Raw genomic sequence first — 144,179 nt, forward strand, 5'->3', positions numbered from 1 at the left:
CCCATCTGTGATAGCTTAAACAAATCATCTTATCTCTATGGGTATAACTTTTATCCTGTACCCAAAATAGTGGATTTAATAATTTATTATAATATTCAGAGAACAATCATTTATAGAGCATCAAGTACATATCAGATACTGTGCAATGTATTTAAAGTAACCATCACATTCTTTGTGGTTTATAGATAGTAAGAAATAAATTTCATATTGAGACACAGTACACACAAATATACAAAACTGTAATTGAAGCAAACATTTCTTCTGTTTTCTCTTCTCTTTCTATTTTCTTCCTCTTCCTTCTTTTTTCCCCTTTTTTATTCCATTATATTGTAATTAATTTAAATAAAATATTATATTGTATTTAATTAAAATATTTTTCAACTTACTAAATATGTTTCATAATCAATAGATGTCTCAAAACTACATATAGAAAAACATTAGGTTGGAGAAAAGATAGCATTAGAATAGGAACCTAGGCTCATCTAGTCCCAAGGACACTAGATATGTATCAAATCATCCAAAATACCCCAGAAATCAACCTGAAGAAAGTCAGAGCAAACTCCCTAACAAAAAGGAGATAAAAGGCCACATCCAAGAAGGTAGGAAATGCAGAGACATGGTTTACAGGAGAAAAGGACTAAGGGTGCTGTGAAAGGGAGGGAGCCATGGTCCAAGAGAATCACGAGAGAGAGAGAGAGGAACACAAAGAGGACTGAACAAGGAGAATATTTCCCAAAAGTCATTGGCTTGTAAAAAATTGAGGACTGAAATTTGTGAGTTCTTGGAACCAGTCAGGCTTAAAGCTTTCAGTTTCAAAGGTCTGAGGGCTTGGCAGTGATAGAGCATAGAGGGCACTGTGCTGCTCCTGGAGAGAAGCCAAACAATATCGGGGCAGTGTGGAAACAGCAATCTGATGAACACCTGGGTCACATAGGGTGGAGATTATTCACTCTTCTCAGACCCTATCTCTGTGAAGCCGCTTTCATGGAGAGTCCTCTCTAGGAACAAAGGAGCGGGCTGGTGCCAGTTCCTTCCCCTTCCCCTTAGCATAAACAAAAAGCCGCCTGTGAGAAGCAATCCAGCACCAATACTGGCTGCCTAATTTGCTTACACAAAGGTCCACGCCACTGCACTCTATTGGAACTACCATTCTCAGTAAAGTTTGCCTCAGTTCCAGTATGGCAGACCACTTCCCAAAAAGAACAGCACAAATCCCTAGCCACACCGCATATCTAAAGCCTCGAGTTTGAGTTTGGAACATCAGCAGGCTAGGCTGAGATAGAGTCCAGAGGGCACTGCACTATTCCTGAAGAGAAGACAGGCAAACAACCCAGGGACAATGTGGAAACACTATTGAAAAACACCTGGGGCACATAGGGAGGTGATTAGTTTTATTCACAAAGCCTGTTCCTGACAGGCAGGTTTCAGGGAAACTCCTCTTTGGGAAAAAAGGAGTTGGCTAGTGTCATTTCCCTCCCCCACTCCTCAGCATAAACACAGAGCCACCTGCAGGAAGCAACATGGTGCTCACACTGGCTGCCAAATTTGTTTACACCAAACCCACTCCCCTGATTTCTGGTAGGACTGCCCCTCTCATCCGAGCTTGGCTCAGTCCCAGGTAAGTTGGACTCTCACCTTGAAGACCCTTGCCCATATCATGTCTCCAAATTGGAGAGTTCTACAGGGCCTCAGTTCTTGTGGAAGTGGTATCAGGTCTCATTTCAGAAGAAGACAAGGGCACAACTAGTGAAAACTCACCATATTTAGGCAAGAGACCAAACACTGCCCACATCAGGCAAGGAGAACCTCTGCAGATGAATGGCCTAAAGTGTTGGGCAGCCAAAACACAACAGGAGAGTGCTTTCAGAACACACCAGAGACATTCCCAGAAGCTTCAGGCCCTGGACACTATATGAACTCTTCTTCATAAAGCCATTACTCTCAAGAGCAGGGAACATAATTGGCCTTTCCAGCACAGAGAAGAAGGCAGATTTATTTAGACAAAGTTCCAAGACACAGAAATTAATCCGAAATTAAAGACCAAGATAAGGCTACAGCTAGGGCTCTAAGCAAAACAGATGTAAGTGACATGCCTCATGGAGATTTAAAGCAACAATCATAACGTTACTCACAGGGCTTGAGAAAAGAATACACAACAGCAGTGAGACTCTTACCACATTGATAAAATAGGTTTAAAAAGAACCAGAGATAAAGAATGCAGTAAATGAGGTTGGAAACAGGCTTGATGCAATGAACATCAAGCTGGAAGAAGCAGAGGAAGGAATTAGTGACAGAGAAGGAAAAAATAATGGAAAATAATGAAACTGAACAAAAGAGAAACAGTATGGAACAAGAGAATAGACGTTAAGAGACTCAGAGACTGCATGAAACATAACATTCATACTATAGGAGTCCCAAAAAAGAAGACAGAGAAAATGGGACAGAGAATTTATTTGAGGAAATAATAGCTGAAAACCATCTGTAATTTAGGAATGGTAACAGGCCTCACAAGTACAAAAAGACTAAGACCATCCCACACATATCTTCAGACCACAATGCTGTAAAACTTGAAGTTAACCACAAGAAAAATTTGGGAAGACCATAAATACATGGAGGTTAAACAACATGCTACTAAACAATGAATGAGTCAACCAGAAAATTTAAGAGTAAATAAAAAATAAATTGAAGCAAATGAAAATTAAACCATGAGAGTCCAAAACCTCTGGGATGCAGCGAAAGTGGTCCTAAGAGGGAAGTACAGAGCAATACGGACTTACCTCAAGAAGCAAGAAATCTCAAATACAGAAACTAAACTTACACTTAAAGGAGTTAGGAAAAGAAAAGCAAATACATCCTAAAGCCAGCAAAATAAAGGAAATATAAGAGATTAGAAAAGAAATAAATGATATAGAAGTAAAAAATAAAAAAAAAGTAGAACAGATCAATGAAACAAGAAGCTGGTTTGTTCAAAGTATTAATAACATTGATAAGCTCCTAGCCAGACTTATCAAAAGGAAAACAGAAAGGACCTAAATAAATAAAATCACTAATGAAAGAGGAGAGATGACAACGAAATGAACAGAAACACAAACAATTATAAGAGAATACTATGAAAAATTACATGCCAATGAATTGGGCAATCTGGAAGAAATGGGTAAATTGCTAGAGACATAATCTACTAACACTGAATCAGAAAGAAATAGAAAATTTGAACAGACCCATAAGCAGCAAAGAAATTGAAAAATTAATAAAAAAAATCTCTCAACAAATAAGAGTTCTGGACCAGATGACTTCCCAGGGGAATTCTACCAGACATTTAAAGAAGAGTTAATACTTATTCTTCTCAAACTGCTCCAAAAAGTAGAAATGGAAGGAAAACTTCCAAACTCATTCTATGAGGCCAGCATTACCTTTATTCCAAAGCCAGACAAAGGAGATTTACAAGCCAATATCCCTAATGAACATGGGTGCAAAATTGTGAAGAAGATACTAGCAAATTGAATCCAACAGCAAATAAAAAGAATTAGTCACTCTGATAAAGTGGATTTATTCCTGGGCTGTAAGGGTGGTTCCATATTTGCAAATTAATTATCCTGATATATCACATTAATAAAAGAAAGGATGAGAACCATATGATCTTGTCATTAGAGTCAGAAGAAGTATTTGCACAATATACAATTGATTCTTGATAAAAATTCTTAACAAAGTAGACATAGAGGAAACATACCTCAACATCACACAGGCCATAAAAAATACCCACAGGTAATTTCCTCAATGGGGAGAAAATGAGAGCTTTTCCTCTAAGGTCAGGAAAAAGACAGAGATGTCCACTCTCACCATTGTTATTTAACATAGTACTGAAAGTCGTAACCTCAGCAATCAGACAACAAAAAGAAATAAAAGGAATCTAAATTTTCAAGGACACAGCCAAACATTCAAACCTTGCAGATGATTTTGTACTGTATGTAGAAAATCTGAAAGTCTCCAGCAAAAATTTTCTAGAACTGATACACGAATTCAGCAAAGTTGCTGGATACAAAATCAATGTACAAAAATCTGTTGCAGTTATACACCAATAATGAAGCAGCAGAAAGAGAAATGAAGGAACCCATTCCATTTACAACTGCACCAATAACATGAGCTACGTAAGAAGAAACCTAACCAAAGAGGTAAAAAATCTGTACTATGAAAATTATAAAACACTTATGAAAGTAATTGAAGAAGCCATAAATGAATAGGAAAAACATTCCATGATTGTGGATTGGAAGAACAAATATTATTAAAATGTCTATACTATGCAAAGCAATCTACACATTTAATGCAACCTTTATCAAAATAACGACCAGAATTTTTCTCATGGCTAGAACAAAAAAAAAAAAATATCTTACAAGCTGTATGCACCACAATAGACCCCAAATAGGTAAAACAATATTGAAAAGGAAAAGAAATCTGGAGTCATCAGAATTCTGGACTTCAAGCTATATTACAAAGCTGTAATCAAGACAGTCTGGTACTAGCACAAAAAAAGACAGATCAATGGAACAGAATAGGTAACCCAGAAATGGACCCACAAATATATCACCAAATAATGTTTGAAGAAGCACGAATGTACATATCCAATGGAAAAAAGACAATCTCGTCAACAAATGGTGTTGAGAAAACTGGACAGCAAACATACAAATAAATTAAATTGAACCACTTTCTTATACCATACACAAAAATAAATTCAAAATGGAAGAAAGACTTAAATGTGAGACAGCAAAATATCAAAATCCCAGAGAAGAACACAGGCACAAAGCTCTGAAATTGGCCATAGCAACTTCTTATTAGATACATCTCTGGAGGCAAGGGAAACAAACAAACAAGAAACATGAATTATTGGGTCTTCATCAAGATATATAGCTTCTGCACAGGGAATATAATAGTTAAGAAGGCTAAAAGACAGCCTATGACATGGAAGAAGCTTTATGCAAATGACATATCTGGTAAAGGGTTAGTATCCAAAATATATAAAGAACTTATCAAACTCAACATCCCCCCCCAAAATAATTCAATTAAGAAATAGAAGAGCTGTATGTACATTTTTCCCAAGAAGACATCCAGACAGGTAACAGACACATGAAGAGATGCTAAACTTCACACATCAGATAATTACAAATCAAAACAATGATGAGATACCACCTCACACCTATTAGAATGGCTAAAAATAACACAGGAAACAACAGATTTTTGCCAGGATGTGGGAAAAAAGGAAACCTCTTACGGTTTTGGTGGCAAAACAAACTGGCACATTTGTGAAACAATATTTAGGTTCCTCAGAAAATTAAAAATAGATCTACCCTATGATTCTTCAATTGCCCTACTAGGTATTTACTCAAGAGATACAAAAATACTGACTCAAGAGGGCAAATTCACCCCAATGTTTATAGCAGCATTACCAACAATAGCCAAATTATGTAAAGCACACAAATTTCCACAGACTGATGAGTGAATAAAGAAGATATATATATATATATATATAATTTGGATATATAATATCTATTTCTATTTCTATCTTCTGCTGAGAGGGCTGACCAAATCCATGAATAACACTACAATCTCTATCAAATAATTTTTCAACCACAACGTTGGTGCTCTGTCTTGAACACATTGCCTTATTTTTTTGTAACAAGGGTACTCTGAGAATTTTCCAAAACTTCAAGTTTAGGTTCGTTATTATTTAATAATTCTTTTAATTTATCTGTCTTCTCACATTTTACTACAAGCTGTAGGGGGAAAGAAAACCTTAAACACTTTGTTTAGAAACATGCTCAGCTAAATATCCAAGTTCATCACTTTTTAGTTCTATCTTCCATAAAACACTAGAACCCAGTTCACCCAAGTACTTTGCCACTTTACCACAAAGATTACCTTTTTTTCCCCTTTACAATAACTCACTCTTCCTTCTGTTCTGAGAACTCCCCATAATCACCACTGACATCCATATTTCTAACAGTCTTTAAGATATTTTTACTTTTTCTGAAAAAAAGACTAAATCATATTACTGGATAATATGTTACTAAAATTATAGTAATAATACAAACAAATCATAGTTAATAAAATTATATAATTCAAATAAGCCAAAAAAGTAAGAAATAAGAAACACGTGTACTATAAAGAAAATCAACAAAGGCCAAAATTGTTCAAATATATCTAAAAATTGATAAAATACAAACATGTCTATTCAGGAAGAGTGAAGGTGCAAATTATCCATGAAAACTAGGACACCATTGACCACACTGTATATATAAAAATAGATGATTTAATAGACAGATTTATGTCATATTTTAAAATTTTATTTTAATTTGTTATTTATTTATTTCAGACAGAGCATGAGCAGGGGAGGGGCAGAAAGAGAGGGAGACACAAAATATGAAGCAGGCTCCAGGCTCCAAGCTGTCAGCACAGAGTCTGACACAGGGCTCAAACTCACAAACCATGAGATCATGACCTGAGCTGAAGTCTGACACTTAACCGACTGAGCCACTCAGGCGCCCCTATCTCAAAAATTTTGAAGATTTACATGAAATGCGCAAATTCCTTGAAGACACCACTTATGAAAATTGACACAAAAATAAATAGAGATCATTTTATAAGATGGCAGAGGAATAGGGGAGCCCTAGCCTTGCCTCATTCCTTGAACACAGCTAGGTAACTATCAAATCATATTGAACACCCAAGAAATCAATCTGGGGACTGAAAGAGCAAAACAGCACAACTAGAGCTAGAAAAAAAAGCCACATCATGGAAACCATTCCTCTCAGGTGCAATAATAAAACAGGCACTCCTAGCAATCACAAACACACACACATGCACATGCCCAATGACCCAGACAAAATGACACGATGGAGAGATTCACCCCAAAAGAAAGAACAGGAAAAAGTGATGTCCAGGGATTTAATCAATACAGATTCAAGGAAGATATCTGAACCAGAATATAAAACAATAACCATAAGGATACTAGCTGGGATTCACAAAAGCATAGAAGACAGTAGAGAATCCTTTACTTCAGAGATAACTAAAAACTAGTCAGGCCAAAATAAAAGACTACCATAAACAGAGATGCAGAACCTAATGGATGCAATGACAAGGAGGATGGACAAAGCAGATGAATTATTTAGTTATATAAAAGGTAAAATTATGGAAAATAATGAAGCTGGAAAAAAGAAGGAAAGAAAGGTATTTGATCATGAATGTAGACTTAGGGTATCAATAACTCCTTAAAGTGTAATAACTTTCCTATCATAAAACTTCCAGAAGGAGAGAAAGAAAAAGGAACTGAAGGTTTATTTGAGCAAATTATACCTGAAAAGAACCCTAATCTGGTAAAGGAAACAGGCAGCAAAACATAAGAAGCACAGAGACCTCCCATTAAATTCAACAAAACCAGACACCACAAAGACATATCATAGAAAACTCACAAAATACACAGACTAGAAAACAATCCTGAAAGCAGCAAAGGAAAAAAAAATCCTTACCCTACAAGGAAGGACAGATTAGGTTCATAGCAGATCTGTCCACAGAAGCACGGCAGGCCAGAGTGCGTGGCATGATGATTCAACATGCATAATGGGACACATATGCAGCCAAGAGTACTTTCTCAAGAAAGTGTGTCATTCTGAATAAAAGGAGAGATAAAGAGAATCCCAGACAGAACCTAAAGGAGTTAATTATCACTAATCCAGCATTACAAGGAATATTAAAATGGACTCTGAGTTGAATGGGGGGAAAATACCAAAAGTGATAAAGACTAGAAAGGAACAGAGAATATCACCAGAAACACCAACTTTACAGGTAATACAATGGCACTAAATTCATATCTTTCACTAAACACTCTGAATGTATACGGTCTGAATGCTCCAATCAAAAGATTCAGGGTATAACAAAGGATAAAAAAAGAAGACCCAGTTATAGGCTCCCTACAAGTGACTCACTTTAGACCTAAAGACACCTGCATATTGAAATTGAGGGTATGGAGAATGATCTATCATGTCACACTAATAGATGTCAAAAGAGGGCCGCAGTAGCTACACTTATATCAGACAAAATAGATTTTAAATCAAGGACTAACAAGAGATGAAGAATGGCATTTTATCATAATTAAGGGGGAGTCTATCCATCAATAAGATCTAACAATTGTAAATATTTATGCCCCCAACTTGAAAACACCCAAATATGTATATATCAATTAATAACAAACATAAAGAAACAAATTGATAATAATAAAGTAATAGTGTGGGACTTTAACACCCTACTTACAACAATGGACAGATCATCTAAGCAGAAAATCAATAAGGAAACAATGGTTTTGAATGACACACTGGACCATATGGACCTCACAGATACATTCATAACTTTTCATCCTAATGTAGCACAATACATGACTCCAGAATAGATCACATACTGGGTCATAAATCAGGCCTCATCAAGTACAAAAAAGATTGAGATTATACCAAATATATTTTTTTGACAACACTATGAAGCTTGAATTCAACCCAAAAAAATATTAGAAAGACTACAAATACAAGGAGAACCACAAAAAAAATTTAGAAAGACTAAAAACACAAGGAGAATAAAGAACATCCTACTAAAAATGAATGGATTAACCAGGAAATTAAAGAGAAATAAAAAATTAAAAGTAGCAAACAAAATTTAAACAATGATAGTCCAAATCTTTTGGGATTCGGCAAAGGCTGTCTTAAGAAGAAAGTATATAGCAATACAGGCCAACTTCAAGAAGCAAAAAAGTCTCAAATCCACAATCTAACCTTACACATTTAGAAGCTAGAAAAAGAACAGCAAATAAAGTCTAAAGTCAGCAGAATGGAAATAATGATGTTTAGAGGATAAATAAATGATATAGAATTTTTAAAAAAACAGTAGAACAAATCAATAAAATTAAGAAATGGTTCTTTGAAAGAAATATTAAAATTGATAAATCTCTAGCCAGACTTATCAAAAGGAAAACATGAAAGAACCAAACAAATAAAATCGCGAATAAAAGAAGAGAGATCACAACCAAACACTACAGAAATACAAACAATTATAAGGGAAACTTATATGCCAAACACTGGGCAATCTGGGAGAAATGGACAAATACGTATAAACATACAAACTACCAAAACTGAAACAGGAAGAAATAGAACATTTGAACAAACTCATAAACAGCAAAGAAATTGAATCACTAATCAAAAATCCCAACAAACAAGAGTCCAGGACCAGATGTCTTTCCACAGAAATTCCACCAGACACACACACACAAAAAAAATAAATATAAATAAATAAATAAATAAATAAATAAATAAATAAAATAAAAGAGTTAAGTACTATTCTTCTCAAACTATTCAAAAAATAGAAATGGAAGGAAAACTTCCAAACTCATTCTATAAAGCTAACATTACCTAGATTCCAAAACCAAAGACTCCACTAAAAAGAATTAGAGGACAATATCCCTGATGAATATGGATACAAAAAAAAAATCACAAGTGGGGAAGCTGGGTGGCTCAGTCCATTAATCATCCAACTTCAACTCAGGTCATGATATCAAGGTTTGTGAGTTTGAGCCCCACATCTGGCTTTCTGCTGTCAGCACAGAGCCCACTTTGGACCCTCTTTCCCCTTCTTGTGCCCTTTCCCCCGCTAAGAGATAAATAAAAATTTAAAAACTTTTAAAAATCTCAACAAGATATTAGTAAATCAAATCTAAGAGCACATTAGAATTATTCACCACGATCAAGTGGGACTTATATATGGGCTGCAAGGGGTGGTTCAATAATCACAAATCAGTCAAAATGATACACCACTTTAGTAAAAGAAGGATAAGAACCATATAGATCCTCTTGGTAGATGCAGAAAAAGAATTTGACAAAATACAGCATCCATTCTTGAGAAAAAGCCTCAATAAAGTAGGGATAGAAGTAACATATCTCAACATCATAAGTGCCATATACAGAAGACCCACAGCTAATATCATCCTTAATAGGGAAAAATTGAGAGCTTTTCCTGTATATTCAGGAAGAATACAGGATGTACACTCTCAAAATTACTATTTAAATTACTATACACAATTACTATAGTACTGGAATTACTAGTATCGGCAATAAGACAACAAAAAAATAAAATAAAATAAAAAGGCATCCAAATTGGCAAGGAAGAAGTCAAACGTTCACTATTTCCCAGCAACATGATTTTCTATTTAGAAAACCTGAAAGACTCACCAAAAATTAATATAAATAATACATGAATTCAGCAACATTACAAGATACAAAATCAATGTACAGAAATTTGTTGCATTTCTATACACCAATCATGAAACAGCAGAAAAACAAATCAAGGAATGGATCCTATTTACAATGTAAGTGATGGATCATTAAATTATTCACCTAAACTAATATTGCACTGTATGTTAACAGGCTGGAATTTAAATAAAAACTTGGGGAAAAAAACATTTAGCAAGTCAAAACACAAATTTGTCTTAGAATTAGAAAATGAATGAATGTAATTTATACTTTATAGGAGCAAAATATAAATACCATGTGATCATTTTAATACACATTGAAAATAAATATTTGTTAATATCATGTTTGGAGGTAATGGCTGAGACAAGACTCCAAGGGTGGCATTAGATATAGTGATATTATTATTAGTTATTATTGGTAACTATTCCAATGTTTTCATTTTTTAAAACATCATCAAGCTTTATAGTTAATCCTTTGCATAGCATTGTATTTTATGCTTCAATAAAAAATATACCAAAAATTATTCAACACCCCTGCTAACAAATATGGAAATGTTTCCATTTCTTAGGCTGAGTGTTTTTTATATGTAAGATACCAAACAAAATAAAATTCTGCATTACCCCCTCCGCTGGAGAGAAAAACTTTTCTGTGTAGAAAAACAAAATGAAGAGAAGTAGTAAAAGGTAGAGCAGATAGATACAATAAATGTGCTTTTGCTAATTTGGCCTTTAACTTGGCATTTCAAGAAAATCCCTCCACTGATTACAATACCAAAAGAGAACCTACAGAACAATTAAGTTTTTCTTTTTTTATAGTGTTAGTTGATTCTAGAATCAAAGTATTATAATATTTAATGTACATAGACGGATCATTGATGATACCCAGCTACAAATACAACTCCAAGCATCAGGTAACCTGAATATGAGGATGCTGCATATCTAGGCTGTTTTTGACAACTATTTTTTTATTAAAGGCAGATTTTTACAGGTCCAGTATTACAGAGACAGTTCGTCTTCTTTGGTGACCCAAGATGTTTCTAATAAACTGGAGTCTTAAGTATTCTCTACTGTCATGAGTATAAATGAAGGTCTAATGTATGACCTCAATAGCTACAGCTTCCTTTACAGGGGCTATCATGACAACCTAGGGACATTAAGCAAGGCCTACAATAAAAGAAGTCTTAACTTCTTCCCGAGGTACCTCCATAATAATCCCACTAACAACCCCACAAGTCCTCAGGAACAAAGTTCCCATAATCACGTGCACAAAAAGTAGATTATTCTCTGCATTTTTTTCCAAATCTTTAGTCCTCCAGATGAAGGAATCATGGTGTTATATGCAAGTAAAAATGTTTTTATATGATATCCTAAGAAGATTTACCATATCTAGAGGTACTAAATACTATCTCAGTAATAACTACACCACGTGCCAAGTATCTGCTCCTGTCAGCTTCATTTCCTCTGGGGGAAAAAATGTGGTTCCCAGTGAACCTACAGATCTCTAATATCCTCTGAACCTAAGTGAATTATCTCATTGTATTCAATGAATTCAATTCATATGAATTAATATAGTACATTTTTGCCAGTCGACTCTGACACTTTTATTCTTCTATTTTATACTTTAATTCATAGAATGACTTCTTAATACTAATGGATTTTTTTTGTAGAAGGCATATTTCCTCCTTATCATTTTATCTGATTATTCTATTAGAAAAACAAACCAGACCTGTAAAAACAGAGCTTCCTCTTTGGAAGGTTTTATAGATGAGGAAATAAGGAGATAGGATGATCTTTAAATATTTTTTTTTGTAATTAGAACTAATCAATATGTGTTTAAAATGGCCCTTCCAGCTCTAACACTGTATCTTTCTTCTTGTAAATTACAATATAGTGAATGATCACTGCAACAAATCAAAAATATGGAGATACTGGTGGCTATAGCTACTGCCACAAGTGCTAAGAACCTGAATTGGAAGTCTGTAATGGGTGTACATACAGGTAGGAGAAGGTGAAGAAGAGTAACAAGAAGTAGTGGTTATATCTGTCTGGGCTGCTAACAATAATTTATACACCATGAAGCAGGGTGTGGTAGGTAAAGTGGGCCTTCCCTCCTCACTGACACTGTGGATTTTGAGATAGTAGTAGAGCTACATTCAGTATCTTTTAAGTCACCACTATTCTCCTTGAATAAGAAAGCACATTTTCATCACAGAAAATCATCAGGCTCTAAAAAATCATGATCCATTAATGGATCATTTAAGTATAAGCTCTTTCAGGAAGTTTGGAGTTCTTTCTAAAATTATTATACCAGAAGTCACCAGTGGAGAGACACATGCCCCCTAATATTAAAGCATTTTGAGTGAAACAAAGCTTTTGATATTGGAATGCAGAGACAGTAATTAATGTCTGAGGCCACTTTTTGTAAAGAAGCATGCCCCATGAGGCTTGGGAGTAATTTTTGTAGAACACACAGAAGAGTTACCTGGTTTCCAGAAAGCCATAAGAATTTGGGATACCAGATGCTATTTGTTAATCATCCTGAGAAAAATAAAACTTCAATAATGAGAGCTGTTGATCTTCTGCAAGTTAAGACTTCAAGAAACTGAAACTCCTATGTCCATATTATAAATCAGAGAAAAATTTAAAGTACCTAAACTGTTTGTAATTTTATGCAGGAATCTGGACTTAAAATGTTTTTACTGAGAAGAAAAAATCTGTCTCACAGTAATAGTGACAATTCAAGAATCATAAGAGACACTTGGATGGAGATCTGAAAGAATATTTTAACACTTTCCTTAGTAAATAACATACAGGTTTTGTGTTTTGAACACACAATTACAAATGCAAAACTGAAAGTTTCTTTTCAAGCATGCAATTACAAATGCAAGAATTGTTGATACTCAGAATTTGTAGTCTGATTATACAATGTAGTATCTCCCAATTCTTCCTTTAATATATAGAAAGGAAATAATGTAGTTTGTAGGACGAGTACAAGTGATCAAATCCAAAGCTTATTTTAATTAAATAGGCTGATATGATAGGTGATGTAGTGTGATACTCACTATTAATCTGATATTTGGGGAGAAGAAGAATAAAGGCAGTTGTTTTTAAATGTTTGTTTATTCTGAGAGAGACAGAAAGTGAGAGTGGAGGAGGGGCAGAGAGAGAGGGAGAGAGAGAATCCCCAGCAGGTACCACACTGCCAGCATACAGTGCCACCTGGGGCTCAATCTTACAAATCATGAGATCATGACCTGAGCCAAAATTAAGAGTTGAACACTTAATCGACTGAGCCACCCAGGCGCCCCAAGAAAGACAGTTTTTATGTGCATGTGTCTTTATTCGAGGTTTATTTTTGCTTCTAACCAGTTCCTGTCTTTTTCTTTAACCTAAGAGAAAGTTGCAGATAGAAGTGAAATATAATATTTGCATCACTGTTCCAAAACTACATGTATAATTTAACCGCTGTAGAATAAGTTTTAATATATTACTGACTTGAAAATTTTTGCTTTCATTTCTGGATATATGAATTCATTTTTTATCTTTTTATGTTTATTTATTTTTAAGAGAGAGAGAACACGTGTACAAGCAGGGGAGGGGCAAAAGAGAGGGAGAGAGAAAGAATGCCAACCAGGTTCTGCACTGTCAGCACAGAGCCTGACACAGAGCTTGATCTCATGAACTCTGAGATCATGACCTGAGCTGCAATGAAGAGTCAGATGCCTGAGCCACCCAGGCTGCCTTGAATTCATTTGGATGTATATCTTTGGAATGTTTTTGATGACTCCAATCTGACTTTATTATTGACAATATGAATTATACAATTTCACACTTTATTCTTCTTGAAGGAAAGTAAAGGTATATACATATTAAATATTAAAAAGTAAATATTAGTAGATCCATATTCTTTCTTTCCAATTTAGCAACCTTAAAGTTATCAAATTAAATAGTTTGGTGTACACCATTTTAAGCATTTTCTTTTTCTTAGGTTTTTATTTAAATTCCAGTTAGTTAACATACAGTGTAATATTAGTTTCAGGTATAAAATCTAGTGATTCAACACTTAACATCCAATACCTGGTGCTCATCACAAGTGCATTCCTTAATCCCCATCATCTAGTTAGCCCATCCTCCCACCCCCTGACCTCCATTATGTTAAACATTAGTTTTTTCTGTATAAGTTAGGTGTCTGTTTCTTGGTTTGCCTTTCTCTATTTCTTTATTCCTTTCAAAATTCTACATATGAGTGAAATATGGTTTTTGTATTTCTCTGACTTATTTTGCTTAGAATAATACTCTCTAGCACCATCCATGTAACTGCTATTGGCAAGATTTCATTCTTTTTTTATGGTTGAAAAATATTCCATTATATATGTGTATTTTCTTTATCCATTCATCAGTCAGTGGATACATGGGCTGTTTCCATAATGTGGGTATTGTAGACAGTGCTGCTATAAACGTTAGGATACATATATCCCTTAGATTTAGTGCTTTTGTATATTTTGCATAAATACGTAGTAATGCAATTGCTGGATGATAGGGTAGTTCTATTTTTAACTTTTTGAGGAAACTCCATACATCCAAAGTGGCTGGGTCAGCTCACATTCCTACCAACAGTGTAAGAAGGTTCCCCTTTCTCCTCATTCTCACCAACAACTGTTGTTTTGTGTTGTTGATTTTAGTCATTCTCACAGGTATGAAGTGATATCTCATGATAGTTTTGATGTGAATTTCTTTGATTATTAGTGATGTTATGTCTTTGGAAAAATATCTATTCATGTCTTCTACCCATTTGCTGGATTATTCAATTTTTTGGTGTTGAGTATTTTTTTATATAATTTAAATACCTATCCTTTATCACATATATCATTTGCAAATATCTTATCCCATTGTGTAGGCTACCTTTTAGTTTTGTGGATTGTTTCCTTCACTGTCAATGGCTTTTTATTTCGATAAAGTTCCAGTTACTTAACTTTGCTTTTGTTTCCCTTTCTTCAAAAGGAATATCTAGAAAGAAAGAAGTTGCTATGGCCAATGTCAAATAGGACACTGCCTGTGTGTTCCTCTAGGATTTTTGTGGTTTCAGGTCTCACATTTAAGTATTTACTCCAATTTGAAATTTTGTGTGTGTGTGTGTGTGTGTGTGTGTGTGTTGTGTAATAAAGTGGTCATTTCATTCTTTTGCATGTGGCTGTCCAGTATTCCCAGCACCATTTGTTGAAGAAATTATCATTTTCCCATTGGAGATTCTTTCCTGCTTTGTTAAAGATTAATGGATCAAATTGTGTGAGTTTATTTGTTTTTGTTTTTTTTTTTTTTTACTCTGTTCTATTGATCTACATGTCTGGTTTTGTGCCAGTACCATAATTTTCTTATCACCATAGCTTTGTAATAAAACTTGGAGTCTGCATTGTTTGATGCCTCCTGCTTTGCTGTTCTTTTTCAAGTTTGCAGTGGCTGTTCAGGGTCTTTTGTGGTTCCATGCAAATTTTAGGATTGTTTGTTCTAGCTCTGTGGAATACTGTTGGTAATTTTTATAAGGATTGCATTAAATGTGTAGATTGCTTTGGATAGTATAGATAGAATGCCTTTCCATTTGTTCATGTCATCTTCAATTTCTTTCATCAGTGTTGTATACTTTTCAGCGTACAGGTCTTTCATCCCTTTGGTTAGGTTTATTCCTATGTGTCATATTGTTTTTGGTGCAAATTAAAATATGATTGATTCCTTAATATAAATTTCTGCTACTTCATTGTTGCTATATAGAAATGCAAAAGCTTTCTGTACGTTGATTTTGTATAGTGCGACTTCACTGAATTTGTGTATCAGTTCTAGCATTTTTTTTCATGGACTCTTTTGGGTTTTCTGTATAGAGAATCATGTCATCTACAAAGATTGAGAGTTTGACTCTTCCTTGCCAATTTGTGTGCCTTTTATTTCTTTTGGTTGTCTGATTGCTGAAGCTAGGCATTCCAGTACTATGTTCAATAAAAGTGGTAAGTGTAGACATCCCTATATCATTCATGACTGTAGAGAAAAAGGTCCCAGTATTTTCCCTTCAAGAATGATATTAGTTGTGGGTTTTTCATATATGGCCTCTATTATGTTGAGGCATGTTACATTTAAAGTTACTTTGTTGAGGGTTTTTATCACGAGCGTATGTTATATTTTGTCAAATGTTTTTCCTGCATCCATTGAAATGATCTTATGATTCTTATCCTTTCTTTTATTAAGGTGGTGTATCACATAGATTGATTTGTGAATATTGAACCACTCTTGCAAGCCAGGGATAAGTTCCACTTGATCAAGGCGAATGATTCTTTTAATGTAGCTTGATTCAGTTTGCTAGTATTTTGTTGAGAATTTTTGCACCCACGTTCATTAGGGATATTGACAAGTATTTCTCTTTTTCAGTGGAGTCTTTTTCTGGTTTTGATATTAGGAAAATGTGAAATATAGAATGAATTTGGAAGTTTTCTTTCCATTTCTATTATTTGTAATTGTTTGAGATGAATAAGTGTTAACTCTTCTTTAAATGTTAGGTAGAGGGGCACCTGGATGGCTCAGTTAAGTGTCCGACTCTGGCTTAGGTCATGATTGCACGGGATCCTGAGTTTGAGCCCCGTGTCATGCTGTGTGTTGACAGCTCAAAGCCTGGAGCCTGCGTTGGATTATGCGTCTCCTTCTCTCTGCCCCTCCCCCACTCATGCCCACTCATGCTCCTCAAACTCTGTTTCTGTTTCTCAAAATTGAATAAATGTTAAAAAAAATTAATAAAAAAAAAGTTAGGTAGAATTTGCCTGTAAAACCATCTGGCCCTGGACTTTTATTTGTTGGGAGGTTTTAAGTTACTGATTCATTTTCTTTACTGATTATCAGTCTGTTCCAAGTTTTCTATTACTTTCTGTTTCCATTTTGGTAGTTGATATGTTTCTGTGAAATTTATCCATTTCTTCTAGGCAGTCCAACTTGTTGGCATATAGTTTTTCATAATAATCTCTTAAAATTGTTTGTCTTTCTACTGTAGAATTGGTTGTTATTTTTGCTCTCTAATTTGTCATTTTATTTATTTGGGTCCTTTATCTTTTATTTTAGATATGTCTGACTAGAGGTTTATCAATTTTTTTTTTTCAAATAACCAACTGCTGGTTCTTTGACCTGTTCTTTTTTTTCCTATGTCATTTATTTATCCTCTAGTTTGTATTATTTTTTTCATTATGTTGGCTTTAGGCTTCATTTATTCTTTTTCTAAATTATTTAGGAATAAGGTTAAGTTGTTTATTAGAGATTTTTATTGCTTCTTGAGGTATACCTGTATCACTATATTTTGCAAATTTAATTACATTATGTATTGATTTGCCCTTATTTTGTTAATTTTTCTGGGAGATATCTGTGCCACCTGGATTTGAGTGTCTATTTCCCCAGATTTGGGATGTTTGCAGCTATTATTTCCTCAAGTAAATTGTCCTCTCTTTTCTCTGTTTGTTTATGACTCCTGTAATATGAATGCTTTTACATCTGATAGGATCACTGAGTTCCCTAAGTCTATAATTAGACTCATATTATGCAGGGGGTGGGGCTTGGTGAATTGCTTTCCATAGGTGGTTCTGTGTTTATGCTAAGAGGTGGGGGAGGGAAATGACCACAGCCAGCTCCTTTGTTCCTGGGGAGGCCTCTACTTAAGTGCTGTGTCTCAGGGAGGATCTCTGAGAAAAGGGAATAATCTACCTTATATATGTAAGGTATGTATATAGGGTCCTCCTACTATGCTGCCATATCTGATGTCCACTTATCTCAGGTGTTCTTCAGATCATTGCTTTCATGCCGTCTTCCCCCAAGATGTTTTCCTGCCTTCTCTCCGGGAGCAGGGCAGTCCTCTTTGGGCTCTATCCCAGTCATGCCTGCTCACTTTTAAAACTCCAAGCTTTAGAGAAGTGGTGTGGTCAGATGTTTATGATGATCTCTCTGCTGTGATGGGACTGAGACAAACTTGACTGAGACAGGTAATCCTGCTAGACGGCAGAGATGTGGGGTTTGGTGTAAGAAAGTTAGGCAACTAGTGTCCAGGCTGGTATACCACCCTCAGGTGAGTCTGCATTGCATTTACTCTGAGGATGAGGGGTGGTAAATAGGGCCAGCCAGATCCTTTGTCCCTGGAGAGGCCTCTACTGGAATGCTGCCTCCCATGGAAGAGCTCTGAGAAGAGTGAATAATATCCATCCTGTGTGCCCCAGGTGTTCTTCAGATACTGTTTCCATGCTGTCTGCCCCCAAGATGTTTCCTGCCTTCTCTGGAGGAGCAAGCAGTGCTCTCTGTGTTGTATCCCTGCCAAGACCACTGACTTTAAAACTCTAGGCTTCAAGCCCAGCAGGTTGCAAGAATTCAGGAAATTCAGCCTCTCCCAGTTTCCAAGACAATGGATTTGGGGAAACATTTTCCTTGTGCATTCCCCTATGTGCTCCTCCCTCTCTTGTCCTGCATGACCATGGCTTCCCACCGTCCACAGCACCCACAATCCCTTTATCCCCTAAACCAAGTCTCCCCCTTTCCTACATTCTTCATTGTGGCCTCTTCTCTCTCTTTAGTTGTGGAGTTTGTTCTGTCGGTGTTCAGACTGATATCTGGGAAATTTAGGATGATTTGATAGTTATGTAATTGTGTTCATCCAATGATTAACTGGTTTTTTATCTGTTTGTTCTTCTTTTCTGCTGCTTTAGCTGCAATGTTACCTTGCTTATTTGATACTTGCTTGCTTCTTGAGATAGCCTGGTATTGTTATACTCTTCCCTTTTGGAACTGCTTTTAGTACATACCAAATATTTTCATTTGTTTCCCTGTAATTTGTTACTTCCTCTTTTATTTCCTTGTTGATCTATCCATTGTTTGGTAACATGTTATTTAGCCTTCATGTGTTTGTGATCGTTCCAGGTTTTTTCTTGTGGTTGACTTCTAGTTTCATATCATCATGATTAGCAAAGATGCATGGTATGACTTCAATGTTTTTAAATTTCTTCAGGCTCATTTTACAGCCTAATATGTGATCTATTCTGTAGAATTTGCCATGTGAACTTCAAAAGAATGTGTATTCTGCTCTTTTAGGGTGGAATGTCCTGAATATATCTGTTAAATCCATATGGTCCAGCATGTCATTCAATGCCACTCTTTCCTTGTTGATTTTCTGTTTGGATTATCTGTCCATTTATGTAAGTTGGGAGCTAAAAATACCCTTATTATTATTGTATTACTATCAATTAGTTCCTTCACTTTTTTTTTTAGAGAGAGAGAGAGAGAGAGCACAGGTGGGCAAAGGACAGAGGGAGAAGGAGAATTTTCAGCAGGCTCTATGCCCAGTGAAGAGCTTGACATGGTGCTCAGTCTCACAATTATGAGATCATGATCTGACTTGAAATCAAGGGTCAGATGCTTAACCGACTGAGCAACCCAGGGCACTCTGTTCCTACATTTTTTAAACTCTTATGTAGTGAGTTCCCTTTTTTTGGGTACATAAATATTTACAATTGTTATATCTAATTGTTGGGTTGTCCCCTTTATTATCATATAGTATCATTCTTTTTCCCTTCTTATATTCTTTGTTTTAAAGTCTGTTTTGTCTGATAGGAGTTAAAATGGAGGAGTAGTAAGGGGACCCTGGGCTTTTCTTGTTCCTCAAAAATAGCTAGATCAACATCAAACCTTTTGAAGACCTAGGAAATTGATCTGAGGATTAACATAACAATCTGCGTAATTTGAGGCACAGAATGTGGTAGGTACGTGGTGCAAAGAGATGAATTAGGAGAGAGAAGACCCATGGCATCACAGAGGGGATGGAAAAATTTTTGTGGTGAGGAGAAAGAAGGAGGGGGAAAGAGAGCAGTGCATTGGGTTTGTTCAAGAAAGCCCTCCCCCTGAAAGCAGCTAGAAAGACTGAAAACACACATGGGGAACTGCACAAGAAAACGGTTCCCCAAAACCATTGACAGGGAAGAAATGAGAGGGCTTTAATACTGCCAGATTTTTGAATATACAACAGAGCACAGTCTGAAGTTTCAGAGGTCAGCCCTTGGTGGTATTCCAGTCTGGAAGCATGCTGGAGCCCCAGGAGTGGGCAGCAAGATCTGAGTATCCCCTGGGCCACAAGGTGAGAAGGAGTTTTCTTTGTTTTGACAAACGAAAGGCCTGGAAAAAAATAAGAAGACCATAAAATGTATGACCCACAAGGAAGACATGGCCATAGACCACCCTTTGTAGGATGGAAACAAACAAATAAAAAAGGAATGACTAGGCATTTAAAGTTACCTAGCCAATAATGATAGAACCTGAGATGGAACAAGAGGGAAGGAAAGGGGCTGATCAAAACCTTATAAAACAAAATTCTTTGCCTTTGTTCATGGGCATTCACTTTCAAATGCCCCCTCTCTCTAAAGAGGGCTTTCATACTATTCTTATTTTCTGATCTTATACTTTAATAAACATTTGCCTTCTGCTCATTTGATTCTATGTCTACCTCTTCATTCTTTGAAGCAGTGAGACAAGGAACCCTGGATATTGAGGTTAAGAATCCTGCAACAGTGATATGGCCTCTCTGTAGGCAAAAGACTGTGGACACCATCAAGCCACAATGTTCACCTGTATAAGAAAAAAGACAATGGCTGAAGGCAGCAAACACACAGTGCCAGCTATGTGTTGCAATTTACCATAAACTGAGCAACTATGGCTATGTGGTGGTGTGACCATTTCCTGGAACAAACTATCCCTGGCCACAACACAGTGAAACATTCCCCCAGAAGATCATTGCAAGTCCAAACCTTGGGAGTCTCTGAAGTGTGAGGTTTTGAAACACAGCCATGCCTGAAATAAAACTCTGTAGGGAGACACTGCCTGGTAGGAGGAGAGATTGGACCCAGACAAGGGGAAGGTGGGGAACTGATGGAAGGGGAGACACAATAGGGGTGATTGATCACACATCTGTGAATTCATGAACTTCCTACTCTGAAGACTAGAAAGGTAAAGCCACGTTTACCATTAGCCAACCAATGCTGATGACCCCAGTGAGCCAAAGAGCACCACCAAAGAGCTGTTACACCAAGCCCCACCCCTCTGTGCCTTCTAGACACATCATCACTAGGGCAAATCAGCCTGAAAATCAAAACAGCAAGCCACTCTCCCAGAAGACCAGCACAAATCCCTTCCTGAGGCTTAGTCTACTGTCAATAGACTGATGGAAATTTCAGCTCTAGAGGAAACAGGATCTAAGTTCATTTGGGTTGTTTTGTTAGTTTGTTTGTTCATCTTCTTATTTTTCTTTCTTCTGCATTTGTTTCTGTTGTGGTTGTTTTGCTTTTCTTTTGTTTCTTGGAAAGAGAAAGGACAAAATAATTTGATTTGATTTGATTATTTGTTTTTTTTCTCTCTACTTTTATCTTTTTTAAATCAAACTTGTTTTAACAAGCAGACCAAAATACACCTAGGATCTCCCTTCCTTTATTTGATTTCATATTTTTTTAAATTTTTATATCATTTTATTATTGTTGTTGTTGTTTGTCATAGACTCTGGGTCTGAAGTTTTCTCTTACCCAGCAAGAGCGCAAGACATAGGATTGAAAATGTGAAAGAGGCTAATATCCAGGAGACAAGAGCCCCGACTAAGGATCCTTCCTCTGTTTTTATTAGGATCAGAAAGCTTACAGGCAGGACAGACGTGCACAAAGAGGCAAACTGTGAACATTAACTCATGGGCTTGGGGAAAAGGTAGTTTTAGTGATATGCAGTGTTAGGGGTTTGTGTCAATACAAAATAAGATTTTGGTGGTGGGTGGAAGGTTGTTTGCAGCAAACATGAGTTGCCACTTCTGTTTTCCTGAACTGGTCTAGGTGACAAGAAAGACAGAGCATGCTATCTCAGGGTCAATAAGGCACCTTTCTTTTGCTAATTAGCTCCACTCTGGGCAACTTTGCCCTGCTGTGGTCTATAGCCCTATTTACCTGTTTACCTAATTTGGTTCTTCCTCCCTTTGAAAGCAGCTTTCTGCTATTGTCTTATACCTTTGTCCTATACTGGGGGTCTTTGCTCCATTTACCTAATCTTATTTACTTAATATTGAATGTTTTCATCCAGAGGTTTCCTATTCCTATGTCTTTGCCCTATACTGGGGGTCTTTGCCCCATTTACCTAATCTTATTTACCCAAACTTGGGTGTGTACATCCTATAGTTTTCTAATTCTTTATGCCTTGTTAACCCTTTGGTGCAAGCTCAGAAAATTCCTAAACTTATTCCCCACAGTTGTTGTTGTTGCTGTTGTTGTTGTTGTTGTTGTTGTTGTTTGTTCCTCCTAAATGACAAGACAGAGGAATACACCTCAAAAGAAAAAAAAAACAGGAAGAAAATCAGCCAGGGATGTAATCAATGTAGATATAAGATGTCTGAACCAGAATTTAAAACAATGATTATGAAGATACTAACTGTGGTTGAAAAAAGCATAGATGACTCCAGAGAATCCATTTCTGCAGAGATAAATGAACAAAAATCTAGTCAGGTTGAAATTAAAAATGTTGTAACCAAGATGCAAAACCAAACTGAGGCCATAAAAACAAATATGGATGAGGTAAATGAGCAAATTAGCAATATAGGAGATAAAATTATGGAAAATAATGCCACTGAAAAGAAGAGGGAAGTAAATGTCAGAGATCAACAGGGAGACTTAGGGAAATAAGCAATTTATTAAAACAGAATAACATTCTTATCATAGAAGTCCCAAAAGAAGAAGAGAGATAAAAGGGGATGGAAGGATTATGTTAACAAATTATAGCCAGAAATTTCCCTAATCTGGGGAAGAACACAGAAAGTGAAGTCCAAGAAGCACAGAGAACTTCTGTTAAATTCAACAAAAGCCAGAAACCACCAAGACATACTATAGTCAAATAGACAAAATACACAGACCAGAAAAGAATCCTGAAAGCAGCAAGGGAAAAAAGTCCTCAACCTATAAGGGATGATAGGTCAGGTTGGCAGCAGATATGTCCACAGAAACTTAGCAAGCTACCAAAGAGTGGCAGGATATATTCAATGTGCTGAATGGGGAAATTGCAAGGCCAAGAATACTCTATCCAGCCAGGCTGCCATTCAAAATAGAGAGAGATATAAAAACTTTCCCAGACAAAAAAAAAAAAAAAAAAAGGAGGGGTGGTTAGTGACCACGAAACCAATCCTATAAGAAATTTGAAGGGAGACTCTGAGTGGAGGAAAAAAAAGACTAGAAAGTACTAGAGAGCATCACCACAAACACTAACAATACATGTAACACAATGCACTAAATTCATATGTATCAATAATCACTCTGAATGTAAATGGACTAAACTTTCTAATTAAAAGACACAGGTTATCAGAATAGATTAAAAAAAAAGGTCAATCTATAGCCTACCAACAAGAGACTCATTTTAGACCCAAAGACACATGCAGATTGAAAGTCGGAATGGGGAGCAATCTATCATGCTAATGGACATCAAAACAAAGCCAGAGTAGCCATACTTCTATCTAACAAACTAGATTTTAAAATAAGACTGTAATTGGGGCACCTGGGTGGCTCAGTTGGTTAAGTGACTGACTTAGGCTCAGGTCATGATCTCACAGCCTGTGAGTTGGGGTTCCAGGTTGGGCTCTGTGCTGACAGCTCAGAGCCTGGAGCCTGCTTTGGATTCTGTGTCTCCTTCTCTCTCTACCCTCCCCTGTTCATGCTCTGTCTCTCCCTCTCTCTGAAAACTACATAAATAAACATTAAACAAATAAAATAAGACTGCAACATAGATGAAGAAGGGTATTTTATCACAAATAAAGGGTCTATCAATCGATAAGATCTAACATATGTAAATAGTTATGCCCCGAACTTGGTGACACCCAAATATACAAATCAATTAATCAAAAAAGTAAAGAAACTCACTAATAACAATACAATAATAGTATGGGTCTTTAACAACCCACTTACAACAATGGACAGATTATCTAAGCAGAATATCAACAAGGAAACAATGGTTTTGAACGGCACACTGAAACAGATGAGTTAACAGATATTTTCAGAACATTTTACCCTAAAGCAGCATAATACACATTGCTTTCAAGTGCACATGGAACATTCTACAAAATACATCACATACTGGGTTACAAATCAGTCCTAAACAAGTACAAAAATTTAATTCATACCATGCATACATTTATATCATGGTATAAATCTTTAAGAAAACCACAAGATAAAAATTGGAAACCCTCAAATACATGGAGGTTAAAGAGTATCCTACTAAAGATGAATGAGTTAACTAGGAAATAAAAGATTAAATAAAAAATAAATGGAAGCAAATGAAAATGAATTCTTTACAGCCCAAAATCTCTGGTACTCAGCAAAGGCAGTCAGTCCTAAGAGGGAAGTATATTGCACATCAGGCCTATATCAAGAAACAAAGTGTCTCAAACACACAGCCTAAACTTACACATAAAGGAGTTAGAAAATGAATAGCAAGTAAAACGTAGTGCCAGCAGAAAAAAGGGAAATAATAAAGATTAAAACAGAAATAAATGATATAGAAGCAAAAAAAAATAGAACAGGTTAAAGAAACCAAGATCTGATTATTTGAAAGAATTAACAAAATTAATAAACATCTAGCCAGACATATAAAAAGAAACGGTTAAGGAACCAAATACCTAAAGTCCTAATGAAAGAGAAGAGATAACAACAAACACCAGAGAAATAAAACAATTATAAGAGAATACCAAGAAAAATTTTATGCCAAAAAACTGGGCAATCTGGTAGAAATGGACAAATTCTTAGAAACTCATAAACTACCAAAAGTGAAAGAGGAAGAAATAGAAAATTTGAACAGATTCATAAACAGCAAGGAAATTGAATCAGTAAACAAAAACCTCCCAACAAATTAGTCTAGGGCCAGAAGACTTCCAAGGGGAATTCTACCAGACATTTAAAGAAAATTTAATATTATTATTCTCAAACTGTTCCAAAAAATTAGAAATATAAGGAAAACTTCCAAGCTCATTCTCCAAAATAAGCATTACCTTGTTTCCAAAACCAGACAAAGACATAACAACAAAAGGATAATTACAGGAAAATATCCTTGGTGAACATGGATGCAAAAATTCTAAAAAAACTATTAGCAAATAAAGCTCAGCATCACATTAAAAGAAGTATTCACCATTCTCAGGTGGCATTTATTCTTGGAATACAGGGATGGTTCAGTATTTGCAAATCAATCATTGCGATACACCACATTAATAAAAGAAAGGATAATAACCATATGACCCTGTAAATAGATACTGAATAAGCACTTGACAACATACAACATCCATTATTAATAAAAACCCTCAACAAAGTAGGGATAGATGGAACATATCTCAACCTCATAAGGCTATATACAAAAACCTACAGCTAATATCATACTCAAAATTAGAGAAGATATTTGCAAGCAACATATCTTATTAAGTATGCAAAATCTGTAAATAACAAATCCAACACCCAAAAATACACAAACAAAATAAGAAATGGGCAGAAGATAAGAATAGATGCTTTTCCAAATATGACACCCACATGACTAATAGAAATATGAATATATGCTCAACATCACTCACAAGAGGAAATACAAATTAAAACCATGATGGAACACAACCTCACCCTGGTCAGAATGTCTAAAATTAACAACACAAGAAACAACAGTTGTAAGCAAGGATGTTGAGAAAGGGAAACCTTTTGCAGTGTTGGTGGGAATACAAACAGGTGAAGCCATTCTGGAAAAACAATATTGAGCTCTGTCAAGAAACTGAAAATAGAACTACGTTATGATCTAGCTATTGCACTATTAGGTATTTTCCCAAAGGATATAAAAATATAGATTCAAAGAACACATCTGTCAGAATGGCTAACATTACAAGTCAGGCAACAACAGATGTTGGTGAGGATGCAGAGAAAGAGGATCTCTTTTTCACAGCTGGTGCCACTCATGAAAACAGTATGGAGATTCCTCAAAAAATTAAAAATAGAATTACCCTATGACCCAGCAATTGCACTAGTAAGTATTTATCCAAGGGATACAGGTGTGCTGTTTTGAAGGGGCACATTCACCCCCACGTTTATAGCAGCACTATCAACAATAGCCAAAGTATGCAAAAAGCCCAAATGCCCATCGATGGATGAATGGATAAAGAACATGTGGTATATGTATACAATGGAGTATTACTCAGCAATCAGAAAGAATGAAATCTTGCCATTTGCAACTACATGGATAGAACTAGAGGGTATTATGCTTAGTGAAATTAGTCAGTCATAGAAAGACAAATAGCATATGACTTCACTCATACGAGGACCTTAAGTCACAAAACAGAAGAACACAAGGAAAGGGAACCAAAAATAATATAAAAAAGGGAGTGGACAAAACATAAGAGACTCTTAAATATGGAGATCAAGCAGAGGGTTAATGGAGGGGTTGTGGGAGGGGGGATGTGCTAAATGGGTATGGGGCATTAAAGTATCTACCCCTGAAATCATTGTTGCACTATATGCTAACTAACTTGTGGGTAAATTTAAAAAAATAATAAATTAAAATTTCAAAAGGTCCATGCACCCTAATGCTTATAGCAGCATTACCAATAATAGCAAAATATGGAGTGAGCCCAAATGTCCACAGACTGAATAATGGATAAAGAAGATGTGATATATATATTATAATGAATAAAATATTGTCCTTTTCAATGATGTAAATGGAGGAATACAATATGATTTCACTCATATGTGTAATTAAGGCATAAAACAGATGGACATGTGAGAAGGAGGGAGAGAAGAGAGATAAACAAACCACAAAAGACTCTTTTTTTAATATAATTTATTGTCAAATTGGCTAACATACACTGTGTACAGTGTGCTCTTGGTTTTGGGGTAGATTCCCATGGTTCATCGCTTCCATACAACACCCTGAGCTCATCCCCACAAGTGTCATTCTCAATGCCCATCACCCATTTTCTCCATTCTCCCACGTACCCATCATCTCTCTGTTTGTTCTCTGTATTTAAGAGTCTCTTCAGGCCTTGAGGAGGGGCCAACATGGCTGAGAAGTAGGGGTATCAGTACTTCCCATGTCTCTCAAACATAGAAGGGTCAAATCCAAAGGACTTTGAACCCCAAGAGTCAGGGAAGAAAACAAACTGAGGCTACCAGGGAGATATCAGGACAACCTGATGGGCCATAGGACAGCTTCAAGGAGCAAATCAAAGCACAACTGTTGGAGGGTCCAAAACATCACAACGAGTAGGGAAATAAAAAAGAAACCAAAGTCACAAAACAGAGAACAAATAACACTCTCCAAAAAACACCTCCTGAAGGGCCAGAACCTGGACAGTGTATGACTTCAATTTAAGGTAGCAGTGCTCGCAGAAGCAGAGCACATAACAAGATTTAAAACTCATAAGGGAAAGAAAATGAGCCAAAAAAAAAAAAAAATGAAACAGAAGAATTCTCCTCAAAAAAATCCGGGAAGAAGTGACAGCTAAATAATTGATCAAAACAGATATAAGCAACATAAGTGAAAAAGAATTTAGAATAATAGTCATAAGATTAATCACTGGGCTTGAAAAAGCATAGAAGACAGCAGAGAATCTAATGCTGCAGAGATTAAGGAAGTAAAAAATAGTCATGATGAATTTTAAAATGTTGTAAACGAGGTGCAAAATAAACTAGAGGCAGTGACAGCATGGATTGAAGAGGCAGAGGGGAGAATAGGTGAACTAAAAGATGAAACTATGGAAAAAGAAGAAGCTGAGAAAAAGAGAGATAAAAAAAATCCAGGATCATGAGGGGGAATTAGAGAACTAAGTGATTCAATCAAATGGAACAATACCCATGTCACAAGAATTCCAGAAGAAGAAGAGACAAAGAAAGGGACTGAAGGTGTACTTGAATAAATCATAGCTGAGAACTTCCCAATGTGGGGAAGAAAAGAGACATTGAAATCCAAAAGACACAGATTAACTCCTTTCAGATGTAACTTGAATCAATCTTCTGCAAGACATATCATAGTGAAACTGGGAAAACACAAGGATAAAGAGAGAACTCTGAAAGCAGCTGGGGATAATCAGGACTTAATATACAAAGGGAGATACACAAGGGTGGTAGCAGATGCATCTACTGAAACGTGCTAGGCCAGAGAGGAATGGCAGGAAATCTTCAATGTGATGAACAGAAAAAATATGCAGCTACAAATCCTTTAGCCAGCAAGCCTGTCATTCAGAATAGAAGGAGAGTAAAGGTTTTCCCAAACAAACAAAAACTGAAGGAGTTCATCACCCCTAAAGCAGTCCTAACAGAAATCTTAAGGCAGACTCTGTGAAAGAAATGTTGCAAGGACCAAAAAGTATCAGAGACATCACTACAAAAATGAAACCTACAGATAACACAATGACTCTAAACCCATATCTTTCAATAACACTGAATGTAATTGGACTAAATGCTCCAATCAAAAGACATTAGGTATCAGAATGGATTAAGAAAAAAACAAGACCTATCTATTATCTGTCTACAACAGACCCATTTTAGACCTGAGGACACCTTCAGATTGAATGTGAGGGGATGGAGAGCTAGGTATCATACTATTGGAAGTCAAAAGAAATCTGGAGTAGCCATACTTACACCAGACAAACTAGACTTTAAATTAAAGGGTGTAACAAGAGATGAATAAGGGCATTATACAATAATTACAGGGTCTATCCATCAGGAAGAGCTAACAATTATAAATGTCTATGCACCAAATTCTACAGCACCGAAATATATAAAACAATTAATCACAAACATAAGCAATCTTATTGGAAAGAATGTGGTAATTGCAGGGGACTGGAATACTCCAGTTACACAAATGGACAGATCATCTAGAGAGAAAATCATTAAAGAAACAATGGCCCTGAATGATACACTGGACCGGATGGCCTTGACAGATATATTTAGAACCCTACATCCTAAAGCAGCAAAATATAATTTCTTCTCAAGTTAACATGGAACATTCTCCAAGATAGATCACATACTGGGTCACAGAAGAGCCCTAAATAAATGTAAAAGAATTAAAATCATACCATGAACACTTTCAGATCACAATGCTTTGAAACTTGAAATCAACCACAGGAAAAGCCTGGAAAACCTCCTAAAGCATGGAGGTTAAATAACATCATACTACAGAATGAATGGGTCAGCCAGGCAGTTAGAGAACAAATTAAAAAAATGTATGGAAACATATGAAAATAAAAACACAACAACCCAAAACCTTTGGGACATAGCAAAGAGAGTCCTGAGAGGAAAATACACTGCAATCCAGGCCTATCTCAAGAAACAAGAAAAATCCCAAATACAAAACCTAACAGCACACTTGAAGGACTAGAAGCAGAACAGCAAAAACACCCCAAACCCAGCAAAAGAAGAGAAATAAAAAAGATCACAGCAGAAGTAAATGATATAGAATCAAAAAAATATTGGAACACATCAATGAAACTAAGAGTTGTTTTTTTGAAAAAAAAATAAACAAAATTGATAAAACTCTAGCCAGGTTCTCAATAAGAAAAGACAGAGGACCCAATAGATAAAATCATGAATGAAAATTGATTTATTGCATCCAATCCCTCAGAAATACAAGCAATTTTCAGGGAATACTATGAAAAATTATATGCCAACAAAATGGACAACCTAGAAGAAATGGACAAAATGGACAAACTCCTAAACAATCACACACTACCAAAACTAAAATGGGAAAATCAGAAAATTTGAACAGACACATAACTAGTGAAGAAATTGAATCAGTCATCAAAAATCTCCCAACAAATAAGAGTCTGGGCCAGATGGCTTCCCAGGGGAATTATACCAGCCATTAAAAGCAGAGTTAATACCTATCTTTCTCAAGCTGTTCCAAAAAATGGAAATGGAAAGAAAACGTCCAGACTCATTCTATGAAGCTAGCATTACTTTGCTACCCAAACCAGACAAAGACCCAACAAATAATATAACTGCAGGCCAATATCCCTGATGAATATGGATGCACAAATTCTCAATAAGATACTAGCAAATTGAAATCAAATTCATATAAAAATAATTATTCACCATGATCAAGTGGGATTCATTACTGGGCTACAGGGCTCCTTCATTATTTGCAAATCAATCAATGTGATACATAATCTTAATGAAAGAAAGGATAAAAATCATATGATCCTGTCAAAAATGCAGAAAAACTATTTGACAAAATATAGCATGCCTTCTTAATAAAAACCCTCAAGAATCTCAGGATAAAAACAACATAATTAAAAATCATCAAAGCCATATATGAAAAGCCCATAGCTAATATCATCCTCAGTAGGGAAATTCTGAGAGCTTTCCCCCTGAGATCAGGAACACAACAGGGATGTCTACTCTTACCACTGTTGTTTAACACACTGTTGGGAGTCCTAGCGTCAACAATCAGACAACAAAATAAAATAAAAGTCACCCAAATTTGCAAAGAAGTCAAACGTTCTCTTTTCACAGACAACATGATACTCTACATGGAAAACCCAACAGACTCCACCTAAAGTCTGCAGATGTATGAATTCAATAAGGTCACAGGGTACAAAATCAATGTACAAAAATCAGTTGCATTTTGATACATCAATAATGAAGCTACAGAAAGAGAAATCAAGCAACTGATCCCAATAACAATTGCATCAAGAACCATAAAATACCTAGGAATAAATGAACCAAAGATGAAAACTATTGAAAGCTTATGAAGAAAATTGAAGAAGACACAAAGAAATGGAAAAACATTCAGTGCTCATGGATTGGAAGAATAAATATTGTGAAAATGTCATACTACACAAAACTATCTACCCATTCAATGCAATCCAAATCAAAATTGCACCAGCATTCTTCTCAAAGATAGAATAAACAATCCTAAAATTTGTATGGAACCACAAACAACCCTGAATAACCAAAGTAATCTTGAAGAAGAAAACCAAAGTGAGAGGTATCAATCCCAGACTTCAGCCTGTACTACAAAGCTATAATCATCAAGACAGTATGGTATTGTCACAAAAACACACACATACATAGACCAATGGAATAGAAAAGAGAACCCATAATTGGACCCACAAATGTATGGCCAATTAATCTTTGACAAAGCAGGAAAGAGTATCCAATGGAAAAAAGACAGTCTCTTTCAACAAATGGTGCTCAGAAAACTGGACAGCAACCTGCAGAAGGATGAAACTAGACCACTTTCTTACACCATTCACAAAATTAAACCCAAAATGGATGAAAGACCTAAATGTGAGACAGGAACACTTCAAAACCCTAGAGGAGAAAGCAGGAAAAAGCCTCTTTGACCTCAGCACCAGCAATTTTTTACTCGACACATCGCCAAAGGCAAGGGAATTAAAAGCAAAAATGAACTATTGGAACCTCATAAAGATAAAAAGCTTCTGCACTGCAAGGAAACAATCAACAAAACTAAAAGGCAACAAATGGAATGGGAAAATATATTTGTTAATGACATATCAGATAAAGGTTTGGTATCCAAAATCTATAAAGAACTTATCAAACTCAACACCTGAAAAACAAATATTCTGGTGAAGAAATTGGAGAAGACATGAATAGACATTTTTTCCAAAGAAGACATCCATATGGCCAACAGCCACATGAAAAGATGCTCACTGTCACTCATCATCAGGGAAATACAAATAAAAACCAAACTGAGATACCACCTCACACTGGTCATAGTGGCCAAAATTAGCAACTCAGGAAACAACAGATGCTGGTGAGGATGTGGAGAAATGAGAACCCTCTTACACTGTTGGTGGGAATGCAAACTGGTGCAGCCACTCTGGAAAACAATGTAGAAGTTCCTCAAAAAATTAAAAATAGAACTACCCTAGGATTCAGCAATAGCACTACTCGGAATTTATCCAAAGGATACAGGAGTGCTAATTCATAGGGGCACATGTATCCCAATGTTTATATAGCAGCACTTTCAACAATACCCAAATTATGGAAAAAGACTAAATGTCCGTCAACTGGTGAATGGATGAAGAAGATGTGGTTTATATATACATTGGAATACTACTTGGCAATGAGAAAGAATAAAATCATGCCATTGCAGAAACATGGATAGAACTAGAAAATATTATTCTAAGTGAAATAACTCAGTCATAGAAAGAGAGATATAATATGCATTCACTCATATCTGGAACTTTAGAAACTTAACAGAATACCATGGGGGAAGGGAAGGTGGCAAAAATAGTTACAGAGAAGCAGGGAGGAAAACCATAAGAGATTCCTATTTTGTAATATAATTTATTGTCTTTTTAAAAAATTTACATCCAAATTAGTTACCATATAGTGAAACAATGATTTCAGGAGTATTGTCAAATTGGCTCCCATGCAATACTCAGTCCTCATCCCTACAAGTGCCCTCCTCAATGCCCATCACCCACTTTCAACTCTTCCCCACCCCCCATCTACCCTCAGTTTGTTTTCTGTATTTAAGGGTCTCATATGGTTTGTCTCCCTCCCTCTCTGTTTATAACTCCCCCCCTTCCCCTCCCCCATGTTCTTCTGTTACGTTTCTCAAGATACACATATGAGTGAAAACATATGGTATCTGTCTTCCTCTGAATGACTTATTTCACTTAGCATAATATCCTGTTGCTCCATCCACGTTGCTGCAAATGGCCAGATTCCATTCTTTTTCATTGCCAAGTAGTAGTCCATTGCATATATAAACCACATCTTCTTTATCCATTCATCAGTTGACGGACATTCGGCTCTTTCCATGATTTGGCTATTGTTGAAAGTGCTGCTATAAAAATTGGGATACATGTGCTCATATGAATCAGCACTCCTGTATCCTTTGGATAAATTCTGAGTAGTGCTATTGCTACATCCAATGGTAGCTCTATTTTTAATTTTTTGAGGAACTTCTACATTGTTTTCCAGAGCAGCTACACCAGTTTGCATTCCCACCAATGGTGCAACAGGGTTCCCATTTCTCCACATCCTCCCCAGCATCTATAATCTCCTGATTTGTTAATATTAGCCATTCTGACTGGCATGAGGTGATATCTCAATGTGGTTTTGATTTTATTTCCCTGATGATGAGTGACAGTGAGCATCTTTTCATGTGGCTGTTGGCCATATGGATGTCTTCTTAGGATATGTGTCTATTCATGTTTTCTGCCCGTTTCTTCACTGGATTATTTTTTTTTGGGGGGGTGGAGTTTGGTGAGTTCTTTATAGATTTGGATTGGATACTGGCCCTTGATTTGATATATCATTTGAAAATGTCTTTTCCCATTCCATTTGTTGCCTTTTAGTTTTGTTGATTGTTTCCTTGCAGTGCAGAAGCTTTTTATCTTTATGAGGTTCCAATAGTTCATTTTTGCTTTTAATTCCCTTGCCTTTGGCGATGTGTCGAGTAAAAAATTGCTGGTGCTGAGGTCAAAGAGGCTTTTTCCTGCTTTCTCCTCTAGGGTTTTGAAGTGTTCCTGTCTCACATTTAGGTCTTTCATCCATTTTGGGTTTAATTTTGTGAATGGTGTAAGAAAGTGGTCTAGTTTCATCCTTCTGCAGGTTGCTGTCCAGTTTTCTGAGCACCATTTGTTGAAAGAGACTGTCTTTTTTCCATTGGATACTCTTTCCTGCTTTGTCAAAGATTAATTGGCCATACATTTGTGGGTCCAATTATGGGTTCTCTTTTCTATTCCATTGGTCTATGTATGTGTGTGTTTTTGTGACAATACCATACTGTCTTGATGATTATAGCTTTGTAGTACAGGCTGAAGTCTGGGATTGATACTTCTCACTTTGGTTTTCTTCTTCAAGATTACTTTGGTTATTCAGGGTTGTTTGTGGTTCCATACAAATTTTAGGATTGTTTATTCTATCTTTGAGAAGAATGCTGGTGCAATTTTGATTTGGATTGCATTGAATGGGTAGATAGTTTTGTGTAGTATGACATTTTCACAATATTTATTCTTCCAATCCATGAGCACTGAATGTTTTCCATTTCTTTGTGTCTTCTTCAATTTCCTTCATAAGTTTTCTATACTTTTCAGGATACAGATCTTTTACATATTTGGTTAGGTTTATTCCTAGGTATTTTATGGTTCTTGATGCAATTGTTATTGGGATCAGTTGCTTGATTTCTCTTTCTTTTCTTCATTATTTGTGTATAGAAATACAATAGAGTTTTTTTATATTGATTTTGTACCCTGAGACCTTGTTGATTTCATACATGTGTTCTGGTAGCCTTTTGGTGGAGTCTGCCGGGTTTTCCATGTAGAGTATCACGTCATCTGCCAAAAGTGAATGTTTGAGTTCTTCTTTGTCAATTTGGATTCAATTTATTTCATTTTGTTGTCTGATTGCTGATGCTAGGGCTCCCAACAGTATGTTAAACAACAGTGGTAAGAGTAGACATCCCTGCTGTGTTCCTGATCTCAGGGGGAAAGCTCTCAGTTTTTCCCCATTGAGGGTGATATTAGCTGTGGGCTTTTCATATATGGTTTTTCTGATGCTTAAATATGTTCCTTCTATCCCAACTTTCTTGACAGTTTTTATTAAGAAAGGATGCTGTGTTTTGCAAATGCCTTCTCCACATCTATTGACAGCAACATATGGTTCTCATCCTTTCTTTTATTAATGTGATGTATCACATTGATTGATTTTCAAATATTGAACCAGTCCTGCAGCCCAGGAATGAATCCCACTTGTTCATGTTGTGTCGACCTCAATGGGATGTGGACCTGGGACACCGAAGGAGCTGAGAAAAAGAGATGACAGTGTAGTGAGGCACAGGGGACCCCAAGCCAACAGCCTGAGGTACTGGGGTTTATTGTACATTTTCTTATACACGTTTTCACAAAGAAAAAAAACATATTAGCAATGATTAACAAAAGCTTAGCAAAGCATGCCAACAATGTACATCTGATTCAGTTATCAAAGGTATCTTGTTTACGAAGTAGTCTTGCAGATACATATGTTCGGATAAGAATCTTTATGCTAGAAGCAAAGACAAAGAAGGGAGTGAATACACTGTGCTATATACAACTGGCTTCCTTTAAGCAAAACATCCCAGTCTGCTTACTAATGAATAGACCACATTTTCCAAGGGCAATTCACTCAAGTCCTTTCAGGTTATTTTTATCCTTAGGATCTCGAGTTTTCTCAGAGATCTTGGAGCCTGAACGAATATGCACCCGTGGTCATTGTGGTGTTCTTGTTCCCACAATGGTGAATATTTATTTTTATATATGGTTGAATTTGATTTTGCTAGCATCAAGTTGAGAATTTTTGCATCCATGTTCATTGGGGATATTGGCCTCTAATTCTCCTTTTTTTGGGGGCCTCTGTCTAGTTTTGGAATCAATGTAATGCTGGCTTCATAGAATGAGTCTAGAATTTTTCCTTCTGTTTTCTATTTTTGGAACAGTTTGAGAAAGATAGGAATTAACTCTGCTTTAAATGTCTGGTTGAATTCCCCTGGGAAGCCATTTGGCCAAGGACTCTTATTTCTTGCAAGATTTTTGATAACTCATTCAATTTCCTTGCTGGTTATGAGTCTGTTCAAATTATATTTTTCTTCCTGGTTGAGTTTTTGTAGTGTGTGGATTTTTTCCATTTCTTCCAGGTTGTCCAGTTTGTTGGCATATAATTTTCATTGTATTCTCTGATAATTGTATTTCTGAGGGATTGGTTGTTATAAGTCCATTTCCAGTCGTGATTTTATCTACTTGGTTCTCTTTTTTTTTTTTTTTTTTTTTTGAGAAATGTGGGTAGGGTTTTATTAATTTCGTTTATTTTTTCAGAAAAAAACCTCCTGGTTTCATTGATCTGCTCTGCTGGTTTTTTTTTTATATTGTTTATTACTGCTCTGATCTTTATTGTTTCTTTTCTGCTGGCCTTGGGATTTCTTTGCTGTTCTACTTCTATTTCCTTTAGGTGTACTGTTAGATTTTGTATTTGGGATTTTTCTTGTTTCGTGAGATAGGCCTGGATTCCAATGTGTTTTCCTCTTAGGACTGCCTTTGCTGAATCCTAAAGGTTTTGGAATGTCATGTTTTCATTTTCATTCTTTCCATTTTTTAAAAAATTTCTTCTCTAATTGCCTGGTTGGCCCATTCATTCTTTAGTAGGATGTTCTTTAACTTCTATGCCTTTGGAGATTTTCCAAATTTTTCATGTGGTTGATTTCAAGTTTCATAACATTATGATCTACAAATGTGCATGGTATGATTTCAATTCTTATATATTTATTGATGGCTGTTTTGTGACCAGTATGTGGTCAATCTTGGAGAATGTTCAATGTGAACTCGAGAAGAATGTGTATTCTGCTGCTTTTGGATGGAAAATTCTGAATATATCTGTCAAGTCTATCTGGTCCAGTGTATCATTTAATGGGCCATTGTTTCTTTATTGATTTTTTGTTTATATTATCTGTCCATTGTTGTAAATGGAGTATTAAAGTCTCCTGCAATTACCACATTCTTATTAATAAGATTGCTTATGTTTGTGATTGTTGTATATATTTCGGTTCTGCCAATTGGGTGCGTAAACATTTATAATTGTCAGCTCTTCTTGATGTAAAGACCCTGTAATTATGATATAATGCCCTTATTCATCCTCTTGTTACAACCTTTATTTTAAAATCTAGTTTTCTGATACTCATGTATCTACTCCAGCTTTCTTTTTTCTTCCAGTAGCATGATATATTGTTCTCCATCCTCTCTCTTTCAATCTGAAGGTGTCCTCAGGTATAAAATGGGTCTCTTATATATATAGATAACAGATGGGTCTTGTTTTTTTTTTTTATCCATTCTTATACTGTATATCTTTTGATTGGAGCATTTATGCCATTTTCATTCAGTATTATTATTAAAAGATAAGGATTTAGTGTTATTGTGTTATCTGTGGGTTTCATGCTTGTAGTGACATCTCTGGTCCTTTGTGGTCTTTGCAACATTCCACTCACAGAGTCCCTCTTAAGATCTCTTGTAGGGCTGGTTTAGTGGTGATTAACTCCTTCAGTTTTTGTTTTTCTGGGAAAACCTTTATCTCTCCTATTGTGAATGGCAGGCTTGCCGGATAAAATATTCTTGGCCTCATATTTTTCCTATTCAGCACATTGATTATTTTCTGCCACTCCCTTCTGTCATGTCAAGTTTCAGTAGATACATCTGCTACTACCCTTATGTGTTTATCCTTATAGATTAAGTCCTGTTTGTCCCTAGCTGCTTTCAGAATTCTCTCTTTATCTTTGTATTTTACCAGTTTCGATATGATATGCTGTGCAGAAGATCTACTCAAGTTATGTCTGAAGGGAATTCTCTGTGCATCCTGGATTTCAATGTCTGTTTTCTTCCCCATTGGGGAAGTTCTCAGCTATGATTTGTTCAAGTACACCTTCCACCCCTTTCTCTCTCTCTTCTTCTTCTGGAACTCCTATTATATGGACATTATTACGTTTTAATGAATCATTTAGTTGTCTAATTCTCCCTACATGGTCTAGAATTCTTTTATCTCTCTTTTACTCAGCTTCCCCTTTTTCCATAACTTTATCTTTTATTTCACTTATTCTCTCCTATGCTTCTTCAATCCCCAATGTCACTGTGTTAGTTTATTTTGCACCTCATTACAACATCTTTAAATTCATCATGACTATTTTTTAGTTCCTTGATCTCTGCAGCATTAGATTCTCTGATCTCTTCTATGCTTTTTCAAACCCAATGATTAATATTATGACTATTCTAAATTCTTGATAAGTTATATTCTTTATATCTGTTATGATCAATTCTTTAGCTGTCACTTTTCCTGGAATTCCTTTTGAAGAGTTTTATTTGGTTTCATAAGTTTGGCTATTTTTCTATACCTTATGTGTTTTAAAAGCTTGTTATGTGTCCTGCACCTGTGAGCACTAGTATATTAAAGAGGGGTCATGCACTCTCCAGGACCTGGTGCTTCAGGAGGTGTTTTTAAGAATGTGTTATTTTTCTCTGTTGTTGTGACTCTTTCTGCTTTATCTCCCTACTTGTAATGATGTTTTGGATCCTCCACTAGATATGCTGTGGTTTGTTTGTTGAAGTAGCCCTGGAAAAGAAAACAAACAAACAAGCAAAAAACAAAAAGAAAAATGCCCCAACAAAACAAAAACAAAAACACCAGCAACAACAAAAAACAATGGGGTGGGGGTAGTGTTTATGGAAAAGGCCTTATCCCATACAAAGAGAGAAATGACAGGGGTGGGGAAAAATAAAATCAAATAAAATTGACTAGGCACAGAAACTGTAAGTCTTAATCCAGAAAGAGAGAGAGGAAAATAAGGAAAGAGATATTGAACAGGTATAAAAAGCATAGGTTAAATATGTCTGCTTAAACAATCCAACACCCAGAATAACCAGACTAGAGGAGGGGAGAAATAAGGAGAAATGGAAGAAAAAAATATATATATATATATAGTTCAATAATTAAATCAGAAAATGCAAAACTGCTGGGTGACTAGGAACCAGTGGCACACTGGTCTGGAGGAGGGGCCTACTGGTTTGTCAGCATCAATCTAGTTAGAGTATATACACAGTTACCAGGTGAAGAGGGACATGATTGTGAATAGGTAGGGTCCCATCTCCACTGTGGGCCCACTGTCAATTCCCTGAAGCCCCACCTTGTTGATGATGGGGAGAAAAATGCTGACACTCCAGCCTCTTCTCCCCGTACCTCTATTATCTTTTATAGGTAAGTTTATGTTAGTCTGAACCCATCTATTAGATTTTAAGTTCTTTGAGGAATGAGACTTCAACCAAACACAGCACCTGACATTATTCTGTTCAAAATGTCTATGGACCACTCTTTGATAAACATTGTGTGTGTGTGTGTGTATATATATATATATATATATATATATATATATATGTACACATATATATATATATATATTAGTTTTCAGTAAATTATTAGAAACTATGGGCATGGTAAAAAGAAAAAAAGAAGTACCCCACATGGTAAATGTAGAACTCATATATTTTTTTCTCCATAGACTGAGATATCTAACAATATTTATCTGGTTCTCAACGCTTACTATACATTATATTTACCAAGGAAACTCATTAAAAATTGCATGTTACTTATTTGTACCATTAAGAGATTTTTATTCAGCAGATGTTGGTAGTGCTCATGGACCTGATATATAAGTATCCTCATGTGAGCTTATGCAGATGTTCTACTACCAAAGCTGGAAACAAAAAACCTACTAAAGTATGGTGTTAAGAGCTACACTGAATAACAAACCTGATAGTTATGACCAATGTTCTAAGCTATATGAATGCAAATTACAAAAAAAAAAAAAAGAAACTGCTAACATGATCTGTAGCTTTGAAAACACATTCTCCAATTTTAGGAAAATATTAGAAATTTATTTTTCTGGGTAGGCTCTCTTGATACTTTTACATAAACCTTTGAGGAAAAAAGCTAGAGAGTATAGTACTTTCTTATGTCAAGTAAAAATAAAGGAGTCAAGTAAAAATCTACTTTAGACAAAAATGAAATCCTCTTCTCATAAGAATTCTGGTAATTCAAGTACAAAACATAATTTTCCACCTACTTTCAGTTATACATCCTTTCCCTGAGTGAAGCAAACAAAATAAAATGATGCATATTTTAAAAAGCAATTTCAGGCTCCTGAAAGGCTCATTCAATTAAGTGTTCAACTTAGGTTCAGTGATGATCTCACAGTTTCTGAGTTCGAACCCCGCATCAGGCTCTCTGCTGTCAGCACAGAGTCCTCTCTCTCTCTCTCTCTCTGCCCCTCCCCTGCTTGTGTGTTCTGTCTCTCTCAAAAATAAATAAACATTAAAGAAAAAAAAAACATTTCTGGGACTCCTGGGTGGCTTAGTTGGTTAAGCATCAGACTCTATTTTGGCTTAGGTCATGACCTCATAGATCAGTTTGTGAGACTGAGCCCCACGTTGAGCTCAGTGCTTACAGCACAGAGACTGCTTGGGATTCTCTCTCTTCCTCTCTCTCTCTGCCCCACTCCTAATCATACTCATGCTGCATGCTCTCACTCTCTCTCTCTCTCTCTCTCAAAGTAAATAAACGTTTTTTAAAAACCATCTATTTCCTTAATTTCTTTTTCTATTTCTTATACTTTTTTTTGTAAACTGTTTTGTTGTATATATTTCTTCTGATTAGTTAAAAATTAAATGTCTTTAGCATTTTTTGAAATATGTCATTAAATTGTTGAACTTAAAAAGACTATTAATATACTTTATAATACATTATATTTGATTCTTTCATAACAGTATCAATAGTGATGGGGTATTTCAGAAATTTTTATTTTATTTTTGTTTAATAATATATTATATAGTTTAATATATAATATAAAATACTCAATATATTAATGTAATATATTTTATATTAATATATTTACATTATATGTTTTAAATTTATTTTTATAATTAAAAGAGAGAATTATTTTTTATACTTTCAGAACCAGAGGTTTTAGAAAAGCTGTTTTCATATTTGTCTCCTTCCAGTATGGTAATGTAATATGGACTTCATTAATTTTTAGTAGAAAATAGTTACCCTTTTAAAATATAGTACAGAAATAATGAAATTTAGCATAGAAAAATAAATTTAAAACATTACTATGAAGAATTATTAATGTTAAGATATCCCAGAATTCATGTGACCCACCCTCAAAATTTTTGATGATATAGAAACAAAATGGAAATTTGACAATCAAAGAAATAGCCCTTGCAAAGGATTCTGAATATAAATTTAATATTCATTAGTTTACACCACAACAATAAACTTTTATTCTTATTTTTATTTTTATGAATGTAATCTACACTTTCTTTTTCTACCTGTAACTGAGAAATTTCATTTCGTTATGCTTTTTATGGTTAAATATTAGATTAGTTTTATGGCAAGTTCTGGAAGTTCATTTCCTTTCATCATCAATCCTGTTTTCTTTATTGCAGAATTATACTTACAAACAACATTATTTGAGGGGAGCTATATAAACACACAGAATTATACTTACAAACAACATTATTTGAGGGGAGCCATATAAACACAGTGAGAAAAATATAGAATGTTTTCAGTGTCATAAACTATTAATTTCAAAGAAAAATATGTTTAATTTCTACATTTCCCATTCAATTGTAGAGACAAAGGAAAGTTAATGTCAGTAAGTGAAGCATAGATTTGATATGCTGCGAGTATAACAAGTATTTTATTCATCACTGAATACTTTCAATAAAAAGATCTAAAAGCTCTTTTGAAAATATTTAAGGTAAATTCCACTTGAGAAAAAGTTTTAAAAATATTTTATTGATAGTTATATGAACAAATATAATGTCTATAAATTTTTGTAGTTATTGTTTAGTTATTGCTTATAAGATATACAATACATGTTAATTTCCCAGTGTTTCAATGGACAATCAAAACCACTGAGGGGAATATTTAAAACATTGTGATTTTTAAAGCAAATATTATTTTAGTCATTGAATATTTTCATTATTTTTCACATCTCTATACCTTATTCAACTATTATAATAATAATGTGATAATAGAGTGTCAAAATTATCAGATTTTCTACCCTTAAAGGCATTTACATCCTTTAAAAGAGATAACTTTTTAAAAAGCTTTTCTACCTATTTTTTCCCTTGTAACAATATTTTGCCAGCTGTAATTAAAGAATTTATTAAACACTGTCAATTAGCTAACTAGATAAGAACAGCTGACTGTGTTAAGAAGCTATTTCTGGTGCACCTGGGTGGCTCAGTTTGTTAAGCATCTGACTTTGGGTCAGGTCATGATCTCACAGTTCGTGAGTTCAAGCCGTGTTGGTCTCTGTGCTGCCAACATGGAACTTGGAGCCCACTTCGAGTTCTGTGTGTGTCTCTCCCTCTGCCCCTCCCCTGCTCATGCTTTGTCTCTCTCTCTCTCCTCAAAAATAAATAAACATTAAAAAATTTAAAAAAAAGAAAAGAAAAATAGGCACTCAGTGGCATTAAGGCACCAACTGAGAAAAATAAAATAAGCTGGCATATGTTAGTATGCTATTAAAGGTCACGTATTAAAAATAAGGTACTTAATTGAACATTACAATGGGTTTAATATTCATATTTATTGTATATCATATGATATATATAATATATATATAATGTGAACAAAGGTTTATATGAGGCATACGTATTTGGTATATGTATTATGGACATGGAAACATTTCCTATTATGCTGAATCTCTACAAATAAAAATGCTAAAGTTAATGGCTTTTTTGTTATTCTTTTATATATATTTTTAAATTTACTTATTTATTTTGAGAGAGAGAGAATGAGCAGGGGAGGAGCAGAGAGAGAGGGAGAAAGAAAGAATCCCAAGCAGCTCTGCACTGTCAGCACAGAGTCCGAGGTGGGATTTGAACTCACAAACACTAAGACCATGACTTATGCTGAAATAAAGAGTTGGAGGCTTAACCAACTGAGCCACCAAGCAAGGCTCCCCTGACTTTTTTTTATTAACATTACTATGATTTATCAATTATTTTATTCTGTTTTATCATGTAGTGGTATATTTAATCAGGTATTGGAAATTGGAGAGCTTTCTATAGAAAGACAAAATGTTTCTAATTATTCTAGATAATGAAGAGAAAAATGTTTCTAATTTTCAATTATTTTCACACAATATTTTTCATAAACAACAGTGAAACAATTTATTCAATATTAGTCTTTTTTAAATCAACTTTTAAGGTGATTTGTACTATCAAATTTCCATTCCAATTCCCTGGTGATCAGAATGCATATTTTATGAACCAGATCGCCAGTTTTTGAGTAATCTGCATTAATGTAATACACATAAAATGATTGGCTTGTATTTATTGAGTCTCACAGCAAGACTGGGTATGGACTAGAAATAAACATTTGCCTTGATATTTCTATCATAGATAATTCACTAGGGCTCAATTATTTACATTGACTAAGTTTTTGTTCTCCTTTTGGATTCCCACTATAGTCTATTAATTAAGATCTGCATTCCCTGTGTTCATCATACATACTCCCTAACTCCTATTTCAAGATATAAGAATGTCAAAATTAAATGAAGGTTTACAATTTTACAGATAGTAGATACCTTCACAGGGAAGAATGTTATTTTCCTGTCACCAATATGTATGCTCACACACACACACACACACACACACACACACAGGAGAAAAACACAGACACAGAAGAGTGCCTGTAGACTCGAGGGTAAGATATAGGCACCCACACATATGCGCAGGTATGTATATGTGTGTGTGCATGTATGTGTGCAAAATTATGTTTTCTAGATATGAACAAAAAGAGACCCTGATATTTGGTGGTGGAGTATAACTTCAATAAGTTTTATATACTCTCCAACAAATAGCCACTGGTTTTTATATCCCAGAATCAAACTGAGAGCTCCAAGTGTGATGCACAAAATAAACAAAACACTTAAAGGTTAAATCATAAATAACTACAAATATACAAATAAAGTAAGCGCATAAACATGAGAAATGAATTGTGGTAATTATTGAGAACATTTCAATAATAACATTTACTATATGATGAAATAAGCTAATATTTTTTTTTACTAAATCAAGTTTTAGAATGACAAAAGAGAGTTTTCATGGAAAAACTGTAGACAATTCCAGGGATTTAATAACATACTAAATTTATAACATAATGTATAACACAAATATTGACTCTTAAGACAACACTATATTTTAAAGAAAAATTCAACAGATAGGTTTATTGTTAACATTAAAGCCTGCTCTGTCCATGACTAGTACAACCTTCTTAAGGTTGTGTGTATATACATATAAAATAATATAACCAAGAGATGTGTATTTTTTTAGCCACAGATAAAAAAGTAGCAAAGCTGAGACAGAGCTAATATCCCATTACAGTTCTATTGAGGAGTAAGCTTCCGAAGCAATTATTTCCTCTCAGAGAACTTGACCTCTAATTTAAGCAATCTACCACAAATTGTTAGTCTCAAGGTTTAAATTGTGAACTGAGTTATTAATCTGAAATTTTTAAATCTGCTAAAATATCTCAGGTAAAATAGAAAAAAATATGTAAATAAAATTTAAATTGACATCTCACTTTAGGATAAATCTTAACAGAAAAACAAAAACTTAAAATACAATAGATGGCTATAACTTTCTTGACCAGGTTCTCTATTACAAAAAAAAATCTATTTTCAGCTGTTAAAGCCACATATACTCACTATGTAAAATATATAAAATATGGTAAAGAAGAAAAAAATCACTTATTATCACATCATTCATATAGGAAAAACTTCCATATAAATTTCCAGTATTTTTCCAAGTGTATCTATTAAAACTATGTAGAACATAGGATACTTTTGTATAGTATGTATAAGCATTTGATTTTAAGTAAAGAAAAACTACAGTTGGGATTGTAGATATGGTATTTACTAGATGAATGAATATGAGCAACTGACTCAATTTATCTAAGACATTTATTCCTGTCTGCAAAACCAAGAGAGTTCAGCTATGAAAAATAAGTAAATGCAATGTATGTAATGTATTTATCAAAATATCAAGTACATATTAAATGCTCAAGTAATGTTACATATAATTATATTAAAGCTATCTAATTATTAAATTGTGATAATACTCTTTTTAAATAAAATATCCTCTTTTGCTTAAAAGTGAATTTTGTGAATTCTGTTATTTCTCAGTAGTATCCTTATTGCTCCTGTCACAAAGAATTTAAGATTCACATATTTTTTAAAGTTTACTTGTTTATTTTGAGAGAGAGAGCACACGAGCAGGGGAGAGACAGGGAGGGAGATAGTGAACCCAAGTAGGCACCACTCTGTCAGCATGGAGCCCTATGCAAGGTTCAATCTCTTGAAACATGAGATCATGACCTGAGCCAAAGTCAAGAGTCAGACACATAGCCAACTAAGCCACCACGTGCTCCCAAAGTGGCATATGATGAGATTCCCATTTTTATTGCCATCACCTTAAGGGCAAGCACACAGGGGAGGAAAAACTCCAAGGGAAGGCCTGAAATCTTTTGGGCCTAAGAACAAGCGGACTGAATTTGTAGCAAGCACTGCCCTGGGATATTGAGAGAGGATTCTAGAGTATAGAGGGCCAAGGAGAAGGATTACCAAACTGAATGTATAATTCTGCTAAAATCTCTGATCAGACACTAAAATATAAATTTTCAAGGGAAGTTAAAAATAGTTAAGTGAAAAATAAAAACACTGAGTTAAGTTTGAGATGACACCCAAAAGACAAAGTTTTCAGTTTGAGTCTAAGCAAGTTAATCTGCTCAAATAAAAATATCAGTACTTTTGGGAGAATGTAACAGATGCACGGTCACCAAAGGTTAACATTCTTAATGCCCAAGAACAATCCAAATTACTTAGCATACAGAGAATCAGGAAATTGTTACCCAGTCTCAATAGTAAAAATAGTCTATCAAGACTAACACAGGTCCATAATTTGCAATAGTGGACAAGTACATTACAGTAGATATTTTATCAATGCTGAGTGGAGTTAAAGTGAAAATGTGAAATGTAAATAAGACATAAGAAATCTCATAATAGAAAAAAGAAACCATAAAAAGAACAAAACAGAAATTTGCACTCTGAAAGATGAATTATCTGATATAAAAAATTTACTGAATTCAATGAGAAGATATTTGCAACTGATATATCTAATAAGAGGTTAGTATCCAAAAATATATAAAGAAATTATACAACTCAATATAAAAAAAAAGGATCTGATTAAAAAATGGTCAGAGAACCTGAAAAGTCATTTTTCCAAAGAAGGCATATAGATGGCCCACAGACAAATGAATATCACTGATCATTAGGGAAATTCAAATTAAAACTGCAATGAGAATTCTACAATTAAAAATACAAGAAATAGCATGTGGACAAAAAGGAACTCTCATGAACTGTTGGTAGGAATGCAAAAAAAGTAATCAAGCTAAACAAAAGAGAGAACAAAGAATAATGCAAGAAAACAATAGATTTGTGAACTAAGAGATTCCTTCAAATGCAATAATATTTGTATTATAGGAGTAAAAGGGGCAAAAGAAATATACAAACTAAGAAAAAAATAAGACATCTCAATGAAACCAGGAGCTTGTTCTTTGAAAAAAAATCAATTGATAAACTTTTAGCCAGACTTATCAAGGAAAAAAAGATGACTCAAATAAATAAAATCACAAATGAAGAGGAGAAATAATAACCATTATCACAGAAATACAAACAATTCAGAGAGTATTTTGAAAAAAAATATGCCAACAAAGTGGATAACCTGGAAAAAATGTATAAATCCCTAGAAACATAAACTACCACAACTTAACATAAATAATACTAATAACCTGTAAAGAAATTGATTATTAATAACAAAAACAGCAACAACAAACAAAAGTCCAGGACATATGTCTTCAAGGTGAATCCTGCCAAACATTTAAAGAGTTTATACTTATTCTTCTCACACTATTCAAAGACAGAACAAGAAGGAAAACTTCCAAATTCATTGTATGAGGTCAGAGTTACTCTGACACCCAAACCAGATAAAGTCACCAGAGAGAGAGAGAGAGAGAGAGAGAGAGAGAGAGAGAACTATAGGCCAATATGTTTGATGAACATAGATGCAAAAATCCTCAAAAAAATACTAGCAAAAAGAATCCAAAATTACATTTAAAAAATCATTCACCATGATTATGGAGCATTTATTTCTGCTGGTTGCAATGATGGTTCAATATTCACAAATTAATCAACCTGATCCATCACACCAGTAAAACAAATTATAGGAAACATATGATCATTTCAATAGAGGCACTGAAAGTGTTTGACAAACAACATACATTTATGATTAAAAACGCTCAACAAAGTAGTTTTAGAGAGAATATGCTTCATCAAAATAAAGACCATTTATGAACAAACCACAGGTAACATCATCCTCAAAGGGGAAAAACAGAACTTTCACCTTAAGGTCAGGAACAAGACACGGATGTCCACTCTCACCCCTTTCATTTAACATAATACTTGGAAGTTCTAGCCACAGCAATCAGAACACATAACAAATTAAATGCATGCAAATCAACAGGGAAGAAGTAAAACTTTCACTATTTGCAGATGACATGATACATTATATAGAAAACCATGAAGACTGCATTAAAAAAACTGCTAGAACTGATACAAAAATCATTAAAGTTGCAAAATATAAAATCAGTGTACAGAAATTTGTTGCATTTCTATACACCAATCCTGAAGCGACAGAAAGAAATTAAGAAATCAATCCCACTTAAAATTGCACCCAAAGCAATAAGATACCTAGGAATAGAACTAACTAAAGAGGTCAAAGACCTATACTCTGACAACTATAAAATAGTGATGAAAGAAATAGAAGATGACACAAAAATGGAAAGACATTCCATACTCATAGATTGAAAGAACAAATATTGTTAAAATGTCTCAACTAACCAAAGAAATTTACACATTTAATGCAATCCCTATCAAAACACCAACAGCATTTTTCACAGTACTAGAACAAACAATTCTAAAATGTGTGTGGAAGCTCAAAAGACCTTGAATAGCCAAAGCAATCTTTAAAAAGAAAAGCAAAGCTATAGGCATCACAGCTCCAGACTTCAAGTTATGTTACAAAGCTCTAGTGGTCATAAAAGTATGGTAATGGTGCAAAAATAGACACATAGATCAATGAAATAGAATAAAAAATGCAGGAATAAACCTACAACCATAGGGAAGACTAATCTTGACAAAGTATGAAAGAGTATCAAATAGGAAAACACCATCTTGAAAACAAATTATTTTGGAAAAGCTGGATAGCAATATGGAAAAGACAGAACTGTACCACTTTCTTTCACCATACACAAAAATAAATTCAAAACGGATGAAAGTCCTAAATGTGAGACAAGAAACCATCAAAATCCTAGAGAAGAACAGTCAGCAACCTCTTTAATCATGGCTATAGCAACTTCTTACTAGATATGTCAAATAAGATATGGGAAACAAAAGCAAAAATTAACTATTGGACCTACATCAAAATACAAAGCTTATGCACAATGAAAGAAACAGTCAGCAAAACTAAATGGACATAAACAGATATTCCTCCAAAGAAAAACATGGCCAAGTCACATGAAAAGATGCTTATTCTCACTTATCATCAAGGAAATGCAAATGAGAACAACAATGAGATGTGATCTCACACCGTCAAAATAAAATCAACAACACAAGAAACAACAAGTGTTGGCGAGGATGTGGAGAAAAACAACACTAGTGAACTTTTGATAGGAATGCAAATTGGTGCAACCACTGTGAAAAACAGTATTACGATCCTCAAACTATTAAAAATAGAAATACCCCACAATCCAGCTATAGATATAATGGATTATTATGCAACCATAAAAAAGAGTGAAGTTGTAGCATTGCTTAATTGAAATAAGTAGTCAAAGACAAATGTCATATGGTTTCACTCATACGTGAAATTTTAGAAACAAAATAAATGGGCAAAGGGGAAAAAGGAGAGAAATAAAAACATCCAGACACAGACTCTTAATTATAGAGAACTGATGGATACCAGAGGGGAGGTTTGTGGGGGCATGGGTTAAATAGGTGATGAGGATTAAGGGGTGCATTTGTCATGATGAGTACTTGGGGATATGGGATTGTTAAGTCACTATATTGTATTTCTGAAACTAGTGTAACACTGTATGTTACCTAACTGGAATTAAAATAAACACTTAAAAAAATAATGTGACATCCATCAGTGGAAAAAAGGTCTGTTTTCTGAATACAGTAGAAAATTTATAATTAAGTCAGAACTAATAGGAAATCAATAGCAATAAAATATTGAGTCTCCTTATGTTTATTTTTTAATGTTTATTCATTTTTGAGAGAGAGAGAGAGAGAGGGAGACAAAAAACACAAGCAGGGGAGGTGCAGAGAGAGAGGGAGATACAGAAGCTGAAGGAGGCTCCAGGCTCTGAGCTGTCAGCTCAGAGCCCGAAGCAGAGCTTGAACCCACCAACTGTGAGATAATGACCTGAGTCAAACTCAGATAACCAACTGAGCCACTCAGGCGCCCCCATAAGTCTTCTTATATTTTGACATTAAGAAACAAACTTGTAAATTTTTAATAAAGAAATCTCAATGGAACAAAAATATTAGAAATATTTTAAATATGTGGTTATAATATTCAACCTATAAAATTATGAAATAAAGAAAATGTATGCTTAGGAGGAAATTTATGGTTTATTTAATCCTTCCATTAAAAAAGAAGAGAACTACAAAATAAGTTGCCTGTATTTCTGTCTTAATTAACTAGGATAAAAAAAGAAAAAGAAGAAATAAGCCTCTAATTTGTACATGAAATTATTAAGTAGCAAAAATCAAATCTATGGATAATTTACACAAAATTAGATAAAATCTATAAAACCAAAACCGTTGTCTTCGAAGGATCAGTACAACTGAAAACCTGGACTTAGTAAGGAAAAAACTAAGAAAACACAAGTTATAAATTACCAATGCCATGAATAAAAGGACACTACTAAAAAATCTACATGTATTATAATAATAGGGAAAAATTATATAAAACTGTATGAAAAATATTTGACAATATAAAAATTAAATTTTTATACAACTTAAAGTTTCTGAAAAACAGAAGTTTCCAAATTCTATTCAACAATAAATTAAAAAAAATTACCTGCCTCATATCAATTACATGAATTTATTTTTCTTAAAAACTTTCCCCCTTGCCCCCAAACAAAACAAAACAAAACAAAACAAAACAAAACAAAACGAAGAACAATTCTCCATATGGATTTAATGGTTAACATTGGCAAACATTTAGAGGGTTTAAAAAAAATTTTACAGAAATTATTTTTAAAAATCAGAAAGAGAGAACACTCTTCAACACATACTATGAGGCAAATATTGCCCTGACACCAAATCTATATACTGGTATTTCAGGGAAAAACAACAACAACAACAACAACAACAACAAACTAAAGAGCAGTAACCTTCTGATGCATAAACCTGTAACATGTTACTGGATGGAATAAAGCAACTATTTAATTAGGGAATGCAAAGGTGGCTCACCAACTAAAAATCAAATATTTCACCATGTCAATAAAAAACTATTAGATTTTTAAGTTAAACTTTCAAAGCTGAAAAAAACTAAATTCAAATAAAAACTCATTTTCCTACTAACTTTGTTAGGCTTTGTTTGGTCATTTTCTAGTCTCTATAGGTGTGAAGTTAGATTGTTTGAAATTTTTATTGTTTCTGGATATAGGCCTGTATTGGTATAACATCCCTCTTAGTAACATTTCTGCTTTATTCAATAGATTTTGGTATGTTGCAATTTAATTTTCATTTTTCCTCAACGTATAACTTGATTTATTCTTTTATTTCTTCATTTACTCATTAGTTTTTTGGTAGCATGTTGTTTAATCTCCTTATACAGCTGAATAACAAAGAAAGTCTGATTAGAAAATGGGCAGGAAATCTGTATACACATTTTTGCAAAGAAAATATACAGAAGCCCATCAGACACATGAAAAGATGCTCAACATCACAAATAATAAGGGGAATTTCAAATCAAAACCACAATAAGATATCACCTCACACCTGTCAGAATGGCTATTATTAAAAGGACAAGAAATCACAAGTGTTGGCAAGATATGGAGAAAAAGAACCCTTGTGCACTGTTGGTGTGAAGTAAATTAGTGCAGCTACTACAGAAAACAGTAGAACTGTTTTATGGCTGAATAATACTACTCAGTCATAAAAATGAATGAATCCTTGCCACTTGTGACAACATGGATGCAACTAGGGGGTATTAAGATAAGTGAAATAAGTGAAAGAGAGATATCATATGATTCACCTATATGTGTAATCTGAAAAATGAACAAAGAAAACAGAACAAAACAACTAAATATAGAGAATAAATTAGTGATTGCCAGAAGGGAGGGTGGTGGGAAAAGAAAAATATATTAAGTAGATCAATAGGTACAAATTTCCACTTATATAATAAATCATGAAGATGTATAGTGAAATAGCAGAAAAGACTACAACTCAAGATTAAGAAACATCAAAATAACAACTTCATCACAATAATCAATAGTATTATGTAAATCAGGTTAAATTAATTAATCCATTTAATTCCACATTTAGTTCATTTTAACAGACAATTGTGTCTATTGCCTGATGGAAAATAACAAGTCTGCCTTACTTATAGTTTATCTATGCATTCACATAAAATCTTTAAATAAGAGACAATCAGACTGCAGGCAGCCATCACTATTCCATTTTAAATGCAATCCTGAATAATTGCATTATTGGACAAATCACAGACCAGCAAGGATTTCCGATTTAATAAGATTGATATCAATGATCTGTGAATTACACAAATGCCTCTTGAAATAGCAAGTCTGAACTGCCTCTTAAATATGTTCTAACATTAGTGACTGATCTAAGGGCAAATGTATCTGCACATATTTGGCAGATTTTTTAAAAAATACTTTTTTAATTTATCAATTTTTAAATTGAGGTACAATTGACGTGATATTATGTTAGTTTCAGGGATACAACATAATTATTTGATATTTGTATAAATTACTAAATTAGCACCACAATAAATTTAGTTAATATCTGTAACCATAGATAGTTACCAAGAAAAGTTTTCTTTTCCTACGATGAAGATTTTTATGACTTACTCTCTTAGTAAAATTCAATTCAATTTAATTCAAAATTGCATGCACATACATATATATACATATATACATATACATATATATACATATATATGTATATATACCTATATACATATATATACATATATATATATATACCTATATACATACATATACATATGTATACAGACATATATATGTATGTAGACATATATATACACATAAATATATACATATGTATACATATATATGTGTGTGTGTGTGTGTATATATATATATATATATATATACCTTCTTTATCCATTTATCCATTAGCGAACACTGTTTTCATATCTTGGCTATAGTAAATAATAGTGCAGTAAACATGTGAATGTATTTCTGTTTTTGAATTAAGGATTTTGTTTTCTTTGGGCAAATACCCAGAAATGGAGTTGCTGGATCATATGGTAGTTCTATTTATGTTTTTAAGGCCCCTCCATGCTGTTATCCATAGTGTCTGCACCAACATACATTCTCACCTACAGTGAAAAAGGGTTTTCTTTTCTCCACTACCTTTCTAAAACTTTTTTTCACACAAGCCATTCTAAACAAGAATGAGACGCTATCTCATTGTGGTTTTGGTTTGCATTTCTGTGATGGTAAGTAATGTTGAGAAATGTTTCATGTACCTATTGGTTATCTATATGTCCTCTGGAAAATTGTCTATTCAGATCTTCTGCCTAGTATTTTTAACTTTCTTTTTTGTTGTTTTGTTTGTTTGATAGAGATGTTTGCAATGTCATTTTTATTCAAATTTTATTTAAATTCTATTTAGTTAACATATAGTGTAATATTGGTTTCAGGAGTGGAATTTAGTGATTCATCACTTACATATAACACGCAGTACTCAACACAACACATGCCGTGCTTTAAGTTTCTATTTCAATTACAATTAGTTAATACAGTGTAATAATAGTGTCAGGGGTACACTATAGTGATTCAACAGTTCCATGCAACACCCAGTTCTCATCACAACAAGTGCACTCATTAATCCCCATTACCTATTTAACCTATCACCTCAACCCAGCCTCTCTGGTAGCCATCAGTTTGTTCCCTACAGTTGAGATGCTGTTTTTTTGTTCACATTTCTCTCTTTTTTGTCTCTTTGCTCATTTTTTTTTGTTTCTTAATTTCCACATCTGAGTGAAATTATATGAAATTTTTCTTTCTCTGACTGACTTACTCACTTAACATAGTAAACTCTGGCTCCATCCATGTCATTGAAAATGGGAAAATTTCATTTTTTAAGGCTGAGTAATATTCCATTGTGTATATATCCCACTTCTTTATCCATTCATCATTTTATGGACACCTGGGCTGTTTCTATAATTTGGTTATTGTAGATAACACTGCTATGAACATCGGGGTACATTTATCCTTTGACAGTAATTTTGTATTCTTTAGGTAAATCCCTAGTATTGCAATTGCAGGATTGCTCAGTAGTTCTATTTTTAACTTTTTGAGGAACTTCCATACTGTTTTCCAGAGTGGCTGCACTGGTATGCATTTCCACCAACAGTGTAAGAGGGTTCCCCTTTCTGCACATCCTCACCAACACCAGTTGTTTCTTGTGTTGTTGAGTTTAGCCATTCTGACAGATGTGAGGTGATACCTCATTGTAGTGTTGATTTGCATTTCCCTGAAGATGAATGATGGTGAACATAATTTCATGTGCCTTTGGGCATCTGGATGTCGGGGAAAAATGTTTATCATGTCTTCTGCTCATTTTTTTAAATGGATTCTCCATGTTGGGGTTTGGAGTTTGATAAATTCTTTATACGTTTTGGATGTTAACCTTTTATCACATATGTCATTTGCAAATATCTTCTCCCACTTCGTAGGTTGCCTTTTAGTTGTGTTGATTGTTTCCTTCGCTGTGGAGAGCTTTTTATTTTGATGTACTCCCAATAGTATATTTTTTTCCTTTTGTTTCCCTTGCTTAGGAGATATATCTAGAAAAAAAGTTGCTAGGGCCAATGTCAGAGAAGTTACTGTTTTTGTTCTCTTCTAGGATTTTTATGATTTCAGATCTCAAATTATGTCTTTACTCAGTTTTGTATTGATTTTTGTGTATGGTGTAAGAAAGTGGTCCAGTTTCATTTTTTGCATATTGCTGTCCAGGTTCCCCAAAATTTCCTGAAGACATTGTCTTTTTTTTCCATTGGGTATTCTTTCTTGCTTTATTGGAGATTAGTTGAGCATATAGTTGTGTGCCCATTTCTGGAATTTCTATTCTGTTCCATTGATCTATGTGGCTGTTTTTGTACCAGTACCATATTGTATTAATCCCTATAGCTTTGTAATATAACTTGAAGTCTGCAATTGTAATACCTCCAGCTTTGCTTTTTTTTTCAAGATTGTTTTGGCTTTTTGGGGCCTTTGTGGTTGTGTACAAATTCTAGGATTGTTGGTTCTAGCTCTGTGAAAAATCCTGGTGGCATTTTGATAACTATTACATTACATGTGCAGATTGCATTGTGTAGTATAGACATTTTAACGATATTTGTTTTTCAAATTCATAAGCATGGAATGTTTTTCCATTTCTATGTGTCATATTCAATTTCTTTCATCAACGTTTTACAGTTTTCAGAGTACAGGTCTTTCACCTCTTTGGTTGGGTTTGTTCCTATGTATTTTATTTCTTTTGGTGTCATTGTAAGTGGGATTGATTCCCTGATTACTTTTTCTGCTGTTTCAGGAATGGTGTATAGAAATGCAACAGATTTCTTTACATTGATTTTGTATACTCTGACCACTGAATTCACTTATCAGTTCTAGAAGTTTTTTGGTGGAGTCTTTCAGGTTATCTATATCGAGTATAATGTCATCTGCAAATAGTGGAAGTTTGACTTCTTCTTTACTGATTTGGATGATTTTTTTTCCTTTGGTTTGTCTGATTGTTGTAACTAGGACTTCTAGTGTTATGTTAAATAAAAGTGGTGAGACTGGAAAGCCCTGTCTTGTTCCTGACCTAAAATAGAAATCTCTAAGTTTTTCCCCATTAAGGATGATATTAGCTCTGCATTTTTCATATATGGACTTTGTAATGTTAAGGTATGTTCTCTCTATATATTGATATTATCAATTAGCTCCTTTATCTTTGTTTTTAATTGTTTTATGTATTTGGATGCTTCCATTTTGGGTGCGTAAATATTTATAATCTTTACATCTTCTTGTTGGGTTTTCCCCTCTATTGTTATATAGTCCCCATTTTGGTCTCTTGTTAAAGTCTTTGTCTTAAAGTCTAGTTTGTCTGATATAAGTGTTGTTAATCTGGCTTTCTTTTGGTATCCATTTGCATGATAAATGGTTCTCCATCCCTCCCTTTAAATCTATAGGTGTCTTTAGGTAAAAAAAAAATGAGTTTCTTGTAGGCAGCATATAGAGGGGTCTTGTTATTTTATCCATACTGTCACCCTATGTGTTTTGATTAGAGCATTTAATCCATTTATATTCACATCAATTATTGAAGAATATGTATTTAGTGGATTTTATTATTTATTTTGCTGTTGTTTCTGGAGATTTTCTCTGATCTTTTCTTATCTTTGTCACTTTTGGTCTCTCCTTTACACTCCAAGTGTACCCTTTAATATTTCTTGCAGGGCTAGCTTAGTGGTCATGGACTTGTTTAGACTTTGTCTGGGACACTCTTTATCACTTCTTGTATTCTGACTGATAGCCTTGCTAGACAATTATTGGCTGAATATTTTTCACATTCAGTCCTTTGAATATATCATGCAACGTTTAAGACTAATAGGTATTAAATCTTTGAATGTTGGTGGAATTCATCACTGAAACTGTCTGGTCTTGGACTTTTGTTTGTTGAGATTTTTTTATTATTTATTTGATATCTATTAGAAATTAGTCTCTTCACATTGTATATTTCTTCAGGATTTAGTCTTGAAATATTGTGTTTCGAAGAATTTATCCATTTCTTCCAGGTTGTCCAACGTGTTGGCCTATAATTGTTTATAACAGCTTCTTTTGATCCTCCTTATTTCTTTGGTATCATTTGTAACTTCTCTTTCATTTCTTAATTTTATTTATTTGAGCTGTCTTTCTTTTTATGTTGGTGTCTTGCTAAAGGTATGTCCTTTTTTTTTATCTTTCAAAGAACCAGCTTTTAGTTTCATCAACCTTTTCTATAACATTTTAATCTCTTATTTATTTCTGCTCTGATTGTTATTATTTCCTTTTTTATAGTAACTTTTCTTTTTTCTTGGTTTTCTAAGTGTAATTTTTTTTGAGATTTTTTGTTTCTTGAGGTAGGCTTGTATTGCTATGAACTTCTCTCTTAGAAGAACTATTGCTGCATCCAATAGTATTTGGTGTGTCATATTTCTCTTTTCATTTCTCTCTGGCATTTTTTGATTTATCCTTTGGTTTTTCTTGTAATTGATTTCTAGTTTTATATTATTGTTGGATGTAATTTCAATTTTCTTGGATTTATTGAGACTCATTTGGGCCTCACACTGATATATCCTGGAGAGTGTTTCATGTGCACATAAGAAGAATGTGAATTCTGCTGCTTTTGGGTGGAATGTTCAGTACATGTCAATTGATTCCATCTGGTATAATGTGTCATTTAAGCCCAATATTTCCTTATTAATTTTCTGTCTGTATTATTTGTCCATTGATGTAAGTGGGGTGTTGAAGCCACCTACGATTACTGTACTTCTGTCAATTTCTCTCTATAGGTTTTATAATGTTATCCTTACATATTTTGGTGCTTTATTTTGGGGATATATGTATTTATAAATGCTACATGTTCTTGCTGAATTGACGTCTTTATCATTATGTAATATGGTCTTTGTTTTAAAGTCTATTTTGTCTGATACATGCATAGCTATGACAGTTTTCTTTAAATTTTCATTTGCATGAAATGTCTTTTCTAATCACTTAGCTTTAAGTCTGTGTGTGTCCTTACTTCTGAAGTCAATCTCATAGGTAGCATAAAAATAAGATAGATAGATAGATAGATAGATAGATATGTATAAATTTATATATATATATATATATATATATATATATATATATATATATATATATAAAGGCCAGTTTTAAGCTGATAGGAGCTTAAATTTGTACAAATTTTAAAACTATATTTTTCCTCCTTCCCCTATGTTTGATATTTTTGATATCATATTTTACATCCTTTTATTTTAGTATTCCTTAACTAGTTATGGTGGTTTAAGTTAATTTTATTACTAGTATTGTCTTTTAACCTTCATACTGGCTTTGTAAGTGATCCACTATCTTTACTATATAGTTACATTTTTTAGTGAGATTTTAAATTTTGTATGTTTTATTGCTATTAGTGCCACTTTTTTTTAACAACTTAACATCTCTTGTAAGTCCAGACTACTATGATTAATTCCTTTGGATTATTTTTTCTGTAAAGCTCTTAATCTCCCCATTTCTTAAGGACAACCTTGCTTGGTAAAGAATTTTTCGTTGGAAGTTTTTTTTTTTCTTTGCATCACTTTGAATATGTCATAACATTCCTTGTGGCCTGCAAAATTTCTTCTGAAGAATCTGTTGATAGTCTTATGGAAATTTCATTGTGTATAAGAAGATGTTTTTCTCTTGCTGCTTTTAAGATCTTCTTTTTATCTTTAACTTTTATCATTTTATTTATAATGTCTTGGTGTGAATTTCTTTGGGTTCACCTTATTTGGAAATCTCTGGACTTCTTGGACCTGGATATGTATTTTTCTCCTCAGATTAAGAATGTTTTCAGTTATTATTTATTTAAATATTTTTTCTGGCCCATTCTTTCCATCTCTTCTCATTCTTGGACCCCTATAATGCAAATATTATTTTTCTTTATATTATCCCTAAGGTCCCATAGATACTTTCACATTTTCAATACTTCTTTCTTTTTTTCTGCTCTTTCTGTGTGTTTCATTTCTTTGTCTTCCAGCTCACTAACTCATTCTTCTTCATCAAGTCTGCTATTGATTCTCTCTAGTGTATTTTTCAGTTTAGTTTTTGTATTCTTCAGTTCTGTAACTTGCATTTGATACATTATTATATTTTCTAGCTCTTTCTTGAAGTTCTCACTGTACTCATGTATTCTTCTCCTGACTTTGGTGAACATCTTTATGACCACTATTTTGAACTCTTTGTCAGGTTGAATGCTTATCTTTGTTTCATTAAGAACTTTTTCTGAGGTGTTGTCTTGTTCTTTTGTTTGGATCATGTTCCTCAGTATTCTTATTTTGCGGGACTATGCAAGGAGTAATCCACACTGAAAGATCTTCAGAATAGAGGCTCTTTCATCAAATCAACTGTCTAAAGCTAGTGCTTAATTCTTCACTAGGGAATAATAACAATTTTGTATCACAATGCAGCTGAATATATATATATATACACACACACACACACACACACATACATACATCTTCAAATAATTTAATCATTGTATGAAATTGACAGTTTTCATGTGCAGATAAAAATACACTAGCAATAAATTATTTAGGTAAAAAGAAGAAAGTAAGTCTTTTAAAATTTTTTTTAAATGTTTATTTTTGAGAGAAAGAGAGAGACAGACAGAGAGAGAGAGAGAGACAGAGAGAGAGAGAGAGAGAATGAGCAGAGAAGGGGCAGAGAGAGAGGGAGACATAGACTTCAAAGCAGGCTCCAGGCTCTGAGCCATCAGCACAGAGCCTGATGCGGGGCTCGAAGTCACAAACTATGAGATCATGACCTAAGCCAAAGTCATACACTTAACTGACTGAGCCAACCAGGCACCCCAAAGTTGGTCTTGATTATAGAAGAATGCAATAGAGTTTTCTCTAATTTTCATTGTTCAAAAAAATCTTATGTCCTGATATTATGCAAATACAGGCTTCATTTCAGTTGAAAGGAAATATATATTGCCTGCAAAAGCACTAATTATTCTACATGGAAAAAAATTTCATCTCAGAAACAAAGTATCATACTTTAAGCTAATGTTATTTTTCTTTCTTTATTTGGGCACTTTAGTTTGGTGTGAAATCATTATTTCCAATTGTTTTCCTAATATTTTAAACAATCTATTTTTTATTTACAACTTAATTGCAATTATCATTCTAAGTAAAAAAGTGGGAAAATTATTTTTATCCCCATTCACCTTCTTTCTCCTCTTCCTCTATTTTTCTCATCCTTATTCTCCTCTTTTATCTTCTTTCTCTTTCCTTTATCCCTCCTCCTTCTTCTACTTCATATCTTTTGTTTCATTATTGTTATTACTGCAATTTTTAAAGATACAGGCTTTTATTTTTAGTATGTACAAGGCTCTGGGTGCTATATTGAGAATTTTATGTATATTATCATCCTTATTCCTTAATACAGTCTCATTATCTAAGTCCATTTGGTAAATATTGTTCCCATTTTAAACTGAAGGGAAGTGAGCTGCAGACACAGTAAATAATTTGTCCAAAGTTTCACAGCTAATACATTGTGGAGATAGTCAATAAAATCAACACAGCTGCACAGTTTTTCAGATGAGCTCAGTTTATCAGAGCTTGATTTTTAAATATTTTTTAAGTAAAACTGTAGGCAGATTTTATGAACTAGTGTTTCTCTTACAAAGTATTTGTAAGCATTAATAGTAGAAACAACTAACATATGTTGAGTAGTTACTAGTTATCAGATACTAGGTTAACTTCTTCCCCTGTTATTACACGTAAATGTTCAGGAACTTACACAAAGTCACACAGCTAACAATCGGTAAAAGTATTAACCTAGACATTCTGAGTTTAAATATCAATCATGGTAAGATGACTTTTAATAATTATGTGGTCTCATTTTCTGTAGTTTTTTTGTGTGTGTGGGGGGGTGACACACAATGTTACATTAGTTTCATGCATAAAATGTAATGAATTTTCTGTTGTTTTAATACTAGTATCTGAAAAAATTAAAATGTGTTTATATTTTTGACTATAAAGAACAATGATATCTTCATTCTGGAAATTTCTTCAGATCTTCATTCTGGAAATGATAAGATTAAATACTGAATTAGAAAAATATTTTTCTTGAGAATACAAGTTGATATAGTATACTTCTCAACAGACTGTAAAAGCATACCTATGAGAAACTCAAAAATTTATCTGTTTTACCTCCTATCAATAATATAATACTGGTTTAATTAGTAACTCATAGGAACTAAAATTCTTGCTTCTGGAAGTTCTGGGTTTCTTTCTGTGGTAAAAAAAAAAAATTGAGATTGGGCTTAAATTTCTTATGGTTCTATACTTTCAGGGTTATATAACTCTCTAGGACTTAAGAGAGAGCACAATGAGATGGATTGATTATTAGTAGTAACAATTTATGCTAAACTTCACTAGCACACTTCATGGATCATTTAAGTTAATATTCAAAATCTAGGCTTCCAAAACAAAAAGAGATTTATACAGGATTAAGTGGCCAGAAAGAAAATGTGATATACATTCCACCTCTTCTATTTCATACTCCTCTGTCCAAGGGTAGGATGTTTCATATGGCATAGATCTGCCAAAAACCAAAATGTGGCAGGTGCTGTTTTGTATTTACCTTGATCCCTTGCCATTGCTGAATTATTGCACTAAATATGTAAGGCAAGGCATGGGAGAGTGGAGAAAATTTTGAGTTAGAGGCTTTTACATTACTGACAGCCAGCAAGTCAGATGGCCTTGATTGTTTGTCTTTGAATTTAGGACTTTATGCCTTCAATCCCTTGCTTCTTGAAAACAGTTAGAAGAGTCTTAAATTAGTGAGCTTCTTACCTGGGTCATGAACAAGAATGGGGGAACAGTTAGATTTAATTCATATGTAATCCTTTACTAGAAAACCTCTTACTTTCTACCATTATATTTTTGGTATTCACCTTCATATTTTCCCCCCAAAAAACATTAAAATTACATTATACATACTTACTTGGCATAGCTCCATTTGAATATCACTACATGTGTCAGCAAGAAGCTCTCTTGATTTATCCTAGCCTGATTCCTATACATATTCATTAGGACAAGACAATTAATGCTGTACAAAAACATCTTTAAAAACAAATGAAGTTGGGAAGGAGGAACAGTTAGATTTTATTGCAACATTCAGCTTTTCAAAGGATTCGTTCACACTATATGGAACTTATAATAAAAATGACAATAATAAACACAATCTCATTCACACTCTTTTCCAGTATTACTCAGAATACTTCTCCCATAATCCAACAATAATATAGGCATAAAATTAAAAAATCAATGCACTGAGTAAAAAAAATTTAAACTACTGAGTAAAATGGTATCAATTTATTTCAGAGCCCATCACGTTGAAAGTCATGGTCTTCAATTGTTAGAGCCAGACACCAATGAGAGGAAATGGTTTTGCAATCCAAACACTTGACTTCAATTTTTAAAAGCCAAAGGCTGGAACATTCAGATAATAAAATCTATATTATAATAGCCAAATGGGTAGGAATGTAAGATGATATAAAACTCATGTTTCTATTACTTTATAAGGATGAATAAATGGAAGCTTTGAGAAAATTGGGAAAGGAAAAAAAAACATCTAAACTTGGTGGGACAGATACTACTCTCTGGCACACTCCTTAGGTTGAAATCTGAGTGGGCCAAGAGGATAGAATCACCAGCCAGATAGGCTTGTTACATTAAAAGCAAAAAGATGTTTGTCTCTCATATTACAACAACTCCGTGAACAAAAAATAGCTTTTCAGGGTTATTGCATTAATTTGGGACATCACTTAGTTGTATGAAAGGGTAACTATAGTGACTTAGCAAAATATGTGTTTATTTTGATTCTGTATCAAGAAATCCAAAAAAGAAAAAAACAGTCCAGGACTGGTTGCAGCAGCTCCAAAAGTTCACCAAAGTTCCAGAAGTCTTCTATCTGGTGGTATTACCATTCTTAGCACATGAGCATTTTATCCTCATGATCATATGATGGCAATAAGTTTGACACCACATTATAGGTGGCAATAAGAAAGCAAGTGGGAAGACTTGCATCAGGAAACAAAATGACCAAAGTCCAGTTTTCCAGAAGTCAACACTAATATAGTTTGTTTGTTTTAAGTAGGCTACACACCCAATGTGGGGCTTGAACTCATGACCCTGAGATCAAGAGTCACATGCTGTACTCACTGAGCCAGTCAAGCACTCCTGAGATAGAAGGTTTAAATTTCATTATATTTAGGGAACAACACCTGTGCAAGTGAAGAGGAAGAAGCAGGATTGGGTTCAGGGATGTCAGATGAAATATAGGTTATATAAAGATTTGGCCAAGCCAGTGAGACCCCTGGAATGTTTATAGTCATCAGAGTTTTTCCACACTGAGCTAAATTAGCCAACACTTGATAAGTCATTGGTTGTGGACTTGCCCAGGAAAGGTAGGTCCTTGTACAAAGCAACTCTCTGAAGACACAAACTATGAAAACTAGCAGGTAGAAACTGGCTGTTAGCAGCTGGAGCAATAATTGCTTCCTCAAATGGAATCTGAATGATGCATCTCTATGTTTGCTACTGTCCTCCCTTGGCCTACTTGGACCTATTTCTTCATATCCATTCGAGAAAGAGTATCTTGGGACTCTTGTGATCCTTTCTTCTTAGGATAAACTTATAAGGAAAAGATAATGGGACAAATTTCAGCTTTCAACAAGTTTCAAGTCCACAACTGATTCTCATTGTCTTTATCTGCAACTGCCCATTTTATTTTTTAAAATTTTTATTTAAATTCCAGTTAGTTAACATACAGTATAGTATAAGTTTCAGGTGTACAATATAATGATTCAACACTTCCATACAACACCTGGTGATCATCACAGCAGGTGGACTCCTTGATCCCCATCACCTATTAACACATCCCTGACCTTTCTCCCCTCAGGTAACCATACATCATTTTCTATAGTTAAGAGTCTGTTTCCTGGTTTTCCCCACCCTCTATCTTTTTCACCATTTGCTTATTTGTTATGTTTCTAATATTTCACATATGAATGAAATCATAAGGTATTTGTCTTTCTGACTGATTTATTTCTTTCAGCATAATACTCTCTAGCTTTATCCATGTTATTCCAAATATGCCATTATCCATTTCAGATTCCCTTTAGCTTCATATAACACTTATACTGGCCTCAGTGGCTTATCTCATGGCATGATTCACACATTTATTCCTCGGGGATATACACTTCTTGTTGTCAGACCTTTCTCAGGCTGGTATTGCTCCATTTGTCCATTCATTGTCACAATTTGGTAACAGAGTATAAAAGAAGCACCTAAGTGGAATACCTGTATATTGCAAATAGTTCTTCCTGTCTCCATTAACATTAATGCTATCTTTTCCTAATGATCAAGGTAAACTATCCCTGCCAAATTATTGACTCCTTCCCTTGTATGATAGTCGCTGAACACAAGGAACTTAATATGATTAGGTGAGAGCTGTAGTTATAATTCAATGGCATTATTTCTGTGCCCCTTGAGAAAAGTGCCCCATTGGGGACCAGGATCTCTAACCTTATAGAACCTAGAGTTGTGGGTATTTAAGAGGCAAATTTCCTAGGTTTTTCAGGAGTGAAAGAAAATATGACCATTCTCCTTCATCCCTTGGTGTTTGAACTCAAGTATTCTTCCTATTGGGAATACAGTATTCTATAAAAGTCTTTCATTACATGTGTACATTAAATCTTGGAGGATGGCTTTGTATTCTTTGAGGACTTTCATAGTTATCATCTCAGCTCCATTTTAACTTTCTATCAGACCAGCCAATACCTTTATAATATAGGATACAACCAGTGGATCACATGGTCTTGCACCCACTCCCATTTCTCCTTTGCTGAAAAGTTCGTTCCTTGATTTGACTGTGTTATGTGGGCTATCATGCTAACAAATCAAACACTGCATAAGCCTTGAAATAGTGATTTTAACTGAGGCCCCGTGGAAAAGAAGGATAAATTCATATCTGGAATATGTGCCTATATCTCAGACAAAAACTTCTGGCCCTTTCAAGATAGAAGGAGACTACTGTAGTCAATTTGGCATAAGTGACCAATTGGTCTGTATGAGGAATGATGACACTCTGAGGCCTCAATGTTGATATCTCTAAACAACAGGTTAGGTATTCAGAGAAAATGTTATATTATCAGCCTTAAGTGGAAGTCCATTCTGTTAAACCCATGAATAGCCATCTCTCTTTCTCATGCTCACTCTGTTCATGTGTCTAGACTTCTAACAGTTGACTATCCAATGGCAAAGGCTAACTAATGTCAACTGGATACATCATTCTGTCTCCTTTGTGATTCAGTGCCACTTCCATGGTGATTAACTCCGTTGAGCATTAGCATATTATACAAAGATCATACTTTGTGCCCAATCCCATGAGTCAATCCACAAATATCTACTCCAGACCTCTTTGATTCCATTGCTAATATCTTTCCCTTAGAAACCCATAAGCAGCCAACCAGGCCATTAACCACTTCTCATGAGTTTATATGTATTACAAAGTCAGACTGCTGTAACACCACATCCATCTCCCAAACACTTGCCCTTTAAGAAATGTTGCCCTTAAGGTGCTCGCCAGGATCATCTCCCTCGCCCATCCCCCAGCCAAAATCCCAAAGGGAACCAGTTCCTGCCAGGGAACTGGCTTGCACCTCGCAAACACGGAATGCTGTGCTTCTGTGGATCCATCCCTCCAGTGGGTCTGAATCCCTCCCTGTGCTGCAGGGCCCCTCCTGAAGTGGATCACGGAAGGATAAGTGAGCTGAGCCTACCCATCCTACCCCCGCGCACCTTGCCAATCCACCCAAGCTAATACGCCAGATCCCCAGCACCACAAGCCTGGCAATGTGCAAGTAGCCCAGATGGGCCCACCACCCCACAGTGAATCCTGCCCCTAGGAGAGGGGAAGAGAAAGTACACACCAGTCTGACTGTGGCCCCAGCAGTGGGCTGGGGACAGATATCAGGTCTGACTGCGGCCCCGCCCACCAATGCAAGTTATTCAAGACAGCACAGGGGAAGTGCCCTGCAGTTCTGCACCACTCCAGGGACTATCCAAAATTACGAAACAGAAGAATTCCCCTCAAAAAAACCTCCGGGAAATAACGACCACTAACTAACTGATCAAAAACGATTTAAACAATATAACAGAAAGTGAATTTAGAATAATAGTCATAAAATTAATCGCTGGGCTTGAAGACAATATAAAGGACAGCAGAGAATCTACTGCTACAGATATCAAGGGACTAAAGAACAGCCAGGAGGAGCTAAAAAATGCTATTAATGAGCTGCAAAATAAAATGGAGATGACCACAGCTCAGATTGAAGAGGCAGAGGAGAGAATAAGTGAACTAGAAGATAAAATTATGGAAAAAGAAGAAGCTGAGAAAAAGATAAAAAAAATCCAGGAGTATGAGGGGAAAATTAGAGAAAAAAGTGGTACACTAAAGAGAAATAATCTATGCATAATTGGTATTCTAGAGGAGGAAGAGAGAGGGAAAGGTGCTGAAGGTGTACTTGAAGAAATAATAGCTGAGAACTTCCCGTATCCAGGGAAGGAAAAAGGCACTGAAATCCACGAGTCACAGAGAACTCCCTTCAGATGTAACTTGAATCGATCTGCACGACATATCATAGGGAAACTGGCAAAATACAAGGATAAAGAGAAAATTCTGAAAGCAGCTAAACGTGCTGTAACATATAAAGGGAGACCTATAAGACTCGTGTCAGATCTCTCTACTGAAACTTGGCAGTCCAGAAAGGAATGCAAGGAGATCTTCAATATGATGAACAGACAATATGCAGCCGAGAATCCTTTATCCAGCAAGTCTGTCATTTAGAATAGAAAGAGAGTAAAGGCCTTCCCAAACAAACAAAAACTGAAGGAATTCGTCACCACTAAACCATCCCTACAAGAAATCCTAAGGGGGATCCTGTGAGACAAAGTACCAGAGACATCACTATAAGCATGAAACCTACAAACATCACAAGGACTCTAAACCCATATCTCTCTATAATAACAGTGAACGTAAATGGACTAAATGTGCCAACCAAAAGACATAGGGTATCAGAATGGATAAAAAAACAAGACCCACCTATTTGCTGTCTACAAGAGACTCATTTTAGACCTGAGGACACCTTCAAATTGAAAGTGAGGGGAAGGAGAACTATTTATCATGCTACTGGAAGTCAAAAGAAAGCTGGAGTAGCCATACATATATCAGAAAAACTAGACTTTAAATTAAAAGCTGTAACAAGAGATGAAGAAGGGCATTATATAATAATTACAGGGTCTATCCATCAAGAAGAAATAACTATTAACAATGTCTAAGCACCAAACACGGAAGCCTCCAAATATATAAAACAATTACTCACAAACATAAGCAACCTTATTGATAAGAATGTGGTAATTGCAGGGGACTTTAACACTCCACTTACAGAAATGGATAGATCATCTAGACACACGGTCAATAAAGAAACAAGGGCCCTGAATTGGATCAGATGGACTTGACAGATATATTTAGAACTCGGCATCCCAAAGCAACAGAATATACTTTCTTCTTGAGTGCACATGTAACATTCTCCAACAAAGATCACATACTGGGTCACAAAACATCCCTTCACAAGTATACAGGAATTGAGATCATACCATGTATACTTTCAGACCACAATGCTATGAAGGTTGAAATCAATCACAGGAAAAAGTCTGGAAAACATCCAAAAGTATGGAGGTTAAAGAACACCCTACTAAAGAATGAATGGGTAAACCAGGCAATTAAGGAAGAAATTAAAAAATATATGGAAAGAAAAGAAAATGAAAAGACAGCAATCCAAACGCTTTGGGATGCAGCAAAGGCAGTCCTGAGAGGAAAATATATTGCAATCCAGGCCTATCTCAAGAAACAAGAAAAATCCCAAATACAAAATCTAACAGCACACCTAATGGAACTAGAAGCAGAGCAGCAAAGACACCCCAAACCCAGCAGAAGAAGAGAAATAATAAAGATCAGAGCAGAAATAAACAATATAGAATCTAAAAAACTGTAGAGCATATCAATGAAACCAAGAGTTGGTTTTTTGAAGAAATAAACAAAATTGATAAACCTCTAGCCAGGCTTCTCAAAAAGAAAAGGGAGAGGACCCAAATAGATAAAATCATGAATAAAAATGGAATTATTACAACCAATCCCTCAGAGATACAAGCAATTATCAGGGAATACTATGAAACATTATATGCCAATAAATTGGGCAACCTGGAAGAAATGGACAAATTCCTAAACACCCACACTCTTCCAAAACTCAAACAGGAGGAAATAGAAAGCTTGAACAAACCCATAACCAGCTAAGAAATTGAATCAGTTATCAAAAATCTCCCAACAAATAAGAGTCCTGGCCCAGAAGTCTTCCCAGTGGAATTCTACCTCATATTTAAAGCAGAGATAATACCTATCCTTCTCAACCTATTCCAAAAAATCGAAAAGGAAAAAAACTTCCAGACTCATTCTATGAAGCCAGTATTACTTTGATTCCTAAACCAGAGACACAGTAAAGAAAGAGAACTACAGGCCAATATCCCTGATGAATATGGATGCAAAAATTCTCAATAAGATACTAGCAAATAGAATTCAACAGCATATAAAAAGAATTATTCACCATGATCAAGTGGGATTCATTCCTGGGATGCAGGGCTGGTTCAACATTCGCAAATCAATCAACGTGAAACATCACATTAATCAAAGAAAAGATAAGAACCATATGATCCTGTCAATCAATGCAGAAAAAAACATTTGACAAAATTCAGCAACCTTTCTTAATAAAAACCCTCGAGAAAGTCGGGGTAGAAGGAACATACTTAAACATCATCAAAGCCATTTATGAAAAGCCCACAGCTAATATCATCCTCAATGGGGAAAAACTGAGAGCTTTCCCCCTGAGATTAGGAACACGACAGGGATGTCCACTCTCACTGCTGTTGTTTAACATAGTGTTGGAAGTGCTAGCATCATCAATTAGACAACAAAAGGAAATCAAAGGCATCAAAATTGGCCAAGATGAAGTCAAGCTTTCACTTTTTGCAGATGACATGATATCATACATGGAAAATCCGATAGACTCCACCAAAAATCTGCTAGAATTGATACATGAATTCAGCAAGTCGCAGGATACAAAATGAATGTACAGAAATCAGTTACATTCTTATACACTAATAATGAAGCAACAGAAAGACAAATAAAGAAACTGATCCCATTCACAATTGTACCAAAAAGCATAAAATACCTAGGAATAAATCTAACCAAATATGTACAAGATCTGTATGCTGAAAACTATAGAAAGCTTATGAAGGAAATTGAAGAAGATATAAAGATGGAAAAACATTCCGTGCTCATGGGTTGGAAGAATAAATATTGTTAAAATGTCAATACTACCCAAAGCTATCTACACATTCAATGCAATCCCAATCTAAATTGCACCAGCATTCTTCTCAAAGCTAGAACAAGCAATCCTAACATTCATATGGAACCACAAAGGGACCTGAATAGCCAAAGTAATTTTGAAGAAGAAAACCAAAGCAGGAGGCATCGCAATCCCAGACTTTAGCCTCTACTACAAAGCTGTCATCATCAAGACAGCATGGTATTGGCACAAAAACAGACACATAGACCAATGGAACACAATCACAATAGAAACCCCAGAACTAGACCCACAAAAAGATGACCAACTCATCTTTGACAAAGCAGGAAAGAATATCCAATGGAAAAAAGACAGTCTCTTTAACAAATGGTGCTGGGAGAACTGGACAGCAACATGCAGAAGGTTGAAACTAGACCACTTTCTCACACCATTCACAAAAATTAACTCAAACGGATAAAGGACTTGAATGTTAGACAGGAAACCATCAAAACCCTAGAGGAGGAAGCTGGAAAAGACCTTTCTGACCTCAGCCGCAGCAATTGCTTACTTGACACATCCCCAAAGGCCAGGGAATTAAAAGCAAAAATGAACTATTGGGACCTCATGAAGATAAAAAGCTTCAGCACAACAAAGGAAACAATCAAAAAAACTAAAAGACAACCGATGGAATGGGAAAAGATATTTGCAAGTGACATATCGGACAAAGGACTAGTATCCAAAATTTATAAGAGCTCACCAACCTCCACACCCAAAAAACAAATAATCCAGTGAAGAAATGGGCTGAATACATGAATAGACACTTCTCTAAAGAAGACATCCAGATGGGCAACAGGCACATGAAAAGATGCTCAACATCGCTCCTCATCAGAGAAATACAAATCAAAACCACACTCAGATACCACCTCACGCCAGTCAGAGTGGCCAAAATCAGCAAATCAGGAGACTATAGATGCTGGAGAGGATGTGGAGAAACGGGAACCCTCTTGCACTGTTGGTAGGAATGCAAACTTGTGAAGCCACTCTGGAAGACAGTGTGGAGGTTCCTCAAAAAATTAAAAATAGACCTACCCTATGACCCAGCAATAGCACGGCCAAAAATTTACCAAAGTGATACAGGAGTACTGATGCATAGGGGCACTTGTACCCCAATGTTTATAGCAGCAACCTCAACGATAGCCAAATTGTGGAAAAAGCCTAAATGTCCATCAACTGATGAATGGATAAAGAAATTGTAGTGTATATACAGAATGGAGTACTACGTAGCAATGAGAAAGAATGAAATAAGGCCCTTTGTAGCAACGTGGATGGAACTGGAGAATGTGATGCTATGTGAAATAAGCCATACAGAGAAAGACAGATACCATATGTTTTCACTCTTATGTGGATCCTGAGAAACTTATTAGAAACCCATGGTGGAGGGGAAGGAAAAAAAAAGAAAAAAAAAGAGGTTAGAGTGGGAGAGAGAGCCAAAGCATAAGAGACTCTTAAAAACTAAGAACAAACTAAGGGTTGATGGGGGGTGGGAGGGAGGGGAGAGTAGGTGATGAGCATTGAAGAGGGCATCTTTTGGGATGAGCACTGGGTGTTGTATGGAAACTAATTTGACAATAAATATCATATATAAAAAAAGGAAATGTTCCCCTTGTCATTTTTCAAGAACACTTCTCAGTAAGTTTGTGGTGCAATGCTGCTCATTTTCGGCTTGTACCCACATGCCAAACCAATGACCTATAGAAAAATTAATACCTTGATTTTTTTTTCTTTCACAATTTTGTCATATGTAATTCCTAATTTACTATAGAACCTTAGAATAATAGTTTTGGATAGGGTAAGAATTGTTTATGTAGCCTAATTATTCCCTCTAGTCTTCCTTGTGTTCATTCCTAAGTTTATTATTCCCATCATATGATTACTTGTTTCTAGGCCTGCCTGACCTTATGATTGGTGACTCTGACAGAAACTAGCTCATGAGAGGCAGTCCCATATGCAAGTTTATTTGATGTCCCATTTTTAGGATCTCCATCTCTATGATGTCCCAGTAGCACACTAGGATCTTTTATCAAAAGACACATGTCCCCTAAAATGTAATTATTCTGTTGATGGGATGGACTTTCAACAGAATCCTATGGGACTCCCTTGTGATTATTCCATTGGGCTTGATGTAATTTCCAGTTGGTAACTTTTTCCCTTTCCTTATCTCCTAAAATTCTAATACTGTTGGACCCACCAGATAGTATGCCCAAACAACAGAGTTGTTTGTACAACCTCAACCTGCCATAGAGCATTTTTCTGTTCTTGGACCTACTCAAAGGTGGAAGTTTTCCATGTCAAGCAACATATAGTCCAGAATCGTATTTCTAGGTACAGAATGTCTTGCTTCAAGAACCCAAAGAGACATACTAAGTGATATACTTTAAAAAAATACAATGTTTATTTTTGACAGAGAAAGACAGAGAGAGAGGGAGGGACAGGGAGAGAAAGAGCATGAGCAGGGAAGGGGCAGAGAGAGGGAGACACAGAATCTGAAATAGGCTTTGGGCTCCTAGCTGTCAACTCAGAGCCCAACATGGAGCTGAAACTCATGGACTGAGAGATCATGACCTGAGCCGAAGTTGGATGCTTAAATGAGTGAGCTACCCAGGCGCCCCCAAGTGCTATACTTTTTATTTGTGACAGCAGTTAAAACATGCAATAGTTTTTTCTTGTACTTTGGAGAAGGATTTGACAGAAAAGTTGTAACTGTAGGTTGTCGTCAGTTATGATCAGAAAAGAAAATGTATTCACCAAATCAATTACTTATAAGCATGTACTAAAGCCATGTTGATTTACTCTGGTAAAACTAGAATATCCACCACAGCTCTTATAATGGAGCCACTACTTGGTTGATTTTTTTTCAAGGTTCTACTGTCATTGTCTAGAATCTACCTGGTTTCTGTAAGAATCAGTCTGGGAAATTAAAGGGATATATAATTCCTGCATCTTTAGATGAGCAGTTGACAAACATTTTTTATTAACATTTTCAGCATTGTGAGCCAAGGAGTCTCTTCACAACTATACAATCTGGTTATGGTAAGATGAAAGCAGTTGTTTATTTACTACCTAGCTCCCAAATTCCATTATTCTTATAACAGGGATTCGTGAGCATAGAGTCTCAGGGTCTCAGTGTCACTTGGGTCCCTATGACTAACAGTCCCTGAAATGTCTGGGTATTCCCCTTTCCTCAGTGTATAGTGACATGAGTAGTGATCATAGCTCACTTTGGAGAAAGAATGGGAGAATCATTGTGTATACTTGTCATTATGTTAGAAGCCTCTACCTCCTGGGGTTACAGCCTCCTCCTTAGTTATTGAATACTACATCTAAAAATGGTCTCAAGTCCAGAAAATGGGCAAGGAATAAAGACTGTTTTATTGGACTGACTGCTCTCAGGTTACTGTCATCCATCTTTGATTTTATTCTGATGGTAAAAGCTAAGTAGTACCCTAGTTGCCTGACCATCTCTTTTGTCCTCAGGATTGCCATATTCTACTTGCTATATCCATAATTCTCTGTGGTCAAGACCCCTTTGTTTCCACTCTATAGCATTCATTACAACAATTGCATCTACCTGGTTCTAGCCCCCTGCTCTCTATTGTTTTGACTTCCAATCATCCTCATTGCTCTTGGTGAGCCTGGTTCAGTAACATTTTCTTCTTCTTTGAGCCTTGACTTTAGAGGAGAGCCATCACTGAATATTTTTAGTAATTCTAGTGCCCCTCTCACCTTACGGCCTAGATGAATGGTGTGTTGTCTGGTTCTTTCGGTGAAACATAATCATCTGGTTCGTTTTGAAACTTTAAATAGTATATCCACTTCAGCACACCAATATCTCTGAACCTTTCAATCCCTTCCTCCAATACTTGAAATGGAAGTACTGGCATGTGAAATTCATTTAGTGATGGTCATTAATTTTTCCATGCTTCACTACTAGAAACCACTCTAATGGCAAATTCACAGGATTCTGGGATGTTTTCCAGGATGTTAAATTTTTTATCTAAGGAGATTGTTCCCATACTAATGAATAATCTTTTATCCAATATATCGTTCTAGCCCCCTTGAGCAAGTACCCTCAACACCCTTTGAAACAATAATTCCTCATGCTCTGTTGATATATGCTGACTAGGTCTTACAGCTCCTTTTGGGATATCATCCCTTTCTTTCCTCTTCAGGTGTAACATACCTCTAATTGGGTTACACTGCAAATTAACCTTAGTTCTTAACCTAACAGCTATGAAGGGAATTGAGAGAATATACTGAAGGGGCATATGTTGCCATGTGGAAAAAATGTGGCTTTGTCTCTAAGGGGGAGAGAAATTCTTGCTCTTGATGGGGGAGGGGAGGTGTGGACCATTTCCACAGACTCAGAAGGTTCAGAGGATTCTGGATTTTTATATTTTTTATGTATTTATGTATGTATTTATTTATGAGAGAGGAGGAGAGAGAGAGAGAGAAAGAATCTTAAGCAGGCTCAATGCCCAATGTGAAGCCTGATGCAGGTCTCAATCCCAGACCCTGAGATCATGACCTGAGCCAAAACCAAGATTTTGATGCTCAAGTAACTGAGCCACCCAAGTGCTCCGGATTCTGGGTTTTTCAATATTTTCAGATTCATTCTCACAGATGCTTCCATATGAAGTGTCAGGGTCCCATTTTTCACATACAGGTTCTTGAACTTGTCATAACAGATTTTCCTTAGGTGTGTCTCTGAAGTACAGATACCTTATTCATTCCTTGTCCTGGTCCTCAGCTTTTTTGACCCTATTGCTAGAGGAACTAAGAACTGTTTTTGTAATATACCAGTTAGGCGCTTTATTTTCATACTTGGCTTTTCATTGTCTGTTTGTTAACCACAGTTTTTTTTGTCCTTTTTCTGGGGTATCAGTAGAAATAAGCAATAGCCATCCAAACATATTGTTTTTTTATGGTTACTATTGCTTCATACTTTTCAAATGTCTGATAAATTGCTCAGCCTAGTACACCCCCTTCTACCAGTACATTATCCCAATTCAGCCCTAGTTAGAGTTAGTGCGTGTGTGTGTGTGTGTGTGTGTGTGTGCGTGTGCATGTGTGTGTGTGTGTGTGTTTTACCTAAAACCAGTGGTAGGGCCCTGTTTTTTAAGTGGCAGCTGAACAGCAAGTGTTCCATCCCCAAAATGCCATCTTATCACCTCCTTATTTGGACCACTCCTGGTATCAACTGTAAAAAGTTGGATTTTCTGGAAAAAGATGCTGAGAGGGAATTTGGCATGCAGAGCCTCATCAGAGATAAAATCTTGGAATAAAATTTTGGAATACTGAAGAAGATTCAGTATTGGGAAGAAAGAAAATGAACAGAAATACCAATCTGATAAAGCATTGACCAAACTCACTGGGAGCTCTGTAGTGTGTATGTTTATCAGTTGACGTATATTTGGACAAAATGCCAGGAATTGACCCTACTACTTTGATTAGCCACTGACTGTGGACCATTCCTAGAAGGATAATGTACTTTGGTAAGGCAACTTCTTTTTATTTTGATATAACAATTATCTAGGTTAAACCCTGATGGAGCTGACATCCAGAGGTTGTTTCCTGATAACTAAGGCAAAACATCCTTTTTTTGAAAAGGTATCTAGACGTTTCATCTGTGTCTACCACAGCAAAATTACCAAGAGATTCCCAGCGTATTTTAATTTATATTCCACTGATCAAGACTAGAACACATAACATACACTAGTTGCATAAAAGCCTGATAAATTAAAAAAAAACTGCATATGTTACCACTGTGAATAAAGCTGGAAGTTCTGGTAAGAAGAGGAGACTGGATAATGAGTGGTCAAATATCAGTATCTCTTATTGTGCTTTATACCAAAACAGATAAATTGGTATAAAATAGAAATAGTAATGCAGTATGCTCAGGTTCTGAGATAACCACCCTTACTCTCCCATTCCAATAATCTTTCCTAGTCCTCATTCTGTGTGAAGATGGTACAAAGAATTCCTCATGTGCATAAATTGGACTTACAAGTTTAGAAAAACAGTGAGCCAGTGTGCTTATCAGGGTGTCACCACCGCCTGTCTTGAGGGAACCCAGTGGCAGAGCTTCTAAATCGATATTTTATGTTGAGAACTAAATGGAGGGGGCCACTGAGTCTAGGACAAGACAATTGATCAAAAGGAGAGCCACAATATGTGCCATAATAATAGGAAAATATCCTTGATCTGCCCTGAAACATCTGTCTTGCACTGCCTGTGTGTCAGATGGGAAGTTTCCTCAACAGAAGCTGTCAGCAGAAAAATGGCAAGGTAAAAGTAGGGAACCAAGAGCAAAGCAAATTTCAGTGATAAGATGATAAATAAATTTGTATTTTTTATGTTTGGGCCTTGTACTGTATACTTCATATTGGCAACAAAGTTAGCAAGCCTCCAGAAGTAAGTAAATACTACAGTAAATGTGTAAGAACTAAGAACAGATGTGGAACACTAGAAAGACTCCTGAGGATAGTATTAAAACATAACTAGCTTCACTCAATTTATCTATCTTAATAGGTAACCTGTAATATAATTGGCCTTCCCACTGACAACCATTTTGTCTAATGAGTGAAATAAAATGACAGATTTATGTCCAACTGATTTTTTTCTTTTTACATGGGTAAGCACCTATTAGACATACATAAAATACACAATATTTTATTTATTTATTTTTATGTTTATTCATTTTGAGACAGAGGGAGAGACAGAGAATGAGCAGGGGAGAGGCAGACAGAGAGGGAGACACAGAATGAGAAGCAGGCTCCAGGATCTGAGCTGTCAGCACAGAGCCCGACGTGGGGCTCGAACTCAAGAACTGTGAGATCATGACCTGAGCTGAAGTCAGACGCTCAGCCAACTGAGCCTCCCAGGCGCCCCTCACAATGAATATTTAAATACTAATACCCTCTTTAATTAAAAACATTTATTAAAATATAAAACAAAAACTAATATTATAAGATATTTCAATTGTTATTTTGGTATCGATAAAAATTATTAAAATCAAATATTCTTTAAAACCGTTAGAAGGAAGGGCATCTGGGTGGCTCAGTTGGGTAAATGTCGAACTCGATTTTGGCTCAGGTCATAATCTCATGATCTCAAGATTAAGCCCCACATCAGGCTCCATGCTGAGCGAGAAGCATCCTTAAGGTTCTCTCCCCCCTCCCTCTCTTGACCCTCCTCTATTCACACTCTCTTTCAAAAAAATAAAAAACTGCTACAAGGAAACGTAAGTAGTGAACTCCTTGATATAGTCTCGTGATAATGGGACTACATCAAACTATGAAAGTTTCTGCATAGCAAAAGAATTAATGAACAAAATGAAAAGACCACCTGCTGAGTGGGAGAAAATCTTTGCAAATACTATATCTGATATATTTATTTGATAAATTTGTCTGATAAAACATATAAATATGCACAACTCAACACTAGAAAGAGAGATAATCCAATTTAAAATAGGAAGATGACATGAATAGGTGTTTTTCCAAAGAAGGCATAGAGAGGACCAATAGAAAAGATGCTCAACATACTACTCATCAGGGAAATGCAAATCAGAACCACAGTGAGATATCACTTCTCATCTGTTAGAGTGACTAGAATAGAAAAGACAAGAAATAGGTGTTGGCAAGGATGTGGAGAATAAGGAACTGGTACACCCTCTATGGAAAACAGTATGGAGTTCCTAGGAAAATTAAAAGTAGAAATATCACACAATCGAGTAATTCCACTACAGTATATTTACTTAAAGAAATTTAAAACACTAATTTGAAAAGATATATGCACCCATCTGATGGATGCAGCATTATTTACAATACCTAATTTGTGGGAAAAACTTAAGTGTCCATCAATGGATTAACAGATAAAAAAATATGTTTTATCCACTGAAAAATAATGTCCAATACACTTTTAGATTTAAGCAAAAATCATGATTTATATATAAAGGATCAAACATCAGAAGTGTTCAAAGTTCTTAAAAACAACAATGGGATTCTAGAAAACAATGCAGGAATATCCCTACCCTTTTAAAAGAAAATCATTTCCCAGAAAAATTGTTATTCCTAGTTAAACAATCAGTTAATTGTGAGAGTGGCATAAAGATATTTTCAAACAAGCAAAGACTTTAAGAGTTTACCTCCAATGAAGCAATTTCTGAGGAAGCAACTGGAGCATATTTCCAATTTTTTTTTTTAAATTCAAAGATATAGGAAACAGTGTAAAGCCAACTTAGATAATGCTTAAAACTATAAAAATTAAGAATTAGATATAGGGGCATCTAAGTGGCTCAGTCTGTTGTGCGTCCAACTCTTAATTTCAACTCATGAGTCATTGTTCATGAGACCAAGCCCCACATTGGGCTCTGTGATGGCAGCGTGAAACCTGCTTGAGATTCTCTCTCTCCTTTTTTCCCTCTCTCTCTCTGTCCCTTCTCCACTAATTCTCTCTCTCTCTCTCTCTCTCTCTCAAAATAAATAGATAAACATTAAAAAAGATAATTAGCTATAAATGTATGTTATTTAGATATATGGAGGTAACAAAACGTTCAGCCCAAGTTAAAAGTCACAACTTCTAAAGAAAAATAAATGGTATAAAGAGAAGGAAAGAGGTGCTGTACTTGGTAACAAATTTCATGTGTGTATGTGTATATATATATTTGGTATAAATTAAAATTTCATGTATATATATATACATATATATGGTATATATTAAAATATGAATTTAAAATTATATTTTAAATATATTTTATATTTAAATATATTTTATATGTTAAATATAATTTGTTAAATAATTATAATTTAATTATACAAATATAAATTTTATTTTATTTTTTTATTTTTTTAACATTTATTCATTTTTGAGACAGAGACAGAGCATGAATGGGGTAAGGTCAGAGAGAGAGGGAGACACAGAATCTGAAACAGGCTCCAGGCTCTAAGCTGTCAGCACAGAGCCTGACGTGGGGCTCAAACTCACGGACCACGAGATCATGACCTGAGCCAAAGTCGGCCGCTCAACCAACTGAGCCACCCAGGCGCCCCATAAATATAAATTTAAAAAAATGAAGAATTTAAAGTGACTTAGGTGCTGACAAAGTAGGAAAGTTTTGACCAGAGTGTGATCATATTTTCCTTACCCTCACATACTTTATAATAATTTTTCATAATATTATAGGACTATAAATCCTTAAACATCTCATTCCTTCACCCAAAATAATGAGATCACATTTCAATAAAACATATTTTAGAAAGCATAATTAATATTTATTAATAAGAGCCTATGCCATTCAATGTGCCAGAGAAAAATACTAATGAGCCTAAGGTTTCTAATCCAGTGTAGTGATAAAGTCTTTTACTGTCTTTAAAATAAATTTGAATTGTTATGAATGTAGTGCACTGAAGAATGATTTCTGTATCATGGAGAGTAGAGACAATTCTATTTTTTTTAATTTAATCTTTGAAAATAAAAGATTATTAAAGGGGGATTTACCAGCTGGACTTTAAGTGGACAGCTTTAATAGGTCAGTATGGAAACATAATTGTATTATGACCAAGTTGTTATATTTTTACAGATTATTTAAAAGGACTCATATGTCTTCTTTCTGCTATACCCACATAATGACACTGTATGTTTGTTGTAACATGTCTGTTAAAAGATTCTCAGCCAAAGCCGGAAGCATCATAATCCCAGACTTTAGCCTCTACTACAAAGCTATAATCATCAAGACAGCATGGTATTGGCACAAAAATAGACACATAGAACAATGGAATAGAATAGAGACTCCAGAATTGGACCCACAAAAGTATGGCCAACTAATCTTTGACAAAGCAGGAAAGAATATTCAACGGAAAAAAGACAGTCTCCTTAACAAATGGTGCTGGGAGAACTGGACAGCAACATGCAGAAGGATGAAACTAGACCACTTTCTTACACCATTCACAAAAATAAACTCAAAATGGATGAAGGACCTGAATGTGAGATAGGAAACCATCAAACCCTAGAGGAGAAAGCAGGAAAAACCTCTCTGACCTCAGCCGCAGCAATTCCTTAACTTGACACATGTCCAAAGGCAAGGAAATTAAAATAAAAAATGAACTATTGGGACCTCATGAAGATAAAAAGCTTCTGCACTGCAAAGGAAACAATCAACAAAACTAAAATACAACTGATGGCATGGGAAAATATATTTGCAAATGACATATCAGACAAAAGGCTATTATCCAAAATCTATAAAGAACTCTCCAAACTCCACACCCAAAAAACAAATAATCCAGTGAAGAAATGGGCAGAAATCATGCATAGACACTTCTCTAAAGAAGACATTCAGATGGCAAAAAGCACATGAAAAGATGCTCAACGTCGCTCCTCCTCAGGGAAATACAAATCAAAACCACACTGAGCTATCACCTCATGCCAGTCAGAGTGGCCAAAATGAACAATAAGGAGACTATAGATGCTGGCAAGGATGTGGAGAAACGGGAACCCTCTTGCACTGTTGGTGGGAATGCAAACTGGTGCAGCCACTCTAGAAAACAGTGTGAAGGTTCCTCAAAAAATTAAAAATAGATCTACCGTATGACCCAACAATAGCACTGCTAGGAATTTACCCAAGGGTTACAGGAGTGCTGATGCATAGGGGCACTTGTACCCCAATGTTTATAGCAGCACTTTCAACAGTAGCCAAATTATGGAAAGAGCCTAAATGTCCATCAACTGATGAATGGATAAGAAAATTGTGGTTTATATACACAATGGAATATTACTTGGCAATGAGAAAGAATGAAATATGACCTTTTGTAGCAACGTGGATGGAAGTGGAGAGTGTTATGCTAAGTGAAATAAGTCATACAAAGAAAGACAGATACCATATATTTTCACTCTTATATGGATCCTGAGAAACTTAACAGGAGACCATGGGGAGGGGAAGGAAAAAAAATTAGAGAGGGAGGGAGCCAAACCATGAGAGACTCTTAAAAAACTGAGAATAAACTGAGGGTTGATGTGGGGTGGTAGGGAAGGGAAAGTTGGTGATGGGCATTGAGGAGGGCACCTGTTGGGATGAGCACTGGGCATTGCATGGAAACCAATTTAACAATAAATTTCATATTAAAAAAAGATTCTCATCCAATAAGTCTACCATGGTATTTATATTTTTATTCATCTTATATTATTTTAAGTATGAGTGAAATTTTGGCTAAATATATGAAAAAAGAATAATGTATAAACTTAGATTAGCAATGTAAGAAGAAAAGTCACAAAATTCCCTAGTCAAAATGCAGTGTGTTCTGTTAAAGTTAGTAAGACAATATACAGATGAGTTTTTTCCCCTGTTGACAGAATATTGCAACTGTCACAAGTGGGTAACTCACAAACAGAAAAACTAACATCTGAAGAAAAAATTGTATATATGAGCAATCATAGTAAACTTGATAGTGTTTGCATATATATTTTATTGAAGTATAATGAACACTCAATTTTACATTAGTTTCAAGTGTGCAATATGACTTGATGAAAATTGAAACTGTTTTAATACTATCAATATTTAAACCTATGCCTCAATTTTTAAAAGATTTACATAAATACTTGGAGGACAAAGAAGATGGAAAGAGGTTTTATTTGAGAAACAGAGGGATACATATATTATCTGGAGTTGAAATAAAATATTTCTGTGATGTGGGGATGAAGACTTAAAATTTTAACAGGTTTTTTTTTTCAGGCATGCAAAATAGACTTACCTTGTATAATTCTCAGAAATGAGAACTAGCATTTAAAATGTTTCAAGGTGAAATTCTATTATTTTAACAATTAGCATCAAACTTCCATGTAGAAGAAGCTACATTTGTTTCAGAAATAGCTTTCTATGTTGTTTTAAGGGATAGTGAAACATTGAGGACATGGAGTAGAAGCAGACATTATAAAGATGATAACCCAATCTGGGCACTTAAAACAAGTAAAGATTGGTAGGGGAATAGAAAAAATGGAGTGGAAAGAATGGCCCAAAAAACTTGGGCCTTTGAAGACTTAAATGGGCTAGTAAAAAGTTCGTGGTAAACAAACTATTGAGGTAAACAAAGGTATTGAGGTAAACAAAGAGTAGAGGATATATATATTTTTTAAATCTCTGTAATGTAAATCCCTTTCTCTTATCTTTCTCCACACAAATAAATTCTGCGATGGAAATGATCCTGAAAAAGTAAACCCAAGAATGTGCAACAATATTGGGAAGTATTTTGGCTTCCTGAGTTTACACTTGAAAGCCTTCTTATCTAGATCTCAAAGGAGATCACATCTGATGTATCAAATATAGTATTTTGAAGCTAAAAGTATCATGTATCTTCCTAACTATGAAAAAACTATCCTGCTTCCAGTTGTGCCATGAAGTTGAGAAGACACTATATTTAAAAGAACGAGAGTGGACATCCCTATCGTGTTCCTGATCTCAGAGGGAAATTTCTCAGTTTTCCTCCATTGAGGATGATGTTAGCTGTGGCTCTTTCATATATGGCTTTTATGATGTTAATGTATGTTCCTTCTATCCTGACTTTCTTGAGGGTTTTTATTAAAAAAAGACACTGTCTTTGTCAAATCCATTTTCTGCATCTATTGACAGGATCATGTGGTTCTCAAAGTTTCTTCTATTAATGTGATGTATCATATTGATTGATTTGGGAATATTGAACCAACCTTGCAGCCTGTGAATAAATCCCACTTGGTTGTGCTGAATAATTCTTTTAATATACTGTTGAATTTAATTCGCTAGTATCTTGTTGAGAATTTTTGCATCCATGTTCATCAGGGATATTGCCCTGTAACTTTCCTTTTTAGTGGGGTCTCTGTCTGCTTTGAGAATCAAGGTAATGCTGGCTTAATAGAATACGTCTGGAAGCCTTCCTTCTGTTTCTATTTTTTGGACAGCTTGAGAAGAATAGGTATTAACTTTGCTTTAAATCTTTGGTAGAAATCCCCTAGGAAGCCATCTGGCCCAGGACTCTTATTTGTTGGGATATTTTTGGTAACTGATTCAATTTCTTTGCTGGTTATGGGTCTGTTCAAATTTTCTATTTCTTCCTATTTGAGTTTGGTAGTGCGTGGGTGTCTAGGAAATTGTCCATTTCTCCCAGGTTGTCCTGTTTGTTGGCATATAGTTTTTTTATAGTATTCTCTGATAATTGCTTGTATTTCTGAGGGATTGGCTGTGATATATCCACTTTCATTTGTGATTTTATCTATTTGAGTCCTCTCTCTTTTCTTTTTGAGAATTCTGGCTAGAGGATTATCAATTTTGTTTAATTAATCATAAAGAGAGTATGGTACTGTCACAAGAACAAACATATAGACCAATGGAATAGAATGGAGAACCCAGAATTGGACCCACAAATGTATGGCCAACTAATCTTGACAAAGCAGGAAAAAGTATCCAATGGAAAAACGACAGTATCTTTAGCAAATGGTGCTGGGAGAATTGGACAGCAACATGCAGAAGAATGACACTGGACTGCTTTCTTACACCATACACAAAAATAGAGTCAAAATGGATGAAAGACCTAAATGTGAGACAGGAAACAATCAAAACCATAGAGGAGGAAACAGGTAACAAACACTTTGACCTCAGCCACAGCAATTTCTTGCTCTACATATCTCCAAAAGCAAGGGAAATAAAAGCAAAAATGAATTGTTGGGACCTCATCAAGATAAAAAGCTTCTGCACAGCAAAGGAAACAATCAACAAAACTAAAAGGCAACCGATGAAATGGGAGAAGATATTTGCAAATGAAATATTGGGTAAAGAGTTAGTATCCAAAATCTATAAAGAACTTACCAAACGCAACACCCAAAAAACAAATAATCCAGTGAAGTACTTGGCATAAGACATGAATAGACACTTTTCATAGAAGACACTTGTATGGCAAACAAACAAATGAAAAGGTGCTCAACATCACTTATCATCACAGAAATCAAATCAAAGCCACATTGAGATACCACCTCACACCGGTCAGGGTGGCTAAAATTAACAACTCAGGAAACAACAGATGTTGGTGATGATGTGGAGAAACAGGAACCCTCTTGCATTGTTGGCGGGAATGCAGCTTCTCTGGAAAACAGTGTGAAGGTTCCTAAATAAAATTAAAAATAGAACTATCTTATGACCGAGCAATAGCACTACTCAGAACTTATCCAAAGGATACAGGAGTGCTGATTCATAGGACACATGTACCCCAAGTGTTTCAACAATAGCCAAATTACAGAAAGATTCTAAATGTCCATCAAATGACGTATATATAAAGATGTGGTTTATGTATACAATGCAATACTAGTTGGCAATGAAAGAGAATGAAATCATGCCATTAGCTGCAACGTTGGTGGACCTGGAAGGTACACTGAGTGAAATAAGTCAGCCAGAGAAAGACAGATATCATAAGTTTTCACTCATATGTGAATCTTGGAAAACTTAACAGAAGATAATGGAGGAAGATAAGGGGAAAAAAGAGAAAATAAATTACTGGATCATGAGGAGAGAATTAGACAACTACATTATTCCATGAAATGAAACAATAACTATATCATAGGAGACCCAGAAGAGGAAGATAGACAGAAAGGGGAAGAAGGCTTATTTGAACAAATTGTAGCTTAGAACTTCCCTAATCTGGGGAGGGAAACAGGCATCCAAGCTCAAGAGGCACAGATAAATCCCTTCAAATTCAACAAAAATAGGTCAACACCATGACACATCATATGGAACCTGGCAAAATACAAAGATAAAGAGAGAGTTCTGAAAGCAAATAGAGGACAAACCATCCTCAACCAACAATGGTAGACACATAAGGTGAGTAGCAGACCTGTCCAATGAAACTTGGCAGAACAGAAGGGAGTGGCAGGAATATTCAATGTGCTGAATAAGAAAAATATGCAGCCAAATCCTTTATCCAGCAAGGCTGTCATTCAGAGTAGAAAGAAAAATAAAGGCTTTCAAAGACATACAAAAAGTAAAGGAATTTTTTACAACTAAACCAGCCCTGCAAGAGATCCTAAAGGGGACTCAGTAAGCGGAAAGCAGCAGACTACAAAGGACCAATTAATCACCACAAACATGAAACCTACAAATAACACAATGGCACTAAATCCATATATTTCAATAATAACTATGAATTTAAATGGACTAAATACCCCAATCAAAAGACATAGGGTATCAGAATGAATTAAAAAAATAAGATCCATTTATATGCTGCTTACCAGAAATTCATTCTAGACCCGAGGAGACATGCAGATTGAAAGTGAGGGGATAGAGAACCATCTATCATGATACAGGATGTCATAAGAAAGCTGGAGTAACCATACTTATATCAGACAAACCACACTTTAAATTAAAGGCTGTACCAAGAGATGAAGAAAGGCATTATATAATAATTACAAGGTCTATCCATCAAGAAGAGATAACAATTATAAATATTTATGCCCCCAAATTGGCACACCCAAATACATCAATTAATCAGAAACATAAGCAAGCTTCTTGATAATAATATTGTAATTGTATGAGACTTTAATACTCCACTTGGAGCAATTGACAGATCATCTAGACATAAAATCAATAAGGAAACAATGGCTCTGAATGACACAATGGACCAGATGGATTTAACAGATATGTTCAGAACATTTCACCCTAAAGCAGCAGAATACACATTCTTCTCTAGTGCACATGGAATATTCTCCAAAATGGATTATATAAAGGGTCAAAAAACAGCCCTCAACAGATACAAAAAAAATGAGATCATAACATGCATTTTTTCAAATCACAAAGCTATGAAAATATAAATCATGAAAAAAAATTGGAAAGCCCCCAAATAATGGAGGTTAAAGAACATCCTACTAAAGAATGAATGGGTTAACCAGGAAATTAAAGAAAAAAATAATAAATACATTGAAGCAAAAAAAAATGAAAACACAATAGACCAGACCCTTTGAGATGCAATAAAGGCATCCTAAGAGGAGAATTCATTGCAATTCAGGGCTATCTCAAAAAAGTAAGAAAGGTCCCAAATGCATAACCTAAACTTCCTCCTAAAAGAGCTAGAAAAGCACCAGCATATAAAATCCAAATCCAACAAAAGATGGAAAATAATAAAGATTAGAGAAAAAATAAATGATAGAAAGTTTTTAGAAAGCAGTAGAAGAGGTCAATGAAGCTAAGAAGTTTTTTTTTTAAGAATAAACCAAATTTACACACCCCCACCCATACTTTTCAGGAAGAAAAGAGAGATGACCAAATAGATAATATCATGAAAGAAAGAGGAGAGGTCACAATAAACACCACAGAAATACAAACAATTATGAGAATACTATGAAAAATTATATGTTAACAAACTTGACAACATGGAAGTAATGGACAAATTCTTAGACACTCACACACTACCAAAACTGAAACAGAAATAAATAGAAACTTTGAACAGACCCATCACCAGCAAAGAAATAAAATCAGTTACCAAGAATCTCCCAACAAATAAGAGTCCTGGGCCAGATGGCTTCCAGGGGATCTCCACCAGACATTTAAAACAGTTAATACTTATTTGTTCCAAACTGTTCTAAAACTTAGAAATGGAAAGAAAGCTTCCAAACTCTTTCTATAAGGCCAGCATTATCTTGATTCCATAACCAGAAAAAGACCCCACTAAAAAGGAAAATAACAGGCCAATATCCCTGAAAAATATGGATGCAAAAATTCTCAACAAGATAGCAGCAAATCAAATTCAACAGTACATTCAAAAGAATCATTCACCGTGATTAAGTGGAATTCATTCTTAGGCTGCAGGGCTGGTTCAATATTCCCAAATCAATCAACGTGATAAACCACATTAACACAAGAAAGGATAAGAAACATAAAATTCTGTGAATAGATGCATAAAAAGCATTTGGAAAAATACAGCATCCTTTCTTGATAAAAACCCTCAAGAAAGTTGGGATAGAAGAAACATACCTTAACATCTTAAAGGCCATTTATGTAAAGCCCACAGCTAATATCATCTTCAATGGGGAAAAACAGAGCTTTCCCCCTGATATCAGGAACATGATAGGGATGCCCACTCTCATCATTTTTGTTCAACATAGTGTTGGAAACCTAACCTCTGAAATCATACAAAAAACATAATAAAAGACATACAAATTGGCAAAGAAAGTATCAAACTTTCACTCTTCCTAAATGACATGATACTCTACATGAAAACTCCAAAAGACTCCACCCAAAAACTGCTAGAGCTTATATATGAATTCAGCAAAGTCATAGAATATAAAATTGATGTAAAGAAATTGGTTGCATTTCTATACATCAATAAGGAAGCAACAAAAAGAGATATCAAGGAATCAATCCCGCTTACAATTACACTAAAACTCATAAAATATTTATGAATAAATCTAGCCAAAGATGTGAAAAGATCTGTACACTTACAACTATAGAAAGCTTATGAAAGAAATTGAAGAAGATGTAAAGAAATGGAACATCATTCCATCTTCATGGATTGGAAGAACAAATATGGTTAAAATGTAGATAATACTCAAAGCAATCTACACATTCAATGCAATCCCTATCAAAACAGTATCTCAATTCTTCACAGAGCTAGAACAAACAATCCTAAAATTTGTATGGAACTACAAAAGACCCTGAATAGCCAAAGTATTCTTTTTCTTTTGTTGAAAAAGAATCAAAGCTGGAGGTATCACAATCCAGACATTAAGCTGTATTACAAAGCTGTAATCATCAAGACAGTATGGTATTGGCACAGAAACAGATACATAGATCAATGAATAGAATAGAGAACCCAGAAATGGACCCACAAACATAAGACCAACTAATCTTTGACAAAGCAGGATAATGTATCCAATGTGAAAAAAGACACTCTCTTTAACAAATTGTGCTGGGAGAACTGGACAGCAACATGCAGAAGAATGACACTGGACCACTTTCTTACACCATACACAAAAATAAATTCAAAATGGATGAAGGACCTAATGTGAGACAGGAAACCATCAAAACCCTACAGGAGAAAATAGGCAACAGCCACTTTGAACTCAGCAGCAACAACTTCTTACTAGACACATCACCAAATGCCAGGGAAATAAAAACAAAAATGAACTATTGGGAGTTCATCAAGATAAAACGCTTGTGCACAGCAAAGAAATCAATCAATAAAACTAAAAAGCAACCAACAGAATGGGAGAAGATATTTGCAAATGGCATATAGGATAAAGGGTTAGTATCCAAAATCTATAAAGAACTCACCAAACTCCACACCAGAAAAACAAATTATCGAGTGAAGAAATGGGCAGAAGAATAGACACTTTTCCATAAAAGATATCTGAATGGCAGACAGACACATGAAATGAGGCTCACCATTGCTCATTATCAGGGAACTACAAATCAAACCACAATGAGTTACCACCTCATACCAGTAAGAATGGCTAAAACTAACAACTCAAGAAACAACAGATGTTGGGGAGGATGTGGAGAAATGAAAACACTTTTGCACTTTTGGTGGGAATAAAAACTGGTGCAGTCAGTCTGGAAAACAGTATAGAGGTTTATCAAAAAATTAGAAATAGAATTCCTCTATGACCCAGCAATTGCACTACTAGGTATTTATCAAAATGATACAAACATGCTAATTCAAAGGAGCACATGCACCCAAATGTGTATAACAGTGCTGTTAACAATAGCCAAATTATGGGAAGAGATCAAATGTCCATTAAATGATGAATGGATTAAGAAAATGTGGTATACATATTTACAATTGAATGCTATTTGGTGATGAAAAAGAATGAAATCTTGCCATTTGCAATAACATGGATGGAACTGGAGGGCATTATGCTAAGCAAAACAAGTCAGTCAGAGAAAGACAAATACCTTATGATTTCACTCATATGTGGAATTTAAGAAACACAACAGATGAACATAGGGGAAGGGAAGGAAAAATAAGATAAAAACAGAGAGGGATGCAAACCATAAGAGACTCTTATATATACATATTTTTAATTTTTTTAATTTTAATTTATTTTTGAGGGAGAGAAAGAGTGAAAGTAGGGGAGGGGCAGAGAGAGAGGGAGACACAGAATCCGAAGCAGGATCCAGGCTCCCAGCTTTCAGCACAGAGCCCTACGTGGGGCTGGAACTCACAAACCATGCGTGAGATCATGACCTGAGCTGATGTCGGACGCTTAACTGACAGAGCCAACCAGGCGCACCAAGAGAACCCTTAAAAATAGAGAACACGCTGATGGTTGCTGGAGGGTAGGTGGGTGGGGGGATGGATTAACTGGATGACAGGCATTAAGGAGGACCCTTTTTGGATGAGCACTGGGTGTCATATGTAAGAGATGAATCACTGGGTTCTACCCTGAAGCCAAGACTACACTGTATGTTAACTAACTTGAGAATTAAAATTAAAAAAAAAATTAGGTGGCATCAATATTAGATTTGTTGCCATGGAATAATTTTCAAAGGAAATGACATTTGACTAAGACTTGATGGGTGAGTAAGACTTAGCTATGCAGAGTGGAAGGGATTACTATTAAATAACATTTAGTTATATAAGGAGAAGTAATTAGAAATTTGTCAAAAACTGTTCAACAATGATTATAGTGGATATACTAAAAGTTCACATTGATTTGAAATATATGGTAGAATTGGATGTGTACATATATAAAATATAAAAATGAAATTTATAAATATACAAATTACAGATATTATATAAAATTATATATTATACAGAAAATATTTAATGTAAGTATTTTATATAAATTTTTATATATTATATGTAATAAAGTTATATACTATATAAATATTATATTTTTTATATTAACATTCATATGTTCCATTTGACTTTCAATTAAAATACAAAATAAATACAGAATTGACACCACAAAGTCAGCATTATTATTATTACTAATTGGAGGAATTAGAAATTTAAAAAATCCTCATAAGAAATCTAGCTGCGTAGTTTTGGGATATGGGATGCCATAAATTTCCATTGGATATTTATGTGTAAGTTTTATGTCTTGGGAGTCTCCAAATTGGAAAGTAAATGCCTTGCCCAGGGGACTTCCAGGAAGATGGCGGTGTAGGAGGATGCTGGGTTCACCTCGTCCTGCTGATCACTTAAATTCCACCCACATTTGCCTAAGTACCCCAGAAAACCACCAGAAGAGTAGCAGAATGGACTCTCAGGAGCCAAGCATAGACAAGAGGCCCACAGAAGAGGGTAGGAAGGGCAGAGAGGTAGTGCATGCTACACAGACTGGCAGGAGGGAGCCGGGGTTGTGGAGGGGCAGCTCTCCCCACAAGGCAGAGCCCCCAAAGTCTGGCTTGCAAAAGCGGAGGGGTGGACTCCATGAGTTCTGACAGCCATCAGAACTTAACATCTGGAATTTTAGAAGTCAACAGTTCTCCTCTTGGAGAGCGGGGAGGGTGAGAGGATACTGGAGGGAGAGTTATTGAGCCCTGGAAGACAGAGTTCAGCTAGGTGGGGGAAGAAAGACACTGGCAAATGCCATTTCCTTCTCCCATTCCCCAGCCAAAATTCCAAAGGGACCTAGTTCCCATCACCGAACTTGCTTACACCACGCAAAAGCCCAACACTGTGCTTCTGTGGATCCATATCTCCGATGGACATACCACTCTCCTGGTGCTGCAGCGGACCACTGATGGCAAAGATAGCTAAGCCTGCCCCTCCCATCCCTGTGCACATAGGGATCCACTCCAGCTAATATGCCCCTGGCCACATCCCATGGAAGCGCACCACAAACTGGCCATGTGCAAGTAGCCCAGACACTAGCCACACCACTCCACAGTGAGTCCTGCTGCTGGGACATGGGAAGATAAGGTACACACCAGTCTGACTGTGGCCCCAGCAATGGGCTGGGGGCAGAAATCAGGTCTGACTGCATCCCCGCCCACCAACACAAGTTACTCCTGACAGCACATGGGAAGTGCCCTGCAGTTTGGAGCTATCACAGGGACTACCCAAAATGATGAAAGGGAAGAAGTCTCCTCAAAGGAAACTCCAAGAAGTAACGAAAGCTAACGAATTCATCAAAACCGATTTAAGCATTATAACAGAACAAGAATTTAGAATAATAGTCTTAAAATTAATCGCTGGGCTTGAAAAAAGCATAGAGGACAGCAGAGAATCTATTATTACAGAGATCAAGGGACTAAGAAATAGTCATGAGAAACTAAAAAATGTTGTAATTGAGGTGCAAAATAAAATGGAGGCGACCATAGCATGGATTGAAGAGGCAGAAGAGAGAATAGATGGATTAGAAGATAAAATTAGGGAAAAAGAGAAAGCTTAGAAAAAGAGAGATAAAAAAAAAATCCAGGAGTATGAGGGGAGAATTAGAGAATAAAGTGATGCAATCAAATGGAAAAAAAATCTATATCATAGGAATTCCAGAAGAGGAAGAGAGAGAGAGAAAGGGGCTGAAGGTGTACTTGAACAAATCATAGTTGAGAACTTCCCTGATCTGGGGAAGGAAAAATGCATTGAAATCCAAGAGGTGCAGAGAACTCCCTTCAGATGTACCTTGAATCGATCTTCTGCATGACATATCATAGTGAAACTGGCAAAATACAAAGATAAAGAGAAAATTCTGACAGCAGCTAGGGATAAACGTGCTCTAACATATAAAGGGAGACTGATAATACTAGTGATGGAACTCTCTACTGAAACTTGGCAGACCAGAAAGAAATGGCAGGAAATATTTGATGTGAGGAACAGAGAAAAATATGTAGTCGGGAATCCTTTATCCACCAAGTCTGTCATTCAGAATAGAAGGGGAGATAAAGGTCTTCCCAAACAAATGCTGAACGAATTCATCACCACTAAACCAGACCTACAACCAGATCTATAGGGGGATTCTTTGAGTAAAATGCTGCAAGGACCACAAAGTACCAGAAACATCACTACAAGCATGGAACCTACAGACATCACAATGACCTCTAAACCTATATCTTTCAATAATAACACTGAATGTAAATGGACTAAATGCTCCAATCAAAAGACATAGGGTACCAGATTGGATAATAAAAAAAAACAAACAAAAAAACAAGACCCATCTATTTGCTGTCTACAAGACACCCATTTTAGACCTGAGGACACCTTCAGATTGAAAGTGAGGGGATGGAGAACTATCTATCATGCTACTGGAAGTTAAAAGAATGCTGGAGTATCCATCCTTATATCAGACAAACTAGACTTTAAAATAAGGCTGTAACAAGAGATGAAGACGGACATTATAAAATAATTACAGGAAGATTACAGCTCTTCCCATCAGGGAGAGCTAACAATTATAAATGTCTATGAACCAAATACTGAGGGCCCAAAATATATAAAACAATTAATCACAAGCATAAGCAACCTTATTGATAAGAATGTAGTAATTTCAGGGGACTTTAATACCTCACTTACAACAATGGATACATCATCTAGACACAGACTCAATAAAGAAACAAGGGCCCTGAATGACACATTGGAACAGATGGACTTGACAGATATATTTAGAACTCTGCATCTCAAAGCAACAGAATATACTTTCTTCTTGAGTGCACATGGAACATTCTCCAAGATAGATCACATACTGGGTCACAAAACAGCCCTCCATAAGTATAAAAGAATTGAGATCATTCCAGGCACACTTCCAGACCACAATGCTATGAAACTTGAAATCAACCACAGAAAAAAGCATTTGACACAATTGAGCATCCTTTCTTAATAAAAACCGTCGAGAAAGTCAGGATACAAGGAACATACTTAAACATCATAAAAGCCATTTATGAAAAGACCACAGCTAATATCATCCCCAATGGGGAAAAACTGAGAGCTTTCCCCCTGAGATCAGGAACACGACAGGGATGCCCACTCTCACCGCTGTTGTTTAACATAGTGTTGGAAGTGCTAGCATCAGCGATCAGACAACAAAAGGAAATCAAAGGCATCAAAATTGGCAAAGATGAAGTCAAGCTTTCACTTTTTGCAGATGACATGATATTATACATGGAAAACCCGACAGACTCCACCAAAAGTCTGCTAGAACTGATACATGAATTCAGCAAAGTCGCAGGATACAAAATTAATGCACAGATATCAGTTGCATTCTTATCCACCAATAATGAAGCAACAGAAAGACAAATAAAGAAACTGATCCCATTCACAATTGCACCACTAATCATAAAATACCTAGGAATAAATCTAACCAAAGATGCAAAAGATCTGTATGCTGAAAACTATAGAAAGCTTATGAAGGAAATTGAAGAAGATACAAAGAAATGGAAAAACATTCCATGCTCACGGATTGGAAGAATAAATATTGTTAAAATGTCAATACTACCCAAAGCTGTCTACACATTCAATGCAATCCCAATCAAAATTGCACCAGCATTCTTCCCAAAGTTAGAACAAGCAGTCCTAAAATTTGTATGGAACCACAAAAAACCCAAATAGCCAAAGTAATATTGAAGAAGACCAAAGCAGGAGGCATCACAATCCCAGACATTAGCCTCTACTACAAAGCTGTAATCATCAAGACAGCATGGTATTGGCACAAAAACAGACACATAGGCCAATGGAATAGAAAAGAGACCCCAGAATTCAACCCACAAAAGTATAGGCAACTAATCTTTGACAAAGCAGGAAAGAATATTCAACGGAAAAAAAGACAGTCTCTTTAACAAATGTATCTGGGAGAACTGGACAGCAACATGCAGAAGAATGAAACTAGACCACTTTCTTACACCATTCATAAAAAGCAACTCAAAATGGATAAAGGACCTGAATGTGAGACAGGAAACCATCAACACCTTAGAGGAGAAAGCAGGAAAAAACCTCTCTGACCTCAGCCGTAGCAATTTCTTCCTTGACACCTCTCCAAAGGAAAGGGAATTAAAATAAAAAATGAACTATTGGGACCTCATGAAGATAAAAAACCTTCTGCACTGCAAAGGAAACAATCAACAAAATTAAAAGGCAACTGATGGAATGGGAAAAGATATTTGCAAATGACATATCATACAAAGGGCTATTATCCAAAATCTATAAAGAACTCTCAAAACTCCACACCTAAAAAACAAATAATCCAGTGAAGAAATGGGCAGAAGACATGAATAGGCACTTCTCTAAAGAAGACATTCAGATGGCAAAAAGCACATGAAAAGATGCTCGTCACTCCTCCTCAGGGAAATACAAATCAAAACCACACTGAGATATCACCTCACACCAGTCGGAGTGGCTAAAATGAACAATTCAGGAGACTATAGATGCTGGAAAAGATGTGGAAAAACGGGAACCCTCTTGCACTGTTGGTGGGAATGCAAACTGGTTTGCCACTCTGGAAAACAGTTTGGAGTTTCCTCAAAAAATTAAAAATAGGTCTACCCTATGACCCAACAATAGCACTGCTAGGAATTTACCCAAGTGATACAGGAGTGCTGATGCATAGGGGCACTTGTGCTCCAATGTTTATAGCAGCACTTTTAACAATAGCCAAATCATGGAAAGAGACTATGTGTCCATCAACTGATGAATGGATCAAGAAGTTGTGCTTTATATATACAATGGAATACTACTTGGCAATGAGAAAGAATGAAATATGGCCTTTTGTAGCAACATGGACGGAACTGGAGAGTGTGATGCTAAGTGAAATGAGTCATACAGAGAAAGATACCATGTTTTCATTCTTATGTGGATCCTGAGAAACTGAACAGATAACCATGGGGGAGGTGAAGGGGGAAAAAGTTACAGAGAGGGAAGGAGTCAAACCATAAGGGACTCTTAAAAACTGAGAATAAACTGAGGGTTGATGGGGTGTGGGAGGGAAGGGAAAGTGGATGATGGGCATTGAGGAGGGCACCTGTTGGGGTTAGCACTGGGTGTTATATGGGAACAATTTGACAATATATTTCATATTAAAAAAATAAATAAAATAAACTTGAACAAGTCATTTAACTTCTCTCTGATAATAATGGAGCTCTTGTTTTAAGATGTTGTGAATATTAAATGGAATAATACATTTAAAGCATTTAAGAAAATTTCAGATAAGTACTAAAATTTAATACTTATTTTTTATTATTAATTTTGTTTTCTTTTCAATATGAGTACAATGTCTCAAAGGAAGTGGTCTCAAAACTATTAAATTATTTGTTTCAATCAAATACATCACAGTAGGTGGCCAGTTTCTAGCTTGTCCAAAAACATATGTTCAGCAAGCTAGTTTTGTTAGCAGAAACTTATGTCCCATGAGAATCTTTTTCTTTGATTAAGAGTAGAACAAACATATGGCAGCCAGTTCTTTAAACAGAGGGCTATCTACGTTTTCACTTTTGGAAAACATTTTTGCTTTTTTTCAATGTGAATAAAAAAGTGTGGTATATACATAAAATGGAACATTATCCACCCTCAGAAAAAGATATAAGTCCTCCCATGTGTGACACTATGGATACACCAGAATATTATGTTAAGTGAAATAAGTCTGACAAAGAAGAACAAAATACTTTATGATATCACTTCTTTTTTTTAAGTTTATTTATTTGTGACAGACACAGAGTCTGAGCATGATCCGGGGAGATCATAGAGAGAGAGGGAGACACAGAATCTGGAGCAGGATCCAGGCTCCAAGCTGTCAGCACAGAACCTGAGGCAGGGCTCGAACTCACGAACCATGAGATCATGACCTGGGCCATAGTCAGACGCTTAACTGACTGAGCCACCCAGGCAACCTTATGATATCCCTTCTATCAGAAATTTAAAATAGTCAAACTCATAAAAGCTGAGAGTAGTGTAGTGGTTACCAGGATTTAGAAGGTGAGGGAAATGAGGTGGTATTGGTCAAAGCATGCGAAGTTTCAGTTATGCAACACGAATGAGTCCTAGAGACCTACTGTATAACATAGTGCCAATGGTTAACAATACTATATTGTACATTTAAACATTTCCTTGGATGCCTGGGTGGCGTAGTTAAGCGTCCGACTTTGGCCCAGGTTATGATCTCATGGCTTGAGGGTTTGAACCCCCCCATTGGGCTCTGTGCTAACAGGTCAGAGCCTGGATCCTGCTTCAGATTGTGTGTTTCCCTTTCTCTCTGCCTCTCCCCCACTCATGCTCGCTCTCTCTCTCTCTCTCTCTCTCTCTCTCAAAAATAAATAAATAAATGAACAAACATTTGCTAAGAGAGTAGATCTTATGTTAAGTGTTTTTATTACACACCCACAAAGACAAGAAGAAAACTTTTGGAGGTGATGGACATGTCTATGGCATTAAATACGGTGATGGTTGCATAGATGTATGCCTATTTCCAAACTCATCAAGTTCTATATATTAAATATGTGTAACTTTTTTGTGTATAAATCATACTTTAATCAAGTATTTTAAGATAATTTATAGACTAGTTGAGTATAAATGAAATATAAAGATCTTTCACAAAATATTGATGTTATGCTTACTATTGTAAGCATTAGGCATTGAGGCACACTCTAGGCCTTATGCATAAGAATAATGTAAAAGACTCACCGTAGATGAAAGTCTCAAAATAGTGTTACTCTTTTTACGTTTTAAAAGTGTGAAAGACACTTATGTTGGGTTTTATTTGGTTATTCCACAGAAGACAGTTTGATGAATTCCTCTTGTGTCTCTCTGATGAGTAAATAAATGGAGCAAAATAAATATTACTTTCTCTAAAATATACTAAATTTCAAGAAAAATGTATGGGGCACATCTTTCCATTTAACTGATATAGGCTTTCAAAGTTAAGAATCCTGAATAAAGTTCTGGACTCAAAGACCAGGCATTATATATTTATCATATATATGTATATATCAGAAAGATGCTATTAGTTTTTCTATGCTTCTCCTTTTTTATTTTTATTTTTGAGTAGTCTCCATGCCCAGTGTGGAGCCCAACACAGGACCTGAATTCATGACCTTGAGATCAAGACCTGAACTCAAGTGTACGATGCTCAACCAAATAAGTCACCCAGGCAGCCCTCCTTTTTGCTTCTTATAGAGACATTAGAGTTTGGGTTATACCGTCCATCAATGGCAGTATATCTATAAACATCTTCATATATGCTTTTGAGAACACTTTTGTAATATAAGCACAAGCAAAGGAAAAGTATCAGAAGTATTTGTTGACAATTTTTCCCCATTCTGGAATTATCCATAGCCACTGCTTTCATTTCCTCTCAGCTTTTTGTCATAGAGAAACTTTGAATGTTGTATTCACTGATATTTAAGGTTGTAGAATGTGTGTTTGAAATTACCATTTACTAAATCCATCTCATATTTTTATTTATTTATTTATGCTCCTTACCATTTATCTTTCCATGTTTTAGGTAAATGTAAAATGACTTTAGTTTGAAATGAAAAAAATCTGACAGATCTCTAGAATTCTGACAATACTAATAAACACAATCTCACCCCATCAAGGTTCTTTTAAACTTGAATAACTGACGTAATCCAAATTTTGTCTAATTTCATGGGACCTTGCATTTGAGCTATGTATTAAGCTGTCCTGTGATTATCTATGGATATAACATGAGATAGTATGTTTTAAAGGGTGAGTCCATGAAGAATTTAATCATGAAAATAAAGATAACAGTAATACTAATGACAATTTACACTTCAACAACTGTGGATTTACCATTATGTAAGACTTACAGATCTTGTAGACTCACAAAGTTTTGGAATTAAAATCACTAAAATAATCTAACCCAGTGGTTTTTGAAACAAGGTACATGTATCTCTGATACAATTAATCAATTATAACAAAGGAATTTGTAAAATGCAAAGTATTCCACAACATCATTTGTTGTCAATTTCACTAGGACTTCAATAATATAAAGCATTATTTTTATATGCTAGATGGGTATTCATTCCCTGCTTTATTTTTGTGTGTGTGTGAAATACAGGTATTCAAGCATTATATACCTTTTTCCAGGTAGATTTCAGTAATGTTTTAGGCTTTTTGGATGTTTAAGAAATAGCATGAGTTTTGGAATGATGTTGAAAATTGTTGCTGTGATGACCAGCAGATTAACAGATTGGAATATAGAAGTATGGAGGGACTGCCTTACAATAGCTGTTGGAAGATCAGCTAGCTAAGTGTCATTCCTGAATGCAGAAACAATGTGAGATCCACTGCAAGCACAGAGGGGCAGATTGGGCTAAAGGTTATTTTAGTCTACACTCAAGGTTTACTTGTCAACACAAAATGAGCAAACCTTTTAGAATTTCTAAAAGTAAGAAAAAGAGTTTTATTCAAACTCAAGTTAGGGCAGCTGCCTGGGAAACATACACTTCACAGGGAAGAAAGTGCTCTGTAGGATTATGCACGTTTTTACATGTTGTAAAAGGTCAAAAGATTATAGATTAACATAGGCAGGAATCACAAGTTTTAATGTCAAGGAATGCAGGGAGTAGGAGCATTGATTGATATATTTTAAAAAAAAAAAAATGTTTATTTTTGAGAGAGACAGAGACAGACTGTGAATGGGTGAGGGACACAGAGAGAGGGAGACACAAAATCCGAAGCAGGCTCCAGGCTCTGAGCTGTCTGCATAAAGCCCATTGCGGGGCTGGAACTCACTAACCCTGAGAACATGACCTGAGCTGAAGTCAGACGCTCAACTGACTGAGCCACTCAGGCACCCCATATTGATTGATATCTTAAGGACAAGATGATTTTCTTTGGGGCAACTCATTTACAAAGCAAGTGTACAATGTATGCTTGGGGACCATAAATCAGGCTTTTGGTTTAAACAAAGTTTATGTACAGTCATGCTGAATTAGAAAGAAATCTAGAATGGCTTGCTTTATATCAAAGGCTTTTTTTTAAAAATTTTTTTTTCAACGTTTATTTATTTTTGGGACAGAGAGAGACAGAGCATGAACGGGGGAGGGGCAGAGAGAGAGGGAGACACAGAATCGGAAACAGGCTCCAGGCTCTGAGCCATCAGCCCAGAGCCTGACGCGGGGCTTGAACTCACGGACCGCGAGATCGTGACCTGGCTGAAGTCAGATGCTTAACTGACTGCGCCACCCAGGCGCCCCAGGAATTCTATTTTTTTATAATCTTTTGAGGAACCTCTATACTGTTTTCTACAGTGGCTGCATCAGTTTGCATTCCCATCAACAGTGCATGAAGGTTCCTCTTTCTCCACATCCTTGCCAACACCGGTTGTTTCTTGTGTTGCTGAATTTAGCCATTCTTACAGGTGTGAAGTGATATCTCATTGTAATCAAACTTCCATTTAAAAATGCAAGCCTAGTTAACCCCCCCCCCCATTGATTGGAATTTGAGTTGGGAATTGAATATAAATAAGAATAGTGTATACTTACAGGAATAGACAGTATTATAAGTGTTTTACATATGTGATATTGTTTTATTTTTCAAAAGTGTTTATTAGATGGATATTATTATGAAACTGAGGCTCAACACTATTAAGTAACTTTTCCAGCATCATACATGTATACTACTACATGACAGTTACCTGATTCTAATGCAAATAACCACACACTCTGTGTGTTTGTGTATGTGTATGCATGTGCTTGTGCTTTACTTTTTATTGAGATATTTTTATAATGTAAATGGAAGAAAACATCATAATCATAAGTGTATAGGATAATTATATATATTCATGTATATACATACGTGTGTGTGTGTGTGTGTGTGTGTGTGTGTGTGTGTGTGTGAATCTATGGAACCACCGCCCATTTCAAGATAAAGAATATTTCCAGGACATTAAAATTTCTCCCTATGTCCCTTCACAATCAATATTTCTCCAGAGATGGCAACACTAAATACTGATTTGCCTTTACATGTTCTTGAAATTCCTATAAATGAAAACCCACACTGTGTACTCCTTTGTTTCTCCTTCTGCGAACAATATTTTGGTATTCATCCATTCTCTTGCATGTATCATGAGTATTTTTTCATTGTTTTGAGTATCTCAATATATGAATATATTATGCTATTTACTTATATATTCTATTTTTAGAAATTTGAGATTTTTCCACTTTGCTGACACTATGAATTAAACTGTCAAGAAAATTTTTATATTAACCTTTTGTTGGACATGAGCTTTCATTTCCCCTCAGGTATATAACATGAGAGTAGAATTTCTAGGTCATGGGTTATGTTTATGTTAAGATTTAGTAGATACTAGGGGCACCTGGGTGGCTCGGTTAAATGTCAGAATTTGGCTCTGGTCATGATCTCATGGTCCATGAGTTCGAGCCTCACATTGGGCTCTCTGTGCTGACAACTCAGAGCCTGGAGCCTGCTTCCGATTCTGTGTCTCCCTTTCTCTCTGCCCCTTCTCCACTCACACTCTGTCTCTCTGTCTCTCTGTCTCTCTCTCTCTCTCTCAAAAATAAGTAAACATTAAAAAAAGATTTAGTAGATACCACCAAATATTTTCCCAAAGTGGTTGTATCAATTTATACTGCCTCCAGAAATATATGAAATTTTCAGTTGTAAAGTCTATATTTTTTTAATAAAAATGTTATATATTTAAGATGAACATACCAATTTGATATACCTATACACAGTGAAATGATTACTACTGTAATGGTAATTAACATATCTTCTCAAACAGTTACTTTTCTGTGTTTGTGTGTGTGCATGTGTGTGATGGAAACACCTGAAATATACTCTATTAGCAAATTTCCAGTATTGAATACAGTATTATTAACTGTAGTCATCATATTGGACATTAATATCTCTACCATTATTCATTCTATATAATTTCAATTTTGTATGCTTTGGCCAACGTGGCCCCCATTTTCCCCAATTCCCTGCCCTAATAACCACCTTTTGATTCTCTGATTCTATGTATTCAGCAATGTCCACACTTTTAAACATGATACTATACTATTTGTGTTGCATAAAAATAAATTGATACCAGGAATCTTTGTAATGAAGTAACTGCTAGGTTGTATTCTCAGTGCACCATACATTTTTCATTTTGTTTTATTTTGTTTTGTTTACCTGCATGTACATTCACAGGCCTGCACAGTGATTTACTGATGTTCATATTATCTGATGTCTAGAAATTTCATCAATCAACAAAAAAATGTTTTCCATTTATATTCATTGTATAAATATATTTAAGTACCTATGGACAAGACATAAAGATGGGTGCTGAAGTGAATCAAACAGACATCGTTTCTGTAGTTATGGAGTTCAAAGTTCTAAGAAATAAGACAGACAATTAGTAGACACAGAGGCAACTACAAATATCCACAGTTTTGCATAATAATGGTTTCAACCAATGGGAAAATCATGGAAGTTTTTATGAAGGAAGAGATCTCTATGTTAAAAGAAGCTGTTAAATTAATCACCCTTACTAGGATACATTTGAGACTGAAAAGTGTATCATTAATAGTTACACCAAGACCGTAGAGGGAAAATCATATTATTACAGGAAAAGTGGAACATATAGTTTACTTATTTACCTTATGTCTGAAGGACAACTTGTAATTAACCAGGTAAGAGAGCAGAGTTTGGAGAAGCGTGTTTCAAGCAGAAATACTAGCATATGCAAAGACTAAGATGCAAAAAATAGTACACAGTATGTGTAGAAAACTAAACATATTTAGTATCCTTACAGTGTAATGTTTAAGGTAGAGAGTGATAAAAGACAAGGCTGGAGGAAGAAATAGAAGTCAAATCACATAGGCACATGTAATAAAAAATCTGGAAAGGTTTTAAACTGATGACATATATAATCAAATCTACATTTCAGGAAAATCACTTGAGGTATAATATGGAACACAAATCAGAAGGGAACAAACTAAAAATTAGTACAATAAATTTAGTGAAAGATAATGGAGTCCACAAAGGTATTGTATTGTAGTTGAAATGGATTCAGGATACTTACATAGAACTGGTAGTACTTAATTGCTGTTTGCATATGGGGTTAGAAGGGAAAAAAAAGAATAATGTATGGCTCTCAGATTTGATATTTAATCAAATGCACGGTTGGTTGTTGATTTTCTTTCCATTTACTGATAATGGGTGCAAAAAAGAAATAGGTTTTTGAAAAAAATAGATCTTGGGAAAATATAAAGACTTCTGTTTGCAACATATGGAAGAGCCTGTTGATTCTCTGTCCTATATGCTCTCAGTCCACCTCTGAGTTTATTTAACACTGATGTAAACAATTCCTATGCATAGAGACAGCTTCAAGTGCCTGTATCTTCCGACTTCTCCACTGAGCTTTTATGCTCAGTCCACTATGAGAGCAACTTGGAAGCACTGGAGCATTAACACTACCAATGGCAATTGGAAAACAACCACAGAACCAGAATCTCTCAAAGAAAAGGATGAGATTATGGTTCTCATACACTGCATGTAGGCCAAACGTGAGAGAGTTGACAAAAGAACGTCTTAGATATCTTTTCCCATTCCGTTGGTTGCCTTTTAGTTTTGTTGATTGTTTCCTTTGCAGTGCAGAATCTTTTTATCTTGATGAGGTCCCAATAGTTTATTTTTGATTTTAATTCCCTTGCTTTTGGAGATGTGTCAAGTAAGAAATTGCTGTGGCTGAGGTCAGAGAGGTTTTTCCTGCTTTCTCCTATAGGGTTTGGATGGTTTCCTGTCTCACATTCAGGTCCTTCATTCATTTTGAGTTTATTTTTGTGAATGGTGTAAGAAAGTGGTCTAGTTTCATCCTTCTGCATGTTGCTGTCCAGTTCTCCCAGCACAATTTGTTAAAGAGAGTGTCTTTTTTTTCCATTGGATATTCTTTCCTGCTTTGTCAAAGATTAGTTGGCCATACTTTTGTGGGTCTAATTCTGGGGTCTCTATTCTATTCCATTGGTCTATGTGTCTCCTTTTGTGCCAATACCATGCTGTCTTGATGATTACAGCTTGGTAGTAGAGGCTAAAGTCTGAGATTGTGATACTTCCCCCTTTGGTCTTCTTCTTCAATATTTGGCTATTCAGGGTCTTTTGTGGTTCCATACATATTTTAGGATTGCTTGTTCTAGCTTCTAGAAGAATGCTGGTGCAATTTTTATTGGGATTGCATTGAATGTGTAGATAGGTTTTGGTAGTATTGACATTTTAAAAATATTTATTCTTCCAATCTAAGAGCACAGAATGTATTTTCCATTTCTTTATATCTTCTTCAATTTCCTTCATAATCTTTCTATAGTTTTCAGCATACAGATCTTTTACATGTTTGGTTAGGTTTACCAATGGAATGGGAAAAGATATTTTCAAATGACATATCGGACAAAGGCCTAGTATCCAAAATCTATAAAGAGCTCACCAAACTCCACAACTGGAAAGCAAATAATCCAGTGAAGAAATGGGCAGAAATCATGAATAGGCACTTCTCTAAAGAAGACATCCAGTTGGCCAACAAGCATATGAAAAGATGTTCAATGTTGCTCCTCATCAGGGAAACACAAATCAAAGCCACACTCAGATACCACCTCATGCCAGTCAGAGTGGCTAAAATGAACAAATCGGGAGACTATAAATGCTGGAGAGGATGTGGAGAAATGGGAACCCTCTAGCACTGTTGGTGGGAATGCAAACTGATGCAGCCACTCTGGAAAACAGTGTGGAGGTTCCTCAAAAAATTAAAAATAGATCTACTGTATGACCCAACAATAGCACTGCTAGGAATTTACCCAAGGGTTACAGGAGTGCTGATGCATAAGGCCACTTGTACCCCAATGTTTGTAGCAGCACTCTTAACAATAGCCAAATTATGGAAAGAGCCTAAATGTCCATCAACTGATGAATGGATAAGGAAACTGTGGTTTATATACACAATGGAATACTGCTTGGCAATGAGAAAGATTGAAACATGGCCTTTTGTAGCAACATGGATGGAACTGGAGAGTGTTATGCTAAGTGAAATAAGTTATACAGAGAAAGACAGATACCATATGTTTTTACTCTTGTGTGGATCCTGAGAAACTTACCCAAAGACCATGGGGGAGGGGAAGGAAAAAAAACGAAAGGTTAGGGACGGAGGGAGCCAAATCATAAGAAACTATTAAAAACTGAGAACAAACTGAGGGTTGATGGGGTGTCGGAGGGAGGGAGGGGTGGGTGATGGGTATTGAGGAGGGCACCTGTCTGGATGAGCATTGGTGTTGTATGGAAACCAATTTGACAATAAATTTCATATTTAAAAAAAAGAATGTCTTAGATATAATTTCCAAGAGAATAACTGAAGGAGCAAGTAGATCTTTGTGAAATTAGCTGGAAATTGTTGTGTCAGTTGCCTCTGGAAAGAGTTAAAAGCACCTTACCAGAATGGGACAGCATTTACTCATGTCAAGGGAATTGTAGATGAGAGATCTCAGTAATGGGTGAGTGGATTGCATGATTCTGAAGAACTAAAAGTCCTCATGAAAGTCAGGATGCATTAAAAGTCTGCCAGACCCAGAGACTAATTGTGAAGTGAATATATCATTGTTAGGTAAGAATTTTACTACTCATTTATCTCTTCAGTCTCTTCATGATCCAATCCTAGAGAGGTTAGAAAGCAGGGATAGACACTAGGAAATAAGGATTATAGATATTATGCAAAGATAAAAGAAGTCATAGTCCATATCCCCATTCCCATTGCAAGTGTTGAGCTTTCAGCAAGCCTGCTTTTTTACTATTATATGAGACTAAATAGTTTAATTAATGACTAAAAGTTATTGTTATAACTGAAAAATTATCAAAAAATTCATGTTGCTGGCTCAAATTTTGTGTTCAACGAATAAAACACAAAGTTACAAGGGTGATAAAAATAAAATTATTTTATGACTATACCTCATTAGTTATATTTGTTCAATATATCACTTAAATTTATATGTGCTATTGTTTATTTTTACAAATCCACTATAGAAAATGTTGTGCAAGAAGCTTGGGAAGACGGAGGAGTAGAAAGACCCTAAGTTCACCCCATCACATGTTTACAACTAGATATCACTCACTTCCATGTAAATAAACCAGAGTTGGACCAAAAACTGACAGAATAAACACCACAAATAAATGCAGAGAAGAAGCAGCATGTGAAAGGTTAGGAAGGACAAAAACAGTGGTTGAGAGCTTCCTGCAAGAGGGAGGGAGCTGTAGACATGGAGAGAGGAAAGCAGCAGGGAGCCCACACAGGGAAGACAAATCCCTACATTGTTTGACTTTGAAAACAGAGGGGCTGAATTCCCTGAATTTGTATAACTAGTGGGACTTTGAGCCTGTAGGTTCTGAACCTACAGCACGGGGACAGCACAGGGACAGCCAGGATACCAGTGCCCCAATTGCTCCTGTCACCTCCATGCATGGTGACCCTGGCTACCTCTTCCACATGCCTCACCACCAACCACCACCACCTCCTCAATGCACCGTGCTCCTGGCTACCTCCATTAGCACTGCACCTTGAGCCCCTAGAAACTACCACATTTATGAGATCAGGCCTTAGACTAGCATCTCAGCTAGTGGTAACACCACACCCACAGCCCTGTGGTCATCCCCACTCAGCAAGCCTGCTTGGGTTTCACTAACACCAGAAAACAAGCATAGCCCATAACAGGCAGAGGGTCAGTGTAGACATCTGTATTGTAAGAAAAAAGTGACTCAGAAACAACAGCAGGACACAATACACATAGGAGACTACCTTGAAATGTCAGATAATAGAGAACATGTGATACTGCACTGCAGGGTACTATAAGACCTCTTCTTCATAAAGCTACTACTTTTAAGAGCAGAATACATATCTGACTCTCCTAACACAGACACAGACAAGTAGAACAAATAAAAAGACAGAGAAATATATCCCAAATGCAAGAACAGGACAAGATCACAGTAGGAGATGTAAGTGAAAAATAAATAATATGCCTGATAGAGAATTTAAAGTAATTATTTTAAAGATACTGGACTTCCAAAAAGGGTGGAGGACATCAGTGAGACACTTGAAAAAGACATTTAAAAACAGAGTTGAATGACACAATAAATGACATTAAAAATACAATAGGTGGAATAAATAGTAGGCTATAGGAAGTAGAATATATCCATGACCTGTAGAACAGAGTAATGGAAATCTATCAGGCTGAACACATGAGAGACAATCAAATATTACATACTGAGAACAGAGTTAGAGAATTCAGTGACTTCATCAAGCACAATAACATTTGCATAATAGGGATCCCAGAAGAAGGGAGAGTAAGAACAGAAAATGTATTTGAAAAAAATAATAGCTAAAACTCTAATCTGGTGAAGAAAACAGAGATTCAGTTTCAGGAGGCAAAAAGATCCCTTAAAAAAAATCAACCCAAGAAGGTCCCCACCAAGACACAAAGTAACTGAAATGGCAAATAATAGTGATAAAGAATAAATTTTAAATGTTTCAAGAGAAAAGAAGATAGTTACATACAAGGAAATCCCATAAGACTAACAGCTGATTTTTCAGCAGAAAATTTGCAGACCAAAATTAATGGCACAGTATGTTCAAAGTGCTGAAAGGGAAAAAATCTGTGGCTAAGAATATTCTATCCACTAAGGCTATCATTCAGAATAGACAGGAAGATAAAGAGTTTCACAGACAACAAAAGTTAAAAGAATTTTTGAACACTAAACAAACCATACAATAAATGTTAATAGGAACTTTGTTAGTGGAAAACAAAAACTAAGTAAAAGTAAAAAAAAAAAATGAAGCACAAGAGAAAAAAATACATATATATATATATATATATATATATACTTATATACATATATATACTTATATATACTTATATTTGTATATATTCTTAAATATATATATTATATATATACATATATATATATATATATATATATATATATACTTAAATATACATATATATACTTGTAAAAATCAGTCAAGGGAAACACAAAATAAAAATATGTAAAATATGATACCAAAATCTAAAATATGGAAAGAAGAAGGGTAAAGAATGAGTTTAAAATTAAGTGACCATAAGCTTAATATAGGCTACAATAAAAAAAAGTACTAGATTTGCAAAACATACAGAGTAAAGAATCCAAGTATATCACTAAAGAAAAGCAACAACCCGTGGAAAAGAGAAAGAAGAAAAGATGAGATAAAAACTACAAAACAGCCACAAAACAAGTGACAAAATGGCAATAAATGCATATTTATCAATAGTTACTTTGAATGTAAATGGACAAAATATGCCAATAAAAAGACATAGGGTGAGAGAGTGGATAAAAGAAAATGGTCCATCCAAAAGCTCTTTACAAGAGACTCATTTCAGACCTAAATACACCTACAGATGGAAAGTAGGGGGGTGGAGAAACATCTATCATGCAAATGGATTTGGAAAGAAAGCCAGGGTAGCAATACTTACATCAGACAAAATCAATTTTAAAACAAAGACTATGACAAAATACAACAGTATATAATACTAAAAGAGAAAATCCAACAAGATAAAGATTTGTAAATATTTATGCACCCTACATAGCAGCACCCAAATAAATAAATAAATATTAACAAATAATAAAGAAATAATAAATAAAACAGTTAATAACAATCATAAATGAACTAATTGATAATAATATAATAAAAGTAGGGGAATTTAACACCCCACTTACATCAATGGACAGATCATCTAAACAGAAAAATCACAGAAATAATGACTTTGAATGACATACTAGAACAGATGAATTTAACAGATATATTTCCCCTGCCCTGGGAAAGATACCTAGAAAAATGTCGCTGGAAAAATATTTCTATGGCCAGTGTCAGGGACATTAATGCCTAAAATGGCTTTTAGGATTTTTACGGTTTCATGTTTAGGTTTTTAATCCATTTTCAGTTTATTTTGTGTATGGTCCAGTTTTATTCTCTTGCATGTAGCTGACCAGTCTTCTCAACACCATTTGCTGAAAAGACTTTTTTTCCCCCATTGGATATTATTTGCTTCTTTGTCAAACATCAATTCACCATATAATTATGGGTTTATTTTTTGGTTTTCTTTTCTGTTCTATTGATCTATGTGTCTATTTTTGTGCTAGTTTCATTACTTGTTTGATCACTACAGCTTTATAATATATCGTGAAGTCTGGAATTGTGATACCCCAGCTTTGCTTTTATTTTTCAGAATTCTTTTGAATATTCAGGATATTTTGTGGATCCAAATAAATCTTAGGAGTTTTTGTTCTATTTTTGGGAAAATGCTGTTGATATTTTGATAGGGACTGCATTTAATGTGCCAATATCTTTGGATAGTATAGACATTATAACAAATTGTTCTTGAATCCATGATTATAGAATTTCTTTCCATTACTTTGTGCTATCCTCAACTTCTTTCATCCATGTTTTATTAGTTTTCATAGTACAATTGGTATATAGAGACAATGGAATGTTACTAATCCATAAAAAAAGAATGAGATCTTACTATTTGCATGCAATAACACAAATTGATGTGCAGGGAATAATGCTAAGTGAAATAAGTCAGAGAAACACAAATATCATATAATTTTACTTATAGGGAGAATCTTAAAAACAAATAACAAAGAAATAAAAATAAGCAAAAACTCAAATAGAGAGAATAAACTAGCGGTTGCCAGAGTGATGGTGGGTGAGGGGATGAATGAAATAGATAAAAGGAATTAAGAGTTACAAGCTTCCAATTATAAAGCAAATAAGTCACAGAGACAAAAAGTACATCATAGAGAATATAGTCAATAATATTGTAAAAACATTGTACGGTGACAGATGGTGACTGCACTTATCATGGTGAGCATTCATTAGTGTATAGAGTTGTTGAATCAGTAAGTTGGTACACTGAAAATAATAAAACATTGTATGTTAATTATACCTCAATAAAATTTATTATGATATATATCTTGTCATATCTCTCCTTATTCCAGTACATACAGTTCTCATTCTTTTATTTGCTGTATATTACATAAATGCACTATATTTAATTCATATGCTACTTTAAAATTAAAGTTGTATCTAATTATTTACTACTATAAATTTTGCTGCAAGCATATAAAACTATGTCTCTTTCATTCTCTCTCTCTCACATACACATTACACACAGACACACAGACACACACAATATATATACCTGTTCTTGTGAATCTGTTAAGTAGGATTAATTTTTAGAAATTGAATTATTGAATAAAATGGTATATACAATTAAAATTTTTACATACATTTCTCTATTCCTTTCTGAAAAATACTTTTTACCAATCCACCTTGTGGAGATTTTAAAATAAGTATACAAAATCTTGGCTACACCTCCCCTTACAAGGAAGGAGCCAAGTTTTGCACCTTTGATTGTGAACTATACTTAGTAATTCCCCCTTCAAATACAGTGTGACAAAAAGTGATGAAGTGTGATTTCTGACACTATACAGTGAAAAGCATTTTTTTCTTCTCCTCTTGTATCATTCTTCATGGGGGAATTCAGCTGCCATGTTTATCAGGATGCTTAATGAAATCTATGGAGAGGTCCATGTTGTGAATAAATGGAGCCTCATGCCAATAGCAAGATACTGAGATTATCTGCTAAACCTCCATGTGAGTGACCCGCCTTGGAAGTGGATCCACTAGGAGCCCTGGAAACTGTCTTCAACTGCAATCTCGTGAGAAACCTCAAGCCAGAACCACTCATCTAGCCCACTCCTGAATTTCTAACTCACAAAAAAACTGAGATAACAAATGTATATTGTTTTAAGATGCAGTTTTTTAGGAAATATTTTACACAACAGCCAATAACTAATAAATATATTTTCAACAACAGTATATAAATGTAATTTTTTTCTAAAAATATCTTAAAAATATCAACTCTTCTTTTATCATTACTACAAAATTATTATGAAAAGCAGATCTAAATAAATATGATTCTTGTTCATATTGTCTGCCTCTAATTATTTGGGTGTTCAGTGCTTGGTTTTTAAAGTACTTCTCTTCTTTACATTCACTTCCTTGGAAAATTATTTGACCTCATGACTTGAAAATTTAATTATACACTTATAAATCTCAAATTTATATCTCTAGTCCTGACCTCACCTATTCAACTGCCTACTCAATGCCCTCACTTAGTTGTCTAATATCTCTAAAGTATTCTGACTAAAAATAAATTCTAACCTCCCCTTTAAACTGATTGACCTGTAGTTTTCCTAGTCTCAGTAAATGGCAACCCTATCTAATTTCTTAAGTTAAAAATCTTGGGATTACACTTGTTATTTTCTCATACCCTGAGTTTACTCCACCAGCATATCTTATTGGCTATACCTTTGGATGATATCAAAAAACCAATTACTTTTTATCACTTCTTCTTCTATTTTCATTGTCCAAGCCACTACTATCTTAAATAGTCTACCTACTTTCACCCTTGCTTCCTACAGTTTATACTCTACAATGTTTATCTTTAAAAAGATATAAGGTAAATCATATCAATTTTCTGCTGAAAATTCTCTAATATCTTTCCACTCTAGGCAGAATAAAAACAAAAGTCTAATGGTGACCTACAGATGCTTTCTCTAATTTCATCTCTTACTATGATCCACCATGCTTTCTTCATTCAGCCACACTGGTCGCTTAGTTGTTACCACAAACTTCCATGCAAGTTGCTGTCTCAGGATCATTTGATGAAGCTGTATCTTTCTTACTAATCTATAAGTATACTGATATTTAAAAATGTTCGTCATCAAATTCTCTCTATTCATGTATAACAAATGTGAGTGTTTTTGTAAATTCTATTGGAATTATTTTTTTGGAACTCTTTTTCATATATATATATATATATATGATTTCAAGTAAAGAAAAATATTTTATATAGATAATCAACAGCAAAAAATATTTTTATTTATTTTTAAATAATATTATAACTTTAATTCTTAATGGATTCCAAAAGTAATGTATAACTTTGAAAAAGTTATTACTAAACATAAAACTCTAGATAATTGTAATTCCTGTGCACTATCCATTTTTAAATAATACATGTTGGGTGTAACATGCAGAGGTATATGACTCAGCCTGATAGAAAGTTCTAGTTGTCTCTATTGCAGTTTGTTAATTAATTTAACAGACATGTTTTGTTCCTTTACTTCCTCTAGATGATTAAATTCCACATAACATACTTTATATTTTGGCAATCTTATGTTTGCAGAAACACAAAAATATTTTGGTTAGTTGTCCATAAAATTTTGAATATCTCCCATGAGAGAAAATGCTAACAATGTTTTAACCAAAGAAAACTACTTTCTGTGAATATATTTTTGTATCCCCCAAGTAGCTTCCGAGTTTAGCTATCAGATCTAAAACTTAATTTGAATTTTTAAAAATCAACAATTATATTACATACAAATACATATTAGGACAAAATATTAAAAAAAACTTAAAAAAATTAAAATGCTTTGTTTGGGAAAGTTAGAATCTTTATTTAGGAAAGTAAAATTTATTTGCTAAAATTATACAGACATGTAGCTTTATAAAAGTGTAATAGTTAAATTTTAATACATGAACTGAGTGAAAATAAAAGTATATCTGAAAGTTAACAAGTTATTTAATGGCAAAATTGCTTAGTGAAACTGGTAGACTCAATTTTTTTTTATTTAATCTGAAATAAAAACTTGACACTTTCTTCTAATATATAGATAACCACAGGGGCGCCTGGGTGGCTCGGTTGAGTGTCAGACTCTTCATTTCAGCTCAGGTCATGATCTCATGGTTTGGTTCCTAGTTCTAGCCATGCATTAGCTGACAGTGCAGAGCCTGCTTGGGATTATCTTTCTCTCCCTCCTCTCTGCCCCTCCCATGCTCTCTCTCTCTCTCTCAAAAATAAACTTAAAAAAAAAAGAAAACCACAAAGTTTGATCCCAATTACAGTTAGTTAAAAAAAAAAAAGAGGAAGCAATAGGAAGTGTATGGAGGTAATAGCGTGTATTTCTAAATTTTTTTGGCCAATTACAATATCAAGCATACAAAAAATGTTTTAACAATGTTTGTGAAATGAAGTTATAAAAGGCATTTTCATTGTCAATCTGATAAAATTTGGCCAAAAATTGCAAAATCAAATCTGCATATTCCTTCATTGTTATTATTAACTTAGCAACAAGGAATAAAGCCATAGAATAAATTATTAATTTTCTGAAGAGTGAGCTTTTTTAAAGTTAGTAAGAACTGTATCTTGATTTTTAAATAACATTTTGAGACATACTGAGTTGATACGACCTTAAAATACTCATGGTCTACTCACTCCTAAACCTATAAGAGGTAAAATAATTAAGAGAAGGAGTAAAGATAGTAGAGTTGTAGGGGGACCCTGGGCTTGTCTCATCCCTGGAACACAGCTAGATCCACATTAAATCATATTTAAAATCAAAACTAGGAAATTGAACTGAAGATTAAGAGAACAGTCTGCATAATTTGAGAGAGAGAACATTTCAGATACACAATATGGTGAGGTGAATTGGGGGAGAGAAAATCCAAAGGGTCACAGAGGGGAGGGAGCACTTTCTGCAGACAGGAGAGAGAGGGGGAGAGAGAGCAGCACACTGGGTTGGTGCACCCCAAAAAACTATTGACTGGGAATCAGGAGGAAATAACTATCACAAGTTTTTGAAAATAGTGGAGCTGAAATTCTGAGTGTGTGAAAGTCTGAACCATTTGTTGGAATTGTTTGGGAAAGTTAGAGCTGATGGAATTGCTCCTAGGGAGAAGGAAGGGAGACCCAATAGCAGAGAGTGGACAGACAGCATGGGGTGGGGATCCCCTGGGTCTCACTGGTAGTGCTGGGATAGAATGTTCCCCATCCTGAGTGCATTTGGAAGAAGGCATTTTGCCTATCCAAGGGCAAAAGACCCAGCTGGTGCCATTGAGTGGCTATCCAACAGCAGGAGACAGAAGAACAGGCAGAGGGCAGATAAGATAAGGTGGTGACGGCTTTTTGGTGTGCTTCGCCATAAACTCCAGGCACCTGACCAACCATGTGACTGATTTTCTGGGACAGAACTACTCTAGGAGCAGCACTGCAAAGCTCTCATCTGGAAGAGTGGAATGGGTCCATGACTTGCCGGATCCTTTAAAATCTGGAGTTTTGAATCTTAGTCATGTACCAGAGATAAAACATAAGAGAGCTGTGGCACCAGGGGTTTCAACACTCTGGGCACAGAACAGTTGAGGGCAGGTATCTGACAGAGCGTGGGACACAGGAGGGGAGATTATTGACTTGTCTATGAGGGCTACATGAGCAGCATGAGCTCCCCTACCGGGGAACAAGAGAGAAAGGTGACCTCATCTTCCACTACCCAGTGCTCACCAGCAGGGTCAGACTTCAGCAAGCAAGACAGTGTCCCCAGTGGAGGCTGGATCAGCATACAACAAACCCCTCCCCCCTGCACCCTGCAAGGACATCTTCACTCAGGCAGGTCTCACTGTGAGCCAGCACAGCAGGCTTCTCCTCAAGAGGACCAACAGAGTGCCCCTCCCCCCATGCCTCATGACCTCATAGGCACCAAGTCAACTGATCATAGAGTGCTCCAAAGTGTCAACTTCAGTTCTGGTGGAAATATGACCATGCTTTATTTTTTTTCTCTTTCTTTTTTTAAATCAGTCTTATAGTGTTTGTCCACTTGTTTTCATTTGTTTGTTTGTTTGTTGGTTAGTTGGTTTCATTTCCATTTGTCATTTTTTGGATCAGTCCTCTTCTTTTTTTTATTGATTTCTTTTTTTTAGAATCAGGCTTATAGATTTTTGTTGTATATTTAGTATTCGTTTTCCTTTTCCTTTTCTCTTCTTCTATATAAAGTTGTTTCAATTAGGCTTATTTTAACAACAATAACAACAACAAAATCAAAGCACACCTACTTAAAGGTACAAACACTCCACACAGCAAACAAGGAGGAACTCTGGAGAGTACTAACCTGGGGGAAAGAGCAGCGAAAGCACAACAGTAGAGTGCACAAAGCATAAACCAGAAACACGTCCTGAAGTGCCGAGCCCTGCACAGTCTATAACCCTTTCTTAACATACCATTACTCTCAGGAGCAAAAAAAACACAAAATCAAACAATAAAAGCACGAATGAAAGAGGAGAGATAATAATCAAGACTGAAGAAATACAAAACAATTATAAGAGAATATTATGAGCAATAATATGCCAACAATTTAGGCAATCTGGAAGAAATGGATAAATTCCTAGAAACATAAAAATCACCAAAAATGAAACAGGAAAATATAGAAAATTTGAACATAATAAGCAAATAAATTGAATCAATAATAAAAAATTTCCAAACAAACAAGAGTCAAGGGTCAGATGGCTTCCCAGGTGAATTCTACCAAACATTGAAAGAAAAATTGATACCTATTCTTTTAAAACTGTTCCAAAAAAATAGAAAAGGAAGGAAAATTTCCAAACTAATTCAATGAAGTCAACATTACCTTGATTCCAAAAGCCGACAATGACCCCACTAAAAAGGAGAATACAGACCAATACCCAGATGAATAGTAATGCAAAAATTATCAACAAGATAATAACAAAAACAAATCGAACAGTGGATTAAAAGAATGTGGGGGGCACCTGGGTGGCTCAGCCAGTTAAGTGTCTGACCTCAGCTCAGGTCATGATCTTGCCATTCATGAATTCGAGCCCCACATTGGTTTGTTGCTGTCAGCCTGTCAGCACAGAGCCTTCTTTGATCCCTTGTCTCCCTTTCTCTGCCCCTCACCCACTTGTGCTGTCTCAAAAATAAATATTAAAAAAAGAATTATTCACCACAATCAAGTGGGATTTATTCTTGGGCTGCACGGTTGGTTCAATATGTATAAATCAATGAACGTGATATAACACATTAATAAAAGAAAGGATAAGAACTTATGATCCTCTAAACAGATGAAGAAATAGCATTTGACAAAATACAGCATTCTTTCCTGATGAAAACCTCCAAGAAAGTAAGGATACAAGGAACACACCTCTACATCATAAAGGCCACATATGAAAGACACACAGCTAATATGATCTTTTTTTAATTTTATTTTTTTAAAATTTACATCCAAATTAGTTAGCATATAGTGAAACAATGATTTCAGGAGTAGTAAAAAGGTTTTGAACTTGCTGGGAAAGCACAATCCAAATGAGATAGGTTAGAGCAATGTTTCTCAAACATAAGTATGCATCAGTACCACCTGGGTATATTTTTAAAAATATATATATTCCTGTGTCTCACAACCAGGGAATCTGATTCAGTTGGATTGTGGTAAAACCTGGGAATTACATTTTACCAAAATTCTCAAACAATTCATATTGAAGGAATCCATGTCAAGAAACATAAAGGAACACATCATACCATCGCATTATTACTAATTGTTCATACGTATTGAGCAACTACTCTGTCCTTGGCCTTGTGTTTCTGCAGTGTAGTTGTTATCACATTTTTCTGACACTGGCTTAATGCTCATTATCTCATGTAACCCTTAGAACTATGCTATGACATAAGAACCATTACTACTACCTCATTGTATAAATGAGAAAAATATAATACAGAAAGGATAGCAAGTCAAAGTCAGCAAGTCAGTAACCAGTGGAGATGGAATTTAGCCTGAAGAGGACTTCAGCCCAGGCCTCAGGTAAATAGATCTAGGAATAAAGATACCTGGGATAGGAAAAAGCATGACAAGCCAAGTGAAGCCTGACTCCTTGACTGAAAATCCCTTCGGAGACCGCAATGCACTAGCTATACATTAAGTCTGGTGTGGAAAGTGCAGCTTCCACAGTGAAGCCTGTAAGATAATGCCTTTGTAATTGCCTATGGTCAGAACTGAAAAATCACACATAGGTTTCTAGTAGGAGCCAAACCACTCAGTTTCTGCCTTTATGAATTTTATATTACTAGAGAGTTCCAAAAATTACTTATAAAACTTTGCATTGATTAAATATATCATTTCCTAAACCATATGGATCTATGTCTAATTTATTTGCTGTTATCTAAGGCTTGTAATAACCCATGGGAAATGGTCCCAATATGCTATGAAAGCGAGTTGTTTTTATTGTTATTTATTACTAAGTTGTTGCTAAAAGGAATTGTTTGGCTTGAAATATAAAGGAATAGTTCGATTTACTTGTAAAATGCAAGCAATAATTCTTGATAAGTAAGTGAGAAGATGCAAAAATGGAGAAATGCTATATTTATGATTTAGCTTTTTTCCTGCTGGTAAAATACTGATCAAGAATTCTGAAAGCTAAGATGACATGAATCAGAGTCTATACCAAGTGCTTTAGTTAAACATTGTACAGTTGTTTTAATTTTTCTTATAAAGGAGATGTCATTGTCATTTGCATCGCTCACTCCCCATCCTGAGTAGGTGATATATAGTTGATAACACACATTTACAAATGCATTTGATTTAAGTGCTACATGAAAGTGGAAGTGTCAAGGTGATTCATCTGTATTCCAGTGCTGACAGTTGCATAGCACAAAGTAGAGCAAGAATTGTCTGGATCAAAGTAATAGAGATGACAAATCAAACAGGTGGCATTTTTCTAATTCCAAGGACAAGATATCTATAAATATAATATGACAGATGAAGAATCTAAATAGCATCCTCCACATTCACAGTGACCTGAAACACTGTGTAAATTGTAAAGATGTGCTGCCAGTGTGTTTATTATGTGGGCAAAGAGAACAATCATTCTGTCCTCTAAAGTTGATCTCCCACACTCATGGAGGTTAGAATGAAAAAAATAATATTTCCACTTACCTAAGTAGAATTTTATAGGAGTATATCCCCAGCACATGTAGGAAATAAGGCTAAGTATGAAAAGATAAACAAGAAGCAAAAGTATCAATAGACAAACAATGTTTTGTTCCCTAAAACACTGATATTTTACTTTATATCATCATTGCTTTTTTTATATATATACCAGGAATATTGCCCAGGAATCTGACAAAGATCAGAAGACCTACGGTCACATTGGTTTGTGGAAATATTTATAGATTGTGTGACCTTGGTATTCTATCAACAAAGCAAATCTTATGTTCATAATAATCCTAAAAAGTTAAGCCGTGATAATCTGTTAGTTCTTAAAGTGGACCAATATTTACTACTTCCACCAAAATGACACAATAGATATTTATGCTTTTGGTTCTAGTAAAAGGTATGGAACAAAAAACATTTTCTTCAATTTGGCTCTTACATTTGGTATTGTGTTCTGAATTTCTTTTTGAAATTAAACATATCTTTAAGTTTACAAGTGAGAAACTAACCACAAATTATTTACATTAGTTAAACAAACATGCATGTATTAAATATTTTGGAAGACTGTTTTTGGGAAAATACAAAATACTGACATTGACTTAACTGACTAAATTAACCAAACAAGGAAATATTTAATATTGTATTTTAGTAATTTAGTACTGACTGCTTTTATATGTGGAGCACCATGTCTCAACACTATATATAAGTTATCTTATTTGATCCTCAAAACAACCCTATGACATAGACACTATTACTTCCCCCATTTTAGAGATGAAATCAGAAGCAGACAGTGATTAGGTCAGGGTCACACAAGGGATAAGCAGGTAGTTAAGAGTCAAATGCTGAGAGTTTGAGTCCACAGCCTATGCTTTTAACTACTACGCTAGATATAAGGGGAAATTATTGTTTCAGATAATGAATGATCAGATAGAAGATCAAGAAGGGTGTTTTATTTTTTTATTGTTGACTCTCTTGATACTTTATTTGCATTTCAATTAAGAATAACAAAACAAATAAACACAGCAGCTATAATTTACACTTTCTTTTGGAGTGAAGATAATTCTTAAAATAAGTGAATATTTGGGACGCCTGAGTGGCTCCGTGGGTTAAGCGTCCGACTTCAGCTCAGGTCATGATCTCACAGTTTGTGAGTTTGAGCCCCGCGTCAGGCTCTGTGCTGATAGCTCAAAGCCTGGAGCCTGCTTTGGATTCTGTGTCTCCTTGTCTCTCTACCCCTCCTCCACTTTTGATCTGTCTCTCAAAAATAAATAAATGTAAAAAAAAATAAAAATAAAAAAAAATAAAAATAAAGTAAGTGAATAGTCAATAGCTATAACAAAGATTTCTCATCATTTCAAAATAAACATGGTCTTGGTTTTTAATTTATTATTTTCAACAACTGTGAATTTACAAGAGTAGGTATGTTATCACTGAAGGTTGAATAATATTCGTTGACTGTACTGCATATAGGCTAAAATGTAATTCTTATCAAAGTATTTATGTATTTTTAATACTTATTTCTTCTCAAACTTTCAATACAACTATTCTTTTTACAAAACAAAATAAAATAAAATGAACGTGAACTGTGTTAGGCCTTCTATATGACTTATTCAGTCAGGCATACATTTTAAATTAACTTTTAAAGTTGAGTAAATTAACAAAATTTAAATAAAATATTAAATTATTCATATTAAGTAAAATATCACTGCTAGATAGTATGGATATTTGAAACATTAGGAGATATTATTTTCTGTGACTTGAAAACGTTATCATGTAAAATGAATTATATTTATTTAATATATTTTAATTAAATTTTTTAATTTAATTAAATTAAAAAATTTAATGTTTGTTTATTTTTAAGAGAGAGAGAGAGACAGAGCATGAACAGGGGAGGGGCAGAGAGAGTGAGACACAGAATCAAAGCAGGGTCCAGGCTCCGAGCTGTCAACACAGAGTCCTACACGGGGCTGGAACTCAGGAACTGCAAGATCATGACCCTAACTGAAGTCAGACGCTTAACCGACTGAGCCACCCAGGTGCCCCATATTTAATATAATTATTTATTCCAAAGATTCCACCATATTCAAGTACATGAATGCATGTTAGTAGGTCACTAGTCTTTTTTAGTTGTTTCATAGACAACACATATTCAGTTTCTATAATTACAAGGATGTTTCAGATATTATGCTCTTTATCCTGACATTTTTCAAGAATTTTATATATTCATGCTTTAACCAAAGTTTTCTAAATGACAGCAAAGAAGAGATAAAGGAAATATTTAGATGAGTAACTAAAACAAATTGATCAGGCCAATGACCCAGACATTAGGTCATTCAGTAAGATATATATATATATATATATATATATATATATATATATATATATCCATTTGCCTATGGATGGACACTTTGGTTGCTTCATAAGTCAACTATTGAAAATAATGCTGCAATAAACATAGGGGTGTGTATATCTTTTCCAGTTAGTGTTTTCATTTTCTTTGGGTAAATACCCAGTAGTGGAATTATCAGATCATGTAGTATTTCTATTTTTAATTTTTTTGGGGGAAACTCCATACGATTTTTCACAGTGGCTGTAAAATTTCCATTTCTCCTAACAGCACATAAGGGTTCTATTTTCTTCACATCCTCACCAACACTCGTTATTTCTTGTCTTTTTTATTTTAGCCATTCTGACATTTGTAAGGTGATACCTTCTTGAGGTTTGGTTGAGATTCCTTGATGACTAGTGATGTTCAACCTCTTGTCATGTATCTGTTAGCCATCTGTATGTCTTCTTTAGTAAAATGTTTATTCTGGTCTTCTGTACATTTTTAATCAGATTATTTTGGGGTTCTAGTGTTGGCTTATGTACATTCTTTATAATTTTTGGACGTTAATCCTTTATTGGATATGTCATTTGAAAATATGTTCTTCCATTTAGTAGGTTATCTTTTTTGTTTTTTGATGGTTTCCTTCACTGGGAAAAAGATTTTATTTTGGTGTAATCCCAATAGTTTATTTTTGCTTTTGTTTCCCTTGCCTGAGGAGACATATACATAAATGTGTTCCTAAGAACGATGCCCAAGACATTATTGCTTATGTTTTCTTGTAAGACTTTTATAGTTTCATGTTTCATATTTAGGTCTTTAACCCATTTTGAGTTTATTTTTGTGTATGGTGTGAGATAGTGGTCCAGTTTCATTCTTTTGAATGTAGCTTTCCAGTTTACCCAGAACCATCTATTGAAGAGATTATCTTTGCCCCATTGTATATTCTTGCTTCTTTTGCCATAGGTTAATTGAATATATAAGTGTGGCTTTATTTCTGGGATTTCTATTCTTTTCCATTGACTTATGTGCCTATTTTTGTGTCAGTATCTTACCGTTTTGATGACTACAGGTCTGTAGAATATCTTGAAATCTGAGAAAGTGATATCTACAGATTTCTTATTCTTTCTCAAGACCACTTTGGTTATTTGGGGTCTTTTGTGGTTTTATACAAATTTTAAAATTATTTGTTCTAGTTGTGAAAAATGCTCTTGATAGGAAAGTAATTTTTTGTGGCCCTTAATACTCAATTATTGTTACAAAATTCCAATCCAATAAATTACTTATTTTTTAACGTTTATTTATTTTTGAGAGAAACAGAGACAGAGTGCGAGTGGGTGAGGGGCAGAGAGAGAGGGAGACACAGAATCTTAAGCAGGCTCCAGGCTCTGAGCTGTCAGCACAGCCCCTTGACGTGGGGCTTTAACTCAGGAATCACAAGATCATGACCTGAGCCAAAGTCGGTAGCTTAACCGACAGAGCCACCCAGGCACCCCCAAATTACTTAATTCTAAAACACCTTTCAAATGTCAGTGTTGCCCAGTGCCTAGCCAGTGCCTGGTAAATAATTGGCAACCAGTACATATATTTTGAATTAAAATACAAATAAACATTATTATTCACTTATTGAAGATTAATAAAGAGATTAAATAATTGAGACAGTATCATATATTTGCTAACAGACATGCCTAGAATTTCAGCCATGATTTCTTAACTCACAATGTCTGTGATCTTTCAACTAAGCCATATTGCCTATCATGTGTTGAAAAGTTTGGAAGAACACTAGAGAATATTGTAAAATTTTTGTTAACTATTGTTGCCCTAAATTGATTTCTTGTAGATTGAATAATTACATAAGTGAAGTGAAGTGGAATTAAAGCATGTTTTAATTTCTATAGCCAAAATTGTATATTCTTTTATGAGTCACTCAGTAATACATAATTAACTTCAAAACATACATATGTAATATTTTGTTTTCCTTATTATAACTTTAAAAATACCCAAAGTATTTCTAATTCTAAAATTAATACAATTTTAGTGGTTGTTCCAAGGAGCTTTTTGAATGGAAAGCAATTGAAGGTGCAACATGAAGGGTTAATATTGAGTTTTTTCTCATATTTAGATACACATAAACAATCTAAATTGTGATTTGGCAGTTTAAGGATAATTTTCTTTGTTAAGCTTTCAAAACGAAACTTAACAATACAACTACAACAAGACTTACAAGAAATATTTTTATACCATTTATGTAATTATTTTCTTTAAAACATATATAGACTGTTTTGCTATTTATATGTATGCATATAATGTTATATACATTATAATGTGGAAATATAAAGATACAAAATATAAAGTTATATACAAATACATATCTATGATATATAAATATGTATAAGGTTAAAATGTATAATGATATATATGTATATATAAATTCTTCACATTATCATTACTAGGTGAAATGAAATGGGAAAAAAAAGTTCTTAACCATGCTACGTGAAAAGAGGACAGTAAATAAAATGAAAAATAGAGATTTATTATTCAACACAAAACTTCTTTAGAATTATTTTTCATACTAAATTATATGTTCCCCGTAGCTATTTAACCTTAACTCCTTTTTCTTTTCACTAGTGGAAGCATTATATAGTTGCTATTATGGTGTTCAATACATTAACTTAAAACAAAGAACACTCAAAGCCTCAGATGCTAAAAATTATGGTTGTCAAAAGTAGAGTAAAACAAGTCATTGAAGAAATAACTGGGAATAAGCCCTTGTCTATGAGGTTTATATATCATATTGACAACAAGAAAAGATTTACTTAGAAAAGTATAAGCTTTTTCAACATGAAAAAGGTAAGTACTACAAAAGCTTTAGTGAAGTTTATTCCTTTAATACTATTGCCTGCTCTAATCTGTAAAGTAAATATAATTTATGTATTTCAAAGGAAAACTAGATAAAAAGAAAAATGAAAAAAGAAAATGAAAGGATAAAGACACATATATCCTGAAAGGTATGGTTGACATAAAAATTTATTCAAAAATATGATGAATGCTGAGATCCTGGATTTCAATTACTACATAAAATTTTTCACATGAAAGTAAAATGTGACAAATTTAAGGTGGATACTATTGCAAAGAATGAAATAACAAAGAATTATGGACAAAAGGCAACAGAGAAAATAAAATTCAGGCATACATTATATTCAGTTAATCTAAAAGATGGCTGAAACATAAGGAAAGGGGAAAAAAGAACAAATGGACAAATAGAAATCAAATAATTATGTGATGCTCTTTAACATAACTGTATAAGCATTCAGATTAAATGTAAAGGGACTAAATACCCAAATTAAAAGCAAAGACTGTCAGAATGGATAAAAAGTTTAAAACTAAATATATGTGCTAGGAAGAAATATTCTTTAACTGTAAAGACAAGAATAGGTTATAACTAAAAGTACTGAAAAAAGAAATACCATGCCACCACTAAAAATAGTGGAAGTAATTGCCTGAAGTAACTATGTCATATGTACTTTATATTGTAAGCCCTAGCATGTGATTTTTGTAATGCAAGTGCTTGACATAAGTTTTGAATGCTGGGACATCCGCTTCAAAGACATATCCACTTAATGACGGTTGTCTTGAATTAAAGCATTACCAGCTTCAAGATAAAACTACTAGATAAAGAGCCAGGCCACCTTCAACCACCCTCTGTTCCCATTGAGGCTTTTGTTTGTTTCTTTTAGAGAACTTGTTTCATTTCAGTGACTGACCATTTGTGTCACTTATTGTTTTTTTTTTCATCTCGTGCTTTAAATTATCACTTTTATGTTTTAAATTCACCAATAAAGAATGAGTTTGTGACATCCTAGGCTTGACATTAATAAAAACAGAACCTCAGGATTCTGAGCACTCCTTCTCTATGCATGACTTTACTGTGTGTCCCTAGGTATGCTGGGTCATGTTTTAGGTCCTATAGGTAATAAGGCTTTATGTTTTCAATGTTTTATGTTGGTTATTGCTGAAGAGCATCTTTCAACAATAATAAGAACCACAACAGCTGGTCCAGCCACAACATTGGTTGTTGATAGGCTGAGACAAGTACATAACACTGTCTAAATAAATTTCAGAAAAAATATATTATCAGACATAAAGGAAATTATTTCAGAATGATAAAAGGGAAAGTTTACTATGAAGAACTAATCCTAAATAGTTATATGCCTAATGACAGCACTTAAAAATACATGAGGGGAGACAGTTAAGGTGGTGGAATAGTAGGAGGACTCTATGCTTGCCTTGCACCTCAAATACAGATAGATAAATATAAAATCATTCTGAATACCCAAGAAATCAATCTGAGAACTGAGAAAACAAACTGAACAACTAGAAGGATAAAAGAGGTCACATTGTGGCAGGTAAGAAGTTTGTAGATATGGCTTGAGGGAGAAAAGGATCATGGGTGCTGAAGAGGGGATTAATGCCTGATTACAGATAAAGGAGAGGAAGACAGAGAAACAATCACAGAGAGGGAGACAGAGAGCAGTGTACAGGGGATTACACAAGAAAAAAAATTCCCTGAAACCATTGACTGTGAAACAAGACGGTCTGATTATTATGAGGTGTTACAACAAGCAGAGCTCAAAGATTGGAATTTTAGAATTCCACGCTGTGCTCAGTGTGGAGCCTGGAAGGCACAGTGGTGTTCCCATGGAGAAGGAGTGCAGAGGCCTGGGAGCAGATGGAATGATCTAAGGATCTCCTGGGGTGCACAGGGAGAGATGTTTCCCCCTTCTTGGTGTGTGTATGGAAGAGGTAGTATAGACTCTCAGGGGACAAAAGAGCAGGCAGGCAACATTGACATCCCTCACCCACTAAACATAATGGGCAGAGACACCTGCTGAGGATGGCTATCTTAGAATCAGGCATTTTGCTATGATTTGCTCTGAACTCCAAGCTCTTCTGTGACTGCCCTTCTGGGACAAAACTGCACCAGCTGTATCATGGTGTGACCCTTCCTCAGAAGACCAGCATGTGTCCACACCTCACTGGGTCCTTAAAGTTTAGAAGTTTGAAACTCAACCAGCATGCCTGAGATAAAACACAGGTGCACTGCACTCCCAGGTGGAAAGATGGCCCATATATTGACAGGTGAAGGCAGGAATTTGAGGAACATTTGGGAAACATGAGGGGAGATTGTTTGCTCTTCTTTGAGGGCTTCCTGGACAGCCACGGGTGCAAACTACTGTCTCCAAGTAATAGGGAGAGGGCTGGTACCATCTTTCTCCCTCAACCATCAGCACGGGCTGATTTCAGTGAGCAGCACAGCGCCAAGAGTGAAGGCCTGAGCTGCTATCAACAATCCCCATGCCCCTGTGCTCCACAGGTGCTTCTTTACTAGGGAAGTGTGCCTGAGAACCAGAGCATCAGGCCCCTCCCCCAGAAGACCAGCAGAAATTGCCCACATGCACCAAGTCTACTGACCATAGACTGCTGCAAAGCTTCAGCTCCAAAGGAAATGTGGTCAAGTATCTTTTAACAAGCAGACCAGATCACACCTATTTAAGACTTTCCACACCCTGGCCAAGGCCCAAAGACTCCCCACTATCGACAAGCAGAAACCCTGCAGAGGACTGACCTGAGGGAAAAAGCAGACAAAACACAGCAGCACAATGCACACAGCATACACCACAAACACTTCCTGAGATGCCAGGCACTGAAGAGTATATGACCTCTTATTAATGAATTCATTACTCTCAGGAGAAGGAAACATAAGAGGTTTTCCTAGCAGAAGAATACAAGCTAGAAAAAATGCTGAGACACAGGAAGTCATCCCAAAAGAAGAAATAAAAAAAGGTCACAGCAAGAGATCTAATCAAAAGAGCTATAAATAATATGCCTGATATAGAAATTAAAACAACAATAATAAGGATACTGCTGGGCCTGAGAAAAGCATGCCAGACTGCAGGGAGTCCCTAACCACAGAGATAAAAGACCTAAAAACTAGTCAGGCAGAAATAAAAAGTGCTATAACCAAGATGTGAAACCAACTAGATGCAATGACCAGAAGGATGGAATAAGCAGAGGAACCAATAGGTGATATAGACTATAAAATTAAGGAAAATAATGAAGCTGAAAATAAGAGGGAAAGAAAAATATTGGATCCAAAATGGAGACTAGGGAACTCAGTGACACCACAAAGCATAATAACATTTATATCATAGGAGTCCCAGAACAATAAGAGAGGTAAAAAGGGGCAGAAGGTTTATTTGAGGAAACTATAGCTAAGAACTTTCCTAATCTGTGCAAAGAAACATCCAAATGCAGGAGGTACAGAGAACTCCCATCAAAATCAATGAAAACTGGCAAACACCAAGACATATCATACTGAAATTTGAAAAATATAGAGATCAAGAAAAAATCCTAAAAGCAACAAGGGGAAAAAAATCACTAATTTATAGGGGAAGACAAATTAGGTTACCACAAAACCTCTTCATAGACACTTGGCAGGCCAGAAGGGAGGGGCATGATATATTCAATGTGTTCAATGGGGAAAACATGCAGCCAAGAATACTCTATCCAACAAGGCTCTCATTCAGAATAGAAGGAGAGATAAAGAGTTCTCCCCCACCAAAAAAATGAGATTGTGACCACCAAACTAGCCCTGAAAGAAATATTAATGGGAACTCATTGAGTGAAGAAGAAAGAACAAAAGTGTTTTTTTTTTCTAAAAAAGAACAGAGAAAATCCCCAGAAAAGATGACTTGGGAGCACACAAAAATATAAAACAGTGAGTAAGAAACATAAATGAACTCAGTGATAATAATACAATAAGAGCAGGGGACTTTAATAGCCCACTTAGAGCAACAGACAGATCATCTGGGCAGAAATTCAACAAGGAAACAATGAGTTTGAATGACACACTGGATCAGATGGACTGAACAGATACATTCAGAACATTTCTTCTGAAGGAAGTAGGATACACATTCTTTTCATTCACACATGGAACATTCTTCAGAATAGATCACATACTGGATCAAAAGTCATCCCTCAACAAGTATAAAGAGATTGAGATCATACCATGCATAATTTCAGACCACAACACTATGAAATTTGAAGTCAACCACAAAGAATTTTTTGAAAGACCACAAATACATGGAGGTTAAATAGCATCCTACTAAAGAATGAATAGGTAAACCAGGAAATTAACAAATATATAAACGGAAACAAATGAAGATGGAATCACAGTCCAAAATCTTTAGAATGAAGGTGAAATAATCATGAGGGAAGTATACAGCAATATAGGTCTACCTCAAGAAGCAAGAAAGATATCAAATACACAACCTAACCTTACACATAAAGGATCCGGAAATAGAACAACAAAGGAAGCCTAAAGCCAGCAGAAGAATGGATATAAAAAAGAATAGAGAAGAAATGGATGATATAGAAACAAACAGACAAAACAACACAGTAGAACAGACCATTGAAACCATTTGAAAGTACTAATAAAATTGATAACCCCCAGCAAGACTTATCAAAGCACAAAGAGAAAGCACACAAATAAATAAAATAATAAATGAGAGAGGAGAGATCACAAACAACACCACAGAAATACAAACAATTATAAGAGAATATCATGAAAATTTATATGACAACAAATTGGGCAGTCTGGAAGAAATGAATAAATTCCTAGAAACATAAACTACCAAAAATGAAATAGGAATAAATAGAAAATTTAAAGAGACCCTGAACAAGAAAAGAAATTGAATTCATAAACAAAATTCTCCCAACAACAAAAGTCCAGGACCAGATGGCTTTCACGGGAAAAATCTACCAGACATTTAAAGTGGAGTTAATACCTATTCTTATCAAACTGTTCCTAAAAAATAGAAAAGCAAGGAAAACTCCAAAACTCAATCTGTGAGGCCGGCATTACTTTGATTCCAAAACTGGACATTGATATCACTAAACAGAAGGATTACAGGCCAATATCCCTGATGAACACAAATGAACAAATTCTCATTAAGATTCTAGCAAATTTAATCCAACCGTATATTAAAATAATTATTCGCCACGATCAATTGAGATTTATTCCTGGGCTGCAGAAATGTTTCGATATTTGCAAATAATTCAACATGATACATCACATGAATGAAAGAAAAGATAAGAAACATATTACCATGTCAATAAATGCAGAGGAATCAATGACAAATACAGCATCTATTCATGATAAAAACACTTGACAAAATAAGGTAGAGGGTACAAACTGCAACATCATAAAGGCCATATACAGAAAACACACAGCTAATATCATCCTCAATGGGGAAAAACTGAAAACTTCCTCTATGGTCAGGAACAAGATAAGGATTCCACTCTCCCCATTATTATTTAACATAGTATTTGAAGTCCTAGTCTCAGTAATCAGACAACACAAAAAAATAAAAGGCATTCAGATAAGCAAGGAAGAAGCCAAACTTTCACTGGAGGAAGTCAAACTTTCACTGTTGGCAGACCACATGATACTCTATGTAGAAAGCCAGAAAGACTCCACCAAAAAATTGCTAGTACTGATTCATTAATTCAGTAAGTCTCAGGATACAAAATCAACTTACAGAAATCTGTTGCATTTCTATACATCAGTAATGATACAACAGAAAGAGAAATCAAGTAATTAATTCCATTTACAATTGCACCAAAAAAAAAAAAAAAAACATAAGATACCTAGGAAGTCACCTAACCAAAGAGGTAAAATACTTTTACTCTGAAATCTATAGAGCATGTATGAAAGAAATTGAAGAAGACATAAATAAATGGAAAAACATTCCTTGCTCTGGATTGGAAGAACAAATATTGTTAAAAAGTCTATATTACCCAAAGCAATCTATAGATTTAATGCAATTGCTATCAACGTACCACTAGAAATTTTCAGAGCTGGAACAGACAATATTAAAATATTTAATGGAACCACAAAAGACATCAAATAGCCAAAGCAATCCTGAAAAAGAAAAGCAAAGCTGGAGGCATCACAATTCCAGACTTCAAACTATATTACAAAGCTGTAATTATCAAGACAGTGTGGTACTGACACAAAAACAGACACATAGATCAATGGAACAAAATAGAAAACCCAGAAATAGACCCACAACTATAAATTCAGTTAATCTTTGACAAAGCAGGAAAGAGTATCCAATGAGAAAAGACACTATCTTCAAGAAATGGTGTTGGGAAAACTGGGCAGCAACATGAAAAAAAAAATGAACCTGGACCACTTTCTTACACTAAACACACAAAAAAATTTAAATGGATGAAAGACCTAAATGTGAAACAGGAAACCATCAAAATCCTAGAGGAGAACAGAGACAACAAGCTCTTTGACCTTGTTGTCAAGAAGGCTCTAGCGACTTCTTAATAGACATGTCTCTGGAAGCAAGGGAAACAAAAGCCTAAATGAACTATTAACACACCATCAAGATAAAAGGCTTCTGCACAGTGAAGGAAATAATCAACCTTCAGTTGGGAAACATATTTGCAAATGACATACCTCATAAAGGGTTAATATTAAAAATCTATAAAGAACTTATCAAACTCAACACCCCAAAAAACAAATAATCCAGTTAAGAAATGGGAAGAAGATATGAATAGATATTTTTCCAAAGAAAACATACAGATGGCCAATAGACATATGAAAAAATGCTCAATATCACTCATCATCAGGGATATACAAATCAAAACTACAGTAAGATATTACCTCATACCTGTCAGAATGACTACAATTAACAGAGGAAACAATAGATGTTGGCAAGGATGCAGAGAAAGGGAAATCCTCTTACACTGTTGGTGGGAATGCAAACTAGGGCAGTCATTCTGGAAAACAGTATGGAGATTCCTCAAAAAGTTAAAAATAGAACTACCCTAGAATCCAGCAATTGCACTACCAGGTATTTATTGACAGGATACAAAACTACTGATTTAGAGGGGCACTGATTTGGAGGGGCACCCTGATATTTATAGCGGCCTTATCAACAATAGCCAAATTATGGAAAAAGCCCAAATGTCCATCAACTGATGAATTGATAAGAAGATGCGGTATTAATATACAATGGAATATTTCTCAGCCATCAAAAATAATGAAATCTTTCATTTGTCAAAATGTTGATGGAGGCTGAGAGCATTTGGCAAGCATAGTAAATCAGTCAGTGAAAGCCAAATTGCTTTACTCATATGTGGAATTTAAGAAACAAAACAGATAAACATAGGGTAAAGAAAAAAAGAGAGAGGGAAGCAAACTATAAAAGTGTTTTTTTTTTCCTTTTTTAAAGTTTATTTATTTATGTAGAGAGAGTCAGAGAGAGCACTTAGGAGGGGTGGAGAGAGAGGGAGAGAGAATTGCAAGCAGGCTCTGTACTGTAAGAGCAGAATCCAATGCAGGGTTAGAACTCATAAACAGAGAGATCATGACCTGAGCCAAAACCAAGAGTTGGACGTTTAACAGACTGAGACATCCAGGTGCTCCAAATAGATTTTTTTATTATAGAGAAAAAACTGAGGGTTCCTAGAGTGGATGTGGGTGGGGTGATTGGCTAAATAGGCGATGTAAATTAAGAAAGGCACTTGTGATGAGCACTGGGTGTTATATGTAAGTGATGAATCACTACATTCTACTCATAACACTAATATTACACTACATGTTATGTAACTAGGAATTGAATAAAAACTTGAAACATTAAAAAATACATATAACAAAGACTAATAAAAGTAGGAGAAGAAATACACAAATCCCAAATTAGAGTCGTAGTTTTAGTACCCGTCACTCAATAATTGATAAAACAAGGAGCCAAAATGTGGCAAGAATATAAAAGGTTTAAATAACAGTATCAACAAATGTGACAGAACTGACATATATAATCCCACCCTAAAATAATGGTTTACACATTGATTTTAAGTGTACAAGTAACATTTACCAAGTAAAGCCAAATTCTAGACCATAAAACAAGTCTCAATACATTTAAAATAATTCAATTCATACAAATCATGTTCTTTGACAATAATGGAATAAAATTAGAAGTAAGTGACAGAGATATCTTAAAATCACCCAATATTTGGAAATTAAATAACAAAACTATAAATAAGCATTAAAAAAAGAACAAATCAGAAAGCAAATTAGGCATATTATAAATTGAATGAGGATAAAAACACAGAATATGAAAATTTCAGGGATGCTGCTAAAGGAGTTAGTCAGTGAAATTTAAAGAGCAAAATGTCTATATTGATTACGAAGAAAAATCACAAATCACTGACCACAATTTATACATTAAGATACAGGAAGGGGAGATATGGGTGTCTCACTTGGTTAAGTGTTCAGACTATTGATTTTAACTCAGGTCATGCTCTCAAGGTTTGTGAGATGGAGCCTCATGTCAGGCTTCGAGTTGATGGTGAATATCCTGCTTGGGATTCTCTCTCTTCCTCTCTCTCTGCTTCTATCTCATTATTTCAAAATAAATAAATCAAAAGGTACAGGAATAAAAGAGTAAATTAAAAGAAAATTAAGCTTCAGAAATGAAACAAATAGATGAAGTAAATAAAATAAAAAAGAAAACTAGTGAAAAAACAATGAAATACAAAAATGATCCTTGAGATCAATGAATTGATAATTATCTCCCTAGGTTGATGAGGAGTAAGTTAAATGACCAGAAACCAAATCACCAGAAGTAAAAATTAGAGCTGTGCTACGACTATATATTCTCCACATAGTAATATGATAAGGAAATGTGAGCAATGTAATGCCAAAAATGTTAACAATTAAGATGAAATAAACAAATTCATTGAAAAATTCTAAGCACTAATACTCTTCCAAGAAGAAATAGACAATTTGATAGATCTATATGTATTAAAGAAATTAAATATATAATTAACCTTCCCAGAAAGAAAATTCCAAATGCAGATACATTCAGTTGTGAATTCTACCAAATATTTAGGGAAAGCTAATACCAATTCTACACACACTTAAAAAAAAAAAAAGGTAAAGATGAGGAAATAGTTTCTAATCATTTTTGAGGCAAACAAATCATGACACCAAAACCTGACAAAAGCATTACAAGGAATGAAAAATTATAGATCAATATCTCTCATTAACATGTATGCAAAATCTTAAACAAAAACTTAGCAAATTAAAAACTACAATATCTTGAAGTGATAATAAACAATGAACCTGTAAAGTTTATTCCAAGAATACAAATTGGTTTGATATTTGAAAATTAACAGAATTCACCATGTTAAAAGACTTAAAACACAATATAGTCATCTCAGTAGGTTAAGAGAAAATACTTGAGAAAATCCAACACCATTCTTGATAAAAACTCAAAAAAAAAACCTCAAAAAAAGAAAAAGTAAGAAAGAAACGTTCTGAACTCAATAAAGAAATGTTACCAGGAGCATCTGTGTTGGTTGAGTGTCAAGCTTCAACTCAGGTCATGGTCTCACAATCTGTGAGTTCGAGCCCCGCATTGGGCTCACTGCTGTCAGAGCCAAGCCCGCTTCAGATCCTCTGTCCCCTTCTCTCTCTGCCCTTCCCCCACTTGTGCTCTCTCTTTCAAAAATAAATAAACATTAAGAAAAATAAATGTTACCAAAAAAACTGCAGTGATCTTAATACTGGAAAAAAATCTCTCCTCACTATTAGGAAGAAGACAATGATGACCACTATCTCTACTTCCACTCAGTCTGTAATTGAGGTTTTAGCCATATTAGGAAAGATGAATACATTTATTTTTATTCAAGGACTACCTGAACATCAAAAAGAAAAACTAGTTATATTTTTCTTGCTGTGGAATAATGTTTACAAATTTAAACAAATTCTGAAATGTGCAGTTTTCTCCAAAATTTCATTATTATAGTCTGTTATTACCTGCTCAAGTTTATAAACCATATACAGTGCATTTATCAATTTTTTAGAACACAGTAGAGGTGTTACTTCTGTTTTGGAATAGGCAGCAACCAATTGGGACTCTTAAAATTTATGGTTATCAAGCAAGTGTTCCTAAGGCATTGTACTCCCAGATTTATTCAGTATGACCAACAAATTTTAAATATATACATGTGTGTGTGTATATACACATATATGTAATTTTTATTTACCATTACTAGCTTTTGATATAATGGCATCTAACTTTGAGTGGAAATAAAATATTAAGATGCATTATTTATGAGTATTTTCTAAAATCTTGTACTATTTTAATTGAGGGTAAAGTTTACTATAGGCATATAATTTTTTTAAGTTTATTCATTTTTGAGAGGCAGAGAGAGACAGAGCATGAGTGGGGGAGGGTCAGAGAGAGAGGGAGACACAGAATCTGAAGAAGGCTCCAGGCTCTGAGCTTTCAGCACAGAGCCCGATGCATGGCGTGAAACCATGAACCATGAGATTCTGACCTGAGCTGAAGTCAGACACAACCAACTGAACTACCCAGGCACCCCAATAGGCACATAATTTTTTAAGGAAATAAAGCATTCCTATTCTCCATGTAATGAAGGTAATTTTTATTTACAGACTTATTATTTTGATAGTAATGTAGTTAATAAACATAAATTAAGGTGAACCCTTATTGTAACAAGCTAAATTAGATGAAAGAAATAAAGTACTTTAGATGTCTTTAGAATTAATAACTTTCATAAAGATAGGAGAGCAGATATTTGTTTACAAATAGATTTCTATTTAATAATCAAGCAAACGTTTTTGAAAGATCTGAAAAATGTCCGTATCTTCCTGCTATAATTGAATTGAAGACCTATTTGCTTTACTGAGCATCATTATTAAATCATTTACCTACAGATCAAAGAAGATTTTAATTATAATAAACAAGTTACTCAGGAACATAAAATGTTTCTTTAAGCCTCACATTTTTTTTCAACGTTTTTTATTTTATTTTTGGGACAGAGAGAGACAGAGCATGAACGGGGGAGGGGCAGAGAGAGAGGGAGACACAGAATCGGAAACAGGCTCCAGGCTCCAAGCCATCAGCCCAGAGCCTGACGCGGGGCTCGAACTCACGGACCGCGAGATCGTGACCTGGCTGAAGTCGGACGCTTAACCGACTGCGCCACCCAGGTGCCCCTAAGCCTCACATTTAATACATGCAATAATTATGAATAAAAAATTTTTGCCTTACCTAAAATTTACTGTTACCATTTTAAAACTTTTTCTCAATTAACTAAGGGAAAATATGCAAAACCATAAAAGTAACTGAAATGAAAAACTTTTATTGCCTTTTTCTTTTCCTTTTCTTGTTATTTAAGATTCCAAATTCCTTGTCAACAGATGTTTATTATTTGTACAAAATCATAGAGATCATTCAGGGCACAATCATCCCAGAATGGTGCATATCATTGAGGTCCCTTAAATGCAAGCAGAGAAAAAATTTGCTTCTAGGACCATTCAATAATGTCTTTTTAAATTTTTTTTAACATTTATTTATTTTTGAGACAGAGAGAGACAGAGCATGAACGGGGGAGGGGCAGAGAGAGAGGGAGACACAGAATCTGAAACAGGCCCTGGGCTCTGAGCTGTCAGCACAGAGCCCGACCTGGGGCTCGAACACACAGACTGTGAGATCATGACCTGAGCTGAAGTCGGACACTCAAACGAATGAGCCACCCAGGTGCCCCTATAATGTCTTTTTAAAACAGGAATCACATGTATCACTGTTGGGGTAAGACACATATAAAGAGGTGTAGAGGATAAAATAATTCATGTGGTGTAAAGTTTAGTTGTTTGAGATCTTTTTTTCTTAATATAGTCATTTAATGCTATGAACTTCCCTCTTCATAATTGCTTTTACTTTGTCCCCTAATTATTGCCATATTTTATTTCCAGTTTCTTTTTTCTCAGTATATTTTTTTTTCAATTTTTCTTTGACCTATTGGTTTTTCAGTAGCACATTGTTTAATTTTACATCATCAGAAATTTTCCAGTTTCTTGTAGTTGATTTGTAGTTTCATACCAGTGTGATTGGAAAAGATTCTTGATACTATTTCAATTTCTTCAAATTATTAAGGGTTGTTTTGTGGCCTATCATATGATCTATTCTGAAAAATGTACCATGTACACTTGAGAAGAATATATATTTTGCTTCTGTTGGATGGAGTGCTCAATATATATCTCTTAGGTCATTCTGGTTAAATGTGCAGTTTAATCCAATGTTTCCTTAATGATTTTCTACCTAGATGGTCTATCTATTGTTGAAATCGGGCTATTGAAGTTATACTATTATTGTATTGCTTTCTATATCTCCTCTTAAGTCTCTTAACATTTGTTTTATATAGTCAAGTGTTCCTATGTTGGATGCATAAATATTTATAATTATTAAATCATCTTTATGGATTGACATCTTTATCATTATATCATGACCTCCTTTATATTTATACAATCTTTGGTTTAAAATCTATTTTGGCTGATATAAGTCTAGCTATCCTGGCTTTATTGTGGTTTCCACTTGCATGGAATATATTTTTGCTCCCTTCAGTGAGTCTATGCGCATCTTTAGAGGTAAAGTGAGTCTGTTCTAGGCAGCATATGTTTGAATTGTCTTTTCTTTAATCCATTTAGCCACACTGTGCTTTTTATTTGGTGAATTTAATCCATTTATATTGAGTAATTACTAATATGTAAGAGTTTATCAATGTCATCTTACTAATTGCATTTTAGTTGTTTTGTATTTCTATTGTTTCTTTTTCCCTTTGCATCTTCCTACCTTTGCAAAGTTTTTTTTTTTTTTCATTATGGTATGTTCTGCTTCCCCTTTTTTTCATATTTTGTGGGTCCAGGACAAAGTTTTATTTTGTGGTTTTTATGGGATTTACACTGAATGTTTTAAAAACAAGCAGTCTATTTTAAGGGGATAACAACTTATTTTGGCTGCCAAGAAAGACTTCACGTTTTTTTCTCCTCCCTTTTATATTATTAATGTCACAATTTACCTCCTTTTATCTGGTGTATTAGTTAACAATTTATAGTACCTATAGTTACTTATACTATTCTTTCACTTTAATCTTTATACTATAGTTTAGTATTTAGTACACCATGCTACTGTAAAGTTACAGTTTTCTAAGTCTGACTGTATATTTTTCACCTGTACCAGTGTCATATGTGATTTAATATGTGTTTATGTTACTGACTGACATCTTTTTATTTCAGATTATGGAACTTTTTCTCAGCATTTCCTACAAGGCGGGGCTAGTGGTGGTAAATTTCATCAGCTTTTGTTTGTCTGGGAAAGCCTTTATTTCTTTTTCATGTCTGAAGGATAACACCGGTGGATGAAGTACTCTTGGCCAGGAATGTTTATTTTTTAACATGCTGTATGTTATTCCACTCTCTTTTGGCCTGTAGAATTTTTGCTGAGCAATCCACTGATAGCCTACTGGAGGATCCATTGTAAGTTACATTCATTTTTTCCTGGATGCTTTTAACATTCTTTATCACTGATTTTAGACAGTTTCACCATAATGTGTCTGGAAGAAGGTTTTTGTTGTTTGTTTTGTTTTGTTTTGTTTTGTTTTGCATCAAGATAACAGGGTAAATATTAGCTTCATGGACTTATATGTTCAATTCTTTTCCCAGGTTTGTGAAGTTCCCAGCTATTATTATTTAACTAAACTCTCTGTCCCCTCCTCTCTCTCTTCTTTTGAGTACCCAATTATTCTAATATGTGTGTTTTTTTAAATTATGTAGGTCTCATAGGCTTGCTTTTCTCTTTTTCAAATCTTTGCTTTTTCTTCTTTGTGTGTGTGTGTGTGTGTGTGTGTGTGTGTGTGTGTGTGTGTGTCTTATTTCAAAATTCTTATTTTCTGAGTTACTTTTTCTTTTTTCCATCTGGTTTGCTCTATTACATATACTCCATTGTGTTCCTCATCTCATTCACTAAATTCTTCAGCTGTAGAATTTCTGTTGGTTCTTTCTTATGATTTCAATGCTTCAGGTAAAAGAAAAACTTATTTTATTCATATATCTTATTTCTGATTTCATTGAATAGCCTTTCTGAGTTTTCTTGTAACTCACTGAAGTTTTTAATAATAGCTCTTTTCAATTCTTTATCAGTTAGATTGCAATATTCTATGCATTTGAGCTTTGTTGGTGGATAATTATCATTTTCTTTGTGTGATGCTATATTACCCTGATTTTTCATATTGTTTATGATTATGTAATTTTTTTGCTTTTGCATTTGAAGTGACAGACATTTCATTAAATCTTTGCTCTTTGCTTTCAGATGGGTGTTACGTTCTATAGTGTAATTATCTATTTTCCCCTTGTTTTTGTAAAAGAGTATCCATTCCATTCTTCTTGCTCCCTCTTGTAAGTAAATTTTTAAATTTGTATTTGTACTTTTTTCCCAATTCACTCTACTGGCTTTAGAAATCTCTTTTGTTTTTCAGAAGGTGGCACTATATTTAAAGTTTGTGACTTATCACTTGTCCAGCTGCCTTGTCCTGTTTACTTAGTGCTCTCCCTTCTCACTGGAGTTCATTCTCTTGGGCCCATTCAGGGGCTGACACAAAGACCTGGCAACAGTGTAATGAGAGTTATGGGTTCAGCACTCAATATATTTGGGGTTCTCATGGACCTTGTAGGGAGATCTGCAGTGGTGTCACTCCCTGAAGTTCCTTGGTGGACTTTCTTCTGAGCACAATCCTTTAACACTATTTGAAATTCTTATCTGACTCTTTCCCAATATCCTCTTTCCCCCAAGTTGTAGAGCTGTTACTTTAGTACTCCAAGTGCTGGTGGAGAGACTTGGGTTTCTCCAGCTACAATCTGCTTATGTGAAATAGCTGGGTCCTCACTCACTGCTTTCCTTTTCCCCATAGGAGAGATTGCTTTCACCAGATAAATCATCCCCACTCAATGTTTTCTTGGGGAAGATACAGTTCCAGAAAAGTTTCTCTTACCACCTTTGCCAAGACAAAATACTCATATATATATATATATATATATATATATATATATATGAATATATGAATGTATATATATGTATATATATATATCTGAATATATATATGAATATATGAATATATGAATATATGAATATATATATATACTTTTTTTTCCTCCAATGTTTGCTGGAGTCTCCCTTCAGAAATGAATAAACCTCTGCAAGTTCTATCTTGTATATGAGTGCCTGCCTGTGACAGCATCCATATAATTTTTGCTTTACAATGGCAAAAAAGGTCTAGGCAATTTTTCTGGTTCCACTGACTGTACAGCCCATATAAGTTTGTCTATTACTCACTGGGAAAGATTTATCATGGGTGTCTTGCAGTACAGTGCTAGGTATCCAAATACAAAGGCACTTTTGTTCATATATAGATGTCTAATTTGTTGATTAAAAGGGTGAAAACAGGAGGAATGTCATATGCTGCCATATTGCTGACATCACTTGAAATAATTTTTTTAATATCAAATGTTTTTCACCACATTCTACATGAATTCCAGAAATTCATGTATAAATTAAATACCATATTTGAAAAGCCATGCCTCAGTACTAATATTGTCAGCTGCACAACATTTGAGCTACAGATTAGCTATATACCATATGCCAAATGAGAGACCTTTGCCAATGACTTAGAAATAAATCAATTACAAAAAGGAGCATCAGGTATTAGAGACAGCATGCTTAGAGAAATCAGCACTTTTATCACTATATTTCTGCTGTTAATGTACCAGCAACATCTCATGTGGTCTGTATGAAACAGGCCCATGCCATGAATACTGAATTATTAGAAGAAATATTCTACAAGAAAAGTTTGACTATATGATTTTAAAATCTCCCTTCCAGTTCTACATTTCTAAAATTATACCAGGCATTAAAAAAGCAAGGTCTTATAATAATTTGTATTAAATACAGTAAGTGGTTAGTATCTTTGTTTGCTTCCAGCTCACATCCCTTGAGAACTGGGTTATTTTGGAAATATCTAAGAATGGCTAAGACAGGATATGCTGAATTTTTGGGTTTCAGGATTTGTGTGTGGTGTGTGTACATGTGGATAGATATATGATAGATAAATAGGTACAGATGATACAGATATAGGTATAGATACTGGAAAGATGGAGAAGCAAAGAAGGGATGTGGTGAGGAAGAGGAAAAAAGAATTGAATTGAAAATATGAATTCAGACTGATGTACACAGTTTCTCAAAATCTTTCTTAATCTAGATTCATAACTGTGTGTCAACTCAGAGGGACTTATAATTGACAAAAGATGTACAGATAGAAATCTAGAATAATCAAAAAGCTTTCATTATTTCAAAGCAATATATGATGGGTATATAATGTACAGTCACATAATTACTCTGTAAAAATATTAATCATGATGATTGTAGTTATGAAGTTTTAAACTATACAAATACAAATATGTATTTTGAATACATATTCATTTTTTGGAAATAATACCTAGAAATACTATCATCATCAATCTTAATAATGTTATTTCATTTATTATTTATTTATTTTTATTTTTTCAGAGACAGAGAGAGTGTGAGCAAGGGAGAGGGGCAGAGGGAAAGAGAGATAGAATCCTAAGCATGCCCCATGCTCAGCACAGAGCCTGACACTGGGCTTGATCCCACGATCCTGGGATCATGACCTGAGCCAAAACCAAGAGTCAGATACTCAACTGACTGCGCCACCCAGTAATTATATATATATATATATATATATATATATATATATATATATATATATATATAATATTATACACATTTATTTATAAATAAAAAAACAAAATTTTAAAGCACCTACAAAAATATTAATTTTGACTAAAAAGTGGACATGCTATGAGTGTTAAATAATGGTACTGGATTAGCTCTTTCTTTCTGATACCATATATTTAATATCATCAAATTTAAAAAGCTATGTTTGAAGGTCTTGTGACTAAATAAAATCTGTTTTTCTGTTTTCGTTGGTTCATTCTCTGCCATTCATGATTTTAAGTGTGGATATTAAAGATATATTATCAAAACCACCTGGTTATATTTGTAAATAATATTTTTCCAATTCTCAAATAATAATTTTGAATATTCATTTACAATACAACAGCATTTGGGGTCAAGGCCATGTTCCTATGCATATTAATGGTTCTGAGGAGGAAGAAAGGGAGTTCTGTTTGCTCATTTTTCAGAAGATATAACAGTCTTCAACCATACAACCATCTAGAAGCTTTAAACATGTAATGAAAATCACAGTTGGAATCAATTGATAAATTATATTATTATCTCTGGAAGACTGTGAGCTCTACTATGAGCAATGACTTCATCTTCAGATTCTGGAACAGTGGCTGGCAAGTAGTGGGTACCCAATAACTATCTGTTGAATAAATTAATGTATTAATATTCCATAAAGCACCATTCTTCCCCTTTGGCAACTTTCTAAAGCAAAACCCTTCAACCAAGAGTGTCTTCATCAGGGTGAAGATAATTTTTGAATATTGAAAATGTATGTAAACAAATGTAAAAATACAAAGCAGCCATGTAAAGAAATCATATCCGGATATAGTAAAAAAGTTATCATCTTAGTTACAAGAAATACATTATTATTAAATTGTGTATGTATGTATATATATATATATAATTTAGATATATAATATATATTTATACAATATACAATTGTATATATTATATATAAATAAAATTGTATGCATAATTATTATGTTGTACACCTATAATTAACAATGTTATATGTCAACAGATCAAAAAGAAAAAAATAGAGCAGAACTCTCTGCAGTCTTTTTTTTTTTTTAATGTTTGTTTATTTTTGAGTGAGCAAAAGAGACAGAGTGCAAGCAAGTTAAGGGCAGAGAGGGAGACACAGAATCCGAAGCAGGCTCCAGGCTCTGAGCTGTCAGCACAGAGCCCAACATGGGGCTTGAACCCACAGACTGTGAGATCATGACCTGAGCTGAAGTTGGATGCACAACTGACTGAGCCACCCAGGCACCCCTCTCAACAGTCTTTCAAGAAATTTACTTATTTACTTAGTGGGGGAGTGGGCCAAATGAAAAGCCCTTGGTAAATATCTTTAAACTCTTTTAAAAAAATAATGTTTATTTTATTTTTGAGAGAGAGAGAGAGAGAGAGAGAGAGAGAGAGAGAGAGAGAACGAGTGGTGGAGGGGCAGAGGAAGAGAGGGAGACACAGAATCCAAAGCAGGCTCCAGTCTCTGAGCTGTTGGCACAGAGCCTGATGTAGGGCTTGAACCCACAAACTGCGAGATCGTGACCTGAGCTGAAGTCAGACACTTAACTGACTGAGCCACCCAGGTGCCCCCACCTGCTGCTTTTCTTTGATTTCAGTGGCCTCCCAACATCCATCCTGTTCTTGTATCAGCTTTCTGAGTGAAGTGAGACACAAAGTACTTCCTTCAGCATATCTGAAAATCCAGAACATTGGAGGTATATGCTCCATTCTTTGCCTTTTCTCCAAGGGAGATGTTATGGGCCAAGGTTTTTTTCCCTGACACTGAGCTGAACTGGCTTGCAGGAGGACCTGATGCAGATAAAGTGAAATTGCTCTTATTACCCAATTCAATACAGTTGTTCTTGGCTTCGTACTTCTCTGCAGTACTGAAACTTCTTAACTGAATCCTGGATTCTTATAGAGTTATTTGTGTCCTCATATCATTGTTAAATAGTGTTTCTATCAGAGAACAAGGACTGGTACTTCCTATTCTGCTGACCAGCTGATATCATGATGGAAAATACTTATGTAATACATTTATATTCTTTAACAATAAAGGACATTAAATTTTTCCCTTACACTTTGTTGTTTCTCTTTCCCTCAGTTTAGAGTGATGATACCAGATGCTATTATATTTTTACATCTTTACTCAGGCACATACTGTGTTTTCAGTCAAAATAAGAACCATTATTAAATAGGAACTTCTAAAACATATTCTTTGTCTTCCTTTAGTCAAAATCCCAAGTGATGTTGATAATCCTCCTGGTTTTATTTTTGATGCCAATAATCGTTCTCTTTATATATGTAATCTTTTACCAACTCAGATCAAGCAACAAAACAAATCTTAATCTTTCTCCCCCACAGATTTTGATTTATACAATAACATATCTATTCTTCATGAACTTATGCAAATAGCAATAAAGTGATTTATGATCTAGTTTATGGTACTACTGTGATCCAGGCCCCACATAACACTGCGATCATCCAATGTGTTGTGCCAACCACACAGCCCTGTTGAAACTGTGCTTTATAGATCATTATGTTAGAGAATGTATTTCCAAATATACTTGTATATGTATAATTATATATTATAGATGTACATACATACTTAATAATTATAATTTAGAAATTGAAATAAATGTAAAATGCTTTCAAATTATATTGAATATATTTGACCTTTTCTAAGTGCCTAACTAAAGAATATTTATTTCAAATATGATGTTTGCTGCTCCATAGTGGAATGAGATAAAATGCCACTGAAAAAATATAGGAAAACTCATTAAATATGTGTTGACATGCAATTTAATCCATTTGTATCATCACATACATTTGAATAAAACAGGATATTGAAATAATGTAATAGAACATCTGAAGAATTAGATAACCACAGTGTTTCCTAGGCTATCTGTGCTGCATGATTTTGCATGTGCAATATGATTTTATCTTTATATCATCAATGTTTCTAGATGAGTAATAAACATTCTTACAGTTAGTTCAAAATATCTCCAGAAATATGTCATAAATGACACATACCTGGATGGATTACTACATGTACATTTTTGTATTTTTTCTTTCTTGTGATTTTCTTTTTTAAGTATAATTAACATACAGTGTTATATTAGTTTCAGGTATACAATATAATGATTCAACCATTCTGTACATTACTCAGTGCTCACTACAATGAGTGTAGGCACCATCTGTTGCCAAAGATAAATCTTGTGTGTCAATACTGTATTATGTAATCCCCATATATTTTTTTTTCCTTTCCCACTTATATTTGTCTACAAGTTGGAATGGGTTTCAATAGGTATTGACACCTGACCATTGTGACCAGTGGAGAAAAAAATTATGTCAGTTATTTGTATGAATTCTCTCTTTATTTAAATGAAACTTCAATTAATCATTTTGAGAGTAAAACTGTTTCCACACTAAACTGACACCAGTAAGAATCAATCATATCACTTCCAAACTGTTGTTGCCATCTGGAATAGTTATTTATCAAATTTAAGCAGGAAAATAAGACTTTATACTTGTCTCTCTTGCAAATATCTTAATAATTGGCTCTCCTGACTTTTTTCATTTTACAATGAACAGGGGAATTGCTATTTTGATGATGCAGAGGAAGCAATATTTACTTTCATCTATGGAGAAAGAATAAAGAAGGCAGCTGATATGGTTTGTCTTCTTTGCTATAAATTGCTCTTAGTATATACTATACTTCCCCCAAAATACAAAAGGAAATATTGAAAGAAGGAAACCACTGATTTCCAGCTTCTTTGGCAGGGGGATTATTTTAAGTGAGAATTGAATGATATAAAGTTTCACTAAATTTTGAGAAACTAAGTGGAATTATATCTATTGCAAAATACCTGCCAATCCCTTGTGTTCTGAGATCCTGTCAGTTCTTGAGACATTTTAGTTTTGAAATAACTTGTTCCTCTATCTGTGATTTAAATTATTTAGTTTGCATATTCACCAAGTCTTTTAAAAGGTGCCTTTGGATGTTCATTTATATATAATTCAATTATTTAGAGAAAATGTTCTTTTCCTGGTGGAGGAATTAAATGTAAGGTCAGCTAATGACTTCAGAGCCACAATTAGTTACAGAATTCAAGTCTATTAGCTTCCAGAACAGCTCTTGTTAATTAATTCAGAAATTTTCTGAGTAGAAGGTGGCTGATGGTTTCTCTGCCTATTATTACTTTACCTCAGTAGAAATAATTCACCTACTGAATAGCCATGGTATTACCAGTCTTCATTATCCAACAGAGTAGGAAAAAAGGAGGAGAGAAATACAAAGAAATATAGATATAATGAGGAATTCCACATAAAATGTATGTATGTAGAGGCAATGCTCTGTCACATTTTCCTTTACAAATGGAAGCATTTGTTTCCTTGGTTATCACATTGGAATGACTTGTCTTGGGATCACATGCAAAAAAGCCTTAACCTGGCATCTTGGGATTATATGAGAAAAGTCTTAACCTGGCATCTGAGCTTAACTTAGGACCTATTGAATTAAAATATATATATAAGTGATAATTCACCACTCATAGAAACCACTAATCTCAAGGACTTTAACAAGCAGTATATGCTGAAGCCCCCTAGAAGAGTTATAAGCAAATGCTTGGATTCCAGTAGTCAGGGCTGAATGTGAGGAAATGGGAGTTTTGTTCCTCCAAAAATTAGCTGATTCAGAAAGTAATAGAAAGCACATGACAGTACAAACAGGTGTTGGAGTTATAATGGAAGTTTCCAGCAGCTCCATTTTCCTAGGTCGGTATTGAAGGATACTAGTAATCCATGAGACTGGAATCAAATGTGGTAATCTGCTTTAAAAATACACAATTGAATATTACTCAGGCATCAAAAATAATGAAATCTTGCCATTTGCAATGATGTGGATGGAGCTAAAGTGTATTACGCTAAGCGAAATAAGTCAGAAAGACAGATGCCATATGATTTCACTTATGTGTGGAATTTAAGAAACACAACAGGTGAATATAGGAGAAAGGGGAAAAAAGAGGGGGAGGCAAACCATAAGAGATTCTTAAATATGGAGAACAAACTGAGGGTTGCTAGAGGGAAGGTGGATGGGGGATGAACTAAATGGGTGATGGGTATTAAGGAGAGCACATGTTGTTTGAGCACTGGTTGTTATATGTAAGTGACTAATCACTAATTCTACTCCTGAAACAAACATTACACTATATCTTAAATAACTATAATTTAAATAAAAACTTTACAAAAAAGAAATAGTACAGAATACCCCTCAAAATTATGAAGTTTCATCAGAGATTACACAGTTCATTTAACCATCAAATTTAATCTATATTTAATTAGTATTCACTAATATACTGTGGTATGGATGTGTTACCAATTCAATCATTTTAGGTATGTGTTTTATATAGTCCTATAATTGAATCATGTACATGTGTTTTAATTTAGCATTAATTATATATAAGGAATTTGTACTAAATAAACTCATTCGTTGTGAGTCTGGGTTTGAAAATAGAAAGTATTAAATAAAAAGCATAGTTTTATCTGAATCAAGCAAACAAAAGGTAGAAAACCCAAGATAAAAAATATATACTTTTTGGTTTCTAAAAAATCAATTTTTCAACTTGTGGAAGGTCAAACAATTCATATCAAATTGCACGAAACTATGTTTTAAAAATATGAAAGTCATTTGCCCACCATAAGTAATGTTTCTCTTGAGGCAAAGTGAATGCTGGGTAGCAAAAATTTTTATAAGAGATCCTTTTGTCTTAGCTTAAAAAGCATTTGGAAAAAAATTATGATGTGTATAAATATGAAGATATCTATTTTCAGGCAACATCTTAATTTGAAAATGTTTATTAAAAATGTTAATAAATGTGGCATAATACAAAAATTGTGCATATTTAAAGTATAAAATTTAGTAATTTTGTCATATGTATACATTTCGAAAGCATTACTACCACCAGAGTACACATCTATCACACACTAATGCCACTCTCTTAATGCTCTCTGGGCCTTTTCTCCATAGCCATGGAAACATTCATCTCTTCTTTCACTATAGATTAGTTTCCATTTTCCAGAATTTTATATAAGTGGAATCAGGTAGTGCGTATTTTCTTGAGTTTGGCTTCGTTCTTTCAGTTTATTTATTTATTTATTTATTTATTTATTTATTTATTTATTAGAGAGAAAGAGACAAGAGAGCACGGGAGAGGGGCAAAAGGGAGAAGGAGAGAGGCAATTTTATGCAGCGCAGAGCCTGCCACGGGGCTCAATCTCATGACCATGAGATCAAGATCTGAGCCAAACATCGAGAGTCAGATGCTTAACTGACTGAGACAACCAGGCTCCCTTCAGCATAATTATTTGAAATGTATCCATAATGTGTATGTATGGATAGTCTTTCTATTCCTAAGTAGGATACCATTGTATGGATGTACCACCTTTATTTATCCATTCACTATTGTTGGGAATTTGGATTATTTCCAGTTTTTGGCTATTAGAAATAAAACTGTTATGAACTACCGTGTACAAATCATTTTATGTGCATATATCATTTTTGTCTTTGGTAAATCCCTCAGTGGAATGGCTGGATTATATTGTAGGTGTGTGTTTAACTTAAAAAAAAAAACTATCAAGCTCTGAAAATAGTTACATATGTGTGTGTGTGTGTGTGTGTGTGTATGTGTGTGTGTGTGTGTAATGACCAAGTGCTAAGATGAAAGTGCAAGTGTTATTTTACAAAGTGAGCTTACCATACGGCACTCTCTGGAGAAACCAGGAAAATTAGAGAACTGCAAACTGCTTATACAGCTTTAACTGAAATGTGGGGTAATTTGAATAATTTAAATTACTAGTTGTATTAAAGCTATCAGTGCTGCTGCTGTGCATCAAAT

The sequence above is a fragment of the Acinonyx jubatus genome, chromosome X, assembly GCF_027475565.1.
Source record: "Acinonyx jubatus isolate Ajub_Pintada_27869175 chromosome X, VMU_Ajub_asm_v1.0, whole genome shotgun sequence".
NCBI lineage: Eukaryota > Metazoa > Chordata > Mammalia > Carnivora > Felidae > Acinonyx > Acinonyx jubatus.